This window comes from Aythya ferina (assembly GCF_964211825.1).
Source record: "Aythya ferina genome assembly, chromosome: 2".
Taxonomy (NCBI): Eukaryota; Metazoa; Chordata; class Aves; order Anseriformes; family Anatidae; genus Aythya; species Aythya ferina.
In genome coordinates this window covers 40,039,277-40,183,455 of record NC_140297.1, presented here as the reverse complement: position 1 = coordinate 40,183,455, position 144,179 = coordinate 40,039,277, and the positions used below count along the sequence as shown (strand labels likewise).

At 38.8% G+C, this 144,179-nt stretch overlaps 1 long non-coding RNA gene across 1 annotated transcript; it reads left to right on the top strand.

The window, feature by feature from the left end:
• The first annotated feature begins 30,296 nt into the window (after positions 1-30,296).
• On the top strand, positions 30,297-138,166 carry LOC311431701. Its single transcript, XR_014689583.1, has 5 exons — positions 30,297-30,359; positions 30,737-30,830; positions 93,146-93,203; positions 120,677-120,758; positions 137,547-138,166. It is a non-coding gene; the product is annotated as an uncharacterized lncRNA (long non-coding RNA).
• Positions 138,167-144,179: the final 6,013 nt, after the last annotated feature.

Here is a 144,179-nt window from a genome sequence, read left to right as displayed (position 1 = left end):
TCTGCCAAATATCTACCACAACTCATTCCTTTCCCCTTCCTGACCCCAGTCATTTCCCACCAAGGTAAGAAGCTGGAGTATAGGGCACATATAATTTCTCCACAAACTTCAAAGGGTAAACACAAGCAGATTTATGTCAGTTTTTCCTTGAAAATAAAAAGAAAATAAACAAAAATCAAGGGATTTCACAGCCAATTCTCATTCCCCCTTTAGTTTTGTTTATATATATATATATATATTTATTTATTTTGGTAACTAAAGAATTTGGTTTTATCCTCCCCTTGTTCGCCTGAAGGTGGGATGAAGGCTGGCAGGCTGAGCTCCAGTTTCACCACACCACTCAAGTGACACTCTTTGTGGCAAGAGTGTCACAGCCTGATCCCAATGAAATCAAAGTAATTCATGTCTGAGAACAGTAAGGCAAAGTAAGAAAATGACAATTATTTGTAGGTAAGCCTTTTGTAGATATGTTAAAGGAGCGCCCTGTCTTACGAGTGCTTTGCTTCTTTGAGAACTTGGCCTTCTGTGTAAACTGAAATTGTTTTGCTATTTTTTCACTGAAGTTAATTGAAGGTCAAAATAAATGATTATTCTGGCCTTTCCTGGCTTTATTAATATGTGACTCTGTATGTGTGCATGCATATGCACTTTTTAAGCCAAAAGAAGACCTCAAGCTATCAGTGAGATTTATTTGCAATTCATACTGAGCCTTGCTCCAGCTGTACACTGCTAGCAAATAAGGAAGTATTTTCAGCTGTCGTTCATGAAATAGTCAGGACCTGCAGCCACCCACGGATGCTGCAGTTAGAGCTCTGTATACTGGCTTGCTTTGGGCATAACAACGCGTGGGCACAACAGGGGTGAATGGCCGTGGCGTATTTAAAAGAAGTAACAACACTCTCAAATTTTGCTTGGTATCAAGGGATGAAGGTATGACTAGCGTGTAAATAAAACTAGCATGTTTTTTTTTTGTGTTCTGTATATCAGATCTTTACATTTCAGGTAGTTTACTGCCAGTAGGTGCCATTTTGTGAAAGAGGGTTTGATGCTGTATGTTACAAAGTTGACACAAAAAGGTTTACTATTTCCCTCCTTCTAGTCTTGTTTCCCCTTAATCTAAAATAAATCATTTGGGATGCAAGTATAAATCTGCTGTTTGCATACAGAAGTGTGTGCATGCACTATCACGTTATTATTTAAGCACAGGGCAGCCCACGCCAGGAAATGTGATAATTGCCGGGTGTGACACGTTAACCTCCTCAGGTGAGAAATGGCTGAGAACCAGTTCAGCTGCTGGCTAAAGTCACCTCACAGCCCTGGTAGCTATAGATGCTATGTTACTGGCTGCAGAAGAAAAAAAAATCTGTTATAATTTTCTAGGTGTACAATAGAAAAGTTGGGTGAGCTGATTTGTTCTGTGCAATTATTTAAGAAACTTAGATATTATTGTTGATATTTCTTACTGGAATGACTGGGTGGAGGTAATGGCATGTGGTTAGTCCTCCTACATTTCCCCTTTTACACAGAATATATGCTTTATTGTTTCTGTGGGTTTCCAAATACAGTATTTTGTAAGGTGAAGATATGTTTATTGTCATGCTGATGATGTATAAATATTAAAACAATGCTTTCCCCCTGAACTTAATGTAATAAAATGATATTCTAATTAATAAGTATGAACAAAGTATTGTTAAGGTATCTAGATCCCTTTCCAGAACTTTGTTTCTTTGTGTATATTTTTAGGACTTTATGCACATACGGTAATGTTGGAAGGGATCTAGGTAAAGTGATAAATCTGGCGGTGTTCCATGTGGCTACGTGTCCTACAGTCCAGGACTGTTGTCTGAATTAATCTGTCATCCGAATGACTAAATATCTCTGTGTTGCAAGAAATTCAACTAAGCAACTTTTGCTCTAAAAAGCAGAGCCATCCAGAAAGTTCTAATTTAGATGTGGGGAAATTAGAATTAATGATGTTAGAGAAATTTATGAGTTACATGTTCTAGCACTTGAGTCTTCCAGACCAGCATGGAAAAAAAAGGTGTTGGGAAGATTTTGAAATGTTTGAATTCTGACAGAGCTGAGATTGAGGTAAAAAATACTTCATTTTTATAAGGTTTACCTTCTCCCCTCCCTCACCTCTAATTGCTGCATGATACCTTTTTTATTATTATTTATAATTTTATTTTATTAAATTATAAATTATGATAGCATACTATATGACTTTGGGGAAATGCTGTTAAAATTTAACCCTTGTGAGGGATGGCTCACAAACAGTGTAATTCCTTTTGCCCAAGTAGCAATTGAGCAATTAATAATAGCTATCATAGTGATTTTCATGCAGGTTTTCAACACCTATACAGGTATAGGAGCAGGTATAAAACCAAAAGGCTGCTTTGCATACTTACGTTGATCAAGCAGCCACAGCCTACAATAAATTTCAGTGTCTATAAAGTGGGTTGAAGTTGAACTAACAACTTAACGATGTCATCCCTTATTTTTGCCAAACTCTGAGCTACCCAGCCTCTGTTCCTGTGAATAAGATTTCTGTATGCCTGTGTTTTGAAGTGAATTATTTTTCTAAGTAGCCTTTTTCTTCACTAAGTTTCATTTTCTTCTTCTAACCAAACTAAAACATGGATCTGGTTTGTTTTGTTTAGGGTTCATTATATTCCAGAATATTAATGAAAAAACTTCATTAGGTATGGCAGAAAGATTTTTAAGTGCATAAAAATATTGCCTAAAATTAATTCTGAAGTACTTTTTCATTATTGTACTGCTACAGTTATTTTTCCAGATATTTATATCATATGGCTGACTACCTATTACAGTTATCAAATCCTAGGTACTTATAATAAACAATGGGCTGAAAAAATATTAACTGAAAATATACAACAAATCTGTGACTAAGAGACATTAAAGGCAGTCAAGACAGACTAGTGAGCTATTTGCTAAAATATAAGAAAATAATCCATGTAGATAGTATAATATGTAACTAAACCATCCTGCAATAATTAGTCCAATCAGCTCTTCATTTTCCTCAGTTCAGTTCCTGAATTCAGGCTACTTGAATTTCTGAAGACAAGTAAACAAGTTAGTTTATTTTTATTTTCTTTATTATGAGGTAAGAAAGGATCTGTTTTAGATAAATAAAATTACAGAAAATTGCAGACTTGAAACTTCATCTCTGTTGCAAAGACTATGAAACTTAATCATGTCTTTTTTTTTTTTTTTTTTAACGTCACTACACTCACTAGTGCAGATTGCCTGTTAGTAATTAGAGAAATTTCTTTTTTACATATGTGAAATTGGCAATAGTCAAAACTGGGTTATGCTTCCTCCTCTTTATTCTGCAAACCAAAGCACTATGCAGAATGAACGGTTTTTGAAGGCTGAGTTCCTGCTTTAGGACTGGCCATCCCCTTAAACGCCTACAGCCCATTTACCAAGTGAAATAACAGAGTAAAAATAAACTCATGACCCTGAAAGTATTGGTGGCTGCAGAAAGACTTTTAGCCCTTTAAATTACAGGTTGCAGAAACATTACACTGAATCATTTGATCCTTAAATTGCTTTCTAAATTCTGGATGCCTTGCATTCAACTCTCTCAGCCACCAAAAAGATCTTGATGTAAAGCATGGTGGCTGGCTACTTATAACTCAGTTTGGTAAGAAATAATATAAAAGCTTGTCTTCGATAGAGCAGGAAGAAAACTTGACTGCAAGAAAACATTGGAGAATATCCATTCTTCCATAATCAATAGTTTAGCTTTTTCTAGTTTGTATGTTGCCTTGCTGAATATCTGTCTTTGCACAGTGTCAGATCTGGTATAGACATCTGTCTCTGGTGCACTTCATAAATATAATCCTAGTTTCCTCAAAAGAGAATTTCCTGGAGCCTTACTCACACCATAATAGATACTGCACTTTGTAGTGCGTGAAATTTGGAGGTCACAGTAGTCAGCCGTGCCCTGAGTGGACCAGATCAGTGTTTTGGGTGGGGAAACCTCCTTTTGCGTATTCAGTCAGAAGCATTAGAATAGCTTAAGAGCCAGGGATATGTCATGTAAATGAACTCAAGCAGCTCTACTACCTATTATGCTCATAGTTTCCTTCTATTCTGAGGGGCCTCATTGGGTATAGGAATTAGTACAGCCCTGGGGCTTCTCTATTTGATTAACCAGAGCCTGGATTTGTTAAACTTCCAGACATGCTGCAAAGTCCTTTTTCCTTCCAGGAAGCTTTTGAGTAAGGATTCAAAGGTGAAAGGGTTGGAGGTTAAAGTTCTGACCCTCCTCTCCCCCAAACCCCTTCCCTTCAAGAAGGGAACAAAACAAATCACTTAAGCATGTGCCTATCTAACTCAGTATTGCCAATGCTCATATGTTTTGTGTTGATCTTAAGGCTTTAGCTGTGGCAACTGAAATTCAAATGCTCAACTTTAAATTAAAACCCAATTTTGTAGTTCTTGTGGTTCTAGACTACACCTTGAAAATATAAGTCCAAGGAAAAATAATATCTTAAAGAAAATGCTGGCCTATTATTTTGGAATGTAATGCTTAGCTCAAGATTTGTTTGAATACCTGCATTTGGCAATATTGTTAACTGAAAGCATGGTATTGCTTCCAGTAAAATAAATGGAACTTAACACATGCTTTATAAACCTTACTGAGTTGGGGTCTGGTGATCACTTATGGACAGTTTAAAAAAGAAAATGTGACTTACTACTTTCAGGAAAGCTGGCTAACTGGAAAAACTACCTACATTTTTGTATTGTAAGTATAATCCTTTAATCCGCATTCTACTATTGGGAGTCTGTGCTTTTTTGGAGACTTTACTACACAGAAGATCAGATTTCTGATTGTCTTTATCATATTGCTGTGTGAGCGTCCTGTGGTCCGTGGTGGTCACAGGGAATGTGTCACACGTTTGTTGGCCAGGATCAACGTTATATGCAAAAACATTACCCAACAACCTATTTAGCCAAAGAAACCCTTGGATAATGACTCAGACTTAAGCTGTGGTTTTTAATATTCCTCCCAGGATTTCTCACTCTGCTCTGCCTGTGAGGAGGAGGTAGGGAATTGAACAAGGTGGGGTAATGGATGAGCGGAGTACTTTGTACTTGGCAGGGTTTACAGTCTGGGGTTGTATTTTTCCTTTCTGCACTGTACCCCCTAGGGAAGATGCCTGTATGCAGAGTGTTCAATTATCTAAGCTGTCAGGGACATGCATGTTGTCAAAATGCAGGCTTGCAGCAGATTTCTGGTGATCTTTACAGATGGCCCAAGTCTCCTCCTCAAACCTTCAGCTTATGTACTAGATTAATCATTTTATTTAGGGTGAATTGAAGAGACAAACTATTGTAAAGGTATGTTTTGGGGTCTTTTCTTTTTTTTTTTCTTTTATTTTTTTTTTCTTGCTTTTTTGTCTGCCAGTAAATGAAATACACCACAGGAACAAAGCATATATGATTGTTTATCTCTTTCCAGAAAGTGCCAAAGACATTAAGGATCTAAATGTCATTATTCTGGGTTCAGAAAGAGAGAACTCAAGTTCTTCTAGATGAAGGAACAATAAGCGATTTAGATATGTGGGCTAGAGAAATTCCATAGGAAATTTACTATGAACAGGAAAGATGACCATGTGTTCAGCTTTAGTTATTACTGTCAGTTTGTGACAAAGATGAACCAATGTATTCTCTAGGTCTAGAGCAGTCTCTGAGAAGATGTGATTTGAATTAGATAGCTGTGACTTCGCTTGGCAGGAGTGTCTGGTTCACAGAAACTAGGTTATTTACTTGGTGGTCTACACATTATATTCCACATTATGATTAACAAAAAATGAGCAATACAAGTAATAGGACCACCTCTGGGGAGAAGACTGGAGATTTGCTGTAGTCCTTACTTGTTTCCTTCCAGAAAGGAAGCCCCCACAATTCCTTGGAGGAAAAAGCTAAAAGAGATGGGCAGTGCAGAGAGCAATTTGTTCTAAGCTTTCAGGAAAATTGGTAACACTCAAACCACATCTGCAGTCAAAACTGTGAGGCTGGGGATGACCTCTGTCTGAGAACAGTTTGTATGCCAGAGACAGATTCTAAATCTGTCCGCTTTCAGGTAGCTAAAATACTGAACAGCAAATTTCATGGAAGAATTGTATATCCCTGTGTGCCAGCCCTCAATGTCCCCAGCCAGATATTAAATGAAACAACAAATTCCTACTGTAAGCCCTGACTTGGCAAAACAGGTTATGTTGCATTGTTTTCAATTACTGGCATACTAGAAGTTAATCTCTTGCTTAAGTGCTTTGTAGACCTGAGACTGTGGTTCTTTTTGAGACTTAGTTGCAACTTTCTTGAAATATTCTTCAAGCCGTCCATCAGTTATGCAGGTGAAAACCTTAGCTGCACAACCCACACATAACATAGAGAATCTCACTCAGCTTTTACAGGGTTGAACTCAATCACCCTGAGAGGATGAGCTTTCCCTCCTGACCCTGCACTATAGCTCTGCCTGTGACATGCCTTTCTCCGTCTTTCTAGGAGTAACATAAAGCAAAGCCCAGGACAGAGGGTCTTGGCAGGATCTCACAGTCTTTTGACTTGTAAATGCTTCCTTTTTTTTTTTTTTTTTCTTTCAGTAGTGTGAAGTATATAGTAGCTACAGACGTACTCATCATTCTCCATCCTCTACAATGATTATGGAGGTTGAAAATGTTTGGTTATGTTTGGAAACCATTTGACGTTTTTTCCAGAAAGACCCCATAGAGAAGCAAAGTAGCCATATTATTACTTTATGAAGGATCTCTTTAAACTAATGATGCATTAATGAGTGGACTGGTATGTTGAATCTTTCTCATGTATAAAGGGTGCAAAGTAATTTCCCATAAATTGCAGCCCATTATTATAAATAGTTTGGCATGGACTTCCCAAGAGGTGGAACTTTAAGCCAAATATACTGCAGCAGCTGTGGTGACACATTATGCAGAAGCTGTTCCAGGCAATGTGCTGGATGAGTTGGTGTTGCAGGCTAACAGCACAACGGCACGTATTCAGAGCCATCCTACAGCAGCAATTCTGGTTTATACTGAAGGTCTAATAAATAGCTGTGTGTGTCTGAGCTGAGAAATGTGAGTTTTCCCCTCTCTCAGCATTTTCCAATGACTTTGTACCTGACTTAACCAATTACAGTCACTGTATATCAGATTTTAATGATCAAGAAGTCTCTCTGAGTTGCATTTTGTGTGGTAATTTTCATAAGAAATAGTTGTGTAAATTGTTGCTGAGGTGCTCCTGAGAGGATGAATTTTCACTTCTGCATATGGCTTTGGCTTTCAAGGTCTTTGCTAAACTGGAAACGATACGAGGTATTGCCAAACAAGAACTGGTGTCCAAATTGACCCCCAATACATAAAATTATATTTAGGTCACTAGGAGCTTTTGAAGAGAATTTAGTCACCACTTCAGACAAATTTTAGGAAGGCTACATAAATTCTTGAAACACTGGGGTAAAGGGACAGTCACTTTAATTGCAGAAACAGTTTGTGCTTACAAATCTTGAAGATGTTTGCTCCATTCTTCCAGTGGGCCAACAAACATCCAGCCATTGTCCAGCACCCTGACAAATCCCTAGAAGTCAGTCTGCAGTAGTTTGCCTGGTTTCTACAAAATAGTTTTCCATCCTTTTTTAGTTCTGACTGGCTTTATCCCTAAGAGTGACTCTGGCTGGGCCTTGGCACTCTGCTTGTTCTCAGTGGGAATCCACAATGAAATTCTGAGTACCTTCAACCACCAAGGACTGGGAATGGTGTCAGCCAGACCTGGTATTGAGCCTCACCTGCTACTGACAATCCTAAAGGGACTCCTACCTCAAAGCAACATCTTTTCTTCTCTTTTCCACAATGTGTGTGTATGGATAGCAGTTGTATTGGTGAGGTGTGGCAAAGGTGGTCAAGCAGTGGGCAAAGTGGAGAGAGACTGTGTGACTTGTGATGGTGAACAGAGACATTTTCTTTCATTATATTTTCTTCCTTACAATAAAGGGTCCTAGATATTCATGGGATGAATATCATCCTTTCTCTTCTTTTCTGTGCAGGGAAGCGGGTATGTTTCTCATTTTCTCCAGCAACCCCCTAAAACTTGTGTGTGTGTATGCATGTACTATTTTACAAATGGGATTTGGACAGACAGCAAAGATAACAATCAGGTTCATTTCTTATTCTCTAGTTTCTGAGAGTGTGTCAGTTGGTATCTGACTGAGAGCAGGTGTTTATTATTATTATTTTTCCTGAAGCCTAAAATTTAGTCTTACTCTTACTCAGTCCTAAACTGACTCTGTGATTCTTGTCTAGTAATTGCTTAGAGTGTTTCTGCTTTTTATGTCCAACACAGGCTTTCCCCCATGCTGCCCCAGCCTCCATGTCAGCACCAGGGCTGTCAGACCCTGCGCCTGGGAGGCTGCAGCAGGGCCTGGCTCCAGACCCGTGGCCTGGCAGGGCCTTGAGGGCCTCATCAATCCAGACCCACATCCTGGCCTGGCCTGGCCCTGTCTCCACGGAGGTGCTCTTAGTTCCTGGAGGGGATGGTGGGACAGGCCCTGGCTGCTAATACACCTGAAGTGTATTATTTGGTATAATCACTTATTCTCCACCTCTTCCTCAAATTTCCCTTCTTGTAGTGAGCTCTGGGGGATCCTATTTGCCTCTGATTGTTGGTGTAGGCTTTATGGGTTTATCTTAGAAATTGTTTCCTTTAACAGTATGTTTTTTCATATACCGATAATAGTGATAATTTAATCACCAGTTAAATGTATTGCACCATCAAAACTCCACTTGGATGTCCGTGAGTCTGGTGTGTAGTTGCACATTAACACTGCTTTCTCCAATGAGATAATTTTTCTTTTGGCTGGATGGCTCACAACTGAGCAAGTCCCAACAATTAAGTCTCTAGAGTGGTCCTATATTTATACAGATTTTTTTTTCCTTGCCACATGAACCTTGGTTTCTGATTTCCCTTCACCAGATTTTTGTTTTTCTTGTGATGCTGAGTGTTTTTAAAGTAGCAGGGTGATCTATTCATCTGGAAATGTGACTGCTTATATTATCTTCAGTCATTTCTGAAGATTGCTCATGATTTTGAGAAAAGGAGGGGAGAGCTTATGGCATTTGACTGCTTGGAATTGACCAAATGTGTGGTTGATAGAGATCCTATTCTCATAACTATTGAATAAATTGCTATTTTATTTCTTCTCACTTGTGTAAAAGATATTTTACAGATGGTATTTGGTTTATAGCTCGAGAATGATTTTACCTGCTGTTTCTGTCTGTCTGCTCTTCTTATTCTCACTATTTGTAGAGCTTTGAACATAAGTGACAAAGTGTGTATCACAAATTCAGGAAGGATTCCCAAGCTGCCTGAGTGTCAGGGCTGAAACACTTACCAGGAATTCCTACTTTTTTTTTTTTTTTTTCCCCTATTCTTTTGAATGCAAAATCCTACTGTTCATCTGTGCAATTATGAATGCACTTCCTAGAAAGGTTCTGATGGTATTTATATTAACTTCTGTGCCTGCTTTTGATTTTAGATGAGAAGTAGGGGCTATGCACCTTAAGCAGATGCAGAAGGTGAGCTGTTATACTGCACCTCTAGTCTGTGACCTTTCAGTGTGTACAAGCCAAGCAGTGGTGTGGGAGGCTGGATATATTTTATTTTATATATATATATATATATATGACTCTCTGTGCCTTTCCTGGGCTGTTTAATACACTTTTGGGTATACTTACAGAGAGGTTGGCCCTGCTGATCATCATTTCTGTTGGGGTCTCTGAGTGGGCTGTTCTGTTGGGGTGTCTTCAGATATACAATGGTGCTAGCTAGGACTTCATTTCAGGCTTGAGGAGAAAAAAAAAAAAATAATAAAAGGTGTCATTACATGGTACATGGGAGGAGGTCTGGGGGGTGAGTGCATACAACTGATGGGCACACTGGGGTGGTCCCTGGCTGCAGCAGCACGCCTCAGCCCCATGGCCTCCTATGGCAGTGTGTAAATGACAGAGCTCAGACCAGGCAGTGCAGACAGGAGAGCAGGGTTGAAAATGAGTTTTGTAGCAAGTGCCTAGCTATGAGAGGACTTCGCTGAGGCCAGCGTGGCTCAGGCTGTGCTACAGAGATGGGTGGCTTGGGGCTGCCACCAGCTGTGGCAGGCACAGTGCAAGACTTGGCCCTACATTTGCCCCTCGCTACAAGAAGGACATCGAGGTGCTTGAGCGGGTCCAGAGAAGGGCGATGAAGCTGGTGAGGGGCCTGGAGAAGAAGTCCTATGAGGAGCGGCTGAGGGAACTGGGCTTGTTCAGCCTGGAGAAGAGGAGGCTCAGGGGCGACCTTATTGCTCTCTACAGATACCTTAAAGGAGGCTGTAGCGAGGTGGGGGTTGGTCTGTTCTCCCATGTGCCTGGTGGCAGGACGAGGGGGAATGGGCTTAAGTTGCGCCAGGGGAGTTTTAGGTTAGATGTTAGGAAGAACTTCTTTACTGAAAGGGTTGTGAGGCATTGGAACAGGCTGCCCAGGGAAGTGGTGGAGTCACCATCCCTGGAAGTCTTCAAAAGACGTTTAGATGTAGAGCTTAGGGATATGGTTTAGTGGGGATTGTTAGCGTTAGGTCAGAGGTTGGACTCGATGATCTTGAGGTCTCTTCCAACCTAGAAAATTCTGTGATTCTGTGATACATCCAGCTCCCTCTGTGTTGAATGGTCCCTGCAACCCCATAGATCTGTCTGGTGAGCTCCACACTCTTGCCCATGCAGCATGCCTTTTTATCCTTGGCATTGCTGCTGTCATATGCCTTAAGCTTTTATCCGAAACAAAAGTTGCCTTTGCAAATCATTAGGTGATGAAGGCTCATCTCTCACCTGCCACCCTGGCAGTGCTTCTGCACTGTGAATGGGCTGTAATAGGGAGAAAAAAAATGCCCTGAAATAATAACGAAATGCTTGCTTTGTCATTCTTCTAGTGGGAAGGGAAGGGAAGAGGATGTTTTGGAAAGTCCTGCTTCTGCTGGCACTGTGTCCTGTGGGAAGAGGGGTTTTGGGCCCTGGTAACAACGGGGTGGGCAGGGAGCTGCCTTCCTGGGTTGTGCTGAGTGGGAGGTGGCCAGGAGGCATCCTCTGAGGCACCAGCTCAGCTGGAAGGCTGGGGAGTGGGGCTGGGAACAAAGGCGCATCAGCCTGTGCGGGCAGGGAGACAGTCAGTGAAGGGAATGATCCCCTCCCCACGCAAAGGTCTTCTTTGTTTTTTCTCTTTCCTAAAGCGGAACAAGAAAAGGAGAAAAAAGAGAGAGGGCGGGAGGGGGGGGGGGGGAACTCCTGTTATTTAAATACATTGTTTATTTGTTTTCCCACTGAAATTCTTTCTTTGTATTTTGAAGAAAAATATACACAATTTAAGCCAAGCTATTCTCTTTACATGCTTTCAATTTGCAAAGACCATTTTCTGTAAGAGGATGTTTCTGTGTGTGGTTTGTGTATGTTTTTGCATGTGTGTGTGCGAGAGATTCATCAGCTTCAGTGCCTACAAATACAAGGGGCCAAGAAGTTCTCCCCCACCTCCACGAAGCAGGTAGAAATCATCAGAAAGAGGCAGGCTGGCCAGTTCAGCCCTGGGATTATACATGCATGCAATATTTATCAGAGTTGCAAGTCTCTGACCCTAAGATGAATTTGCTCCTACCTATTAGTTTTCCAGGGTGTATTTTGTGTTCCTGACTGTTTGGTGTGTGTTGGGTAATTATTTTTGAGCAGGAGTTACCTTGAACGGCCCATATTTCAATTATGTTGTAATATGCAGATTTATAATTGAATGCTGACTGCCTCTACTTCCTTGAAGTCAAACACAAAGCTGTTCAGGATCTGCTGGAAATTGTTGCCTTCACAATGGGAATTTCTTTTGCCTCAAAGGTAGCTATGGCATTTTGCTTCACTGATAACAATGAAGGGTAATAAAGATACAACTGCAGCCTTCAAGAAAGAGACCAGTAAACATCGTTGCTTTAAGGAAACTGTTACTTGATGAATTGTACTGAAAGGCTGCAAAGCCATGTTACTATAGTTCCTTAAAAAACAACAACAACAAACAAACAAAACCCACCCACACCAAAAACCCACAACAAGAAAGCCAACAGAAAATAACCCTCAAGCTATATTAATTACTAAGGGAAAAGCTACTTGCATGTTTCTAATTTATATTTCAAGAATATTTGCCATTCAACCAACCAACCAAAAACAAATCAACTGAATAGGTATGTCACCTCTTCCACTTGACGTGCCTCAGAAGCCCCCAAAGACTTTGCTAATGTGTAAATACATTTTAGCCAAGGCATGTGTAAAAATAGAAGGGAGTCAAGAAATTAACTTCTGTTGCTGAGAGATGATCAGGCTAATTAGCTGTAAATAAGATGAGGAAGGTGCTACCTTGGTCCACATAATGAGGTACAGCCATGGGGTCCATAGGTGGGACTTGCAGCAGGGTGCATGGGGATGCTTCAGCCAGTCCCTGTGACACCCAGGCTGTGAGGAGGGAGTTTGGTGCCCCAATAGAACAAGGACTGAAAATACTGGGCAGGATGAGTAGCCGCCTAAAGCCATAGCAACCACTGGGCGAGAGACTTAGGTGGAATTAAAGCCATCTGGATCTGGCAGTTAGCCTTTCTCTGGTTCAGTCCCCCGTCTGTAAAAAGGTGATAATCAGGCATTTTTCTGTCTGTCTCACTGCGATTTTGAGCTCTTCATAACTAGGATTCCCCTTTTTGTTCTGCCTGTCCAGAAGGTGCCATGCACAGAAAGGCCCTCATCTTGTTTGGCACCTCTAATTATTACTATAATATTAAAAAAAAACAACAGTGAAAGTAAGATTACAACCTCAAGGTCAACTTCTGCTGTATTACACTCACCCTTTCCCACTGAAGCCTGCCAGGGTGTTACTGAACACAGAATTTGGCCTTTAAGGTTTCAGTGTACAATATGCACATCTTGTGCTGAGATTAAATATGAATATGTTTAAAGGTCTGCTTTCAATCCAAATTTTGAGGGCTTGCCAAAGTAGCAGAGATTGAGATAGGATCTTTTGTACTATTAATTGAAGGCTATGCCTTTATTTCCTTTAAATTTTTTTTTTTAAAGCCTCCCTTCTGTGGTGGAAGATATCTTGCTGCTGCTTGGATTGATTCCAAATACTGTTTTCCCCTTTAGCTAGAGCTGCAAAATGTAGTGGGTTTGATTCCTTGCTAAGTATCTTTTGTTAAATACTCACAATTCAGAGTTGCAGATACCTTAAGGTGAAAGGGAAACCAGATCAAGATGCTATTAACTGCCACTAGAAAGAAAACATGCCATAATGTCATATGAGTTAATAACTTTAAGTAGCCTGTAAGATGCTGCTGTGGAATTAAATGCTTAACAATAATTCAAAAACGGCTTACAGAAATTTAAGAATGTGGATCATTTAGTATAGCTGAAATTATGCTCCTGGCATATATGTATGACACATGAGAGCACTTACCTGGAAATTTATTACCCAGCTCTGAGCAAACAAAGCATGACCTACATTTGACTAAAGTCAGCTGTCTCTGGCTAATCCTATGGGCTTCTTTTTATTAATGTCACAATTGCTAATGTGGTATAACATTGTCATTACTGAATAGCACAGCGGGATAAGCTGCAGCTGTTATTTCTCTTTCTATACCTACTAACTCATTAAATTTGAGTTTTGGGGAATACAAATTGTAAAGATTATTCAAATTCTGATTGAGAAATGGGACTGTTGGGAAATTGGAGGTATATAAAGTAAAACTTTGAATTGAGGATTTTTTTTTATTGGAAGCTTGAAATGTTCAATTTAAAAAAAAAAAAAAAAAAAATTCCTTCTTCCCTACTTCCTTGGAATTAGGCTCAAAATTACACCCAAAGTAGAATTTTAAGAAAACTAGTAGAAAGATAGAAATTACTGCATGGTGGATACAAGCCTACTTATGGAAATGTAAAATGCAAAACTTGCATAGAGAGAACACAGAAGAAGCTAGTTTTGTACCAAAAGATCAGTAATACGCTAAATATCCAATTGTTACTTTAAACAGCATAATTTCTTCACTTGAAATACCCCAAAGACATTGAAGATTATTTATTAAATGAACTTTTACAAAATTTTGTAACATACATAGAGACATGTCTTAGGAACATGGTTGGGTGGTTATTGGTGGTGGGGGGATGGTTGGACAAGATGATCTTGGAGGTCTTTTCCAACCTTAGTGACTGTATGATTCTATGTCTTTGGACTTCAGTGTTTCCACAAAAACACTCTGGGCAGAGAGAATTGACTTCTTCAAGAGTGAAACGGAAAGTTTCCAATTTGTCTGCTTCAGGACTGAGACATTGGTCTTTTTTTCCTTTAATTATGCCGGGCTTTTTCTGAGAGCCTTAACTCATACTTACACTCTTCCTCATCCTACTGTTTGGTTGAAAACTTTAATAATAATAATAATAAAAATAAATTACAAATTCTAGTATGGAATAAGAATGACACTCATCCTTCCCAAAGTTTCCTTGCCCAGAATTGTAGCTTCAATCCAAAATTTTGGCTGTGTATACAACTGTGGGCAGGGATGATGCTTTTCAAAAACCTCCAAAACCTTCAAAGTCATCCAAGCAGGCTGCAAAGTGGTGACGTGGAGGAACCCTGTGGGCGGGCATGCAGCCGAGCAGCCTGAGCACCAGCTCAGAGGCGCAGCCTGGCCAGGGTAGGAGGAGGCATGGCTGAGGTTTTTTCGCACTCCAGCTCTTTTCTGCTTGCTGCAAAGCCAATGGAAACTGTGTCAGCCAGCACCGAGTTCGGTCAGTGCTCAGGGGTCAGGCCGCAGGGTGGGTTTTAATGGACCTAAGCTGATGGTTGCAGCTGAGGATCTGGCCATTAATTTCCATTCCATTGTTACAGTGAGTAGGTTTATAAGCTAAATTTGGTGCATGATCTATTGCTGTATTATGCTTTTCAAGGGGTGTAAATCCCTTGACTTTCATAGACAAACCTGGAGAAGGGTAATGGCAATTCTTATTATTTTTTTAAAGGGGAAGGAAGGAGAGTGTCGTTGGGGGCTGAGAATTGGAGTGTGATCTTGTAATAGGAGTGAGAAATATATGACAGTTGGACTAATCCAGATGATTGGTTAAATTTGAATTCCTCAAATCAAGATTAGAACCTCATACAGTCTTTAGATAAATTGGAATAAAAATGATCTCCTAGGCATTTGTGCAGTTAATTATATTTTCCCACCTTCCCTGCAAACAGTGGGGGGAAAAAAGTTAACTTCTACATTCAGGTTTTAAGGGTGATGTCAGACTTTAGGTTGTTGCTGACTACGAGGAGATAGGTGGTGAAGCAAACAGATGCTTTTTACTCAGTATGGTGAAGGAGAGTAATACTCTGTAATGTCAATGAGCTTAAAACACTGGGAAGCTATACGGAGAGGAAGGGAACGTGAACTCGGATATCATAGCTACAGAGCTGGGATAAGTCTTTACAGGTAATGGATGGAATTTGTTCATGGGATTTCTCAAGGCTATAATGTCTATGATCTCTAAGGTAATTCTCAATATCAATCTCTATTCTCCTAAAATTTCGATTTCCACTGTGTTCCTCTTTGTCTTGCTCCTAAGTCTTGATCCCCAGACACCTTCAGCTTTCCCAGAAGTAAAACATTTTTTCCACCATCTCTCCTTGGTCTTATGTGAGCTCATCTTTTCTTCAAAAACCCTGATCCCAGTTGCTGTCTTAATCTGCCTGTTAACTACTTCCACAAGCTGTTATTACTACTCTAATACATGAGCTTGTAAAAATTGGGCTTGATGGGAGAACCTGAGGACAGTAGAGGACAGAGCAGAGTGTGAGGGACTGTGTGCCTGGGTGCAACAGGAGAAGGGGCTGTGCAGAGTGATTCATATGGGAAATATGCCATGGCCACACTGAAAACAAAACAACATCAGCTCAAATTCTGGTGTCTGTAGTGAGAAGAAATGCTTTTTCCTTCCTTTTAGGCAGCTTGTGGTCTATATAAATAAGTTTGAGGCCTCAGCTTAATGCTTGGTGAGCTGGTGCCACAGGCACTGGCATTCTTGTAGGAGAAGGAGTTGGTGAGCTGAGAGCCCCTCCAGGGCTTTTGGGAGCATGAACATAGGGTTTTTAACGCAATTTAATAAACTTTAAAAAAATAAATAAAAAAGACAATTATTGGAACGCTTTATTTATTTATTTATTTATTTTTCCTCCCATACAGCAAATGCTTTAGAATTTGTTAGTTTGCTCATGGCTTTAACCTGGCAATTAGCTCAAAGGACACTGTTTTTAAAAGACACAAGCTCTCTAGGTTATGTGAATGCTTCCCCCCACCTTGTTTTTTCCTTTCTTCCTTTGTTTTTTAAATCTTCCTGCTTCTCCATTCCCTGCCTAATGTTGTTATTGGAAGTGAAGCAAGAGCATTCCCATGCATCAGACAAAAGGAGTGCACTGTTAGTGCCTGAAGATGGAAACACACCCTGTCTCTCCGGTCTCACGTGGGTCTTATGCTGAAGAAAATAGACTGATCAGTCATTAAATGAATAGGTCTCATGTCATCCTTTTCCTACCCACGATGTAGGTAGGACTACTCCTCTTAGAGCAGTTTTTTTCACCAAATGAGCCCTTTCCCTTCCCTCTGATTAGTAGTTTGCTCCCTCTGTCTGTAACAATTGATAAAGCAAGGGCAGCAGCAGTCAGGTTTGAAAGCGTTATGCAGGATCTTTAGAGGTGGCTATAGGGGAATGTGTGATTGCTCATGAGTTTGTGATGGCTAGAATAAACTTTCTAAGACCTGAAATCCCTGTGAGCATGACTTTATCATCTCCCTGGGTGCCACAGAACTGAATGACCAACTTATTTCTAGCTTGTGCAATTGCAGGCTGAGGAGTCTTGTGAATAAAGGACAATTGCCTTACAAAGAAATGAAGTTCAGAAAGTGAAAAAATTTTTGGTAGAGTCCCCTCCTTCTGAATCATAGTAACAATAAAAAGAGAGGTTTTTTTTTTTTTTTTTTTTTTTGTTTTTTTTTTTTTTTAGTATAAGTTTTTCCAAGTTCTTTGCAGGGGAGGAGGTGAGGGAAGTTCATTTTCTGTTCGCTGCTGCCTGCTAGCCACTGCATTTGACTTCCACAAAGTCTACGTGGGCCAAAGGAGGAACTCTGAAAATAGGCTATCCATACAATTCTGGGAAAGACGCTGGAGGTGGATACCTCTACCCTTCTGCCTCCTGACATAGTTATTTTGCTTGCAGGTTCCATACAGATGTATCAGTGAAGGTCACATTTTTCTTGCCACCTCTCCTTGCCTTCTTGCGGCATGGTCACCACTGAAAGAGCTCAGATGTGTCCTCTGTTTGCTAATTATTCTTGTTCAAATGTGGTAGAAAAAAAAAAATAATAAAACCAAGCAAAAGTCAAGGTTTGAAATAAGAAAAGGCAACTTCTTTAATGTAAGATCTGAGGTTTATCCACAATCAACCTGAAGTATACAAATTTGGTGTATACACATTAAAGAATTTCATTTATGAAATGTGTATCAAAAAGGAAGTGACCTTAAAACTGAGCAGTTTCACGATTGCTTCTTACAATGCCTGTGAAAAAGCAAGTGTGTGAACCCATTAAGTCATGCATAAGTAAGCTGGCATTGCCATGTGGGCAATATGGGAGCAGGTGATCCTGGCCTTCAATGCAGAATTACACCTGACTGAGGAGTATGCTACAGCATGCCAAACAACTTGAGAAGTTGAATGGCTGAGAAAAATAAGTGTCTGTAATAGCTTTCTTGTAGTGGTGTGCTTGGAATCGTAAGGCTTTTCTTTAAAACAAATGCCATTTTTAATTTCCAGATACTCCTTTAAAAAGGCATATAGATTCTCCCTTGGCTGAGGTTTAACATAAAAACCTCTTTATAAATTTTTCAAGAAATAAACCTGCATTATGTCTTGTTACTTCTAGCTTGACAGAGCAGAAATTTGTAAATATTCAGCATAATAGAATATATTTTACCAGATATTTCACCGAAGAAAGGGCACTGCTTCAATCAAGAGGCCATTTGAATTCATCTATGATTTTGTCTAAAGCTGACTGTTTAAAATAGCTGATCTGTAACTCAACATAGAACAGTGTTTTTTTTTTTTTTTTTTTTTTTTTTTTTTTTTTTTTTTTTTTATGAACATGAGAATTAACTACATCATGTTATGAAAGTACCCATTCGTGACTAATAGCAATTATCAGAGTAATGCTATCTTTGTTCTACTTTCATTAGGTTCAGAACTTATCGTTCTTGCCCCATAGTGTAATATAGTATCTTTGGTAATATTTAATTTTCTGTAAGGAGAATAATGAAAGGAAAAACGCTGTGAAAAATAAGGAAGCTCTTTGTTACATACAGAAAAGATTAAGGCTGCTGCTTGCCACATGGAGGAGCTCGAGTATCAGGTTAGGAAATGCCATTGCTGCCTGGAGGGCTCATTCCCGAGTCAAGCTGCACTGGAAAAGTGACTCCTGGCAATGCCCCAGCCTGGGGTCTGCTCCTGGGGCTATGGATGAGGTTGTTGTAGCTCTGTAGCAGTTATGGGTAAGAGCATAATTTGACCTGTGTTAGCACTAATGCTCTTTCCAACAGACCTGCCACATAGATCTCAAAGACCTAAAAGCTACATCAACTGGTGCAAACCATGGCTTCTCTGAACCGTTGATGTTTTTGCAGTTCTCCACATCTGCCTCCACGGCTCCTCCTCCTGCTACAACATATAAGGCTAATTAAGAGGAAAGGAAACGATTGAAGCCTCTGATAGGTAGGAACAGCTTTTTTACTGTGCAATTCTGTGCTTTAAATTTAAGTCATGGAGCTTCAGCTCCCACATCCAGCTGTGTCAGCATAAAAGATTATTGACCTGCAGCTATTTTTGGTCCCTTTCTGTCCTACCAAGATATACATATATGTATTCCAGGTCTCCGTTAGTGGAGCAATGAAAACTCCCCAGTTAGCTTCAGGAAAATGTAGCCACATTAGTAAAATAACCATCATCAGTCCTGCAGTAACTGGCAGGGAATTCCTTTGCCTTGGTGGAGCAACCTGGGAGGTGGGCTGGGGGCCACCCCTGTCCCAGACACACCAGCTGGTCTGTTGTGATGTGTACTGGCAGGGTAAGAGGTCCTTGCTTTCTGGTTCTCCTCTTAGTAAATTAGGAAATATCGGTTGTAAGAAACTAGAAGAAAAGAAATTAAACATGGTATGGTTGCTGCAGGAGGGAGGGGAGAAGGGGTAGAGGCTCCTTGTGTGGCTTGTTTTGTACAGCCTGCTGGCTCAGTGAACACACTCATAGTGTATAGCATTGGTTTTAGCTGGTCCATGTGTCTCTGCTGTTCATGAGGGAGAGCCTGTGGGGGCAGCTCTTGGGGGGTGCAACGAGGTGCTGGTTGCAGCTGGGGGGCAATGGGCTCGGGGCAGAGCAGCAGTTTGACCCCTTGGTTTCCTGTGATAGCCATCCTGCACTGAACTCTTCTGCCTGAAAACAGGCACATCCCTCCTCTGTCCCAGTAGTTAACAGTTGTGACTCATGGCCTCTCTTGGGATTAATTCCTTCTGTTATCAGTCTTGTCCTTACAGATGAGTTATTGTCTGACTATTGCTACTTCTTCCCATAAAGTATAACTGCTTAATTCTCACCCTTCTGCCTGTGCTGTTGATGGTGTTAGATGTACAGATGTGGCATGTGCATTGTGTTGTGAGCACACATAAACTCTGGGGGCTCCCAGAAAGAAGAAACCATCTCAGAGGCTAAAGTGCACCTCAACTTCTGTTTTCCCCTTAATTACTTGCATTAGGATATCAGTGGTCTCAGCAGGGGCACCGCAGGCTGACAGAGCAGAAGTCTGAAGAACTGTAGGGTTCCCTGGCCACTTCTTCCTGCTGCTCTTGAGGGAAGCAGCAGCCTGTATGTTTTGTGGGTGGCACGGGTAGAATAATGTAGCCTTGTTGTTTCATTGTAACTTAGTGTTCAGTTCTTTGTAGTACATTGCACTGAAACTACAAGCCTCTTCCTTCTGAAGATGATAATTATCATATCATTTTGAAGTGGTTTTGTTTTCTTTCCAGGTCAGAAAATATCAGTGAAAAATTCTCTGACTGTAAAATATATAAATAACTCTGAAAGACTTTATGTTCCTGAAGTCTTTGGCTGGAAAGGCTAAGACAAAGGACATAAATTGCAAAAAGGCATATTCGTATAAATAATCTCATTTCAACATACTTGTGGCTCTGAAGAACATGAATTTTCTCAACTTGTTTTACAGGAATGTCCTGCCTTATTTCCCAATATTTAAAACAAACAAACAAAAAAACAGTCATGACATCTCTGTCTGAAATGGTTCAGGAGTCTGGCACATGTTGGCTGCAAGGGTAGCTGCTGCGGTTGGAAGTTGAGAGTGGCAGTGGGAATCACTGTAGAACTCCAAGTTTTTGTTGGATCTAGTACATCTTCCTGGCCATGGGTGTGAGTGAAGAAACTTCAATTCTCTTGAATCCTACTTAGTTTATTAAATCAATTTGGAACTTGGGCTTAGAATGCAAATACTGCAAAGTCTGTGCTATCGTCGTGTAATTTTCTTATCTGCTATTTTTGATATGGTAGGGACAAACCATATAGTGTATGGTACCAGCAACTGCAAAATGATATACACTTTAAAACATAAATTGTATGCAAACTTTAATATTGTATTCCAGCAAGATAATAAACTGTGGGTAAAGTATGCATTTGTTGAATTAAAATACCCGGTCTTTGTATTAAGATATAGCAATAGTAACACATACTGTCTAAGAAAGTCCTATTTCCATAGAACTAGGATGTTAGAAGCCTTAGTTTAGGCTGGAATTTTCTTACTGAAATTTGAAGAGATTCAAGAGTGCAGCTGAGCAAATAGAGGGCACCACTTCACTTGGTAGGAATGTGCATTGGTGAAATTGCATGGGGAATAGAAGTGAGGAGATTTTGGCCAGGGAACTGCCTTTCACTTCTGTTCCTTGGCAATTTAATCCAATTAAAAGAAAGAAAGCTTTCCCAATATAGCTGTGCTGTATAAATGCAAGAACTTCATAAAACCCGTCTCTCTTTACTTCAATCATTTAAGCAGCCCATAAAGACTCTCAGGTTAAAGAATTAATCTTCAGTTCCAAGCTGAAAGTCTTCAAATATGGTAATTCATGAGGGATCTTTGAAAGAGCAGAGTTGTGCCGACCCTTCCCAGCAAGTCATTACTGAAAGGGCTTTGTGATAAATAGTAGTGTGCTAATGACCTGTGGATGGGCTTTATAGGGAAAGGCACTGATCTCTTGGGGTCAGTAAAGATGGTATTGCAGATTTAGGAAGAATAAAGGTGTTAATACTTCTGTTCCGGACACAATCCATCCCAAGCGATTAAAATCTCTGCTGAAATCCCTACTACAGGGTCATTTAATACCTTTCAATTCTTTACACTTGACTTACGCCCTGTTTCTGTGTGCTGTATAGAACTGCTTTGTATGTAACAGCCACTGAACTCATGGCTATTAAAAGCTATCCTTTGGTTTCTGGAAGGATTTGCAGGGCTATTTTTTTTTATATATTATTATTTTTAATTAACATTTATAAGGCTATTTGTAGTTCTCGGAGAGTAGCGTGAATGCAAGGAAGAAGGAAAGTTCTTACTGTGTCAAATCTGGAGTTTTCCTCCCAGGCCTTCATTCTTTGGGAGTCAAGTGGCACTGAACAGGGGCTGAGCCTGGCACACCAGCCACTCCACTTTGCTTGCTGCAAATCTTGGACTCCAGCAGTTTCATTGACTGAGATGATTGTGACAAGAATTCCTGCCCACAGGTGCTGTGTTGCCATAGAGCTGCCTTCTAGGTGTGTGCTCACAGTTGTTACCTTGTGCAGCCAAGGGCTTCGTTTGACCTTGGAAATACAGCAGGAAAAAAAAAAAAAAAAAAAAGAGGCTCATACCTCGTTGTTCTCTGGAATAGATAAATAGATCTTGGCTTTTTTTTTTTTTTTTTTTTTTTTTTTTTTTTTCTAATGCATTTTACTGCAATTATTAATATTGTAAAAATTATTATTTTTTTTTTTTACTTTCTTTGCAGTCTTGAAAACCTGGGTGACTGTAAACTTAAACAATCTCTCTTCAAGAGCAAAAATGTTTTTATTTTTTTCTTCACTCAGTTTTCTCTTCAGCTTTTCTGTTATTCTTCAGGCTGTTGGCTGTAGATAGTGGAGCTGTAGGTAGATGCACTCTTTTTCATATTGCCTAGCAGCATCCCTTTGCTCTGCCCCTACAGTCTTAGGACATCCTCCAGCAAGGCAAGAGATGCTATTTCAAATATAAAGGCAATTAGAAACGCCCTTACCCTGTCCAAGGGAAAGAAATACTGAAGCCTGAAGTGAAGGTAATACTTTCTGCTTCCATGGCAATACAATGCTCTGGGCAGAAGTGGTTGCAAAATTGGAATGACTATGAGTGGAGGTGGGGGAAAGACAATATTGGAGAACTTTGAAGAGAACCATATTTATCCATATAACTGAAGAAGAAGAAACAGAAAGATGAAACAGAAGAAGAAATTCTTCTATAACTTGGCAGAAGTAATGAAAAAAAAAAAACTTTAAAACTTTAAATATTTAAATATAGATCCTTCATATCTGGTCTGACTCTTTGCAGAGGTGGTTAGTGGTCCACAGATCCTGTGGGAGGTATCATTCAGTGCTTGAGAATGACACCTCCCCCACACACCCAAAAAAATAAAAATAAATAAAAAAAATCCAGCAATTCATTTTAACTGTGCATTCCTGTCCCTAACAGACCGGTTGGTGTCTGTTTAAATGTGCAGTTGCAGAATGAGAAGAACAAAAGCTCTCAAAATTTGTAAATCAGATAACATATTTGAGGAGCTACTCTAATATCTCCTGGGCTAGATGAGATAATGCATGATTAGAATATTTATAATCACTGATGAGAAGTAGGAATAATAATATTCACTGCTGCAGTATTCCTTAACTTCTCTGCAGGTTGAAATGCCTATTAAAGCAGTTGCAGCATGTGGAGTGCTAACACAATGTATAAGGCTCATTGTGGGGGAAAGGGTTTTAAAATAACTTCTAAGTCTGCAATTTTTCTCTTTGTCTGGGAATGAAATCTCACTTTACTCCCAGATTTAAATCCTGCTTTGATGAGATGCCTTAGGAAAGCTACCTTTCAAGGTAGCTTGTGCTCTGTCTCCTTCTAGTGTTAATACATACTTAGAAAACATTATGAAAACTAATGCAGAGGATGTTCAAACATTAATAACACACTCATTTTCTTTTCTAATGGTTGAATGACTTTGCATTAAATCTGTACATTTTCACTTCAAATACAGGCAGCCTTTCTTTGAGTTGAGTGAAGGTATTTGCACTTCTCTAGCATGTGGTTAATTTTCAACTGTCCCTTTGAAGTGCTGTTTCAGGCTACAATCCTCCAAGAAGTCTAGCACAAAGCCCAGCTGGATTTGCACTGGGGCAATGTGCAGGGTGGAAGCCACAGTAGGTTCAGTCTAGTGGGGAAATGAGAAAACCCTTGCAAAGCCAGCAGAGAGGTCAGGAAATGGGAAGCTTTTCAAAGTTTCCTTGCCTCCTTCCAGGCATCCTTAAGCACCTGCTTTGTGAGAAGTTGTCTTTGGCGAAGATTTTTTTTTTTTTTTTTTACAAAGCCTTGTCTGCATGGCTCTTTTTCAGAATAGGAGTTTTGAAGAAAAACATCGTGTAGACTGAGAGACATGCCAAAATTAGAAGTTAACAATGCTGTATTATGGATATTAGGACTGTGCTCTTCAAATGCTTCCAGTAAGCCCTTGTTCAGTTGGCTTTAGTCTTTGTGTGATTCCAGTTTGCAGAAATCCATCTTTGTATCCCTTTGAAAATCTGTCAAAATATTCTCCTCTCCTGTCTCTTATGTATGTTGTCTCTGAGGGTTTAGTCCTGCAAGATGTTGAATATGCTGGATATAATTAGAGGCATAAAAAATTCTTCTGTGCCTTGGTTGTTGCTCACGCTGACTACTTATTATACACCAAGAACTTTACAGGCACGTAAGGTAAAGGTGCCGTTCCAGGTGTCTTTCCATACACTTAAACAGTAATTATGTCTTTTCATTCTTGAAATTACACACCTGCTTTGCTGCACTGGGACCAAAATGCTCAGCATTTTGCAGAGTCACACACTTAAAGACTGTCCATGGTGTAAAGTTTGTTCTATCTACCCAGAAACATGAAGTGTTTCACATGAATTCCTTTCTTCACATAATATGATCACATAAAACAGAAAGTAAGTCAAGTGTGCTCTTGGTGCAATGAATGATGACAGTCAGGTCCACGGCTGCAGTTGTGCCACAGCTCCCAGTTCCAGTTGCTGTCCTCAGCAAATTGTCTCCAGCACCAAAAGCAGAGTTCTGGGGAGAAGAGGAGAGCCTGACTCATACCAGGGCAGGAGGCTTCTGCTTGTATCCTAAGCTTTTTTATTATTATTATTTTATTTTCCTGAGGAAGAAACAGATACGACACGAACAATACTTGCCAAATATGACAGATGAACAGACTTTTACAGAGCAACAATATCATGTGCAGTTTGATTGCTCACTGTTTGGCAGACAAGGATCCAAGGAGGTAAATGATTGCATCTGAGACTCACCTCACTGACTCAGTGACTGTAATGTTCTCCTTTAACATATGGAATATCTTTGTTATATATTGTTCCTTCAGATTTCCAATAGAAAATAATTTGGTTTTGTTTTGTAGTTTTTCTTCTCAGCTGAAGGTGTGAGTATGAACTTGCTCCCTGTTGGGAAGCATTGAAAATAATTTTTAGTATTTCTGTGTCTTTGGCTTTCATAACAAGTGGACCATAAATCCCCTCTCTAATATTGTGTGCTCTGTAATACTGCCGATATATCATAGGGATAATTTTATAACTGGAGTCACATGAGGGCTTGGGTTATAAACTGTATCTCTGTTCTAAATCTTTAGCAGTTTTTCCTGACCCACCTCATGGTCATCTAGTTTTTTTCCAGAACATGCTTTAGAGTAAGTTGTGTGATGTTTTATACCTCCCTTTACTGATATCATCCTGAACAAAGACAAACAAACAAACAAACACAAAGAGGAATACTATTTTATGCTTCTTTATTTTTTTTTTCTGAGAACTTTATTCTTAACATTTTTTTTCTGCTCATTAGCACAACTAATTTTGATTAAAAGACTGAGGCTTTCTTGAAAGAATGTGTATATTTATTCTGCAAGTCACAATACTCTATCCTTTGATTAAGTATGCTCTGTGAGCTGAATTAAGAAAACACAGCTTACACAGAAAGAAAACTTACTGTTATAACTGTTTTAAGGATGAGAAATGGTTAATTTTTCTGAAAGTTTGGCATAATGCAAGCTAGCTAGGGTACAGGGAATGCTTGTTTATGGCTAGTCTTTGTATGTGGAGTCCCATAGTGGTCTCTCTTCATGGCATCCAAGCGTAATGCATCTCTTGCTTACATAATCTTATGTAAGTATAACATGAAATCCATAAGTTTTTCTGATAACTAAAAGAGAAGGCAACACTCCTTTTAAAGGGTTATGTATGTCTATACCAGACGATTGTAAAGCTTCTCAAGGGACATCTCTTTCATAATCCTAATGCACAACTTGCACATCCCAGGCTCCTAACACGTAATCTTTTAAACTGCAGAAAGAACTCTGATCTGTAATACTAAGACTTCAAGAAAGATGAGTCACGTTTGTGACACTGGGCATAGTTAAACTACTTCTCCTATACTTCAGTTTAAACAGATGTAGGTAAAATAGGCAGTTACTGAAAGAGCTCGTAAACCTGGCATTCATTCAAGGCCTAGAGCACTCAGTTAAGTGTTGGTACAGAGATGTGGGAGTGTGGCCATGAGGGTCGACAAGTCCCGTGGTTGGTGATAACATCAGACAATTAACGATGAGGCCAGGAGGAATGTAAAGAGTTTAGAAGGAACAAAGAAAGGTGAATGCCTTGCTGTCTCAGACTGCTTGTTCTCCAGTGATTAAGACATGGAAGTTGCTGGGTGTTTGTGGTTGCTGGGCAAAGTTGTTGACCAATGAATAGTTAGTGGAAAAGTACTGCTGTAGAGCAAATGGTGTAAGAAGGGAGAGTTGAAGTTATGTCACCAATTATGTAGTAGCAGTTACTGATCCTCAAAGAACCCTTGTGTTCATGTGGTCATTACACCACACAGAGACATGGGACGACTTTTGAAGTAATCAGTTTATGCCAAGTCTTTTGTAATGTATTTTCAGGGCTTAGTGGTAATAGGAAAGAATATAATGATAGCTCATCTGGGAATGATTCTATTATGCAGAATAATCTGAAGCTATACAGAAAAACATATTGTGAGCAGGAGTGGCCCCTAGAGATTTTTTTTTATTTTTTTTTAATATTGAAAGGCATGGCTTTCTTGCCACTGACAAGGCTTTACATTAGACGTTTGATTCAAAAACACTTGGCATTTATCTTAATTTTGCTCTTTTCAACTTCAGTGACACCGTTTTGCAACTGAGTGGGAGTTAAGTTAGAATAGTGCTGAACATTTTTGACAGTTTCAATTTTTTTCAAGCTCATTATTTCCTGGATTTCCAAAGAATTCTACTTGCTTGGCCCAAAGAAATTATACATTTCAGACTCACTCTTGCATATGTTATAGAGCCATAGGGAATTTCAGAAAATTTGGAACAAAGTCTCAACATTTCTTTCTCCTCTCCAGACGGTTGTGAATAAAATATATATATATATATATATATTTTTTTTTTCCTTTTTTCTGCATGTAAGCAGGCTTACATGCTTTTGTAGACAAATGGAGACAGAGAGGTACAGCTTAACTGATCATGTAGTGTGTTGAAAATTTTAGTGTTTTCTTTTTTTTTTTTTTTTTTTTTTCCTCACAGCTGAAGTTGTGAGTAGGAATTTATTCTCTGTTGGGAACCATAGATCTAAAAGAGTTGCTTCCTTAAATACATTTAAAAACAAAACAACACTCAGTGTGTCATTAGGCAGTCTTATTTTGGCTTTTTTTTTTTTTTTTTTTTTTTTTCCAGCAAAGCTCCCTTACGTCCTTACTCATGACTTAAATAGAGGAAAATAGAGGAAAGGCTGCCTTTTGATACTGGAGCCTTGTCACAGAATCACAGTACGCTGGGTTTTGTTACTTCCTTCTCTGGTGCCTTTTTTTGCTTTTCTTGCTTTTTTTCCTTCACTAAGTCACTAATCACTGCTGGTGTCACTTCCCATCACTAGGTCCAGTAGGCACTTCTTGCCTTGCCCTGGGCCCAGGGCCTCTGGCTAAAACTACTGATAACATTGTCAAATTAAAAGAATGATCAATGAAACTAAAAGGGTTTTCAGCCTCTTGACTTGGTCAAGATAAGTTGCTATGACTGCCTTCCTGGAGTTTTAAGATGCAGGGGTTGAGAGATAAGGCATTCAACAAGTCTGGGACCCTGAGTGTTGCTCCTGTGTGGCTCCCCTTCCCAGCCCTTATGTTTTTGTACTGTTGCAAGGAGAGAAGAGGAATTAAGATTCTCTGAGGACAAATCTCTTCTCTACAACACCTAGCAAGCTGAAAATAGACCTGAGGATAACAGCAAGGATTTTCCTCCTAACCTTTGTGCAGAAATGTTTTTTGAAATGGGATTTCAAGGAAACAAACCTTGGAAGCTTGGAGCCTTGTTAGTGTCTACCTCTAAATAGAGACCTGTAAAAACAAGTGAAGGAACTGGGGCAGATACATTCCCAGTTAGGTATGCACTGATTCACATTAATGGTAAGATTTGACTCTGTGCCCAAGGAGCTGGATTTCCACCTTGCATTCTCCTCTGAACACCAGATCTGAAAAAAAGAATTATGTTTCTTTGCTAATGGATTTTGTTCTCTTGTGAAAGTCTGTGAAAGTGCTTATGTACCCATGGGCGTATCAAAGTCCTAAATTATTCTGGGGAGGGTGAGGAATCATCAGTGTCTAGATCATTTTTGAGATTTAGGTTCTTTAGGGAACACCTTCAAAAACACCTAAAGTTTTTTATTGTATCCTTGTCAGAGTCAGACTTCCTTTCTGTTCACTGCGAGGGTGGAGGGGTGTTTCAAACAGAAATTCACAGATTGGATTTGCTGGAAAAATAAATAAATAAATAAATAAAAAATAAAAGATTGGCATCAAAGACAAGAGTGAGTTCAAACTGTATGAAAGAATTGTTTAGAAAAATATGGGACTGGGACTAGAAACAATTTTCTATTAGAGTAACAGTTATTTTAGTTTTTAGTTCTTAAATGGAATGTGAAACCGTTGGACACATTCTCTTTTGAAGGAGAGAGGCATTAGAGTACACATCTTTGTTTCAGGAAATATGAGAATGTCAGGCATCGCGTATAAGAGGACTTTGAAGTATATTATTAAACTTTGTACTTGAAGGAATTAAAGGGTGTTAAATAGCTTTATGTGGAAGAGCTTCAAAACATAATAAGCAATAGTGAAAGATCTGCAGTTATTAAATTTACGGTAAGGAGAACTTAGTAAGTCTTCCTCTTTATGTATAATAGAAACATCAGTCACATGCTGCCAACAGTGTGTAACAGTTCTGGGTTCTTCAGTTTTATTTTTATTTAATTTTATTTTTACAGTTGTTTTCCTGCTTAGGACCTGTGTGGGGATGTGTGGAAGGATGTTGTCTGAAGGGAACCTGTCTTCAGCTGAGAAGACCATGAATCCCTGGAGACAAGAGACAGTGAGATGGTGATATTGGTTGACTTGCTTTGACTGAATTTAGGTTTTGAAGGCTGTGTTGGACAGGGAGACTGGCACAAAATAAACCAGGACATGAATTAACACTGCACTAACTACTCTGCTATAATTGCTCTTTTGTATCTTCACAGTGCATTTTAGGTGTGCCCAGTACCTGAGTTGTCTTTGGAAGCAGGATAATCCACCTTGCATAAAGACATCCTTAGTTTCTATTTTAGTAGTGACTGATGTAGGTTTATTTCATGCCCTGGATCCATGGCTTTTAAGATTATCCTGAGGAAGGCATTATTTAGAAGCATTTGGAAGAAGCAATAGTAGCCAAGAGGAGGATACTGATCCAAGGACAGGATTAGGGAAGGGAGCAGGAAGGACTGAGACACCTGCAGCTGGGAGAAAGAGGCTGACAGCAATTGGAACCAGTGATCTGGAGCAGAGGAAGTACATGGCTGGTGGGATCTGGCAACCGATCCAGGGACAAAAGTTAGCTGTGCATTAACCAAGCCCTGTAAAGAAGTTTTGAATGACTAAAGAAAAACCCTGTACCCAGAAAAACTGTTTATAATATAATTTACCCAGACTATAAATTAAGAGATCCAAATTAAGATCTAGACTTTTAAAAAGCAAAAAGAAACCAAAACATCCCAATTTCTGCTACATCTTCAGGTGATAACAGTATGTTGTCAACTAAAGCAATGTAAATGAGTGCTGAATTCAGTGTTTTCTCACTTAGCTGTGAAGTATTGAGTGTTTCTTCAGTGGCATTTTATTCAAAGGTACCAGCTGAAAAGAAGGAGGGGAAGCTGTGGCTCCAGAGACTCACTGTCAGCTGTTTCATACAACACCACTGACTGCTAGATCCTGCTTTGGGGCATTCATCCTACATATGGCTCCTGAGGGCTTCCTGCACTCCCATTATCCTATTTTTTCTCCTTTTGTGAGTTCACCAGATGACTGAATGCGCAAGGTTAATATTGAACTCAGTGAGTCCTTAGATGGAACTGCTACAACTTGATGGAAAGTTGTATTTCTTTTTTTGAAGATGAGATAATGTAGGAGTGCCAATGGCTTCTTGCACATAGGGGGAAAAAAAGATGAGTCTGTGAGATCTGATAATGTTCCCTGATCCCAGTATCTTGCAATAAATGCCATAAAAAAAAAAACAAAAAAAAAACACTGAGTGAGGCACAGCTGTAGTTCTTCTACACTATTACAGAGCAAGTACTTTCAAAAGTATCCATTGGAGGACACTAGAACACAACAAATCACAGGAAATACGCTGTTAAAAAAAAAAAAAAGTACATTTCTCTTTCAACGAAGAAAAATGAAAGTAAAATATTGTTTTATTTACATAGCCTGAAAATCATTTATTACCTGACTGTTTTTCTTTGTCACACCTTCTATAGATTCATTCCTGCTTTGTTTTTGGAACAGGTGGGAGGTAGCTACATTATAGCTGCATGTATTTTCATGTGTTCTCATTGTAAATAACACTTAGGTAGGTTCAAGCTTGCCTGTATTTCTTTTATATTTTCCTTTTTGTTTTTTAATCATTTGTCAGCGTTATATTAGCTTTTGTATCTCCTATGTATATTTCAAATGATTACTTTTCTTGTATCACCTTACTTAAATCTCACAGCAAAAGTTCAATAAGTCTCTACTCATTAGTAATACATCTGAGTTATAATTCAAATAATGAGACAGTGCTGGACTGCACAACATCTTTGACTCAACATGCTTCTTTGTGAATGAAAACAAGATTTCAGAGTCTGATTCAATCTAACACAAATTAACTGTCATCTGCTTTCTTAATGGCAGAATCCTACTCCTTTCTGTCCACTTCCAATGCACTGAAAATGGCAGTTGCTGAAATGATTTTCTTCCTCTGCTGTTCAGAGGGTGAAGGTAGCAGGTAAGTGTCACTTGTAAGTTGTTTTTATTTTTTGTCTTTGCCTCTGGTGTTCTTTATAGCTCAGTCCTGTTCTATCAGTTGTATTATTATCTGTGGTCTTAATTTCAGTTTTCTCTTCAGCTTCCATGCCAGTCCTTCTCCATTTGAACCAATCTTTCCTCTCGACTTGAAATGCACTGGTAGCAGGATGCACAGCCTTGCTGTGTCATTTTCTCTTAAAACTGACCATTAAACATGAAACTCTTATTCATGTCTTGCTTCTTATCTGACTTCCTTGTAAGGATATTTTGAAAGACTGATGTATGAATAAATGTTCAGTGGGGAGTGGTAGGAAAAAGAAAGATAGGAGTTGTGCATGGGATAGTGTTTGCTTTCTGGTTCTACTACTCTGTATGGACTTTGTGGTCCATTTGCTGTCAAGTTTTTATTTCATTGTTCCATTGTAAGTAAAGCTAGGTTGTATTTCCTTTTTTTTTTTTTTTTTTTTTTTTAATATGCTTTTCATTAAACAATGCATAAAGTATTTATGAGGTGGCTTACAATGTAAGAGTAGTTTCCAAAGAGGAAAATATCATATTAAATACTACTTATAAATAATTCAGTTGAATCAGGCTTGTCACTCCTTAGTTTTACATATGGTCCAGTTCTGGAGTGATAAGTGTCTTTCTGCTTTAGTGACCTTTATACAACTGCAAGTTTAGTTCCTAGTGCAGTTTAAAGGGCAAACTAATACTTTGCAAAGTTCATGAATCAATGTATGTATACACACAAAGAAACTGTAATCACTCGTGACATTTCCATTTTATTGCACAAAAATTTAACTGAGGACCACAAACTTCAGTTAATGTTTTGTGCTTCCATTTCCCTGTAACCTTGCCTGTGGTGTCTGTCTCTCTGCTTATGCTTGTGTGCAAAACTTTGCCATTGGTTTTGTTTTAGATTGTAACATAATGGTGAGATTCTGGTAGACAGATGTTCTGTTTAGAAGGTGGCTTCACAGTGATATGTCTGATTAACTTATTCCTGGACCCTCCTGTTTAACTCCCTATAACTATCTTCCTCAAATGATTTCCTGATGCTTACTCTAGACATCAAAGTGTTTATTATCCAACCCTATGTAATATTAAGCCTTGTACAGGATGTCTGCTTTTACTTATTGAAAGCCACCATTACTATTTAATTCAGGGCAGTGTGTTACCGCACCAGCTTCTACCATCTTACAGGGCAGCCTGCTAGGAAAGCCATTTGTCACAAACAACATTAAGATGTTTTTTTTCTTATGCTAGGGAGAAAGATGAAGGGATAGCCTTTGTGTTCTTCAGCTTGCATGTGTGTAGGCAAAATAGTGAAATCCCTAATACTTAACCTACAGTTCTGCCTATAATAAACCCTAAAGTTCCCCTGCTACTCACAATAAGTGGTGTCTGTCTTCTGTGATTGCCTTGCTGTTTTCCTTGACTGTAAGTGCTATTTAACATGGTTCACATATTTCACCCTGGCCTAATGCTTGCAGTTAAGATTATATTTCACATTTAGGAAGAAATCTGAATTGAATAATACCAAACTGAAGCTCAGAATATCTAAAGAAATTATTCCAGAAATGCTCAGAAATCCCTAAAACAATTTTCTGATTTGATATTTGAGATAAAAAAATGTAGCATGTTTTCACGTTTATACGACTGCTGCCTTTGAGGATTTATTTAAACCCTAACTTTGACAATTATAACTATTATCAAAATTGCTTAATAGCATAATTTTTTTTGTGGCTTCCAGAAGCCTTTAACTTCTATTATGGTAACTCCAGTTTCTGCTCATCTGCAATTCATCAGGTACACCAAGTCTTATGTGCTTTAGAGCTCACAGATGGAATTGAATTCTGCCTTTACGGTGATGATAAATTGCTAATGAATCCAATATAAGCAGCCTGAAGAGAAATGGTGACTGTCTCAGACTTGCCACTTCTAGGCATGAACATTAATATTCATTATGGCCAAGGATTTTAGTTAAATTAAAGGCTATTTGATTCTAATAAGAGTCAGGAACCTTCCTCTGTATTTGTGTTAGAAGTTGTCACTGGTTTGAATGTTTTCTAATCTAGACTGTCTACTGTGCCCAAATTTATTTTGCTTATGCATCATGGGTTCTTGACACAAATGTTTATTAACAACAGATGCCATTAAATTAATATGAAGAGGTATACTGTCATCTACAAAAAAATATAAATAAATAAATAAATCAGGTAGCTAAACTGAATTTAACTCCTTGACAATAAATTGGAGGACAATTGACAGGAGCCTGCTTACATAAGAAAGGAGTTTCATTTCATTGATTTTTACAAAATACAGCAGCCACAGCAATTTATAAAGTATCCTTGGGAAGCTGGAGCCCTTTTTTCTCCACAAGAGTCTGTAAAGTGTCTGTGGTAGAAGACCTTGGCAAATCCAGCCTAGGTCTTCCTTGAAAAAGATTAGAAACTCGCTCTGTCTCCGTGTCTGTTCTGCTGCACAATTTGGGACTCTTATATGTGAGAAAGTGACAGTACAGCAATCATGCATGCACGCAACATGCCATGGTGTTAATTGTGCTGCTGTCACTCCACTGCAGATAGGGTTTATTCTGAGGTAGATCAAAGCAGAAATCTGCCCCAGCAGACTCTGGCCATGTCAGCAGAAAGACGTGCTTCCAAAGGGAAGTCCTTTAAGAACTGTGGCAGAGCTAATGCTGTCCTAGTACAAGCCTGCCAACAGTCCTGCAGTGAGCAATCACTAGAAAATTTTTTTTTAAATGAATCAACTCTTACAGACAAGTTTCTTGGTGTGGGTTGTGGGGGGAGCATGTAAAATAACAATGACTTGAAAGAGCAGGCAGAGCTGCTCTAAGTCTCAGACTGTGAATGCAGTTCACCATCTGAGGTTTACCTGAGGGCTCTCCAATGATTTCTGTCAAACTTTGCTCTGGTTAAGGGTATTCCCTGCCACCTGTCTGCCCCAAGCCTTGGATGGTGTCTCTGTGGTGGAGCTAGCTACACATCTCTAAACTCAAACATGTCACAAAACAGAGTGCATTTGCTTCCCCACCAAGAGGGGTGCTGCAGTGGTTATTGCAGTTGGGTTGCATAAACCCTATTCTGTTGCTTGTAGGATTGGTAACATAAGTTTTATTTTCCTTTAAGTATACACTTTGACTCATCTTCCTTAGGGATTCTTTCTGCACTGCAAGGAAATAAAAGTTGGACTTACTCATGTATACAGAACAGAACACATGAAAGAAGCAGTTGCAAAAGACTTTTATACCTGCTGTTAGCAACAGTAACCAAACTTCTCCTTCATATTTTTTTCTCATCTGTAAGTTGTGGTATTTCTTAGAGATTGTACATGAAAGTTAATATATTACATTTATCCTAGTAAACATAACTTTGGGACCTGCCTACCCACAAATATTCTAAGGGTAACTAACATGGACTTGTGACTTTATAAATAAAGCAGGATAAATAAAGAGGATAGCCTTTTACACAAGGTATAAAAATGGAGGATGATGATCTTTCTTTAATGTTTGTTTAGTTCAAGTGTATGAAACTGGATAGAGAATTTCTCTTTCCTAACTAGTCAGTACAAACCAAGAAATGACATTCCTAACACTTAGAGTCTTGTCTTCTATAAGTAGGAAGCAATAAAAGATGCAAATTATTTCTTTTTCCCAGGTCTTTTCTAAAGGACATTTCTTCTAAGGTTACAGTCGCCAATTTCATTTTAATTTCCACTTCCATTAATGTTATTTGAAGAAGCTGCAGCTATGTTGACTGGAACAACATACAGTAATCCTTGTTTTTAGGCTCTTCATTATTTCCACTATCAGTACCTGTGTAGTAGTAGTACCTGTTTTATTCATTAATTTGACCATAAAAACTTGCTGATATTGGATCAAGGTCTGGGCCTGTTGAATTACACAACTGCACTCAGGATAACTTTGGGGATTGACTTAATGCCACTGTGGCATTAAGGTGACCGTGTCAATGCAAGAGTTGCAGCCAGGTGCCGAAGAACAGTACAGAATGCAGACAGAATTCAACAGGCAGAATGTAGCATGATGCACTTATTGCCCTCCCTGAGCACAACAGGGAGAGCTAAAGACAAATTCTAACCTTAACGTGGAACTTTTTGACTCCTATGAGTGTAAGCTATACTTTTTGTGGTTTGATGTATTCACTTCACTATTCAAGTTCACTTTGACAGGACAGTTGTATAAGATCACATCACCTTGGAGATGCTCGGAGATGTTGGAAGCTAAAAGCTTTGTGTTTCTGTGACTGTTGTTTCCATAGAGAGAAGCAGAAGAAGTTAACATCTTTACCTTTTCTCCTTTATCCATTTTAAATACAATGCTGGTACCTATTAGTTATCTTCTGAATCCAACTTAGAAAAACTGAACAGGACTTTTTGAGCTAAGTTTTCCTCAGAGAACAGAATTTGTGTAAAGTCATAAATATCCTATAATTTCATGCTAAAATATGTGAGGGAAGGAGAAAAACATGGTGAAATTGAGACAATAATCATTTCGTGTTCACCACATCTGTGGTCATGTTTCTATTTTATACTGTTGCTAACATACCCTTGGTTCATCAGAGAGTAACAGCTGCTAGTGGGGAAAAAAAAAGAAGACTAAACAACAACAAAAAACCCACTACCACCACCACCAAGAAACACACAAATCTTCAGTTAGATTTCTCTATTTTTTAGTAATTCTCCAAGAATGACAAGTTGAAAACATTCCACCTTTCACCCTATGCTTTTTCAGTTTTTGTTTTGCTAGCTTTAACATCAAAGAATAAGTAAATAGCAATTGCTGCTTTTATCTTTGTGTCCCATATGAGGAATGAGTGTATGCAGCAGAGTCCCTGTTGTGGTTCCTGTCATGAATCAAAATGACTTCACCTGTCACTTTTAGAGTTAAAATTTGTAGTCTTGGTACTCAGACGGAGCATTTTACTGAGGATAAAATGACATGGTTCCAGAGCAAATTTCAGTTGTGGAAATCTGAACTGAAGAGTCCTGATGATTTCATACAGCAGATTTTATGCTAAGCTTTAGTTGATCCATCATATAGGTGCTTTGAAGGTGACTTAATAAACCATGTGGAATTTGAACCAGGCTCTAGAGATGCTAGGTCTAAAGGAGTGTACAAAGTTGCTTGTTGGATATAAGAAAATAGCAGCCCAGCCTTCTGGAAAGGTGACCAGAAAAAGTTCTGAGAGGCTGTATTAGTTGATTAAATGCTTATTATGAGAGTTAGGTATAGTTCTAAATGGCTTAAATACAAGAAAACATCTGTGGTAATTTGTCAAGGAAAAATGTTTCCACTTGTTTCTGCCTTTTTTCTTGTGTTGCTTTTTAGCCATATAGTCTTGTATGCACTTTAGAGCTGATTCAGAGGTCTAGAGTGATTGAATACAGAATTCAGATTGAATTTCTATTAACTCCATGCATGGACTTCCTCTCCTTATTGCAGAATGCAGGTCTGTGGTCTGAGTTGTTTGGAAGTAATTATTCTGGATATACCTATCACGCCTTTCTGTGTAAGCAAGTCCTTACTGTTGTCAAATATGTTTTGCAGATGGAATATTTGTATCTGGATAATTAATTATTCATACTTTAATAATGTATTATAATTATGAATTAATTGAATGAACAAAATATTATTCTTTCTTGCAGTGAGAGTGAAGCTGGATTAAAGACAATAAAGTTGTACTATTCCTGATAGTATAGACGTGTACGATAACTAGACAATGGAAAAATTGGAGATTAAAAAGGAGCAAGTGAAAGCATATTTATTGTTTTATTGCTTACTATTCACCACAACATCTTAATGTTACCAGCTATGTTTTGGGTGTTTCAGAGCTGGAGTTCATCATTGTTCCTGCTTCCTGGTGGCAGACAGCTGCCACCCTGCAGTCATCCCTTCTCTCCCTCCTCCTGCCCTCCTGCCTGGCTACTCCTGCTCCCTGCTCTTTCTGCAGGATCTGAGCACACATAGGAAGTAATGCTTTTCTGTCCTGCTGCTACTACAGTGAGGGAGGGAAACTGACTTGCCTCTGGTGATGGGCTGACAAAATCAAAGTAATATTAGTTGTCATAGATAATAGCAATCAGAATTTTTGGCTTAGTTGATGCAGGAGGGAGATTCCTGCTTTTCTTTTTTCCCCTGTCTTATTTGTGTAACTTGCCCCTCAGCATTCCTGGTCCTTCTTTGGGTGGGTAGAGAGGATCCAGCTTCAGAAGGAAATTATTGATAAAAAGGGACTGCACCTTGGTTCACTCCATTATGACCACCACTGTCCTTGGACTGAGCTGCTGTTGAACCACGTTGCTCATCATCTTTTCTCAATGATCAATAACTAATGAAAAACATGGCAAAGAAGTTTCAAAATATACTAGTAAATCTAAACTCTTTAATTGTAGTTTGACAGGAGCTGGTGCTATATATTCATAGCCGAAACTTTTTTTTTTTTTTTCTCATCTTGACTCAAGACATTTCAATTTAACCTTTAATGTTGATTTCTCCTTCATTAGGCTGGGGGTCCCATTAACTTACAGACTTTTTGTCCATTCAATTTCCTCACTTTTAATTGAACTAGTTTCTATTATATGAACAAGGATAGATTTTGATTTATGGGAATTTTTATTCAATGTTCCCATTGTCCTTTCCTGCGATCAGCAATCCCAGTGAGTGTTAGTGTTTGGTAACTGAAGATGATAACTTGGGTGCATTATGCTAGTAGCATGTAGAATTAGTCAGGTGCTGCTTAAAGTTGTTTTAAAATTATGCAAGATAGAGCATAAAATGTACAGAATTATTCTAGTGCATTTAATTAGTATTAAAAACAAGATCCACATTTGCATTCTTTCTTTTTGTATGTAAGTATGCACACCATCTGATAAGCTAGAATTGTGGAAGGTCATCTAGAGGAAGAATGGGATAAAATTTTCCCTGTCTCTGAAAACATCTGCAGATCTAAAATAAAAAAAGTAGGAGGAGGGGGAGAGGGTGAAATGAACTAGAAATTCTGACAGGGACATGGGTTGCTTACAAATAAGAATAAACACTCTCCATAAGACAGCCCAATATTGCAGAATGGGTGAACTGCATAACTGGAACTGATGATCATTGATGCAGGATAGATTGATTTAGGGATGCTGATATCAACTCTTTATTGGGAGCGAGAATACAAAGACACTAACAAGCACTCCTTTCAGACCTTGGGAATGTGCTGAGCCTATTTTTCAGTTGAATATGGTTGTTTTCAGGTGGTCAATATGTTTCAAAACTATCCACATTGTGGCCAAGCACTGTAGCAGCAGTTTGCATCTTCCAGCTCCTGGCAGTTCATCTTTGGTAATTTCAGCTGTGAATACTCGGATCCTAGTGTTCATACTGAAAGTACCAGTTGAGCCTGGGAATGGTGGTGCTGTAAAAAAATGTGCTGGATCATTTGAGGCAACTAATCTGTGCTTGGTATAGCCTAGTTGGGGAAAACACATCTTCACTGCAGCTCATCCAAGATCTATTAACCAAAATTTCACCATGATGCCCTTCTTGGCCGTAACCCCACTCAAACCTGGGCAGGAGAGGCCTACATGTTATTTCCAAATGCAGGATAGTTGAGAGTCTGAGACAGGCAATTTGTATGGGTATTCTTGTGTAAACCAAGTAGATAACTCTTAAATGTGATGTATTTTCTGAAGCTTAGAAAAATACTTGGTAAACAAATCCCAAACATGCTTGAAGAGCTGAGAGCTATGCTGAGCATCTGCCATTTCCCCTGGGTGAAATTGTCAGCATCTTTTATAAATGCAGACCGAGTTGTCACTCTTGTTGGGATTTTGCTAAGGTTTATCATTCATTGTTGTAATTAGGACCTCCTAATTCCTTTGAGAGTGCATAACTGATACCATGTTAGCAGAGTAATGGACGTGTATTTTGGCCAAGTTGGCTGAGTTTTGACCTAGACATTGTTTTTTCTTCTCACACCAAGCAGAGGCAATATACAGCTATATACCATTACTGCACATTGCCATTATTTTTCTGCATTTTCTGTTTTCTGTGAAGGCCAGAGATCAATATAAATCCAATTTAAATCTCTAAATATATTTAATGCCAGTAAACCGATAAAACCAATTGAGGTGCTTATATAACCATCATTATTGTACTCTTTGGTTGACTAATTTGAGTAAAGTGAATGTAAGTACATCTATTAAAATCTCTCATATAGATTTATATTCAGTATTTTACATTCAATGTTTGTTTTCAGTTCAATGTAACTGGATTATAATCACATGGATTAGTTTCCTTTAAATTTGACCAAGCTAAATGCTAGATAGACTATGTTGCGGGCTTGTACTTCGCTGTCTGTAAATAGCTGGCAAATCCTTTTGAAATAGTAGCATTAATGGTGACCTTAAGAACAAAAATATAGATCAGAAAATTTCCTCTAGGCACTTACATTTATCTAATTTAAAATAATAATAATAATCAGTCAAAAATCACCTAAACCCTATCTTTCAAAGGTAATTTAACTCAACATAATAATGGTCAGGTATTTGTCTCCAAAGCACTTTCTGCAGCATATTTACTACTAATTTAAGAAAATGTTAAGAGAAGCAAAGCTGAAATGCAGCTGAAATCCAGGACAATGTGTTTATATAGAAGTCCCAATTCTGATATTGACCTTGGGTACCAACACCGGAAGTTTTTTAAGTCCTGATAGTAGATGTACTGACAGCCACATAGAGGGCATGGCTTTCTGAGGTTTTCTGAGGAGAGGCCTTGTATGGAGTGTATCTCTGCATGGGTTGGCTCCTCTTCTTCAGCACAGAAGACTACAACATTAGGGGAGGCATCTTTGTGACACTCCTATATATCAGATATAAATCTGATAGATTGATTTTAAATTAAAAACATGCATTTTCTTGTGTTTCCTGATGTGTCTCAAGGGGACTGCAATGTATACAGGCACTATTTTAATGTAAAATTATCTTTCTTAGCTTTAGTGTGTCAGTACCTCCTACACAGCATTCCCTTTTATTGTATATATAAAACTGTCAGCCTTTAAGTGCTCATCTTGAGAATGTACAAAGATAGCTGTAATTTGTCAACAAGTTTAAAATCTCCAAGCAACTGTCTCCTTTACCATCACACTTACTGTAGATGCTGCTCTGCAGATCATCCGGTGATTTTGCATACAGGTGTGCATGTATAGTTCTTACAGTTAATTATCCCAACTTGCTTTTTGCAAGGAATAGGAATCAATTGCTATTTTTACTGTGACATGTCTCCAAGATTAAAAAATAAAAATAAAAATTAAAAAAATTATTGTTCCAGGCTATCCTCAGTCAGCTATCATTTATATGAATTTAAGTTTACATTGGTACGGTTGGTGGTCAGTAAATATGACACTATTTGTCTTCTCCTGTTTGATTCTTAAGCAATCAGTCCAATAACCACAAGTAGGATGGATTTTTTTGTTTGTGTTACAAACCTGTCAAGTAAAGGGATATTTTTCTAAGCAATTGCTCCCTAGGAGAAGGGGAAAGGCACAAAAAGACATTCAGTCTGACCTTGTGCCATTGAGCCAGGGCAATATGCTGCAGAAAAAAAAGCTGTCAGCAACCTATTGTGGGAAATTCTTTGCTGGTCCTTAGGGCCTCATACCAATGAAAATCTGTGCCAAACAGATAACTTGCTTTCTAATCTCCCTGTCTGGTTTATTTGTATCTGTGGCCTAATATAAAATGCACTATGCTTGACAAGACTCAAAGCAGATGCTCTGTGTATAAAATGACATGTCCACCAGCCCTTCCTCTATAACAAGAGCCAGAAGTGGAGTACAAATGAAAGTATCCATGCATCTGTTATCAGGGTAACAGGGCCGTGTCTTTCTCCCTGATGTACTGCACTGACCGTGGGTTACACCTGGCTGACGATCATCTGGACTTATTTTGGGAGCACCTCAACAAATGCACCTCAAGATTTGGAGAATCTGTTTCCTTTGCTTATAACTTTTGTTGCTGCTGCAAAGTAACACACAGGTGAGGGTGCTCTGAATAACTGCAGGCTTCTGAGTGATAGGCAACCATTGTTGATACAATTTTAACCTTTGATTACTTCAACAGGTGCTTCTATTATTTGTCCCATATGATGCTTTTTCATTATTTCCTTCTCTCTTTTCTTCTAATTTCCTCCTCCCCAAGCTTTCATGAGTGAATACCAGCCGTGCTCAACTCCAGTGCCTTGTCCTTTGATAGCAATGAACCTGCTGTCCAATTAGGTGATGGGGGATTTAACTTGCTTTGCTCTGGAATGTAGACTCTAGGGCATGATACTGCTCAATACTGCATGTTTAAGTTTTTTGTGTTTGAATGCTGTTTGGAAGCATGGTTATATTTACACGGATTTAGATCTCAAGAAAAACCCATTGTATGTCTAACTGATTATGCAGGCAGCCATTTGATAGACAAAAAAAAAAATCTGGGAAGATAACGTACTATTTTAGGTCTGTTTGTTCATAAGACATCCTGATGCTGTCCTATGTAAAAACTGAGAGGTGTTTTTTCCCATAGAATCAAAGTTTATCAAAGTTATTAACCCAGTGCTGTTCAAAGCAACTAAGAACTCTACAAACGTCTTTACTACTTCTCCATCATTCTCCATTTCCAAAATACCCTGAAGATATGGCTAATTTTCACTGCCCATGCATAAAGTTAAAAATGCTGTTGTGCTATGCTGAATCAAGGATTTTTAGTCTCACAATCTGATATACATAAAGCATGATCTCCAGTACCTAAATATTTGCTATAGTATTTAGTGTGTACTAGGAAAGATTGATCACTACATTGGAAATGAGGTGATGAAATTGACAAATAGAGAACAAGAAGGTGGTTGTTGTTGTTGTTGCAACAATAAATTGGCAATTTGCTTGTTATTCCACTTGCTTAAAGATGCTCATGCTTTTTCATTTTTCTCCAGATATTTTCCTCACAATTGTAAGACCATGAAAGTTCCTTAACATTTTGAGGTTGATTTAATTGTTTGGGAACCTCAGATTTGAAGATAAATAGCACCAAGTATCCTATAGCATACAAAAGAAGTTGCATGACCATGTAGATTGTCATGACTGTCTTCTCTTCAGTCACAGATTACTGGCAGAAGGATTTTTGCTGCAAGGCATAAGGAAAGGTAATTCAGACTGTTGACGTGTTATTGAAATGATAAACCACACATTTATTTCTTTCACAGAAAGAAATGTCAGCATATCAGCCAGGGATATTTTATGTACAGGGAAAAGGAGGTTTCTGGTTACAGGATATTAACATCTCTGTCTTTTCTATGGATCATGTTTGAGGAGATATTAAGTCTGTGGGTCTATCTTCATCTTTCTCAAAGGCCCCATCCTGTGTGTGATATCCTGTGCTCTTGGGCTGAGCAGCTTGTGGGAGTATGCAGTAGTCATTTACTTCTAATTTCTGAAGGCTCTGTCTGTTTGTTGAAGGTGGCTGTCAGTCAGACCACTGTTAATATGCCCCCTGATCAGTCTGAGGCACTGACCAGAGCTGTGACTGTTGTTGGACCACACTGACTTTACCTGGATATCTGGTGTGGTGGACTGCCTCCAGGGCACGTCTGGCATATAGTGTGGATGAGTAGTTGTCTTTGTGCACAATAGGCAAAAAAAATAATGGCATGTGATAACTCATGAGTTACATGCTAGAGGTGATTGCAAAGCTGTCATCTGAAGAAGAGGCCAGGGAGTTTCTTGTGCACACAGAACCAAGTTATATGAATGATATATGTAGTTTTTGTCAGCAGGAGATCTCATTTCTAGACTCAAAACAACCTGCTGTAGTTTCTGTTCAGGGTTATGATGTAAGTTGTGCATGGCTTGGTAACAAAAACTCAATATGTACATGTGATCAGCCAAGGATGAATAAAATGACCATCTTCTATATGAAAGTTGAGGGATGAAGTCTATGACTCCTCTGATGTAATGTACTCTCAGTTCTCTTGGAAAATGGGTACTGGTTACACCATCATGAATTATTTCCCATTGCTATAATTTCTTGTCCTGCTTCTCTTTCATCTTACCCTCCCCTCCTTTCTAAAAAAAAAGGTACTTTTTCATAAAGTAAGCATTTCTGTGATTTATCTCCCAATGGAAAGCGCATCTGTCTAAGAAGTTTTATCAGAAACATTGTTCAGTTCTCTTTACCACTCAACCAAAGATGATTAGTTGACAAGTGTATGAGATAAAAATTAATCTGTTTGGGGCCTGGGCTATTTGAGAAATGGAGAGATGTAGAATGAGTTTTTTTTTTTTTTCTTTTTTCTTCTCAATTTTAACATTAACGAGCATTTAATGTGACTATTATCTCTAAAGAGAGTAGGAACATTAATGAGATAGTAAACTGGTGTGTCAAGAATTTTCTGAAGCAGAGCAATCTTTGTAAACAACTTGACTTCGGGCAAAATAGCCAAATTGCTGTCATTTGGCAGTACATTATATATGAGCCAATGATACAAAGCATATTGTGCTCTGGGAAATTTCTGCACAGGGTAGATGCAAATGCAACCTTGACCTAGGGGACAGGGAAAGAGGTGAGGGGTGTTTGGTGGTGGGCAGATCATGCAACTGCAGCAAATTTAATGTTTCTAAGACAACGTACATTCCATTTCTGCCCTATCATTTATATTGTGGAGCTGAAAAGAAGAATGTTGATTGTACCTGCCCATGGGAGATTGTACCAGCCCATAGGAGAGGAACAGATAATAGAGGAAAGCCTGTGCGTAATTTTGTTGAAAGTTCTCCTCATAGCAAGATTTTTAATCTTTCCTTGCCTCCTCCAGGCAGGAGCATATGTTTCTATTTCTGAAGTCCAAAGCAGCCCTGCTTGTGAAGGTCTAAGCAGAATTATTAAAGTAAAAGGTCTCAAAAAGTCACTCTGTGTAGTTCACCAAAGAGAAAGAATTGATTTGATCAGTTTCTAAGTACTCACAGAGAGCTGTGACATTGATACTGATACTTTTCTTTATCTGATTAAAGAGATATTGAGTTTTAATGGCTAGAACACAATTCTTTAGTTATTTACTTTATTTTTTATCTATATGCCAGATAGGGCTGACTGTTGTAATAGGGGGCCATCAGCAGCCCTGGATGGTCCAGAAGACAGACATACCTATAGGTCAGGCCTGGATGCTAAGTCTGAGCTTACATGGATCCCAGGGAGGTGGGCAGGCCTGTGCAGCTGAAGGTCCCAGCTGAGGCCAGTCAGGGCAATGGCAGGCTACAGGTGCCCTTAGGGCTGTCACACATGGAGGTGCTTTGCTTTAAATTGGACATAACGTGTGGGAGTAGGGTTACTTAGGTTCTGGTTGGGTGGTTCTTCCTTTTTGAGTGCCTGCTCTGATAGCGCTGAATGTATGGGGAGAAATATTCAGATTGGCTACAGCTTCCCCAAGTGTCTGTTTGTCTTTCCTTTGAAACTACAACGTGGTGGATTCAGCAACATGAGTTTTTCAGGTATAGTAATATTTTTCATTCTGTACTGAGTGTGGTAGTTCCCAAAATAAACCTGTCCTGTGAACTTCCTACATGTTCTCAGGAAATGCTACCATTTTCTGTGCTCTGCAACCACTGGGCTGTAGCCATACTTCTTCACGTTTGAGGTGGTTTTGGAAAAGGGGCTCTTGAGAAACTTAGATACAGAAGAGATCAGAAATTGAGGAAGGCTGTAGACAGTCCTTTTATTATTATTGTTTTTCTCCAGTGCATTAGCCAAGAGGGGTTAAAGCTTTTAGCACCTGGGCACGTGTACCCCATAAAGGTTTTCATGGGGCCAGAAAGCTGCTAACAATCAAGTAGGATTATTCTGTTACTTGCCCTGGGCAGTGGGGAGCCAAGCCTAGGAGAGATGTCATAGAACAGCTCTGCTCTGGTAATTCCTTACCTGGCACAGAAAAGCAGCTGAATTGCAGAGGGGAGAAGCTGTGTTTGGTTGTATAAGTGGATGCTTCCAAAATTCATCCTGAACTTTCTTCTTGCTGAATAGCTCCAATAAGGGCACTGAAGCAAAGCATATAAATTTCAGTGAACAGAATGTAGTCAAGCTGAAAAAAGTCATTCTTCTGTGAGTCGATAGTGTAATATCCAGGATTTAGCACGTGCAGATACAGTATTAAAGTTCAACAGAAATAGTTCCTGTGACCTTGAAAATGGGTTCTTCTGTAGTAAAGATACAAGCAATGCTATCTGAAATGACCTGCGGAGTCAGCAGATGTATAGCAGCTGGTGAATACAGCTTTTAGCTTTATAATGTACTTGGAAGTCTAATCAATAAACCTGACTTTAGGAAATACAACCTTTTCTCCTCCCTTTGCAACAAATATGACTTATATTCCATTTCAAACCAGTTTTAAAAGTATCTTTCCTCTTTTCTAAACCATTGGATTGTTAGGTACAAGACAATTAGTTTTCTTCTGTAATTCTAGTATTGAAAGCACTCAAATACCTATAATTTCCATCATAGCTACATCTGTGCTAATAAAAACACTTCCAAGGATTCTCCTAAGGCTTGGTTTTGAAGGCTGGGCTTTTTTTTTTTTTTTTTTTTTTTTTTTTTAATTATGATTTTCCTCCATAACAGTATTTTATGAGGTTTTCCTCAAAACTTCAAGTTTGTAATTATTTACTGAGGATAAAGATGCATGTCAGTGGCTAACTTTGTTAATGTTGATATAGATGAACAGAGAAGTAGGAAACTTAGGTTTGAATGAGGTCTCTTAAAGAGAGGTCTGCTGATAATTGCTTGTGTCTAGTATGTTGAAGGCTAATGAACTTCATCTTTGTTCCTCACCATGCTTTAACAGGCTATCTCAGGTGTTGTGTAACTTCATAGGCATTCCTAGCCAGGAGCTACATACAATTGCAGCCTTATGAAGGTCTTGGAAAGCTTTCAAGCCTTTCCAAAGATTTCTATTAATGATTCCGATTGCAATTGCACTATATCACTGTAGGCATATAGTCTGTTGTGGGCTGATTACCACCTTTGCCACTGTATTAATTTCTGAAAAGACCCCAGAGGCTCTAATGGGAATCCTTACAGAGCAAAGTGCTAGGTAGGTGAAGAAAGAAGGCAGTCCTCTCGTCAGATCCATCACCTTCCTAGATGGGACAGAGAAATGTAGGGTTAACTCATACTTCCCTTCAGTTATTGCAAAAGGGTGACTCACAAAAGGATGAAGACAAGAAACAATATATGCAGGTCTTGGGGTGGTGGGAGTCCCTGTGTGCTGCTGCTGTTAATGATTGCTCTTCTCTTTTTTCTCATATACTCTTGGCAGAGTATGGCAAGCTGGGCAGCATTAGAGGCAGTGTGTCAGCTACTAATATTTTGCCTGAAGAAAACTTCCAAACAAGCCAATATAACATTTCTTTCTCTTTTGAGGTTACTTAATCATTTTAACCTTAAAAAGAAAATAGTTTTCCTTGATACAAAAGTTTCAAAGCGTGAAGTTGAAATGTTTCATGTGGCAGCCCTTAAAGAAAAGAATTTAAAATTTTTCAAGCATTTCTTCTTCTCCTTTGAAAGTGTTAAATACCAAAAGTATTCAGTGGACTGGGCCTGTATCTGTAAGTTCTGTTGGTTTTCCTGGACTATACTTTCCTGAATTTTACCTTTGGTGACCATTTCTTATTTACTAATAAGTGAATTCATGTGCAGCGAGGTCATCAGTCTCTGGCTTCTGAAAGTGTTTGTATCTAGTGTTTGTATCTATTTTTAAACTTAAATGAAGGTGCTTTTTGGATGCTTTCTCTCTTTGTTTTCAAATGAAGGAGATTAACGTTATCATACCACTTTTTTCCCCTTTATAAACCATATGGGATTTTCTGTTTATTACTAAAAACATCTGGAAAACACTTCAGAAATATTTTAATTCCCTTAACAAGGTTCATGGATTAAGCATTCCTTTCCATCCTTCTCCAAAGGTTGCATATTGTGAAACAATCTCCGAGTGAGTTCACAGTATCACTCAGTTTATCTTTTGAGTGCTCATTGCTAGTCTCTTGGTGGTAACTGGGAAACAGTCATGCTGGAAGTGTCACAGTCTTGATACTGATTCTTATATTTTCTGGAACAAAATCCGTACTGTTTTAAGTATGTCTGGAGTCAACAGATTTGTGCTGACTTAGCAGCCAGATATAACCGTCTCTGAGGGGACCAATTAGAATTTGTTTTCAGTCTTCTATACTTGAGTCAGATCAGTAGTAGACTTCATTATGGATCAAATAGTAAGACACTTCTTAACTACTTTGTGTGTGATTATTGTTAGCGTGTGGTTTGAAAGCTCCTAGTCAGGATGGCTATAGATATGTAGATCGAACTGTGGTCCTAGCTTTATCACGTAAGGTATTTGCTTTGGCTCAGCATTTTCACAGCATTTTCACTTCAGTTTTGTTATATGAAACAACCTCTAGAATGGCCATTTGCAGCGTATAAAAGCCCTTAGTCCACAAACTATTTGAAAACTCCAGACTTCTTGGGGTTTATTTTTCTGTGGCTGTTGTCAACTGTTTTTAAATGGTAATTTTTCCTGGAGAGGACTGGATTTTCTCAGGCTTGTACTGGGGCCCTGGGAGCACTAACAGGCCTGGGGGGGGGGGGGGGGGTGCCTGACCAGCCTCCCTAGGTCACGGGATGCTGTCAGAGCTGCCAACAGCTCTGGACTCCTGCTCTTTCAGGAGCAGCCATCCCTTGGGATACCCCGGCAGCCTGTGCAGGACCCTGGCAGCACAACCCCATCTGTACTGTGCCTCTGGAGAGTAATGCCATTTTGGTGAGGCATGGTAATGATTATCCCCCTTCAGGATTTAGGGAGGGTTATGTGATGTGGCAATGTGTGTTTCTATTGGTCTTCTGGATTTATTTCTGCATTGGTAAGGACTTTTTTTTTTGTTGTTGTTAAAGGCTATCGGTTCTATGCATTTAATATAAATGCAGTTGTGCACATGGGTGTGTTGTTACCTCTCAGATGCTGAAAGCAAGATCTTGGAAGAGCATTTCAGATGTCTTGTTGGAGTCTGCAGGTGTTTTGTCCTGTGGACAGGAGAAATAAGATGCACAACTCTGTAACTACTGTTCCTATTGTCAGAAAAACTGAACATTTACGGTACCTTCTTAAAGCTGTATAGTACAGGATTTTAAGACTTATTATATAATTCATGGACATGGATGGATCCCAGGTCTGGTAATGGAAAACAGAGACCTTCAGAATGAGGTCATTGCTTTAGAGACTCAGTTGTACAGCTAGTTATTACCAAGTGTAAGCTTTACTGCTGTGAAGGGACCTTCTTCAACACATCCAGAAATACATTTCTTCTTTGGTACTATGTAGCTTTGTGCTAAAGCTCCAGTTAGGTTTAAAAATGTCTGTGTACTCTGTGGTACATATGAAGTAAATCTGTCTTGGGAGATAGGTGTCCCTATCACCTAATATTGGAAGGGCCATAGTTTCTGGGATCTGGAAAGCAGAAGGGGAAATGGACTTGAATGTAGGTGGTGTTATGAGTTACAGGGAAACTCTGGCAAGTTGTCCTTTAAAAGGATAACAACTCTGCATTTGGATTAGGTTTCTTGTACATGCTGAAATGTCACAGCCAAGTGGAGACCAAGTCTCATTTCATCAGGGTCTGACAAGACTGAAATACAAGCAATGGAGTTGGGTAGCTATTTCAAAATCAATAAAAATTTAAAGTGTATCTAGTCCATATGGCTAGTGCTTTTAAAAAAAATTAAGGAATTATTTATACATGAAAATGTTGCTGAATTATTACATACTTCTCTGTCACTAGTTCTCAGAGTTATAAAGACAGAAAATATAAAATACTGTTTTCCAAGTAGAGATCCCAGAGTTCAGGGAGATAGTGATTTCTTTGCAGTTTAGGAGAGCAGCATCTAGTCTGAGACGATCTCAAACTCAAGTCTATTTGAAGCGCTCTGCTAGGCTTCTGTGCTGTAAGTGTAAACAAAATTTTAAATGAGCGCATTCTCTCTATTAAGGGGAAGAAAAAGAATGTTAGAACATAAAGATGCCTATTACTTTCTGAAACCTACATTTGCTTTCAGCAGACATTGTTTTAACTGCTATTTATACAGCATTAAGTGCTCTAACTGTGATTACCTGTCTTACAGGACACAAGCATTCACTTAGCTTGATTGAAGTCAAACATTGTGATTTGTGCAAAACAAGTATATCATGAACCCTAGACTAACTATCTGTGGGTGAAATCTCCTTGTTTCAAAGCGCTTGAGGGAGTCATTACATTAGACAGACAAAAAGTCTTTTATGTAAACTTTTGTGTTTGCTCTAAGGGTATGCTTTCTCATCAGATCTACAGGATAATTTAAGAAATCCAGCCTAATTTTTTCTTTATCTTTAAAGGATCTTTGGCTTAACGTTGCTCAGCATAATTTTCCTGACATGCACAAATTACAAGAGTTTGGTTTTTATTATTATTTTAGTGGAGGCCTGCAGGTTACACGGCTGTGTTTCAAGCAGAGAATTAAGTAACTAAATAGTTCCTTAGTTCTGAGCAGATAAGAATTTAACCAGTGAGTGCATCAACAAAAATGTTGTAAATAGCCGTTGAATTCTATAAATACTTGTATGTAGATATACTCTTATGTAAGTAGATAATATTGTTGACTGCTATAGGGATGCTTAAAAGTTTATGGGTTCCTTTTGCAGAACTAAAGCTTAAGCTGCAAGGAAATATTCTAGGTGTTAATCTCTGTCTAAAACCTCTCGAAGCTGCACGTGTGAAACGAAGGTGTTGCTTTTAAATGAGCCAGGAAACCATCTTTGTTCCAAAGCTAGAACCAGGATGAAAGCCTGAATCTCACTTAGAGTCCAGGGATAGCTCATGGTAGTCCTGCCAAATCTGTTAGGCTAACTTTGCAGTATTAAGAGAACTACAAAGAGAGTCTGATGTTAAGTCTGTTGTAAGTTAGGAGGAGTGGGAACATCTAAGCTTTTTGGCTCCTGCTGTGGTAGCTCATAGTCTTACAGACATGGGGACCCTGAATGCTGTTGAGGCTTGATGTTTATCAGCTTTAGGAATCAAACCAACATTGGCTCTGCTGGGCATTGGATAGGTCCTTTAACAAGTAAAATATGCAGTGTGGAGCATGAGAATGAGATGTGAAGGAGTAGATATGTGACCTCAAAAATATGTTTGCTTTTGAACAGAGGAATAGGAAACATCAGCAGAAAAAGGGTACATAAATAGATCTTTATTTCCTTGACCATGTGGGCTGTGATATGGTGATAAATCTCCATTTGGTCCACAAGCTTTGAGACACTGAGGCACTTGCAGTCCTCCATTGCATGAGTATCCATCTACAGTGAATAAGTGCTGATGTCCTTTGTGCTTTATTACAAATGTGACTGTTAGGTCATGAAAAATATTGTCCTGCTTGTAATTAATTTACTACCACCCATCAGACTTGAAACTTTTATGGCACAGAGCAGTAGTTGGCCACAACACTACTGAAACTTATGGGAGTAGAGGATCTGGCCCAGTGCCCTACTGCCTGTGAATAAAAAATAATAGATTAATATTGTCAAAATCTCTGTGTACCACTGACTGGATATATTTTGGCCTCTGTTAGCTATTTGTCAAATGCTTGATTTTAGCATAGTGCCATTGGTGTATATTAGGATAACAAGAAATCCATATTTTTCCAAATAGTGCCTATTCCACGTAGGGAAAATAAGATTTATTCATCAGTACTCTAGTCTTCTCTCTATGACAGACCAGAAACTCCTGATGTAAGCAACACCTGAAATAAAAGTAATCTGCACTGTTAAAAGTGCTTATTTGTTCGACTAAGCAACATAAAACCTGTTTTTCATTTCAATACATTTTTTTTTTTTTTGTCTTGCATAACTAATATTACAGTTTTGCTTTCAGTAACCTAGTGATGCTCAAATTCTTACTTGCAAAGTGACTTTGCTTTATGAGCTTGTCCTCTCCAGGTCAGTGTCCCTTCTTTTTGGCAGTGGGTGTAGCTCAGTTACGAGGTCTGAACTCTGTGTTTTTTATGTCAAGTCAACCTCATTGCTAAACTTACTTACTGCTGGGCCAGTAAAATCACCCTTCCCGCCTTCCTTGTTACTCAACAGCTACTCCATTAATTATTATACTCTGGTAAAGCCTGCATGTACATCTATCTTACCTATGAAACTGCAGCTTCACTCAAATAGTTTTTGGAAGAGAGCTAGCAAGTCTCTGCTGAAAGCACAAAGCAGCAAGGGCAAGAACAGTTTCCTCCTGCATCTGTCACAAGTGGCTGTGGTCCTCAAATAGTTACTTGTTTTTTGCTTTGCCGTCAGGTTTCTCTGCATAATATGATATTTTAGGAAAGAAACTTAAATTGTGAAGATGAAGTAGCGGGTGGCAAAAATAATGGGTGAATGTTGGGGGGGGGGGGCTAATACATGCAGAAGAGTAGGAGAAATGATTAGATGAGCTCAGAAAAAGGTGGGAGACTATGTATGACATTTTGGGATGAGAAGGGAGATAGTGAAAATAGTGAAGTGTTAGTCAAAGGGATGGCTATAATTAGGTACCATTTCTTCTTGGATAGCTGGGTGAGTTTGGTAAATGAAGTACTTCTCTCCTTGAAGTACATAAACCATTCTTGCTGAAGCACTGGTTAGACAATGATTTAACCCTGAATGAGGAAGTGGTATCAGCTTTTATATTCCAAATTAGAAATGAACAAAAAGCACGACCAATTAAAACTTCTTCCCTACAGCAGATGCATGTTGTCTTTCATCCTTCATTGTGTGACCATGTAAACAAGCCAAGTTATATAATGGGTAAACCCAGAAGGCAGAGTTTGGTCTGCACTGGGGAATACTGGGGTGTTTGTCAGCATTTGATTTTTCACTGGCTACTTTTTTAAATTATTAAATGATATTTTACTTGATTTCAAACTGAGTTTCATAGTTAATGCATGCAGCTGAGGAAAGGAAATGTACTAGTGGCCTGTAACTATACGTGTAATACTTGCATTTTTAACTTACTGTTTTTAATACTATCTGTCTTCATGAGCTAATATCTGATTCAAGACTGGAGGCTTAGTCAGACTTCTCTTGAGTACTTTGAGGTTTTTCAGTAATATAAGTTTAAAATGAATTACTTAAAGTGGAAATAATTGAGAGAAATTTCAAAATCCATGTTGCCTGGAGGTTATTCTTACTGTTTGCTGAAACTGCAGAGTCTTGGAAAATGTAGCCTACCGTCTGATCAATAACAGTTTATTAATTTGATCTAAAGACTGTAGGTTAACATAGAGGCTGGTATTTTCTATTGGATTCTGGAAAAGTGTTAAATATGTTGGGGATAAAACTAGTAGACTTATACAAGTCTTTGTGTTTTTACAGACATTCCTCTAGGCAGTGTTTTGTTGGAAGAAGGGAGGATTGATACCATCAGGACCTGGCTGAAAAATCTGATTTTTTTTTTTCTATCAGAAGGAACTAAAAGAGCATTCTTGACAAGTGTCCAGGGGAGGTGGGGAAAAAAACCAAAACACACCACCTTAAATAACTATTGCATTCTTCATTTCATTTGGAGAACACTGGAAGGCTTTCTTTTAAATTGTTTTCTTAATAACGTTAAACCAAATGTTTTTGTATTACAAGATAATCATAAATGTAGGTAACTATGGGAATCTGGCATGTTCTTTTTTCACTAAAACTTTTGAAAAATACTGTTTAATCCTCTGAATATTTTGCCTTTTTTTTTTTTTTTTTTTTTAGTAGTGAGCTTTTTGCCTGCTATATTGTTTAAAAATATATATTTGCATTGAATTCCAGAGAGCTGATTGGCAAAAGTGGGAAGGGGAGGTGGCTTTCTCAGCTTGAAGTTATTGGCTGTGTATTTTTTTTTTAAATAATTAATTTTAAAACAATCTGAGCTGCTTCTGCTTCAGAAGCAACTTAAAATCTCTTTGCTGCTTTCCTTTAGGTGAGCTCAGCAATCCCTTTTGCTACTGACTGTTGACTCGCTAATGAACAAATTTAACAGATAGCAAAGTTCATATCATGTATGAACATGATATGAACTGTATGCTCATGTATGAACATGAATCATGTATGAGTCATAATATGAACTAAAAGGTGACTTTTTGATATGACAGTTTCTGAACAGCTGACTTTATAGATTCTGATTATTTGAGGTTATGAGGAAAATCACTGATAACTTATTTACCTGATTATTGAAGAAAGGTAGCAAAGCAGGCTTTAGCACAACTTGTAGCCTGCTGTTTGGGAAGGTGCTTTTCTGAGGCTCTCGTATGTTGAGCTCTGCTGTAGCTGTCTGCTTGGCATCCTGGAGTGAGGATGGAGATATATTTTCTCCTAAATGGCCAGTGATATTTCTGGGAGCATCTGACAAATTTTCCTTCTTTTTCTCTTCCGAACTCTTAGAAATTTGAAGGGCATACTGAAGGGGTCAGCAACAAAGCTGTAATAGGTAGAATATTAAAGGACAGAAGGTCTTGCCCACGTGCTCTGTAGATGTGGGCAGAATTGTCTTTGTGGCTCAGTGTTGCTCAAGCTCAGCAGCCATCCCTTCAATAATCTCCCTTGCTCTTCTTTTGCTAGAGATACGGCAGTTGCTCCTCTGATAAGGGATAGGGGAAGCGACTGAAACTTAGGGATGGAAGGTGTCGCTAAGACCATCCCTCCTTCTCTTGATATAGGTGCAAAAGAAAATCCGACATCTTCGCTCACAAGGAGAGATGCCTGGACAGGGTTTACAGTCCATCAACCCCATAAGAGCAGGGGTGATGTAAGACAAGGCGGCAGCACTCAAGCCCAAAACCTGATGGATGGACTCTCTTGGAAGGAAGGGATTATTCTTTCCAATTCCTTCAGTTTGGGGACCTGACATGGTCCCTTCCAAACTGAGGTAGTTTCTTCTGTAATTTTTTCCAACAGACAATTTTCATTTGTAAATATATAACTGACAGATCTGCAGAGGTTCTGGCAAGAGATGGTTTTGTGTTGCTTATCCTGAGTAATCTGAGCTAATGTTGCTTTATTGTTGCATTTAATCTTGTTGCTTTTTAATTTTTTATTATTATTATTATTTTACTTTGGATAACTTGCTAAAATCCAAACAACTTATGTTGAAGGGAGGACAATGCAGCCAGTTCAAGACCTGTCTATGCAGTAATAAATATATTCAAGGAAGAAGCTGCATATGCTATCTCTAGATATATGTTTGCTCAAGAAGTCCTTGTTTGTTTGAGGTGTTACAGGGTATAAAAATACATTGGTAGACAGTTTTTACTGAGACTAAACTGTATTGGGTAACAGAATCCATTTACCTTTTGGTCTGGAAATTTGGTTTTGATACTAGATCTGCTCAGGATGTGTAGCCAATTTTATGTCATGAGCCACTAGACATGCTAATACGGAGGAAATTACCTATGAACTATTTTTAACTTGCTTTCTGACACATATTTACATACATCCTTGATGGGTATGATTTTTTTTTCCTAAATTATCTTCTCGTAGAGTGAGCAAAAACTTTTCCTAGCTTGTTATGAAAACAGTCTGTGCTTTACATAAACCCTAAACTTAGCCTTCTCCTGGGAGTTAGTTTATTAGCAAACAAAGTGATACATCTCAAATCTCTGGGGCTTGGCTGCAGCTGGGATTCCTCTGCTGGGACTCCTACACTTAAGTTAGGAATGCATGACTAGCTCTTGAAATGTATGTGTAACTTAAGCTGCCCAAGAGAAGGCTTTAACATTTTCCAGTTCAATCTTTTTGCAAAAAAAACCACTCATCTCTGAAGGTTCCTAGTCCAAATGTATAAATATATTCAGAGGGGGAGGGAAAAGGGAGGCTTTTTTCTTCAAAACACCAGGTCCTTTGAAGGCCTCTTTTCTTTGGCTCTTGAGAATCCATTTCTGAAACAGCCATCATTTAAAGTGACTTGCTTACCTTGCCTGGAGGTATAGGCTAGTTTTGTGTAAATGATCAAATCCTTGAGGACAATAATTACTCCATGGTGATGACCCTTAGAGAGTTAAACAAGCTCTTCTGCTTGTTAAACCACTTTAAAAAAAAAAAAAAAAAAACAGTGGTTATTATAATAGCCAATTTTCATATATATAATTTTCTATCTAGGAAATTTAAATAAAATGAAGTAAACTTACCCTGTGGTATGCAATATTAAGGTTGCAGGTGAGACGAGCAAGAAAAGAATGAGATTCAAAATATTTTATCGTGAAAATGTGTGGTGGGAAATGTGATGTTAAAGCAATAAAACATTAACCTTCCTTATATGCTACTTTGAGAGATCATATTTTGGCATGCTTGATGACATAGAGGATTTAAATAAAGAAATGGAAGATGAGGTCAGAGGTGTACGTGTCCCATGTTAGTGGGCCTGACTTCTAATGGACTGGAGAACAGTCAGTACTTGACATTCAGTGAAAGAATATGAACACAAGCAGACATTGAGGCTTTTTCCTCTCTCCCAATTGCTTTCAGCAATCTGTGGCTTGGGGCCTCTGACTGTGGCTGCATCCACATCTTTGCAATTCTTAGTTCTTGTAGGACTTCCCAACGCATTGTCTAGAGAGAAAGCTATCCTAAAGCTAACCCAAAGGCAAATGGCAGATAGCAACAGGCTTGGCTTTCCTTTTTTTTTTTTTTTTTTTTTTTTTTTTTAAGCTTGATACAATATTACTGGATGCTTTTATGCTTTGCTTTCTGAAGCAAGAGTAGGATTGATGTTTCCTTCAAAAAGGTGTTGCCAGACTGCAGCATCCTGACCATGAAAAATGACTGATCTGAGGTATGATATGATTTTACTCAGCTAGGCTACTATTGCAGGGTGGTTCTTGCAGCGCAATTCAAAGAAATTGGTGCTCTCAGGCCAGAGAATTGGTGTGGAAGTGCTGCTTATTGCATTTCCTGGGATACATCACCTCTACCTCTCTTTGACTTGTCCATGGCAAACTCTATTTAAACCTGTTTGTAGTTCTGTCCCTCTTGATCTTCTGTTATGTACATTTTATTAAAGCTGTGCTTGTTAAGGTAAATACTGTCTGTTTAACAGGCTTAGCATTTGCAAACAATTTTCCTGACAAAAACATAGTACTTAAGGTATCTTATATACTATAAGGCAAATAGGGATGCTTGCACACTTCTCAAATTTAGGATGTTACCTTTGTTAAAGGGTTTTATGAGAAGCATATTCAAACTGTTGTTGTCTGATTCCAGGTCTTTTCCCCTAGCAGGTACTAATTTTAAATGCATTAAAAAAAAATCAGTTAAAAATATATATTAAGTGATCACCAAGGGGAATTAAGCACTTCAAATCCTTGTAAGTTTTAGTGTGCTTATATGTTGAGAGTTCTGAAGCTCAGGTGTTTATCTAGGAATTGACAAGGATGCCCAATAATGACTTTCCTGAAACAAATTTATTTTTGTGACCTTCAAGCAATAGAAGGACAATCTAGTTTTTGAAGTCTTGAAACTGTATTGCTGCCTCTTTGTTTCAAACAGTCCATCTAGTAAAACAAACCCAGATGATGAATGGTTGTGTAAGTAACTTTTTGATAATCTGTGGGCGATTAATGTGGTAGAAAATCAATCAGCAAGTCAGACCCCTGGGAAAGCAGCATGAAATAGCACTACCAAGCTGCAGGATGCGTGTGCAGTACACAGAAGTAATATAAGTGGGGCCTCAGACTCTGTTTTTCTCTTTCAAGATTTCATTGGCCAGTATGGTCCTGCCAAACAATATTTCTCCTTTTATTGTTGTCTGTCCTGTGACCTGCAGAGTCCTGAAGACCAGGTGGTGAAACATACACAGTTAGTCTTGGTAGCTGTTCTGCCTACTCCCTCTGTACCTCCTCAGAGGGACAATTCCTCCTGCTCTCCCACCCTGTCCCCTCACTGCTGTTAGCAGAAACCCAAGCATTTCTGAGATTTACTGCCTTCGGTCATGTTCACCCTAGCCACGTCAGTGAGCTTTAGCGTGGCACCCACTCATGATGGGGACAAGCACTGATGTTCCTCTGTCCTCTTGTAACCAGAAATCATGTCCAAGTAAGGAGGAGGTAGAAAAACACTGTCACTTTCCTGCTTTTGCAAGTGCTGCTGACTTGAGCAAGGAGGATTTGATGCTTACTGCAGAAAGTAACTATGAGTCACAAGCACAGACCTGGTGCTGCCTAATGTGCTATGGATAAAACTCATTTTCCCCTTCTAAGCTAAATGTTTTTTATTGAGCTTTCAGGAAACTTAGATATTGTCATCCTATACTACATAAACATTTCAGTGAAATGCAGTTAACGTTTTTATAAGCTTGTAATGTTTCATCTAAGTACCAGATTAATAAGACATTCACGTAATGATCTTTCTTGCAAGATAAGGTCAACAAATTAAAATGTCTAGACATAAGGGGCTGCTTTTTTCCATCTTTTTTTAATCAAAATTTCCCTTACCCCTGTGTGAATGTTTCAATATGTTTGATACTAAAAGGGGAAGATGAACTTCACTGTGGTCTTCTTCCTTTTATTTTCTAATGCTCCTTACATAGGGACTCTTTCTGAGTTTCTGTTAAACTATCAGCAGTTCAGTCATGACCATTTTTCTAAGCTTTCTGCAGTGGAGACAGTGGCCAATGCAGTCTTTCAGGTCAAGTGGCTTATCTAATCTATTTCACCAGCATCCTTATCAGTCAGAGGTTTATTTTCATTCAGTGTTGGTTTCAGAGGCAGATATCTATACAGACAATGTCTAGGAGTTCTCCAGTTCTTAGTCTTTTTTTTTAATTTACTGGTATTTATTTTTAAACTTGGTAATGGCCTCAACTATTGTGGCCTGTGTTTATGAAATTTAATTGCCACCTGACTTGAGAAGGGGGTTCTAAATAAAATATGTTTCTGTTTAAAAAGTTAATAATAAGGTGAAAGCATCAGTTCACTGAAATCCTACTTATAATTATGGACAGAATATGCTGAGGAAGCATGTTTGCTGAAGTACTTTAAGTGGTCTTGGTGTAAGTGAGGCTTTCGCAAAATAGATCAAATTTTCTCTTAATGATTGCCTCTGAAGTGTTATTTTGAAAGAATAGCTACCTGCAGCTATATGCAAATCCTGTGTCCGTACTGGTGAGAAAAAAGTCAATTTTGATGTATTTTGTTCTATTAATGATTCAACTGTAGGTTCTTCAAAAAGGATAACTTGATCTAAGCAAACAGGAACTGCCCTTTCTCATCTTGGTCTACAGCAGTGTTTTTTTTTTTTTTTTTTTTTTTTTCAGTTTACTGTGTCTTGGCTATCAGGAGAAGGATTTATCTGCTTCTGTATCCTCCTAAATCTCCTAAAAAGTAGTTATCCTTCAAAATATGATATTCCTGAATGGTGCAAAATATGGTACTCCAAGTGTATGGTTCTGTAACTTGATCCCTTGAAATATCATATTACCTGTCACATGTGTAGCATAGCAAGCACTGTATTTGCCTTTGAAGATTCTTCAGTCTCTCCTGAACTAGTGTTAACAGGCTATGGCTTGCTTGTTTCTAATGGTTTTGCAAATGCCTGTGATGCTGTGTAGTTCTTGGAGGCTCTCCTGGAGGTGTTAAATGCTAGGTTAGAACATGCCTCAGGGAATACTGAGCTTGGCTACAGCTATAGCTGTGCAACAAATATTATCCATATAAAATAATTGCACTGGGATTAACTGTCTGATCTTAAAACTCTCCTGCTCTTAAGATGCAGTGTGACTTTGTTTCCATAAGACCTTTCCCAAGTTTCTAAAAATTCAGTCTGTTCAAACTTTCCAACTTTTTTTCTCAGTGATATTAAGAAATGTGTTTTGTATAGGTGGAATATTGTTCTGAAGCTATTTATGGATACAACACCTAAAAATCAATACTTGAAATAGGCTTTAAGGCATTAGTTAAGCCCATTATGTTTTAAACCAAAAAGACCGCATTCATAAAAACCTTTCAGATTTAGAATGCCATAAACCTCTATTTTCTCTTTCATCAAAGTTGCTTTGCTATCCCCAGAATGCCAGAAAATTTCACCAGATTCACAGCATCAGTAGTTGCATTTTCATGTCAAATATGCTCTGTACCCATTTTTGAAATACGTTTCCATCTTCTGGATTCTACATGCTTCTGGGCTACACCCACTTGCATGTGACCTTCTGGCTGCTACTGTATACCTCTGTATGGCTTCCACAGTGAATCAGCTCAGTTTCATTTTAGTTTTCAAATTAAAGTCTTAATAGTCCAGTCATGATGTGTGACTACATTCTGTGATACTATTTCTTATTACTACTTCTGTAGTTATGGAATGTCTGGATGAAAGATTTTAATTTCAAGGGTGTTTGCCCTTGGGAAATTTCCCAGAGGAATACGGAACTGCTTGGTTTCTGGAAAATCAAAGAAAGAATTCTGAGAAATGGGAGTAGACAAGTTGTTCTATTTCATAATGAACGCAGTGGGACAGCTAAGGAGTTCATAGATGAAGAAGGAAGGGATGAGGTAATGGTTTTGCCATGTGTTGTGTAGTGGTGGGTTTTTGGTGGTCAATTTTAGCACACTTATACTTCCTGGCTTCTACTGTTACAAAAATTTGGAGACTTGGAGATGTTTTTAAAACCCTCTCCATTGGTTTTAAAACCCAATCCTCCAACATTAGCAGGTGGTCATGATGTTACTGACTTTTATTTTCTTTCTCGATTTTAAACACAGGATACCTGTTTAAGGTGGTTGCATTTTACATAGCAGGCCCATCTCAGAAGTGAGATTTGAGGAAAAATATTAAGTCCTTCAGAAGACTGTGGAGCTGGAGGATGTCATGGGGAATCCCTTCCATCTCTGTAGGATAATCTCTGTTTCTTCTGAAGCTGGAATCTTACCAAGTTTCTTTCATGGTGGCTCTATACAGAAAGTAGAGCACTTGGAAAATAGTCTTTCATTTTCTCCTATCCACTTCCCCTTTTCTTCCAAAAGTAGCAAACCTTTTGCAGAAGAATGGTATGACAGGTCTTCAAGAACTAAGTCTTTATATAGTGGGAGTCTATCAAAAAATACGAGAAATGACTTTGTACTGAAACCTTGTGATAGCTTGTCTTCCTTCAGGGAAAAGAAGGCAAAATAAAAGCATCCAGTCTCATGGGTGCGGAGTACCTTGGATGTTCTTGATTCTAGTTCCTGACTGCTCTGGATACACTGTTTCTTCCATGGTGAAATTCTGTTGAAGTTTTTTCTTTTTTTTCTTGGCTCTGAGTCAGAGGAGCATGGCTCATCAGAATGTTTTTTTCATTAGCTGATTTGATCATTAATTTTTTTTTTTTTTCCAATGTAAGCCACAAAAGCTTGATGTTTTTTTTTTTTCTTGTTTCATGTGTAGTATTATTTCTGAAGATGTTATATTGTTGTTTGTAGATTACACCATTTTGCTAAGACTGTTTGAGGAAGGTGTCTCCCTCCGTCCCTTTGAAACTTTGAACCAAAGCCTGACATATTTGAAATTCATTGATCCTGTCTTTGTTTCTTAATACTGGTGCTGTCAGTTGCCTTAATTATACCATGTGTCCTGCTCAGTCTGTGTTGCCTGATTAGCCCCAGATGTATGATTGATAACACTGGTAACAAGTTGGTGGTGGGAAACCCAGGATCTACAGATCCCAGCTTTACTCTAGCCCATGTACTTTAGTACATGGCTCATAGCTGTCATGAGTACATTTATAGCTTTCGTTTGTAAAAATTGCACTATATATCACATTGCTGTATTAAACATAAAATAAATAACTTTGTAGGCTCTCTGCTGTTGGAACACTTAACACCTTCCTCCTCTCTGTATTTCTAGAAAAATTTGTCTTTGACTTTTGACTGCAAATGCATGGATAGCTTTCTATGCCTGTTAATGGAACACTATCTCTGCTTTGTTGCTCCCATGACAATGACACTTTTATATAAATGGCATATGTACTGTACATGTGACTTCTTAAACCTGCCACTTGAAGTATAAACTCTTGATCAAAATGAAGTCTTTGACACATGCAAATTGTAGTTCATCTTGTCTATATAACCTTTGATCATTACTGCATTACCTGAGTTTCATTTTCATAAACCAATAAAAGTGCCATGTTACTTAGCCTTGAGTAATTTTTTCGGTATTGGGAAGATTTCATAACGGGTCACTTCTTTCACCTGGGCTCACTGAACATAGTCTTGCTCTTTGATTTTTAGATTGAAATTTGAAAATAGTTGGCTATTTAAAAAGTTGAAGTCTTCTCAGTAAATGATTGAGCTTCTTCTCAGAGATATATTCCATTAAAACAGTTAAAGAATTTGTAGCTTTTGTCACTTTTATCAAAATGTTTTCCAACTGGAAATTCTACATTGTTAGAAATGAAGTGTCCCTGTATTCTGCAACCTTGACCTTGCCAATGTCACTCTTCCTGACATGTGCAATGTGTATTACAATATGTGCTCTACTGATGTTCTGGCCTTTAGGGCGATGTCTACATTAATAAACTATGCTGCTACCCTACTGACAAAGCCACTCTACTGAAAAGGGAATATAGTTTAACTGTGTGAAAGCAAGCAGCACTTAGCCATTCGCCCTCAAGTACGCAAAACAGGATGTGTCACCTCTTCCTTACTAGTGTAGGCATAGCTTGTATTTGTTCTCTGAAAGTGGGTACACAAATTATTTTTTGTGTGTAGTTTTAATTTGGTGGTAGATAAAGTGCCTTATGTTGATGGCACTGAAGGTATTTCCTTTTTCTCTGTAACGTGTTGGTATTACACAGGACAGTGCCTTTCCTGCCACATATGGTCCCAGAATTCCAGTATTGCCTTTTGGACCTTCTCCATACCGACTTTCCTCAGAACAGTGAGTCAAAAAAGTGTCCCAGATGAAGCTTTGATTTGGAAAGGAAAAGCAAGACTTCAAGGACTCCCACAGCAAGTTTGCTGTTTCGAAATGATTTCATGTGAAAAGGAATTGGAAATAGTTGCATTGCAGTAGAAACTCCTGAGATAACTGGCATATGGGAGGAACATCTGACTGACCTACACCCATAAAGCGGTTCAGAAGGGTTCTCTTTGTTAACTTTGAGAGCAGAATTACTCCTTCTAGAGGTTTTCCAGAGGTGGAACTGTGGCTTGGGAATTATAGCAAGAATTTTATCTGGCTTGTTTTTGCAGCAGATCAGACCACATGATAAGTAGCTCATTTCTCAATATGACAATGTCTGGTTGTGTTTGGTTTGTTTTTGATGCTAAGATCTTTTTTCTTAGCACTGTGACTCCTTGGCTCAGTGGAATCATTGTAGATTCATTTTACACATTAAAAAATGACTAATTATCTAAGGGAGCCCCCTTGCTTAACTAAAGGAGAAAATATGCTCCATAATGGAAAAAAACCCTATCACTGCCTTTGGTGTTTTGATACAGGAGCTAGTATGGTTATTAATACATATAAAATGGATTGTATCCTCCTTGCTATCTTCCATTTGAAGTTTAATAGACTTTAATGAAATTTTCATAGTAAAATAACTTGCTGGAAGGTCAAGAAAGCCAAAAATAAAATAAAAATAAAATAAAGCTGGGAATAGAAGTCATTTGAATGTCTGTCTTTTGCATTTATGATGATAGTACTCCAGGCTAGAGATTCCCAGGAGCCAGTTAAGAGCAATAAGGAAGGGAGGATGAAGGGTTAAAGATACGTGAAAACAGCATAAAGCACAGAGGAATTACTGTCTTTTTTTGCTAGTCTGAGAAGTTTCCATTTGATAGGTTGACAGAGTTATAAATGCTGTATTACCTTAAATGCTTTCAGAATGACTTATACAGAACCTTTTTATTGACTCTTAGCATGTTTTGATAATCCTTTGAACCCATGGTCATTTTTCATTGCTGTAAGAGCATCTTCCCTGAGGCTGAATTGCTGACTGGTTAAAGCTAGTAGGGCAGCAGAGCAACCCAAAAAAACCTTCCTGCTTTGCAGGTCAGACACAAGTGCTTTAATTGCTTAACACATTTTTCTTGTTTGTTTGAACTATTAAGAGAAATTGTTTAGTTTTTCTAAAGTTCTTCATGTGGTAACTCTAGTGAGGTTTTTATATTACTAAAATAATGTTAATGAAAATGTGAGGACTTTTAGTTTTGAAAGCAGAATTTAAGGGACTAAGAAATGCACAGCAGCAGGCATTAAATGTAGCCACCCAGTGCAGCCACAAATTGCTCTGCAGAAGCACCCATGTTGGGTTTGTTTGCTGGGGCCAGTGTGGCATGCTTCATCTTTTGGTATCTCTGGCTTTCCAGAATATCTGAATCTGTTAGGGCCTAGTCCCTGTGCTCAGTTGGAACTGAGGTCATGTGTTGGGCTTAAGTACTGGGGCTGTGGTTGCAGAAGTCGCTGCAGTCCGTAAAGCATGCTCTGCCAAGATAAACAGACTGTGTTTTATTAGGCATAATAAAGATTGGAGAAAAACATGTACCTCTTACTTTACTTAGCAAGAAGAAAAATTGTTCTTTTTCTCTGAGAAATATTACAGAAGTGGAACTACAGTGTGGCAGGAGTGCATGGAGGCTGTATTTCAAACTGAGAATTGTTCTGCCTCTGTTTCCCCACAGAGACTCGTTAAAATGAAATGGCATGATGAAGACTGGTCCAATGCCTTCTGTTGGGTCTTGAGGAACCAGTAGTGGGTCATGTGTTTGCAAGTGCAGTCTCTTAGTTGGGTTTCTGTCTGGCTTGAAAAATTCATGCTTATCTTGATATGGTTACCACTGTGGTTCAACATCATATAGAAGTATCTCATTCTCTAGCTCTTGAAGCTTGGATTTGAAGAAGTAAATGGTTGGCATGTCTTGCCTATGTGGATGGGTGATAGCATCTTGGGGATACCTGGTGTGTAACCTGGGGAGCAGAGAGAGGACAGAAAGGAAGCCAAAGGAGATGGATGGAGGACTGTGACTAGCAGTGAAATAGCTGTTCTGTGGATGTGCAATCAGTTCCTCTGCACTAAACCTTTACCTTCAGGATCCTTTAAATGACTTAAATCATGCAGAGCAGTCTTATACAGATATCTATGTTTTTAGGGCATCTAAAAGATCAAAATGGAGAGACCAAATTACATAACATCTTCCTGCTCTGTTGTTGTACTGTGGTGTCTGTTTAGGGATTAGGTGTGAAGGTAAACAGGTCTATAGTAAACAGTGTATATTACTTTCAGATAACTTCTGAGTTGTGCGTGTAAAGAGCTTGATTAGCAAATCATGTATCAGTCTTCAACATAAATGACTTAAATCCTTTTTAACAAACTCAGTGCTGTCAAGCTTCTATGTAACAAGGTAAGAACTGGATAGATTTTTTTCTCCTGACACTAATACTATGCTATTAAAAAAAAATAATGGGGCTGAGGAGAGAAAAACCCTAAATGCTTCCTCCCCTTTTAACATATAAACTTCTCAATAGTGCCAACTGCTGTACAGACTATTCTTCTGCTTGACAAAAGTTTCACTGGCTTCTGTTTATAACTGAAAATAGTTTGCAAAGAGTTTCAGTCCTTGCACAGTAGAATTTTATTTTCTAAATCATGCTTAGTGCTACTTACTTCTTGTGAGAGAATTAGTAGGGGCAAAAGTAAAGTATTTCCTTTAAGACAGGGTGGTGGGACAGCAATTTAGCAATTTACTAATAGTAGTGTAGAAATAGAAGAAATAGTCTTGACAGTATCTTGTCAGATGAGTTCAGTCTACTCAATCTTGAGTAGACTTGCATCTAAATGATCTGGGATGGAAATTCTAGGAGTCTGACATGACATCTTGTTTCCATAGTATAAAAATATGGAGAATATGGATGTGGGCTTGATTATAGGTTTGTGAACAAAATCACAACTGATCCAAAAGACGGAGCTACATGTCAGTTGCACAAAAATGTCTTTCTGCTGTGAAAGGGAAATATCCTTACAGTTTTGTATAAAATTGGTACTTCTGCAGGCTAGACTAACTTGCTGTAATAGTCCTTTATTGCCTGAAGGGAAAAACTGCAATAAGAATATTACCTTTCAGAGTAAGCATCTCCAAGTGCAGATGAAGGCAGGAAAGGAAGGAGGTGTGACACAACCTGACTTTTTTTAGTAGCTAGAGGAGGTATATCAAGCCATGAGTCCTTCAGAGCGAGGTTCATTGGGAGAAGATAATTTAATATAGCAGTGGAGACAGAAGATTTGTGAGGTCAAATGCTCAGGCAAGATTTACTCCTGCACCAGTCAGGTGGTGAGGCAGGGCTACAGTGAAAGAGCCGGACTCCTAACTTTTTTTTAAACTTCTAAAGCTACTCATGTGCATAAGTAATTATGCATATTATTATACCATAAGGATTATTAATAAGGAATACTTTCAGGATGAAGCATTCTGGTTTGAACTAGGTTTGGACATTTTATTTTTGAATGTGCCAGAAAAACACTTGGCAGGTGAAGGAGAATGGGATAGAGCTGCTTTATTACAAGCCTTTCTTCCCAGTGCCTAACAAGGTTCCTTTTCTTAATGCCCTCTGCCAAGAGAGTTGCAGAGGAATGTTCCTGGACTCAGGCATAAGGACCATGGCCACTCAATTTTCTTGTGTATGTTCTGTCCTCTGAGAGTAGGATTATCCACTTTAATCTTCTTCCCTTCCAGAATTATTTTTATTCCTGGCATGAGTGACCTGTGCAGATGTAGAAGAGAAGACTGGAACTCCAAAAGTCAGAATAGTGGGTACAGAGAGATACAGACCATTAGGACAAACTCTGCAGGAACCAGAGGAGTTGTGCCTCTGTTATACGGTGAATCTTTGTACGTGAGATTTTGCCAAGGAGTTGAAAAAGTTGCTGCTGTCTGTAAAACTTATTAAATGATTGATTCCTAGTGGCAGAATGTACTGGGGTGTGGGTGGATGATATATCTGATGTAATGTGGTTTGAGACATCTGAAATAATAAAAACCAATTATATATTTTGGTCTCTTGACTGAAATAGCAAATATCTCATTCTGCATAAATGAAATAGGTAACAGTACAGACAAGTGGATGTCTTGGTCTTGCTTCCAAAGAAGTTAGAAGCTCAGGGCCTCTTTGGTTTTAAAATAAGTATTTAAAATGACCTTTGACAGGAAAACTCTGAACCAAATGGAACTGTCTTGGGGAGGCACAATGAATAAAATGCAAGGAGAAATGAGACTTCATGACTATCATTCAGTAATAAATAAGAATCATAGGTCCAGTGATCAGAATCACTTCTGTCATATTAATACATGCTCAACAGTTCTTGTTGTGGCAAACTGAGTGCTGTATTCCTCTGTCAAAGCCATGTACACCCTTAATTTCTATAGTTGTAAATTATTTTAGTGGCACTGTACCTCAACAAAGAATTAGACTTCTCATCTAGAGAACAAATATATTCGGTGATATGCACAATTATAACTGCCATGGGTGCCCTACTTTTCCATGATGCTATCAGGTTGGAAGTTAGGAGAAAGTTCTTCTCAGAGTAGTTGGGCATTGGAACAGGTTGCCCAGGGAGGTGGCAGAGTCACAGTCCCTTGGGATATTTAAGAAAATGCTAGGCTTAGTGATGAGGGACAAAATTTAGTGGGTAATATTGGTGGTTGGGGAACAGTTTGACCAGATGATCTTAGAGGTCTTTTCCAAACTTAATGGTTCTATAATTCTATGTAAAAGGTGATCTATAAGGTTGTCAGTGACCAGTTCTTGTCTTCTACAACTTGTAGGTTTACTTCATTACTGTGTGACTGCACTAATACAACTGCATGTGACTTGAAGTACTACCACAGACTTCTGCACACATTTTGTTTTAAACTTCCTTAAGTAATAGCTGTCCAGCAAAGCACTTCTTACACACGTGAACACTTGAAGCTGATTAGTGTCATATGAGTGCTCTGCTGTCAAATGGGGGGGGTGTGTGCTATCCATTTCATGCCTTTTCCAGTAGAAAGAACTCAAATTATACATACAGGTGCTGTGTTCTGGTGTTATGGTCCTTCAGAACACATATGAGAGAAACAGCAAAGCTGACATTTGATATGCACTTTTCCATGCTTGTTTAGTAAGCAAAAGCTGAAATTATGTCTTTGAAATTACTCTTTAGATGCCATTCAGTGAACATTAGGAATAAATTAAACAACACAAGACTGAAGATCTATGACTTTGGCTTCCAGCAAAGTCAGCCTTTAAAGCCAAGATCTGTTTTCTGAATCTTTCTGTAAGGTGCACAGCTGGGCAGTTCAATAAGTCCAAGAGGGAGTGAGGAGCAGGGCCTTATCAGACATTTACTTTCATCTCTTTGCCACTTCATTCTGTGAGACTGTATATACAGAAAGCAGATTGGTGTTTAAGCTCCCTACAGACCACAAAATATTGCTCTTTCTGCTATCTTCAAGGACTTCAATAAGGAAAAACTGCCAGTCTTTCTCTAGAATGATTACTTGGAAAATGGTGTTTGAAGAGTGAGGGAGGATGACATTTTAATTTGAGGAAATGTTTCACTTCCACTTATCTATCTAATCAATTGATTCTGCTGTCATTAACATTGCAGTGTGTGGCAGGGAGGTGGCAATCATAGGTTTCACCTTGAGATGGAAGTCTTTATATTCTTAAATATAATATTTTCCAATTGTGAAGAAGTGTTCCAGCATAAGTACTGTGGAAGTTATGAAACGATGCAGCCCATTGTGGGTTGTGTCCCAGTGGTGCATGTCACCCTTGGGTGGGTTGGCAGTGGGAGCTGTCAACCCACCCAAAAGAGCAAGCCATGTCCCCAGTCTTCCAGCAGACAAAGGATTCTTCCTTGCTTTATACGAGGTGTAGTATTTGAGTTGGTAATGTCACAACAGGACCAGATGATCTCAACTTCTGAGCCCTGGAACAATCTCAGCTGACAGAGTTATACTACAAAATCATCTGGGCTTTCTGGTCAGTTTTGAAAATTAAACCATGAATTTCCATGTATTGGAAGGAGCTTGGAGCATAGCATGCAGTTGGTATTTATGATTTGGCAAATGCATCAGAATTCCAGGCTGCCTAGTGCATAGTTTAAAGTACCAAGAAAAAAGGTTTAATCCTAGGGATTTAAATCTGATGTATAAATTACAATGGCAATTAAATTGAGATAACACTAATTGAGATGACCTGTTCTGGCCAATGCTCCAGGTAGTTGAAGGAGGAGACAGTTTAATGAGTCAGATATGCAGCTGGTGCTACAGAAGTGTTATATGCGGTCTGGTGTTACCTGTAACCTGGAGCTGTGGTGGATCTGTTTTCCTCCAAACTATTCTGCTCCAGGTTCTTCTGCTTTAAATCTGCATAGAGGAACAGTAGGGCAGATCTTTTGGAGACAGTATTTTCTCAAGAAAAGGGGCTCATTTTTAAAATTACACTTCTAACAATTGTTCTGTAAAGGTGCTTGAGGCTGATTTTTTTAACTGTTCTGTTGTGTTTCACATATGGTGTTGAAAAAGTGTTTTGAAAGTCAAAAAAGTGTTGAAAGTTGAAAAGCATTTTCAAACACTAACCTCTTTATCCAATAGTTTATTCAGGCAAGGGAAAAGAGGTATAGGCTATATGCTTTTGAGTTGTGAGCATGCAATTTCTACAAAGGAAAAAGTGGCCTGTTACCATATTTAGACTTGTGGGATCCTATGATGCCATCCTGAATTTGTGCCATACTTATTTTCTTCTGTTGCTATAAGCTTTTATATCTCATTGAATCATTATCAGGTATACAAGAATATGTCATTTAAAGTAATTTATTGAATCCCTTGTGAAGCAGACAACAAGCTTGAAATTGTGCCCATACCCAAAATGCAGATGGATATCTCTGAATCATTTTAAATTGGAGAAAAAATTGTAAATCAACATAAATTTGCACTATTAGAGATCATTGGAATACCAGAGAAAATGCTTTTAGGTCAGTTTTGACTTAAGGGTGTGTGAAAATGCAAGCAGTGAGCTATTTCAGATGTTTTTCTGAGCTCAAAAAGCAAGACTTTGTTGTTGCCAATAAAGAGGATTTCATCAAATATACTCAATCTCATTGCAGTTTCTCTTTTATCTGAAATAACCTTTTGAGCCCATATTTTTTTTTCCTGTTTCCTCAGATCAGAAATGATAACAAAATGCTCCTGGAAGCATACTGTGTAATTATTAAAGTAGCCATGGAAAAGCTTTTCTCTGTGTTAGTCTGTCTTCTGTGGACGAATGACATACGCAAACTTGAAGCAAACAAAACTATAAAAACAACAAGATAACTTAAAACTGGAGTCTGTTATTGCTTTTGCAAATAAGTTGCACATACGTATATGTCAATTTGCATGTTTTTTTTTTTTTTAAGACTATGGACGAGGTAGATATGGAAGAAAAAGGAGAAGCATAATTCTGCTTCTGAGATTTCATTTCTATCATTATAATAACAAATGTTTTAATGCAATAATTTTGATCAGAATTTTCATTTGACTAGCTCATGGATTTCACTTCTGTATCAATACATCTGATAGATTTGAGATGTCCTAAAAAATATAATAGTGGCAAGTAATTAAAAAGAGCACAATTTCCAAAAATATACTATTGATATTTTTTCCCAGAAGAGAACATATCTAAAGGAATACTTAAAATACAGTGAAATACATTAAAATAATGGGTAAATGAAGGAACTGTTTAGTATAGCTAGGAAAAAAATGATAGAGCATTATTTAAATGAAAGATATGCTTTGTTTAGTTCTTCAATACGTAACTTTTCAAAAAAAGTTCATAGTTGCAGTAGTAGTACCTTAAACAAAGCAAGTGTTTGCTTCATGTGCAAATATGCTTTATACGCCACTTAACTTATGTCAGAATTGTAAGTGGGGAAACTTGAAACTTGATCTCTGTAAAAGTGATCTATCTATGTCTGCTTTCAGCTTCTAATGAAGAACAGTGTTTTAATTTGTGATATGGCTTTTCTGCTTCTGACAAGCAGTAGAGGGAGACCTTTGTATTTAAAACAAAGGTTGAACTTGCACAAAGTCTGTGGTTTTGGCCAAATGACTAGGAAAGCAAATCTGAAAAGTTGAGCTATAACTATATACTTAAGGATTTTTATAGATATTCCTAGGGAAACTTATCACATTACTCAATGGCCTGCACAATAATCAAAATTTTATATTATTAGTTTAAGTACTTTTATGGTGGTTTTCCTGTGTTCTCAAGTCAGTAGATCTTTCGGCTGTCCTCAATGTTTATGGATCCTGAACTGTGTATCTGCGAGGACAGCTGGTTTTACCTGCTGCCTGGGAGGGGTTGTGCAGGAGGGTGTAGCAAGGGGCTGTTCCCCTCCTCAGACTTGCCTCACCCAGTAAGGCACTCACCTCAAAGGATGCACTCCACCTATCTTGCTGTGCCATGTTCACCAGCTTAATTTTTGATCCCATGTTAGTCAGCAAAATTCACTTTAAACCATGGCTGACATTTTTATGGTGGTGGCAGTGATAAATTGAGAGTAACTGCATTAGGATTATTGCTTCTCATTTTCCTTTCATCACCCTTTTCTTGATCGTCGATGCTACCTAGTTGTAGTGAGGTTCTGGTTGGCCTTCCAGCACCCATTGCAACCTGCCTTTCTCTCAAATGAGAGGATGGAAGCAATGCTGCTTCTGCATGCAAACCTTAATGGAAATGCCCACATCTGTCACATCAAGGTCAGGTTAATGTAACACACATGATGTGCTATGGACTAAACCTTTTAAATCAACCTTGAGTTGATGAAAAATGATTTTGATGCTTGTGGTGCCTGGGACTTCCTTGGATACAATTCAAGATGCTGGGTTTCACCGACAGATCTATAAATGGCCCTGGAACTTTTCCAGGTGACAAGATGATTTGTTTTTTCTTCCCCCTCAGTGTGAGGAAGTGGAAGTCTATAAACAGGATTAACTTCTGTTTAATAGTGAGAGATGCTGTTAGCCCCTCTTCTGTGGGTAATACATTTCTTTTGAGGGTTGGGAGGAGGTAGTGTAGAGAAGGGGAAGAAGGTATACCCTTTTGTGATGAATTATTGCAGTATATTTCCTGGCTTTGCTGTGTGATATTAACTTCTTTTTGTAGCTTAAATATACAGATCTGCTCTGGAGAGCAGATTTGTGCAAGTCTCTGCCCCTTCCATATCTCTTCTGCTGCAGCTCCATGTTGTGACTTAAAATTACACACCTAGAAACCGATAGCCTACAAACTAAAGAAAATACTTTCCCTCTTTCTCATTACATTGAACTGGGTTGTAGAGCTTGGGAGGGTCTCAAATTATTTAGTGGGATTTTATAGTTACAGCAGAGGAATAATATCTATGGTCTTTTTCATGTTATGAGGCTAATATGTCTATAACTTTGGGAGATTACAGAAGAGATGGGGGAAATCTTTATAGAAACTTCAGCAGCACTAGTGAATATAGTTGGTTATTTTTAACTAGCTGGAGGAAAAGGCCTAATGCCCAAAACACTTCCCCCCCCCCCCCCCCCCCCCCCCCCATGGAGGCCAGTGACTGTGCAGCTCTAAATGAATTACCAACTGCTGATAAATTGCTGTATGTGAAGATTAGTCTGCCTTCCAAGCATGTTGTGTTGCCACGTGGTGCATGAGAGGAATATTGCACTGCAGGTAGATGCTCCCTTCTCCTTCTGAGACATTTCACCAGTGGTCATTTTCCTGTGTTCAGTCACCCATGCAACCTTTCATGTTGGAGAAATACACAGTGAAATTATAAGTGATTCTAGAAAAATCACTTGTCAGAAGTTGATTAGTCATTAACACAGTTGTCTTCTTGAGCGTCATGTGATTGTTAAATGGCTTTGGTAGTAATATATCAGCTGGAGATGGGGCAGAAATGGGCCACCTACTTTTATGGAGGCTATGAAAGCTGTCATTGAATGATGAACACAGTGAATATGGACTGAAGAGAGATAACAAACTAGTGATATCCCCAAAATAACTTTCTCCCCATTTTCCCAGGGAGAAAAAAAAAAAAAAGTAAGGGAAGAGAACACACGCGGAAACCCAAGGAAAGCTCACAAGTAAGAAGATCTGAAAAAAAAAAAAAAAAAAAAGTTGATAGGCTCAGAATATCCAAATATGATACACTTATTTGCAGGCCCATGATGCATTTTTAGTATAGAACATAAAGAAATGAACTGCATTAATTCTGGAGATGATATTTCTTTCCTGAAACTTGTTTCTGTGTTCTCCCCAGCCCTCCACCCCACAACAGTTCTATGTGTGACTTAAATGCTTTTCTGAACACCTTTGTTGCAATTAATGCCCTAGAACTTCAGCTAAGGGGAGGGTGTAAACTTGTCCTGCTGCAGGTTTTTAAGCTTCTGCTGCCGGTCTGTTGAGTACTTCAGTCTCTGCTACTGAGCAGTTCTGGTCAAGAGGATATTTCTTCTTACAGAGCAGATAGGAGCGATGAAGTCTCTGCTCTACTGTGTTCAGCTCTACTTATCTTGTTAGTTTTAAGTATGTGTTCAAGAAGCTGACTCTTCCAATATGTTTTTTTCTGCTGCCTTTGCAGAGTATGTGATTGGCAGCCACTCACATAGCATTACACCCTGGAGACTCCAGCACAGCTGTGGCAACCCTGAGGTTATATTTGCAGAAAATTAAGGATTTATAGCAGTTAGAAAAAAGCATGAAATATATATATTCTATATATTTTTTCCTTTCTACAAAACACTTACCTCTCTTCACTTGTTGTCTGTATTTCAAGTCTTTTAGCTTCTTTGCTCTCAAAATCAGTTTCTTTGGACTCATTAGGTGTTATAAAATAATGGAAAAAGTCATGTATACATATGATTTTTTTTTTCCCTTAGAAATGATGATATGAAAACTGTGACCTTCACATAGACCTAGCTTTCTGCCTGCACATCTCTTCCTGAAGTGCTTGCCATTGCTCTGGCCTTGTAACAGAGTGCCAGATAGTTGCAGGGATATGCTCTTTGTAACTGTATGGTTTTGCAGCACTTGTCTAATCCATATTTAACAGGAATTTAATGTGTCCTGCGGAGGCTGACAGGACTTATCTCATATATTGTCATTACCTTGAGATGGCTTCTTCTCCTCCCTCAAGGTTACTTAATAGGACTTTATTTGCTTCTGAGTCTGCTATGAAAATGTTAGCTCTTCCTTGTAGGTGCCAGAACCACCATTTAGTGGAGCAGACCCTGCTAGTGGCTGTGGAGGTCTCGAAAAGTACTTCAGTCACATTGTCCCAGACCAAGATGCTCAGTATAGAGAACAATTTAAACCTAGGCAGGAATTTGGGACAAATCAGCAGGTCCACATTTACCAAAGCAGAGAGGATAGCAGAAAACAGGAAGGTAAGGAAGGGACTCCTGTTTGGGCAGCTGATTTTTCTCTTCCCTATCACAAGTTTCTACCTGTTTCTTCAGGCATTACTTTTGTAATGAGTAAACATTGCTCCTAATGAAGGTTTGTGTGAGAACTCAAAATGCACATTGATATGAGCTTTGCAAAACTAAGGGCTCCTATGCATTCTTGACTTTTAAGAAATATTTTGGGTAGGACATAAAAACCAATGAACAATCACTTTTAATGCAGTCTAGCAGCAGATGGTCTGTAACAGTGTATGGACTTGCTATCTTTTTTGAAGTCCAAAGTGATACTAGCCAGCAGAAATGAGGATAATGAGGTGAGCAATTCGTTTTATGAAAAGCAGGCAAGGAAATTTGTTTTTTAATTGGTCTGCCATGTGAGGCTAAGGTTAAAGCATTTAAGAATATAAAAATTTAGGTTTCAGTGGTGTTCAGAAAGTCAATGTTTTGTACTGCAAAAATAAACTGAGGGAGTTTAGGCTAAAGTTGGTAGGCAAGGATCACAGGAACAGTTGCAGTGAAAACACTGAGGTCAGAATTGGTTTGGGTTTATATGCTGGCATGTTAATGGTTGTTTTTCCATAGTCTTCTGTGACTGGTATAATGAAGCTTTCTACTGCTTCTCTCAACATATATTTGACATCTACTTCTAAGAAAAAGTGGAATCTATTCTAAGACTGATTCCATTTCCCATTACAAAAGCATACGTATATAACTTAAGCTGCAGGAGAAATGTATTTATATGAGTTATTGAGTTTTCATACCTTTTTTTATGGTGTAATACATTGTGAAATCTGGAGGAAATAAGCCAAAGGAATGTTATGCTGGCTTCTATATGTGGTGATCCTGGAACATAATGCCTGTCAGAAAATGACTGTGGAAGAATGTCAGCGTTGTATGACAAAGCTTCTGCCCTCACTCACGTCATTGCTTCTACTTTCTCCAATGCACTGTGAAGTCACTGTGCTAAGACCTGATAAGGAAACACGTACAGCAGATCCCTGTACCCTTTATAATGCTGTATGCAGCTGCAGTCTCTCATATTTTCCACCCTTCTTTTGTGAAACTTGCTTCAAGAAACTTGCATCAAAATTAAATCCTTGGGCCCATCGGACAGTGCTTGTTCAGAATTATTTTAAGAAATCTGTGCAGATTTCCCATCTGTCCCTGCTGACACTGTTTTGTTCTGGTTTCCCTTGTGAAAACAGGTAACATGGGAACGGGATGGGTCACCTCACACCTTGGGAAGCAATGGTCCTTGTGTCTGTTGTCCTAGGGAAGTTGTGTGCTCCACCATGCTCCAAGTGAAATTCCCATCCTGATGATGTACAGGGCACCTGCAGTACAGAGCAAATCATCAGAAACCAAAAGTTACATTTTTCTCCTGAATTAAAAACAAACCCGAAACAACAACTTCCATGTATTTTTGAGGAACAATAAGTAGATTCCAGTTTTGTATGTACATTTACATACCACAGCTCTTGACCCTTTGACACAACTTTCACATTGTTTGGCATGTGATACTTCGTGATACAAAATGCCCCTGAATTCAGCTGGATCTTCCAGCAATGGCCACTTGTTTAGTATCTTACCACATGAGGTAAAAAATCACGTGAACAAAACTTAATTTTACCTATATATTTAATTCAATATTTAATTCAAATACAGAGGATTCTTTATGACTGTACTACTGGTGTGACTGTATCTCTGTTAAAAATCTGGAAGTCTTGTTTGTTTTCAGGGTCTATGGGAAGGCACCAGCTGACAAGTACTGATTGAGCTGGGAGTGGAAATACCCCAAATTGCCAAATTGACTAAGAACCTATGGAGTCATAGGCAGCTCAGGAAGCATGACGTTTTCACCCACTGCTGTTTTTTTTTTTTTTTTTTTTTTTTTTTTTTTTTTTCTTAATACTGAGACTGGGCCAAGTGCTTTTAGTAAACCTCTGGAAGAACTGGAAAGTGATACAGCTTATCTTTCCAGTGCCTGATTCTTGCACCAGAGCCAATGTTATTACTGGTCACACTCCTGTGTGTCCTGGGGACTGCTGCTGCCACTCTTTATCCCTTCCACATCCATGACAAGCACTTCTCCTGCAGTCCTTTCATCTGAGAACCACAAACACATTAAAAGTTACACAGAGTTTTCCTGAAGTTCAAATGAGTTCATTTGGAAAAAACAACAAAACTCATGCTTGCTAAAGTTATCTTTACCACTCTTATATCAGAAGAGTTTTAATAAATTACCCTCTCTACCCTGCCTTATCTTCTGGTGTGTCCTAGAAAATAATTCTTGATCATACCATTAGAAGGAAGATGTGGAAGAAGGACAATAAAACACAGTTGTTGGCAGTACTGTGCAGTTGCCTTCTCCATTAGTTGAAGCAGCAGTGTGATGGGCTGTTAAATCAGGCCTCTTTCCCAACCTGATTTCTTGTGATCTCTGCTGCGCCGGCATCTTCTCACCTGAATGATTGCAGCTAGCTTCTAGATCTTCAGGGAGATGTTAATAATGCACATAATATCATTGTCATTTAAGTTGCTCTGTCCGTTGTCTTCTTTTATCTTTTTTTTTTCTTTTTGAGCCTTCTACTGCCACAAAATGAGAATGAGAAAATGAGAATGAGAAGCTCAAAGCCCTTGACAATGCACCTGAGAGAATGTTTTGCTCTCCTTAGAACAGGATGGTAAATAAGCCATTTTCTGTCACGTTTTTCTATGCGTCCTACCAATGTCCAAGGGTGCATCCACTTTATAATCAGTGTTTACATTGGTAACAGAAATTGAATCCTTATTGTATGTAAAGACATTTTGTACCAGCAAGTGGTCTTTTTTGCTTTTGTTCTAACTTCTGGTCTTATATTGTACAAGTGGCTGTCATGGGGGCAGGAGTTACAGAAATAGTAAATAGTACTCTGAAGTAAAGGTAGAAGAAAGTTTTATAGTATGCTAGATTCAAACAACTGAAAATATAGTCCTTTGGGGTTTGCTTTTGTGTTTTATAATTAGAGAAAATTTCTTTTTCTGAAGCAAAGAATGCTACCTTGCCCAGGGGTGATCTTACAAAACAAAAGGCTTACTAGATTTCAAAGGCTAGTACTAAGATCATAGATCATCTGGTACTGTGATCGCATGATGTCTGCTTAAGTAAATGTCACAATAGGCAGATAATAGGTTTAATAAACTATTTAAAAAAACAAAACAAAAAAAAACATTTTTTTTAATAAGTACCTTAGACTAGATCTTTTGGGTGAAGTTTAAAACGTTTTCTTTCTCCACAGCACTTTGTGTAGTGCCAAGTCTAGAAAAGATAAGACATGAAACAATGAGTTATCATGCATGGTCTTGTCATAACTTAGTCATGCAAGATCTCATTTTATGTGTGCTTTCCAAGTCGTTTGTACTTTTGCCAGTATGTATTCTCCCAGAGCCATTTTAAAGAATATTTTTTAACATTATATAAAGGTATTATTTAAATTATTAAAAATTTTGAAATCCAGTAAGTGACATCTCTGTTCACGTGCAAGGAATGCTGAGCAAAGTAGCCCAATTATTCTACCAGACAAACACTGTGAGGTTTCTTTCTGAGGAGCTGAGTGAATCTGTGCAGCTCTCAGTCCAGAGCAATAAGCTACTGCTGTCTCCAGAAGCTGAACTGGCATGCTACATTTGATCTTGCGTTGACTTGCTCTGCCTGATGCAACTCACAAGCATGTAAAGTAATCATGTTTTTGTGCTGAGAAGGGGTTAACTTGTAATCCCATGTGTGTTTTCAGTACCAGTTGAATAATGAGACTGGAGTGAGAGTAACGAGAGAGAAAGAGAGAATTTTATCCCAGATATTTTACATATCTGAGGCACAAGCTCTCCAAATTGGGAGATGCATACGTGATGGAGGTCTCTCAGTGATAATTAGGACTTTTTCCCCAAATTAAGAATGTTTCTAGGCTTAGTGGTCTGTGTATCAGCTAATACCTAATTTTACAATATTCTTGCATACAGTGTTTTCTGGGTAGATTCTGTAGAAAGTATATCCTTTATTTCCTAGGAGCACGATATTCTTTACAGTACCAGTTTTATGCACTTAAAATTCTGAGATCTTTCTTAAGACATCTGATTAGGAAAAAAAGGAAAGATGATAGTGTGAAGACAGTCCCTGGAGTCTCAAATGTGATAAATAAATAAATTTATTGAGATGTAAAGAATGTCATATTGTGTAATATGAGCTCAACTGCTTAAAAAAAAAAAAATAATACCACTACATCTTTCTTGAAATGAAATAATGATGTTTATGAATACGATAGACTGTATAGTGGCTTTTTATCAATCTTCTAGACCAGAGGAAAACAGCCTTTAGATTGTGGTTTGTCACATGTGCATGTAAATAATTGTGTAAGCTTAGTTATGGTGCAACCAGCTGCATTTACAGTGCTGGGGTTTGAGGCTGAACTTCTGTCAGATTGACCAGGTTATTTTATGATGGTTCAAACCTCTTTCAGCTTTATAGTGCTGCTTTTATATCTTTTTTTCTTTCCCACGTAAGCTTTGTGCTCCTGGGAATAGTTTATATGGAACTGTAGATATAAGCAAGTCCCTTGTGACTTGAGTTGTAACATTGTGATGGGATTAGATTAAGTTTGCACAATCCTGATTCTCATTAGGAGCCCTGTCAGAAAGCTGGATTCATGTTGTGCCGTTTTCCATCCTCATTACCGTTTTTGTCACAAGAATGAAATTTTTCATCTGTCACACAGGCTGGAAAAGACAGTAGCCTGCAACTGTATTGCGATAACCTTTCTAGTGTTTTGCAGTTTGACAGTCTGTGCCTTTCTGCTTTGTTCTCTTTAATGGTTTCTCAGGCCGTGTGAGGGAGGGAGAGGATGGATATCTGTCTCAAGGTGTTATACGTGATTAATAGTGTTGTCTGTATTCAGAGGAGTACAACTTTCCAAACTGAGCTTGTTGCAGAAAGAATAGCAGTTATTAGAAATGCTGCTAGTGTGAACTGGGTCCTTTCTCCTTGGGTCTGGTGCCCAAGAATCTGAGATGGGCCTAAAAATATCAAAATAACTAATTCATACCTGTTTCCACAAATTTGATTGTTTTGCCTCCTATTATTAAATGTCCCAAGTGATGGACTTCTCCTGTAAAACAGATATGACTGTCAAAGTTTTACAATACTTAGCCTAAAATTTTCTATTCTTAATTTCATCTCATTACCATAGTTTATGCCCTGAAAAAACTACCCTGTTTTATTAAATTCCTATCCTCTATATTTGTCACTTGACCAAAGAGAGAGTGCTATCATTTTAATTATTTCTCACAGTCTGTAATGAAAGTTTCAACAAAGGGTTTTTAAATAGATATCCTCCGTTTTTATATCCCATTTGTAATATCTCTTGACCTACTCTATTTAAAAGAGAAAATAATTCATGGTTCTGTATCTATATTCTCCCCGTGGTGATATCCTGATTAAACTACCTGTATGATGAGGGTAGGTAATAGTACTGCTTTTGCAAGGGCTCACTAGCTGAAAGATGCTCAGATGCTGTGTATTGAAGTTAATAAATTATTGGTTGTGTAAGATAGCTGCTAAAGCGCAAATGCCTGAAGGCCTCAGTTGTAACCATAAGTGATAACAAAAGTGGTAACATAAGAGCGGTGCCCTTGTAGGGGAAGGACAGGAACCACGATGTGCACCTCTTTTGGAGAAAGCATTTTGGTGAGAGCTTTCTCACAATACATCCTCATTTTAAAATAAATAAATAAATAAATAGGACTGTTTCTTGCCTTTTTTTTTTTTTTTTTTTTTTTAACTCTAGCAATGTAATTAACTGGCTGATTCCCTTCCTAAACTGCTTATTCCATCCACAATCCCCTGTATGAATGTGTCACATCATATAAGGCATTAAGTAAAGGTCACCAGGCTTCATAAGTCCTGTAGTTTGTCAGGTCTGTTTGTGTAATCTTTTGTGAACACAATGGATTCTTGCAAATAAATACAATTTTCTTGCATTTAAATGTAGCAGCTGTACTTGCTTATTTAAACAACTGTTTAACAGCAATTTTATAGCAAATGTGAAAATATGGAAAAATATCATACTAAATCCTTTCTTGAAAAGGCCTTTACAGAAACAAAGGGGTTATTAAACTTGTCTCTCTGTGCTTCTAAATGTCTTCATGTAAAGGTGCATTTCTTTGACATCTGGAACACAAAGTTCAACTGAATCCCTGGAGATTGCATCTCAGATGTAATCTATTTCACCATGACCTTACATCAGCGAGCCCTTGAACTTTGCTTGCTGGTAAGGAAGATCCCGTTCCATCTCTTACTCTTTCACAGAGCTGTTAGTTTCCCCCAGTAGTGATTTTATTTCTTTCTTTTTGTTAATGGAAGGTTAGTTTCTCTTCTTAGCTACCCCAAAGCCTTGCAGCATCATATAATGTTTTTGTCCTTCTTCCAGCAACAGAGGAAAAATTAGCCAATTCAAATTTTTTTGATAGTGAATTATATCCTCCCTTATATCCTATTTACTCTAACACAATACAAACAAAAAGAACATCAGTTAATAGTAAAATTTCACCCCAGCATTAAAACCATTTAACACCACCTACACTTAAAACAAGAAAGTCAGACTTTACTACTCTTTTAAAGTATATTATTTACTCTTTAACGTGTCCTATTTAAAACAACGTGTTGATACAAAGTAATCTGCTTAAAACAAGTAATTATTCTGATCCACTTCATCATAGAAATGGCTTCTAAAAGCCTTCTTATGGTCTTGTTTCCCATCTAATTTCCCTTTAGGAAGGGACATACCTATATGGAAGAGGAACAAAACCACCATAACAAAGAGGTAAAATCAAGGTAGCACAGGAGAAATTAAGTGGCAAAGTAAGAGGCAGCCTTACCTTTGTAGGAAGGTAAGGTGTCCCACTTTATTTCTTTAGATTGTATAGGGCAGATGCACATCACTAGGATGTTGATTAATTAGAGGAAAAATGTTGAAACAGCCTGTAATGTAGGCTGCTGGCCTGATGTTTTTGGCACTTGTTTCTATAGATTCTTAAGACTGTTTCTCTCCTTTACTCCATGGCAGATCTCATGATGGAGAAATCCTAAGGTAGGAGAGAACTCATCTTTACAGCTTCAGATTGTTTTGTGGGAGGTGGATGGTGTTGGGGTTGGGAGAGTGACTAGTGTGTGACTGAAGGCATACTGACAGACACCCTCTGCTACAAGTCAGGCACGTTCTTGCAGCCAGCTCCTATTCAAAGAATTGGATTAAGATGGGATTTTTCTGCTTTTAAATACGTACATGAAAGCCTTTGACTTGCTTTGGGAATACTTAGGAGCACAGTTGTGTATTCAAATATATTCCTGGTAAATAGACATGGGAATTAATTGAAAATCAGTCTGGGAAAAGGGTAATGTATGCGTCTACCCTGATCAAAGGGTGGTTTTTTTTTTTTTTGTTTGTTTTTTGTTTTTTGTTTTTTTACAGCTATTGTATTTAGACATCTCAGAAATAACATTACTGTAGTTAAAAATGTAAAATAAAGAGATGTATTGCTGAATTCTTGTGTTATGCAGTGTTAAAAAAAAGAGCTGATTTTGCTTACTTCCCTGATGAATCATTATTTAATTGTCATGATTCATAAATTTTGCATCTATATTAAACCATTGCTAAGTGCCCATGTTACTGATTTTGGCTTGATTGAAGCAGTAGCTACTGTATTAAAATCCTTGGGTTTTGCCTGCTGAACTTCTTAATCCCCAAATCCAAATGCCATCATCTAATTCAAACTTCATGGAAAATGCTAGAGTGGATATGGTTTCTCCAAGCATGTTCCTTCAGATTATGCAAAATTATCTTGCATGCTTTTTGACAGGTATAATGAAATCATGGTTATTTAGGGAATACGTAATTCTCTTTGACTTGCTAGATGATATAAACTAGTAATATATATTCTAGTTCATAAAATATACTTAAACTGTGCAAGGCTTACGACAGTAATGATAAAAGACTGTACTGGAACATGCACTGTCACAAATGGTGACAGTTGTTTTCGACAGTACTGTCTAAAGCTCTTCAGTGATTGATGGGTTGGTGGCTTCTGTCTTGGTTAATTATTTGTCATCAGATTTCTAAGTCAGAAAAACAGGGTGTATCTGTCTAAGCACTTTCATATTTCTGAAAAATAAGTAATTTTATAACATCCTTTTTTATTTTTTTTTCCTAATGAAGGACAGTTTGAAACTGCCTGTGACTTAAATTCACAAGGACTTGTGAAAGGAAGAAATACTTCTGTAATTCCCATCCATTTAACACAAAGGGTTCATGCTGGTTCCAGTTTAGGAGAAAGACCGCTTTTAGAAGCAGGCTGTAGTTTTTCTTTTTGGTTCTCATCCATGTTCCATGAGACATGGGCAATTTGTTTCCCCGCTTTGAAAATCTTCTAGAACAACTGAATTGGAAAATGTTTAGCTCTTTGATTTTTGTCTTTTTAAAATGAAAACATGATCCTGTGTTGCCAGTGTGTAGAGGACAAAAGCAGTGGTATGGAGGGAGTGAATTGATTTTAACCATATCAACTGTTTTACAAATGATAGGTCTAACTATTCAAAGGCAGGCTGACATGAGCTGCTGAAAGGGCTGATGAACAGAGAGGGAAGGATATGAGGAAGGATATCTGAAGAATCAGGCTGGAAGGAAAGGTGAGTTAAAAGTGAAATTAGGCATTTGGAGAAACAGTCTTGTCCCACTGCTATTGCCAAAGTCCCACAGTCTCTGTAGCACCACTTTTTTTCACTCTCAACATCTGAGGTATTCATGTGTGTGTCCTGTAGATGTTACTTGTCATAAATTATACTAATGCGTCAGATCAGTCCCACTGATTGAAATTGCAGAAATGAATCCTCAAATATTTTATAGACCCAGTATATATTCCATACATATGTATCTTCTTGTCTCACTGTTTTGTGATAGCTGTTACCTTGAAACAAATGTCTGATAGAGCTGAGCATTCACATTTATCCTCTTTATATTGTTATAGGTTCTCTTAAAAAATTTCTTTCATCTAAAAATGTCATTTGATGGACTCCCAAGATATTTATTTGTCATAACTTCTTTTGAAACAGCTACTGAGGATACAGTGGAGTAAGTTCCAAACACACCTGGTATATAAACAGTGACATGGAGGTTTGTAAGCTGTTATACTGGAAAAAAAAAATGTATATGTATATAATTAAATCTTAATATTGCAGCATCAATGCAAGAACATAATTCATTTATCCATCGTTTGCTTAATTTAAGAGCTCTAATACTCTACTGAAAGTGTTTTCTTCTGTCTGCATTCATGTAGACAGTAACTGCTGGGTGGAAGAAAAGTAAAATTTGCATAGAAGTGTCAATTTTTAGGGCCCTTAACTGACTAATTCAGCAGACAATCTGTGCCGTTTAAAACCAGGCCAAATCTTGTAATAATCCTAAATCTTTTGGTGGAATGATCTTTGTTTGTTGTGACATGATGGTAGTTTTGATACTGATAAAAAGCAATTGGTAAAATTCATCATGTGGAAAAAAAAATCCATAGTGTAATACTCCTGATCCTCAGGGTATATGAGGCAAAAGGTAATAATCATGGCTAGGAAATAGGCCTAGTCCTCTGATCCTCAGAGATGATGTTTCTTTTGAATAGTTTAAAAAAAAAAAAAAAAAAAAAAGTGGTAGTTTGAGATATTTATTTATTTATTTTTCTGCTGCCTTGTCAACTGAACATTCCAGTCTGGAAGTCTGGAATTAGATAAGTACTGATGGTTGATTACAAGTGCTTTTTAAGGTAGAACTCATCTTTTAGAAGCTGTTTTAGGAGCCATGGTGTTTCCAGGATTATGCTGTGTATTATATACGACCTGATACATATATACATATACAGCTCAGTTTTATTTAAGTAATTGCTGGCAAAAACAAGAAGTTGATGTATATATTTTTTTCATTTTTGTGAGAAAATGCCAAAATCCTTTAGCTTGAAGAGTATCAAAGAGGATCTGGTAATGGTGGCCAAAACAAGATAGTCGTCTTTCTGTATTATAGAGTTTTATTTTAAAGATGTCACAAATCTTGGATCAATAAACATAAGTCACCACCAATTCCAGTTCTTCCTCAGAGAGGAAAAAGTGGCATCAGGAATACAAAACATTGTTTAAATTCAGGTTTAAAGAAAGCTTTCAATTATGCAAGAGAATAAAGTGGCTTTTATAAATCTAGAACTATGAAATTAAGTGCTCTTGCAATTTTCGTGTAACATGCCACTCCTGCATTTGTACAACACATGTGCTAGAAATTAACTGGAATTAAGAAAATGCAGTGCTATCAGCATTTGAGGCAGGGAAGGATTCCTTGTTATAAATGGGTTGGTCACATGGCATTGGCTAAGTGCAGGATGCTCCCTGCTGCTCTATGTGCTTACTGTCAATATTCATCCACATTGCAATTTCCATTTCAATTCCAGACCTCAAAATTGCTGTGCTCTTTTATAATACACTCCTGGCACTAAATCATACTACCTACTGATGTTTAGTGACCTGAATGAAATTGTTTCGATGTAATTGACTGGCATGCTTTGTGTATAGAAATAAGTCTGCTCAGCAAAGGCTAAATTATGTTTTTAAGTCATGGGGAAAAAGAATAAGGCTTGTCTATTTTAGATCTTGAAAAACTGTGTGGGCCCATCATTTTCATCCACAACAAGAAGTAAAGTATATTGGGGAAAAATAATCTAACCTTAAAAGCTGTTGCTCCAGAATTGCTCTCTAGTGGTTTTCCCCACTTTAGTCTTATAAACATTATCCTCTTGTGATATACTTCTCTGATCAACACTGTGCTGCTCCCAAATAGGAATGCAGCCTCACTTCCCTTATGGAAGTAGGTTAGGCATGGTTACCAAAAGGAAGTGCAGAATACAGCAATAGAAACATGCAAGGTGGTTTTGAGTTGTGCGGTGAGTGTATTTAAAAACATGTATTGCATAACTGACGTACTGCTTAGAGGTGCAATCAAAGTACAGTATTTAAAGCTTGCCTGGAAAACTTTTTCTACTAAACTCTCTCTTCACAGTATGTCTTCCTATTCTGCACCTGTCTTCTTAGTGCCAACAAATTCTCAACAAATTCTATTACAGGAACAAAACGTTTTGTCTTTATATGAAGAAAAACAATTAACGTCCTCAGAGCATTGGGAAGATGTGCATATTGATCTGATCAGAGGAAGAGACAACAGAGTAAAGAGAGCAAGAGAGCTGGTTAAGTTTTGTCATGATTTTTATGAACTTACTTGGGAACTAACTTGAGAATTTTTTTATTTTTTAGTCTTTCTCTCTGATAGAGCACTTCTAGTGCTCTCTTTCTCTCACACTTCATCAGAGCTGGTCCTCTGCTGTCATCACATCACTGGCTTGGAAGGATAAGGATGGAGGAAAGTGATTACATGGGAACAGGAAGGAGTCCTAGCCCCAGTTTCTACTTTCATTGAGAGATCTCTTTTTTAAGATAGCTTCTAATTCTGGTTATTATAGAAAGAAATCTCCTATTGCATGAGTGTCTTTTCCCCTGTCTGGCTTACTGGATGGGCAGCAGTTGCCTCCTTTGTGTTATTCAGAGATAGAGAAGCTTCTGGGTGATAGCCACATGCCTCTGAATAAGAGGATAAATCACTGATCTTCCCTTCTCTCTATGATGCATTCAACTTCTGGCCTTGACAGCTATGAAAGGTCTGGTAGTTCCCTTGTAGAGCTTTTCAGGCTCTTTTACCTCCTGGAATGGATCCAACATCTGCCTAAAGTGTACACTTTGATAATTAAGTTAGCTCCCGCAGAAAGTCACGAAGCTTTTGCTGAGGAATACAGTAATCACATCACTTAGGTCTTTTTGGCTACCAATGGCTGCAAGAAGGCTGTGAGTCAGTCGCTACTTGCTGTGTCACCTCAGATTTTCATCACGACTGAGAAGCAGCTATAAACCTCTCTGGGACCTGGCTGCCCCTGTTCAGGCTCATTGCCATGTGACTAAATGTTAGTTCTCCTGACCCTGGTTCCTTTTTCTTTGTAGCAGGCCACTCCACTTCAGCAGGAGAACTGATATAGTAGCTACTTGATGTAGCTAATGGACAAAATTCTTTCTTCCGAAGCAATTCCTTTTCCTGATGGTAGAAGTGCCAATCAAGAAGTCTGAATAACTTTGGCACAAAGTCATAACTCTTGTGACTTTTTTTTTAATCTTCACTCCCTTCTGCTATCTTTGAGTTGTTTTAATTTTGCTTTAATGTTTTGGTTGGGATTTGTGGGGGGATTGGACAGAGGTTTCAAATCTGTATCCCATGATTGTAGGTTCAGACTTTTTCTGGACAACATAGAAAAGCATAGCCTCAAAAAAACTAACCTATTTGTTTGGTTTTAACCTCCACTAGGTCTGGGAGCTGTATTCAGGAGAATGCTTTTCTTTGTTTTTTTTTTTTTTTTTTTTTTTTTTTTTTTAAAAAGGAAAAAAGTGAAAAAGGATCCTCAGATGCATTCTGTGTATATATATTAAAGAAATTCAAATGTTTTAAAGAAATATAAAGCTCATAAGTATATGTGAAGCTGAGCGTTTCTCCTGGCAAAGGTATAGTTAGTAAACATCTGATTGAAGTGAATACTCATGGATATCCTGTGTGTGTAGCATCTGGCAAAAAAGGCAAGCCTTTCTCCTGAGTGTGTAAGGCAAAGGCCTGACTCTCTTGTGGACATGTGTTGTTTTTCCTTTGAGCCTTGGCTGAAAGTGATATAACTCCTGCATTTTACTCTCTGAAGGACTCCAAGGGGAGAAATCAGGCAGGCACTTAAAGGCCTTGAGGAGGCTTTTGGACTTGTGGTTTATAACTTTTCTTTCACTAAACAAGTGAAGCTGCTGGAGAAAGCCATGTATTTTGAGACAAATGTTAGCAGCGTGCTGTGTAGGGCAGGTCTGCAGCTTTGTAGGTGATGTGGGCCACATGGCCTGTGTTAATGCAGTGGAGAGAGATGGAGACAACCCCATGCTCTGCATGGTAAACCTTCCCTCACACCTTTGTCCCTACTCCTTTCTACCACCCTTGGTAGAGTATCCTGGGGGGCTATGAGCATAAAATTCTTTTCATGCATTTCACTGTGATTCTTAAACAGTGATTTTCTTGAAGGGGATGTTTACGTGTGTTGTACACTAGAGCAAGAAGTACTGCCTGCTGCAGAGAAAATGGTGTCTGTTTTGGTTTGTTGATGCATAGAAGTATTGATTAAAATGTTGACATGCAGTATTTAAAAGCAAACTGATTATCTCAACGCATTCTGAGAGATATCCTAGGTTAGTTAATGATCAAAACCACAATTTAAGTCAATCTGTTCACCACGTGTCTTTTTCAATCCCTAGTATTGTTTTTCTTCTAAGGAGTACTTGGAGAGTTTTAGCAGTACTTGACTGTTATTTGCACTGCTTAGGTGCTCAGGAAGTAACCTTAAACAGGTACAAACTGCATGCAGAAACAATTATATTGCTCCCTTACTTTTTGGTGATAGGGAATTAGTGAAATAGAACACCTTTGAGTGATTGGAATATGAATTATACGTATATTCCTTAACATGTAAGAAAAAGTTCTCTTATGTGCAAAAAAATCCAAAACTCAGGTAAAGATTACTCTAGCAAGATAAATCGGGCTATTATTAGTTGAAATGGGGCTGACTTGCTCAGAATCACTTTTTCCTTTTTTCCCCCACCTCCCTTCAGAACACAAGGTGTGTCTGGGGCTTCTACTGACTAAAACTTGGCAGACAATGAAATTGCAAGAATGCTGGGTCAGTAAGCTTCTCTTTAAATATCACATTATACTTTACTGCTAAAGTTAAAGGGGCTACTTTGGTCTGTAGGATTGTGGTTGTCTGTGCAGCCTATAATTGTCTATGTAGCCTCATCTGTCTTTTCTTAAATGTAACTAGAAAGTATGAATTTTTATTGCTTTACTGTAGGTTTATGTTTTGCCCCTGGACTGTCCGCTTCCTGACATTTTTCAGGTGATGCTTTCTTGGCTATTTGGTGCAGATAAAGATGGCTTACATTCTTCAGGTGCAACACTTTTATTCATATTTTCACAGTGTTTCTGCTGCTGTGCTAGTAATTGCCACTTTTTTACTTCCCCCTTCCTAGAGACTATATATAAAAGAAAAAAGGATACATTATCCTCGTCCCATCTTGCCTCGCCAGCTCTCACATGAATTGTTTTGTGTTGTGACTTTTCTAGTATTTCTAAATGCTTGTTTCTTAACCCTATACTTCCTGCATTCCCTGTTTCATCTGATTGCTTTACTACTGCTTTTATATGATCAAAGGTAAAAATGTCTCCCTTGCATCCTGTATCCTTGAGTGGATGATGCTTGTCTTCAAAATTGCCTAATTCTGCAAAGTGCAAGTATCACACTTCAGTGGAGAATTCACATGTCCTAGGGAAAGCAGGACATGATCCTTCTTTACCACAGAAAGGTTTCTAGAAAAGCTTAGATTGACAATGTGTTAGCTATTACTCAGTTGAAACCTTCAATCCCAGGGATGTGCAGTTTCAGTGGCCTCTTATATAAAGGTATTAGCAGTTAGTTTTCACCAGAATAATTATATATATATATATATATATTCTTTTGGGTTCCTTCCCCTCTTTCTGCCTTTCCCTCAAAGGCAAATGGATATTGTACTATGATAGGTCCTTTGCTCTTTCTTTGCATTGCTTTGTTTAAACAGTCACTGATGAACTAATGTTGCATACTCAAGTGTGGTCACTTAGATCACAAAAAAGTTGATCTTGCCGCAGTTGGACACCTACCAATAAGTAGTTCAAAGCTATTTTTTCCTAGCTTGTGGCTATCTTAAGATCTTTCCTGTGCAAGAAATCAAGTCATAAATATAGTGGATTTTGTGTGTTATTCATTGCATCCAACTTGTGGATTGGCTTTGTCCAGTTGCCTTCCTACAGACATTCATTGAAACTAGGGAGATGTGCCAGCTGTACAGCTTTCTTCTACCAGAAACCTGTTACTGTTTTCTCCTTTTGTACCATTTAGTTGTATGGCACAAATGAAGTAGAGACCCACTTTTGTACTCAGTTTCTCATCACAAACATGTACAAAAGGGAAATATTTATTTTCACTCACAAGTTGTTCTGTTAGTCTTGATTAACCAACTTCTTTGTGGAAGTGCATTGGTACTAGCAAGAACTGCATTGTAGCCTTTTTTGACCCATTTTAATTCACCTCTAACTTGGATGCTAATGAGCAAAATATAGACCAACTGTTGTCCCAAGGAAAAATCATATGTTTTGGAATGGCACTTTACACGTACAGGGTGTAACAGAACAGTGGAGAACCTAAAAATACATGCTTGGGACAAACATTAAAGAGAAATGAATAATTGTTTGGACAGATCTTGAGGAAAGAATTTTTATGACAAAGAACTATATTAAACAAAGTCCCTTTATCCTCCTTTGTAAGTAGTTATGTATGGTGTCAAGCTCCTTTTTATATTTAAGATGGTGTTATTCCCTTCAAATGGAAGTGACTGAGAACAGAAAAGACTGAATAAAGGAAAAATTATTTTCAAAATGTCAGACAATGAGGATCACTTAAAGGCAATAATGAATTAAAATACTTTTCCATCTCCTAACATTCTGCAGCTGAATCTGTACCTGCATTCAGTGGAAAAAAAAAAATCATAAATTGAAATGCTGTATGGAAAGAGCAATGTAAAAATATGATTTATAGGAAATAAGCTTCTAAGTTACTTCTTAGCTTCTTTTCTTCCCCAAAAGCTGGGATCAAAAACTAGGTCAACAAGACCATTTAAATAGCTTATTCTACAGTGTGGTTTAAATTAGTGCTAGTGACAAGTATATGAAGTGCTGTGCATTTTGTGTGTTTTTTTCTTTTATAGCATATTGGTTAAATTTAGAATTGTTCAAAGTGGCTGTTATACACAAGCCCCCAGGCAAATCCTCAGATCTTTCAGTCAGTGGACTTAGTTGTTGTTTTTCAAACACATAGTATGTTGGCATTGTATTTGCAAACCATGCATTTATCTGAACATGCAATTAGAATAATGAGCATTAATATTGGTGCAGTGGTAGAACCCCCTTGAATTAAGGAGCTACACTTTTAGCTCAAAGGGTAACACATTTATGTGCTCTGAGCACGTGACTCTGACTCCCAGCTTTGTCTAGGAATCCCTCTAGAATGGTGATTTTAATCTAGAGACAAGTATCACTGAACAGAACTGCCCTTGTAACATTATTTAATAATGATAGGTCAGGCAGTTTCGATCAGACAAATGGCCTGAGATGAAAGAATGATTGTAGGCAAGCAAATGGCTTTTGCAGAAGCTCTGTTCTTGCTTCAAAAGCCATATTTTGGCTTACGATCTGCCTCTTTGCCTCTTGAGAATTGCCAGAAACAATTCTGGCCCTCACATTCAGAGGCACCTAAAGCCAAGGTAAAGGGAGAGGTTTCCAGTCCAGCTAGAAACCTTTTGTTACTGTGCAGCATGGTTCTCGTCTGTGCTCTGACTGTGAAGATACCAGCAGAGCCAAGTGAATAATGAGGAAATCTACTCACTAATGTTTTGACAATTGCTAAATAGAGTTTTGCTTAGATCATGTTTGCACCTATTTTATCTACTGTAGAGCTTTTTGTGAAAATCTGTGGGAGTGAAGTGTTTGCTCAAAAGAATACTTGCAGGGAACTATTTCTGGACTGTATTCATGATTAATTTAATCAAAAACCAGTTTTTCTCACTGAAAAGAAGTAGCTGATTAATGATTACGTCATAAGTGAGGAAACAGAAACAGAGAATAAATCAGTGAGTTAAATTGGAGCTCATTCGTTTTCAGAGCTCTACATAATTCAGCTGCAGCAGAATGTCTTTGGTAGCTTTTTTTGTATCCTGTTCTCCCAGTAATGATATCCCTGTCACAGTCTCCCTCCTGCCCTGCTCTTGTATGCCATTCTGTTTTATGTAGGTTCTCATTCTGCTTTCATTGTGAGGCATATGAGTAACTTGCAAGTGCAAGGTATGTGAGGTGACTAGCATCCATCATACTTGGCTTGTTCCTTCCCCACATGAAGAATTTAGATACTTGGTCAGAGTAATTTGTTTTGATATGATTGTTTTGTTTATGGGAAACAAGATAAAGGAAGGGTGGGCTGCATTTGCAGTGAGAATTGATACCATTTGGGATAGTCATTGATTCCTTTGGGAATTTGTTTGAGGCTCTGTGGCAAAGCCATATCTTGAGCCTGTTAGCTTTGTGTTACATTTCTGTACTTGCATATTCCAGTAGAATTTCTGTCACACTTCCAGCCTTGCTTTGCTCCTGTTTCTTCCAGAATTGTCTACTAATTGGAATGGACGTTTGAAAATCCTGAGAAACTGAGGCATGAAAAGAGCTGCCAACAGTGAAGTGCTTTTTCTCCCTTGCTGCTCATTTTTTTTCCCCCTAATGTTGCTGTTGGAGAGGCTTCTCAGTTGTACTGTGAAAGGTGAGACACTGGGAAAATGTAGTGAACAATGAGGGAAGTGACTCCCTATTTTCTAAGCCATCTATTGACTCTAGTAAATTCCATACTAAGTGCTGCCAGTCAGGGCTTACAGTACCCTAAGAAGCTACAGTAAACTTTGCTTGGAAATGACTATGTTGCTCGAGTGATACCTAAGCTTTAGCAAATAGTCTGTATATGGAAAGGCACTTAAGCCTGTATTTATGTTCCTCTCTCTGCAGTGACTGAAGCATGTGTTTAAAGTAAGCAAACAATTGAGCATACTTCTAATCAGGAATAATTTTGTGTCTTGGACTTGTGTTGCAAGTCTATATTAATAGAATCCTTCACATAAAAGGGAACGTTGTTTGAATATCAAGATGAGTTAGGTACAATAGGACAGGGCTATATAATACCACAACCAGTTACAAATATAAGAAGTCATTTGAACATATATTTTGTGCAATGAATTGATCTGACAATGTTTCACAAATTTCTCTAAGAAACTTAAGGTACTACCTCTCTGCAGACTATTCATAAGGTATGATGCTATCTTGAAAGGTTATTTAAATTCAAGAAACCCTTTAAGAAGTAATTAAGTTTTAAGACTGTTTTAAGAGCTTGAGAGATTTAAGAGACGAAGGAATAAGTCTTTATTTGAAACAGTATTAATTCATATCAAATCTGAAGGATATTTCAGGGCTATCTCCTGTTTAGTATTGAAAGAAGAACTCTAAAGATGCTCTGAGAATTTACTGCCACAAGAATATTGATGAATTACTGTCTCAGCACTAACAGAGTACTTATTCATGGGCTGAAGATGAATTTCCTGTTTGCTTGTGCAAGAAAGCAGCAAGCAGGCAGGTAAGAAAGCTTAAAAAAAATAATAAAATAAATTCCCCAATATGGCGTGAAGACTGGCAACAACCCCCTACCATTCCAGCACTGTGGTGACCTTGCCATGACTGTATGACCAAGACTGAAATTATGATGTTCCACCAGAAAAGTGTATTAAAATGAAGATCGTGTTTTAATTTGAAATTGAAAAATGATTCTAAATTGAATCTGTGGCAAAACGCTCTGTATAAGGTAAATGTGCTTAAAACATTGCTCTATGTAGATCTAACTGATTTTGGACAATTACTGAGACTTGATAGGAATTGAATAGGCATATTAATGAATTTCTCTCCCCCAAAATCAGAAACTCTTGTGTATCAGATGCCATATGAATTAGTACAACCACAGATATTTGCTTTTTATAATATACTAGATTTTCCATAGTAAACAGCTTAGATGTCTGACTTCCATGAATTAGTGGGATTTTCTTGCCTATCTCTAAAGTTTTATTTACATATCATTTACCCTAAAATGTTTTGGTTTTATTTTGAATGTTTACTTATTTTGATGTTAAGGTTAACCTCACTGTCAGATGTCCCAACAATGACTAAATGTTTTCTCAGGAAGAAAAAAAAGGTGTAAATGATGATGTTCCCTATTTGTCTTTTTTTTTTTTTTTTCTTTCTTAACAATACCACAAAAATCATAGTTAATTAATACTGAACTCATCATTTTGCTTCATTTTGATTGTGAAATTGCCTGAGTTATACAACTGACTTCGTAACAGTCCCATCCATCATCTTTCTTTAAGAGAGAGAATCATTAGGATTTCCCCTGCTGTGCCTTGTTTCACTAGGCCCTCTCTGGTAATCTTCTGGATAAATTCCTTGATGCTGAAACATATGAAACATCACCTTCTGCTCCTCACATCTCAGACAGGAAACTGAATAAATATCCTAAGACTAATTATTAGGAAAACATTTCTCTGTGAATATGCTGAATGAGCAAGGCTTGCATAACTGAAGTTGGATCACTGGCTTATCTGAAGTGATGTTATTCTGGATGATCCATGTAATTTTGAAGTATTTAAATTTCTAAATTGATCTCTTATTGTTCACTCTACCTGTGTTACATCACAGCTTGCTTTTTGCCTCTGTCAGTGTTCTCATGGTAAAAGGAAATATGCTCATGCTTTAATAAACAATTAAGCTTTTTGTTATACCGTTAGTCTTTCCACAGCAGTGAGAACAACTGGAATATCCCAGCAACAATTTCTTTCTACTTCTAATATAATGAGATGACCCTAGATAATACAAAATTTTCTATTTTATTTTGCATGCCCTTGATGTGATGCCTATCTTAACCTTACAGGCCTGGAAAGAATCCAAGTCATATGGAGCTTGACTCTGGAGAAAGTGTTAACAACAGGGTAAGTTGCTAACTGCTTTGCTTTTTCCTGTTCTGTTTTGATAGTGAATCAAAATGGCACTCTGTGGTTCCTGGCCAGAAAAATCACAGACAGTCAAGGCTTTCACTCATGAAACCATTTCAGTTAGTGTTGCATAGATGTAGTTACTTTAAGATACATCGATGTAATATTTACATTTTTGTGTTTTGTGATGCTTGAAGCTTAGTACAAGTAAAACTTATAGATTTAAACTTATTTTTTTCTATTTAACACAGAATTAACACAGGCTGGGGGTGCCCAAGGAGCTGGGAGGGGACACAGCCAGGACAGCTGACCCAGACTGATTAAAAGGGATGTCTCACACCATGTGGTGTCATGCTCAGCAATAAACTGGGGGGGGGGGGGGGGGGTGTTTGGCTGGGGGGTGCTGTTGTTGCTTGGGGGCTGGCTGAGTGTTGGTTGGCTAGTGGTGAGAAATTGCATTGTGTGTCACTTCTTATTTTATTTTTTTTCTTTGCCTTTTTTCTTTTTTCCTTTCTTATTAAACTGTGAAAACTCACTGGTTAAGGACACTTTTATTGATGCTCTCCCCCATCCTACTGTGGGGGTGGAGGGCAGTGAGTGAACAGCTGTGTGGTGCTTAGCTGCCTTCTGGGTTAAGCCACAGGGATAGCAAGGCATACAAATGAATTCCCTGGTGATTTTTCCTGAGAATCTAGGCATGATTCAATGAATCTCGCATCAGTTTGGGTGTCGATTCCCAAACAGTGATTCCATACTCTGTTTTAAAATTCTAGTTGTTTCACCTTGCACTGGCTAACATCACTTCCCATGAGCAGTCAGGGTGATCTACCAGCCATGTTTGGAGACATTTGTCATGTTTACTCCTATCTGTCAGAACTAGGCACACAGCAGCTCTGACTCCACTCTAAAATCATGATTTTTTATTTTTTTTTCCTGGTGCAGCTAAGGCCGTGCTCCCAGTGGAGATGTGGGCCTGGGTTTAATTGGACTCCTCTCAAGTAGCCCTGCTGTCCTCAGCTGGGGGTCTATCCATGCAGATGGACAGGCTTATACTGAAATACCTGCAAGACTGGCTTAAAGGTTGACCTGAACCACTAACAGTATTTTGGAGTCAACAAAATCCTTAATTATAATTTCCCTGAAGCATTATGTTTTCCCTTTATTTATTTATTTAAAATTAAAATTGCTCTTTTTATTAGAAAAGTCATTGCCACGGGGAAAAATATTGCTACAAGCTAACTTGATCATAAATTCTGGGAGACAGCATCTGAAAAAAAACCCTATAAATTGAAAGGATTACAACATTTCAGACTTCTTGTCAGGCACTCTTTTCTCTTTTTTTCTTTCTACATTATTACTGTCCCTACAGGAATGATGGATGACAGAGAATGATGTTCCCATTAACTTAAATTGTTACCCATAAACCCTCCAGAGATTTTTAATTAATACGAAAGTTTACTAGGTATTGGGCTCATTGTGAGAGCCTGCTCATGGCTCTGTATTTTTGCCAGTGCAGTCTAGAAGTCCATAAATCTTTGTGGCTTTGGGATTCCCAATATGTCCCATTATGATGAAAAAGTGGCGTCTGATGCAGCAAGTGTAAATACTGTATAGAAGTTCAATAAAGTGTTTCATTCTTCACTGGTGAATTACAGCTCTATGGGACATAAATAAAGCAGAGCAAGGAGAACTAAAATATGAGGAATAGGTGTATATCACCCATGTTATCTGGAATGAAATTGTTTCTACTGCAGTGACAAATTATTCATCTTCCATTTGCATTTGTGTCTTGTGTTGCACCACTTCAAAGACAGCTGTTTGGTATTATGCATGAAATCAAACAGTTAAATGATAGATTTGGTTATTCCTACAACTTTTCATGGGATAAATAAGCCAGGTTGAGTCTGAGACCAAGGGCTGCAGTGCATGGTTTGTCAGTCTGGTAAAGTCTGTGAGAAGAAACTGTTTTCTTTTAAGAAATCAGCTTTATATAGTTGAAAGAAATGGTGCTTTTGGACACACTCTTCCTTGGTTGACCAGGGTAAGATTGTTACAATCCATCTGTGTTTTATCTGGGGTACGTGTGGGGATTTACTCATTAAATTGATTTTGACCACTTTGTATTCTGTAGGGTGCTCTTTCCCCTTGCTGGTTCAAAATAAAAATACCCTTTTGAATATAAAGAATAGAGAAATGAGTTGTCACCCCTGAAAGGAATCTGTCTGCCTGATAAAATAGAGATTATGGATAGTTCAGTATTCAATTCTCTACTACCAATAGTAATAATAATAAAAATGTTTGCACTAGAGGCAAGAAAGTTGAGGTACTTCTATCCAATCATATGATCATGTGGTGATCATGTGGGCTTAGGCTTAGACTTAGGTGCCATTTGTCTTTTTTTTTTTTTTTTTTTTTTTTTTTCAACCAGTGTGATTCTTGTAGTTATTTCTGAAGGTCCTGTGAAATCCCAAGCATGCTCAGTTCTCTGAAGGGGCAGCTGGATGCATGGGGCTGTCTGTGACCTGAGGAAAATGCATCTGTTGTAAGAAGCAAGTGACCTCAACATTTCTGTTTCTTAAAATCACTGTCTCCATAATAGTGGTCACAGTGATGAGGGTGTTTCCAATCCAAGCATCAGTGCTGCTCTACAGGGCTCTGTTGAGGCCACGGGGGATGACGCTAGTGGGAGAGGGAGCTATATACCAGATGCATGTGGCTGTCGTCAGGTCGCAATGATGAATGCTCTCTTCCTCATTCCATATTGGTTCTGGCACTGTGTGTAGTACAGCAGCTGCAAAAGACTTTGGCTTTCTTTATTCCTTTCTTGTGTGCAACCTTCCTTTCAACCATATGGAAGGAAACTATATTAGAAACTACAGAATCAGGCCTGTGGATTTGGATCTTTCAACAAATACATCCACCACCTGCCCCAACAAACCAAAGAAAACACTGTAAGTGCCCTGGCCAAGACCTGCCTTGTTCAGTGTCTGCCCATGATGGGCTTTGCTGTTGTATTGATATGAATTTTCCTAATTCAATCACTAGGGTAATCACTTAGCAAAAGATATGATGACAGAAGTGAAAAGGACTTCATAGATCATCAAATTCAAGCTGCTGTGCTAAGCATATTGTCACATTACCTTATTAATAAATGTGCCAGATCTGTCAAAATTGGTTAGGATGTTTGGTCCTCTTACCTGTATGAGCAGTGTCCTCTAGAAAAGTGTTTGTCTTATGGAGGGTCCAGTCTGCACTTATTTATAGCATGGTTATATCTGTTGGCTCTTCAGCCTGTTCTGTACTTCAAGTTCAACAACTCTTTTCCCCTCTGATATTTGTACCCTGGTGTGTTTATACACAGAAGTCCAAAGACTTCTCTGCAGCTTTTATTTTTATTTTTTTTTAGTGGATTTGGGGCCTCTCATGTAAGATAACCTTCATTCCTCTGATCATTTTAGTCCTCTTGTGTTCTACAGTAGTCTTATTTCATCATGAAAACAGGTAATTGGAATTCATAACCTTAATTCTAGATGAGGTTTTACTGAGGTAATGTACAGTGCCCTGACTTCTTATACCATTTGTTATGTGTCATAGCATTGTATATGTCTTTGTCTCTGTACTTATGGGTTGTGATCATTGTAGTCTGCATAATCAGACATTTCCAGCTAGTGAACTCTGAGTCTTTAATTGAAATTCTTGTTATGTGCCAAAACTTTGTCTATAGGATAAGATCTAAGATTATCTCTCATTTCCCAGTTTAAGGGGAAGCAAGCCTTAATGGATAGATGGGAGGAGATACAGTGTGCTTTGGACATGGTTCTGACCCTCAAGGCTCAAGAACATAGGTTGCAGTGTGTGGAATGCCCATGCTTTTTATATTGTGAATTATTTTTTGGTTTAATTGCACTTACTTCACTTAGTATTTTTGATATCTCTCTGTTGTGTCATCAGAGCAATTTATTACTTTCACAACAGCAAGTGTCTCAATACCATTTAGATGGATCCTCCAGTCTTCATGGATAAGTGAGAAGTATGGCTAAAATTTGGGCATTTCTGGGCTCAGACGGAGGTAGAGATTATAGTATGTTTTGGTGGCCTTTTTGGCATTCTCCTATGGGGTCTATTTACATCTGGAATGGAAATATAGAATTGAAGCGAGTTCTGTTGTAAAGCAAGGTGACTTTTTCCTAGGACACTATACATAGTATTTTATCCATAACTGTAGCAAGAGCTGCTCCACATACCCAGTGTATTACTGGTCTTGTTTAACAGCAGAAATATAACTGTACCAACTGCATCTTCACTAAATTTACAGGTTAAATGAAGAGACACTGTGTTTGGCTTACACACAAGATTGAGGTCAAGGCATGAGTGCTGTTTCTTATCCTTGCTACAGACCTGCTAGATAAGTGTGGGTCAGACTCTGCCCTTTCCTTTCTTTGTCTATAAAACTTTCACACACATCATCAGTTTTAGTCAGTGACACCTTACAATTTGAGTTCAGCCATGACCTTTACCTCCAGAGTTTCAAAGCAAGTGGCATGTTAAGGTGTTTTGGTGATGTTGCAAAAAATGTGGTAATTATGTGAAGCAGGGAAAGAAAAAAAAAATAATTAAAAGAAAGTGACGTATTCTGTATTTTCCTTCAAATTCAGCAGACGAGTCACTTAGAGTGGGTTTCCTAAGGCTCTTTGCAGTAAGTCATATCTTGTGGCAGATACATTGGCTGTACCTGTACTGAAAGACCATAACCAGTTATCTGGGTTTTAGGAGCAGAAGGGCTAGAAGCTTGTCCATATTTCATGTTTGTTGAGTTTCTCATTTTCTTTCTTATTTCTTCCAAGAGTTTTTTCAGCTTCCCTGTAGGACCAAGAGCTCTCATGGGCCGCCTTCTCCTCATTGCTCACTGCCAGGAGGGTAACGAGGCCTGACTTAGAAATGCTGTGTGAGTGGCAAGCAGCTGAGCAGTCTGATTCAGTGTATTGCTGTATACAGCACTGTAAATCTGGCAAACCTAATTATACACAGAGGGATAATGACAACTCCATATGGAATGGAAAATTGTTTGCACATAGATTTTGCTTCTTAACTCTTCTGGTCTTCCTGTAGTTAGTAGGCAGGCAGCAGCCTCCAAAACTAACAGCAATACTTTGTCTTGTCCAGCTGGCATGGAAGATTTAATTTCACATGAGCCAGCTGGCTATCTCCTTGCCTCCTTTCACCTAAGAGACTGAAATATGTCATCCTTGAGATATGACCAGACTCTTGGAACTTACAGCTATTTCTGTAAAAGAAACAGCATTATTAGTACTTCGTGTATGCATTACTGTAGAGGTATAAAAATATGAAATACACATGTATGTATGTGTATGTTTTATCTATCTTTATTATGCACAGATGTTAAAACTAAGATGTATACTAATGAAACTTTAAGTCTGCAAATAGAAATCTGGAAAAAGAACCCGGAAATGAAAAAGCCAAAGTACTCGATTTTCATTTTGACGTGAGTCTTAGTTCCCCTGCTCTGCATATGAGGTAGCCTTAATTATCAGCTGGATTATTTAAATATGCAGCTAAATTTATTCCACATATGTAATCAGAGGCATTGATATTTGGAGGATCAGTGTACTTTCATTTCCTATATTTGTGGATTTAATTTATTACACTTCAATTTAGCACTACTGGGTTTTGTATTTATGTTTTGTTTCCTAATAAATACAAACAATATGAAGAAAGATAAAAAGGCTTTTTGTAATAATATGCTTTGTAAGTAGTCCTTCCAGGCTGTGAAAGTCACATATCTGGAACAATGAATTGAATAGGACATTATAACATTTACTGATGCTGCTGTTTGGCTGAATCTTGATTTTGCACAGGCAGCAATGCTATCAGTCTGAGCTGTAAATTGTTCCTAGGAGAATGTAAAATTCATAGAGCACTGAAAGGGAGAAAGGCGTAGAGAATTCTCCCTTTTGGGTGTGGTGCTAGAGCAATATTAGTGATATCTCATTAAGTTGCTTATGTTTCCTTTAATGTTATTTGTTCCATCCAGCAACAACTCATCCTGCTGAGCTCTGTTTCACAGCATGGGAAGTGAATGGTGTTACTCTGTGTATCCCTTTTTGGTTGCTCAAAATGTAGAAAATGATGAAATAAAGCAGTTTTAAAATTATCCAAGCTTGCAGTATTAAAAAACAAACAAACAAAAAAAAAAAACAAACATTTTTTAATAGTGCTAACTGTGGATTCTTGTCTTGCATCTCACAAACAGCAGATGTGATACAAACTTCCGCAACAAAAACCTGCATTATCTCTAATGCTTACTAGAAGCAACCAGAACCCCACCTTGTCTCACATAGGTAACTGATGTTATTTGTCCACTGGGTGCCTGATTCTGGTGGTACCAAGTGCCTTTTATTTATATTCAGTGATACAGTAAGGGTTTTATTTAAAGTAAGGCTAAATATTCGCTTAAACAAAGTGAAGTGTTAGTATAACTTTCTTCCAGGGTAACGAATGAGGATTGTAGCAACGAAATCTCTAGAATCCACTTACTGTGATTATTCAATTCATGAAGATAGTATTTCAAGTAGTTAAAACAAAGGGGATACAGATTTTAGGTTATTACATTCTAAATTAAGGTACTACTTCATTAGTTTTCTCAGAGCAATGTGTACAGTCTTGCCTGATGACTACATACAATGAAGTATTTTTTTTGTGGTTGAGCAGAGCAGGGAACTGGCAATAAGGGTCTCAGAGGATATCAGGTGCTGCTTGTGCTGGGATTGCTGATCATGCATTGCTCAGTGCTCTCATCTGTTCTGAACATTTGTCATCTGCTACTGTGATCTCCGTCTTCTAGGTGAAGAAAATAGTCTCTTAATGCTTATTGCATCTGGAATTGTGAATAATATATGTTAAGGATACTGAGGATGGGGCCAAGTAAATCACATGTGATATCAGGAAAAGAATGCCATCATATAAGACTTTCATAAGCTGACTTAGGAAGCTCATCTACACTGTTTACTTTATAAAGATACTGAGATAAAAATAGGGTGTTTGCGCCTGATGAAATACCCTAAGTAAATTCTTCACACCTTTTGAAAGTTTTAACTGTGATTATTGGTTTCAGAAATAAAATAGAGGGAGGCAGTTCTTAAAGCTGTCTAGCACCCAAATTACTTGCAATAGCTTTTCAGCCACAGCCACCTCCAAGGGATGTTATACATACCCAGGAATATATATAACTGTACTGAGCACAGCAGACCTCTGATGCCAAGTAAAATCTCCAATAATTGGATTCTACACATATAAAGGGATGTAGTGCAATTACTAAGTCCTAAGACTTCCAGACAATGGATTACATTGTGAAGGTGCTTTTTAAATTTAAGTGAAATCTGTTGTGGAAGATGAATTCCCTGAAGATTACTAGCAAATGCATTGCTTTTGTGGGATATTCAACATTTTTGGATGGTGCAGACAAGATGGTTTTAATTCTAATTTGTCTTTGTACATGGTTTATAATATCCCACCAAGTTACTTCTGGTTGTGCAATTTTCCATGCTAGTTCTTCTCTCAGAAGTGTATTTTTTTCAAAGGATTTCAAAGAAAATCGTTTTTAGCTCTGAGTGAGCTGAGCGTGAAAAGAAATGTTCTGACACACTTTTATGCTCTGGTTGCTCCAGAAGCGTTTAAATTTGAAAACAGCAATTGCAATGGGTAAGTCTTGGCCTCTCACATAAAGTGTTATAAACACACAGAAATAATATTAAAACAGCATTAATAAGGTTGCAAAGTTAAGCACTGGCCAAAAGTTAGGCAATGACAGAATGAACATTGCTAGTGGATCCTTAAATCAGCTCTGCTCTGTGCACAAGTTATGACAAGTTTTAAATGCTATTTTCCCTGTCCTTTCTCATCTGGTATTGTTGTCCATTACTGAGTCTCTCTTCTCAAGTTTTTGTTTCCAGATTGAGTTTTCTCTCCCAGAATTTTTGCATTAACCATCCACGCTTATTTCCGTTTCCTTCCTGATTTCCTTGACTCACATTCTTACTTTTAACTTTTACTCCTGAATCTCTGTGGCTTTTTTTTTTTCACTCTGCAGTTTTATGTCACTTCCCTGCCATTGGCTAGTAAGAAATGAAATTGTAGTGAATAATAACACAATTCATATTATGTTTCTTATGTGCCTATCTTAAGGTGTGATTAACTATGAGAATCTATTTGGGAACAAACTTTTAGAGGGGATAATTTTCCATACTATGCCCTCAGTCCAGTGTATTCCATTCTTTTGCCTTACAGCTATGCTGTCCTTTGGGATTTCCATGGGGGTTCTGCTCTAATGCAAAGCCCTTGAAAGTGGGTAGAGCATGTGAGCTCCAACAGTGGAAAGGTAGAATGTGGTTGGTGAGAGCTCGTGCTCCACGCTCCAACAGTGGAAAGGTAGAATGTGGTTGGTGAGAGCTCATGCTCCACAGTGATGCTCAGAGCAAGACATGTTGCTGGGGACGTCTCTCTTGCTGCTGCCCCCTGCTTTGACTGTTTGTGGTTTCCCCATTCCTGCCTAGAGCAGCAGTCTGAATGAGTAGATCACATCTGCCTCACTTGGGGTCCCTGTGTCCAGATCTTGCTAGGACTCCAGGAATTTTTACATCGGAGGTATCACCAAGTATGTAATTGCCTCATACTCTCCTCTACAGCTCAGTCAGTACATGCTGCTAAGCTACTGCTTCTGCAGGTGAAAATGGCCTCTAGAGTATTATCTTGTTAGTATAGCTAAGGTTATCACAGAACAAGTAAGAAAGCATGTTTTTGTAGCAAAATGCCATTGAATCTTTTGTAGTTGTTGATACTCTTAACTGTCTTAAAATGATCACAGTACCATGCCACAGTTCTGTTTTCTAAAAACTCAGCATATCAGTATTTAAAAGTATGTTAATAGATAACTTCTAATAAAAATATTAGAAATGTCTGCTAGAGGAGGCTGTGTAGAAAAATTGATATTTACATGTCTATATTTCACCAAATATATGCGTGCAAATGGTGTGCAACTGTGAAGCCATGTGCTCTTTTCACTCTGACTTCCCTCATCTGTTTCCCACCCTCTCTTTCTGTCTTTTTAATAAACTGCCTTTTTCCACATTCTCTTAGGTTAAATTAGTTTAGGTCTATGGGGAAGGTTATCGCGTGTACATGGCATCAACTGGAACAACCCCCTGCAGGCCTGTGGGACATTGCTGGCCTGTGCTCTGTACTCCTGCTATTCTTGGTGATCAGCCTGCTGGGAGGTATGAACGCACTGAACAAAGCAAACCAATGAGCCCAGCTCACAGGGTGAATTTTAACCTTAATTTAGCTTGAACTTCCAGAGCTTTCTCACTGATATTGTAAAAAGCTGACTTCCATCCTTAATTTTATACAGGGTAAGTAGGTCTAGCTAATTTGACCCCCAGATGTTCAGTTCTCAAAGGGGGCCATCATTTTGTATTAAATAAAACTGGGAAAGAAAGAGTCCGAGGAAGATCTGTCGAATGAAGAAAGTTCGTTCCAGTTCAAAGCTGTTGATACTGGGTACAATCCAAAACCTCTTGATGCCAGAGCAAATGTTTCCACTGAGGTCACCAGGTGACCAGGTTTGAGATCAGGGCTAGCGTACTCAGCATGCTGCTCCTCCAGTGTGCTTTGGCACCTGATTACCTGGGAAGGTGGGCTGTGTCAGCAGTGTTTTTAGAGACCTATCTCCTAATGCTCCACTGCTTGCTACCGCACACAGTGGATGCCCACTCCTGTTTGTGTAATTCACTCTAGTCAGCTTTTTCTCCTCCCAAGTACCTCATGTGAGATTTTTTTTTTTAATTTAATTTTATTGTTTTTATGCCTAGTCTTTCTTTTCCTTTCCTTTCCTGAGGCCAGACTTGCTTGGTTTTGTGTAATGTACCAGTGTTGTGGACCAGGACTGCATGCTGCTTGCTGGGCATCTGCCCCCTAAATCTCAGTTGCCAGTTTACACAGCTGGGAACTGACTTCTGAACAGTCTTTTTGGATTTGTCTGTGCCTGGAAATGCTCTGTGGCCCCAATGTTGTGCTCTGTGTGCTTTAACAATAACAGTAATAATAAAACTATGTTTTGAGAATCCAGGTAACGCCATGAAGGATAATGGATGAATCAGGTTTCTAGTGATCTGCTCCAGTACTATTGTATGTCATAAGCTCAGGCACCAAACTTTGGTCTCAGCGAGCCCCACCAGAGCATAGCCAGCACTGGGGCTGAGTGGCTCCCTTGCAGAGAGCTAGAGCTTGGTGGTTTCCATCTGACTCTGCTCATCAGAAAAACGTGCCTTATGGGGCAGTCTTGTAGCTGAATTGATTTCTCAGTTGTGTCTTATGATCCATATTGCCCTTTGGTGTTGCTGATCATACTATTTTCTCTTTTGTTTCATCTGCCTGTTTTTTATTATTATTCTTTTTTTTTTTTTTCCAGGCTGTCTGTCTCTGTGCTGTTGAAGCTTCCTGTTTTCTCTTCCAATTTGCTTTTAGATGGAGTGGGATGGAAACCCTTGTCAGATAGCCTGTCTCGTGGTTAAGAGATGCCAGCGCCCTTAGGTAGATAATCTCTTACCTCAATTTGGTGTCCCAGACATGAAAATACTTTCTGTCAGAGCAGAGCAAAATATTTAACTCTTTCCAATATCAGTGTTTTGTCTGTGACGTTAACAACTGTTGATAACAGATTAGCTGCTATGGTAAACTTTGCTTTATGGACAGTGCTATTCTGGGCTCTGAGCTGGTACAGGTAATTTTCTACCTTTGAATCTGTTTTGACACAAATAAGAAGGGAAGAAAAATGTTGGTGGTCTTTCTGATAAGTTCTGAAATCCATTGCTGAAAATTGTTACTTTAAAGTTAGATGTTATCAACTATAATTATAATCAAAACCATACAACCACAATGCGTGAGAAGAAGGCAGCTTGATAGGCAGTAAGGGTAAAGAACTCAAGAAATTCCAGCCCTTGATGTAGATGAGTGACACTGCAGGCATTTTTTAGCACTGGCATTAGCTGTTCATTCTGTGAATAAAGTGGAGAATGGGGTGAGCTGCAATGCTACATATTAAAATTCCTCCCTGTATTTAATTTCTCTGCTGTGATTTTGCATTAGCATAATCCTTTGACCTAAATGTGAAAGTATTGGCAAAGAACTGAAAACTGAAGTCAGGTTTGGGGGAGCTTAGAGCTGAATAACCTGCTATATTTTGTGAAGGGATTTAGACTTGGGAATGTGGGTGAGAGCAAACATGTACACACATCTGGAACTGATGAACCTGAAGATAAAGGTTCTCTTCTGATATCTATGATTTTTAGTCCTATTGAACAGTTCTATATTGGACCATGATAACCTGAGTGGTGTTATTGTGTATCTGGTTACTTTAAGACCTTCTATCTAAAACACTACCTTTCCACTGGATTACAAAAAAAAAAAAAAGGCTTTGTTATCTCAAATTTACATCAACTACAGTTGATTGCAATCTAATTTAACATGTGAACACACCTGAAGCATGAAGTGTCAAATGAGAAAGCGGATCTTTGTTGTTTGCAGACTTCAGATATGTGAACTAGATAAATCAGCATGTAACTCTGTAGATGAAAAAGGTTTAAAATCTGCCTCCAAAATTTCAGCTGCTCCTGCTAATCTCACTTCCTCTGCCCATCTTGCCTGGACAGCTGAGGACAGTCCAAGGACATGCACAGGCTACTCTCTAATAAATCTACATTATAAAGGTTTGTTCATCAAAGTAATACCTTCTCCCTTATTTGATTTTAAATTTATGATTTATTGGTTCTAGTCCTTGGCATCAGTGCAGTAAATTACAAATAAAAAACAAAACAAAACAAAAAATTAACTTCATTTAATAGGTGTTACATATAATTTCCCTGATGTGATTTTCTTTATTTTTTAGAAAAGAAGGAATGTCTTTATTGCAGTTATACTGGCTCAAGCTCTGTGGTGAAGGAGCAATAAAGTTGGAAATTGCATAATTCATCAATTTGGAAATGCTTGTGCAACCTACTTCTGTTCTCCTATTTGTCTGCATCATGATACTAGCTTATTGCATTTCACTGCCATTTTATAAAAGCTCAGAACAAATGCTTGTTTACAAGTGAAGCAAATTAGAGTCTACACTGAGTTGGTATAAATCAAGATAGTGAAGTGAAGACTCCCTTTTACTTAACTGCAACCATTTCTTGCTACTGTCAGTAATAATAATGCAATGACTATAAAAGTAGCTTCCTGAGGTCTTAAAAGGATTACAACCATATTGGGCCACATTTCAATAGCACCTGATGAATTGCTGTAAATTTTCCCTGAAAGAAGACTGAGTTTGGGGGGACACAGATCACAGCCAGTATTAGTTGGAACACCACTTATGATGTTTTTATGGTTAAAAGTAACTGTTCCCATGCTGTGTTCACTTCTTTGCACAGTTCACACCTAAGTATGGCAGGAACAGCAGCAGGAGGCCAAACCCACTATATGCTTGCATGGAAGCGGGAGGTGGTCCTGACACAACTGGGGCATTCAGAAACTTGTTTGGGGTCCCTTGTGTCAGCAAGTGAATGTATAACCCTGTAGTTTTTGACTGCATATAGCAGTCTATTGCCTCTCTGAGCATGGTCCAAGTTATGCTACCACTGGTTGATGCAGCTCTTGTGCCACCAGCCTTGCGCAGATTCACCAGGCCCTCGGTGTCCTGAGTTTACCAGTTCTTGGGAGACTCTCACACACAACCTCATGGCACCGTGGAGTCCTTTCCTGCAGATTTGTGCAGAGGGGCTTTTCAATGGCCCTGAGATGCCACCTGTAACTGAGGCAGAATGTGTGTGGGAGAAAAGATGCGATGACCTTGTTGTGTAGCTAGGGAACTGGGCCACAGCATCTCACTGGGTTGTCTCATTCCTGGCAAGAAGCCTGTAGCAAGGCTGTGAACTGAGCCGAGCATATCTGTATATTCCTTGCTCAGTGCTTCTCTCTTAAGAACTGCAGTCGCTGCAGCTTTCAGCTCCTATTCTTTTTCCTTTGCTGTAAGATACACAGTTGCAGTGTACTTGCTTTCCTGGATTTAGTACCACTCTGGAGGTGGGCATCAAGATCTGAGGAAATCCTTAAAATATTTGAGATGGAGTCACAGAGGCTTGGCTGGTGCACTGTTAGCCTTAGCCTGAGCTGTTTGTTCCTCCTGGTGAACCACATGGAACTTCTTCCTGTCTTGAATGCATGAAGTGTAGGTAGAGAAGGAGCAACCCAAGAGATGTGCCAGGTGTCCAAAGGGAATGGTTGCTTAAGAGAGTCTGTTCCTTGTGGCTCCTCCACCCAACATGTCTAAATTATTTAGAAAAGAAAGAATAGGCTGAAAGTTTGCAATATGTTAAATCAAAAAAGGAAGGCTCAAAATGATTAAGAGAAATGATTAGTGAGGCTGTGTTGGGGTCAGTTTTGCAGGGGTCAGTTTTGAAACTCCCTGTCTTTCTACTGTCCCCCATCCCAAAAGCTGAAAGCAACGTTTGACAGCCCCCCAGTCTGGATGTTGCTAATATTTCTTTAGTTAACATTGAAAAACTTTGTATGTGAGGATAAAAATCTTGACTGCATTGATTTGATGGTAATGGTGTCAGCGTTGGGGTCTGCTGAGGATATGGAGTCATGACTAAGCCTAACTCAGTAACCTTACATTGACCTTTTCTCTTATTAGGTCATTAGGAAAACCTCACTAGGTTTTACAGATAGAAGAGTATGTGGAAATTGCTTTTATGTTTAGGTAAATTTCTTCATGTAATATGGACTCTATGTTTAGAGTTTATAGACTAACTGTGAAACGTTGCTGCTTCATCTGGACCTGGTCCTTTTTTTTTTTTTTTTTTTTTTTTTTTGCTCTGATGTTTGTTGCCAGTATAAGCCTGCAGCGACTGTAATGGTTGCAGGATTGGACCCTTGATCAAAACTATACATCTGGGAATTTGATGTGTTTTTATCAGCTCCTCAAAAGAGAAGAGCAAACTCCTGGTTCTTTCCTCATCTGAGTTAAAAACTAGGCATTGGGTGAGACTAGATCAGTCTGTAAGGTCTTTTACTTGTCCCTACAGTATGTGATCCTGCAGAAGAGTGCAGTGACCCTGCAGTGAGTCTGTCCAGGCCTTGAAGAAAAACTCTGGCAGCTGCAGATGACTTCCTAGAGCAAAGGTTGGGAGACTTGGAGGTATTTGTGATAAAGCTAAAAGAAAGAAGTGAAGACAAGTAATTCTTCACTCTGTGCCTTGTATTCCATTGAGAGAGAGAGGTGCTCTGAGACCAAATGGAAAGCATAGAAATTCTGTTAAACACCAGTAACTTCTATCATTTGTAGATATACTTCTCTGAGGTTTCAATGTTAACGTGAATTTTGCTTCAAAGACTATTTAAACGAGGTTTTGGCTGAGTAAAGTTTGTTTCTATTACAGTCAAAATACATGCCAGATTAGAACTGAATATTTAAAGTGGCTTGACAGTGCTGTTTTTTCAGCCCACTTTATGCTAGTGGAAGGGAACTTCATTTGAAGCTCCTAGTCTTAAAAGTATGCTTGAGGACTCTTAATTCTTTCTTCTGATATGCTTAGGAGTGATTATAATAATAAATTGAATAATCTTATTTTAAACCATACTTACAGAAGGACATTATGCGGAACAGGAAGGAGTTAGATGCTCAAAATGTATGTAATTAACTGAATTGGAATTCCTCCTTGAGATGAAGGCTTGATGACCTCTATATCTAATAAGTAAACAGCCTATTTTTGGCACTGTTGGGAAACAATAAAAGAGACAATCTAGAAATCTTTGGCTAGTACTAGACCTCAAATTTCCCAACTGGTTGAAGTAATCTTACTGTTTTTAAACATGTCTCTTGCAATAAAATGTTCTCCTTTTTATACTGGAAAGCCACCAGGCTTGCTGGGAATTTAAGGAAGGGGAAAATGTTGCCAGAACTTGGCTGAACAAAAAGTGTGGAGTAACATTTTTTCTGTTGGATGGAGACATGTTTGGGCTTAGAAAAATTGGTGGCCTTTGCTGAAAAGAGAAATAGTTGAGCTTTTGCTTTTGGAACCCAAGAAAAGGAACAAATTCTGTAATATATACTGAAATATGTCACATCAGGCAGGAAAAATAGGAAATGATAATTACAAGGAAGCATTGAGATTATATTTTTCTTGTGTAATTTATTTGAAAGTCATGGCTCAAGAGAGGTGTCTGATCCATAAAGTCTTGTTCTGTTTAACTATAATAGAATGACCTAACATCTGAGCCAATTTCCCCATAGTGCATCAAACTTGGAATAGTCAGAAAAGGAGTCAAGTCCCCAGGCTGATTTCATGCATAGCTAAAGATGAGTAGCCAGAAATGGAAGAAGGAATGTGGAACAGTTCCATCAAAACTCTTGATGCAGTGAAACAGGTAAATATAGACTACTTTGAAATGCTGAGAATATTTTAAGTGTGTTTGCTTAAAGGTGTATTGAATTCAGAAGGACATAAGTGCTTAACCTACTTCTGTGAGTTGCACTGGATTTCTGGCTAAAACTTATGTGCTTTGCTGTCTTTGTAAATCTGTGGAAAATTGGATTTGTGTCAGGGCCCTGAGGACACTAAGAAGGCTTAATGGCCCTGACCAGTCTCACCTGGAATTTGCACTCCACACCCTGTCCATGGCTCTGGAGCATTAAGACAATCCTGTGTTTAGCGCCTTGCCCTGAAGCTATACCAAAGGAGTGCTGGTCAGTAGCACAGTCACAGCTAGTGTCCTGACTGGCCATGAAACCACTTGATCCAAGCCTCAACCTGTGGACTGACTTTCTGGCTTTATCTTGGATCTGCTTCATAGTATTGCCTTATGATCTGGACTCTCTTAGCTCTGCAACCAACTCCTCTCCAACTTAGGGGGATAGGATAGGCCTTGGCTGGCAAGGGAAAGACCCTGCTGGCCCCTATGGGGACCCCTGCTGCTACTGGCTCACCTCTCATTAGGGAGCAGACCTTTCTGACAGCTTCTTGGTTTGTTTGTTTATTTATTTATTATATATTTTTATGACAAAATAAACTGTCTTCAGACTTTTCTTTCTGTCTATTGGCTTAACAGATGCATAAATTAGATCTGATATCTAACCTTTAAACAATTAGTGCTAGATGAGCAGAAGCGCATCTACAGTGAATCCAGAATTCCCCTTCATCTCTAGGATTTAACTTTTTTTTTTTTTTTTTTTTTTTTTTTTTTTAAACCTATTTCTCTTCCCTGAGCTTAGCTGTTTCAAAGATTCTCTTTCAGGTTTCCTCCATTATAGATCTCCATTAGCCATTCCCTAAAGACCAGATATAATCCTTTCATCTATCATGTGTGGTTATTACTGCCTGGTGCAACAAATCAGCAGAGCTTTAGCAGCTTTAGATGGATATCTATGTAATCTCTTCATGGGCTGGTCAGCAGAATCCCACTACTCACTGGTACAATGATCTTTCATATTCATCATGTAAGCATTCAAGTGCTTAGATTTTTACTAATGGGAATAGTCTGGAGAGAAAATAATAAGCTTCTAGAAAGGCAAATATTAATCTTGTTGTTTGAGGTTATAGTGAAAACCTTTAAAGTTGTGTGTCTTAAAATTTACAGGTTGATCCATGCTTGGTTATTTTCTTCATTTCATTCAATATTAGTTGAAAAGCACAGTCAATGAAGTAGGTCTTGTATAAGGGATGTTTCAGTAGCAGTTAAGTACAGGTAAGCAGGGAATAGACAATGTATGCAGTAATGAATCTTAACACTACAGACTTAATGAGAACTTTGTTATTGATTTTACAGTGGGCTCGATTTCATGAGAGTCCTTCCCGACTGATAGAGGGGGAATTTTCCTAACTGAATAACTAGTTTAACATTAATAAATATTTTCTGAAATAATAAGAATAACAACATAATTTAAGTAATTATAAAGGAACATGTGAAAAGTTGGATATGTATGCAGATGACTCACAAATACAAAATACATAAAACTTGTCAGAATTATTTGGTTTGAATTGTTCAGTTCTACTTTACCTGTAACTGTTGGCAGCTACACTTAGTGTCACTAGCTCGTTGCTACTGAAAAAGTTAACCTGATTGCAGTGATACAGTTCAGAACAAAATCTGCTGTCAAAAACTGATCACAACATTATACAGTGAGTCAGGGGACTGAAGAATAAAAATATGAAGCTTGCTATTTGTGAGTGGAAGAAGCACATCCAAAAGAGTGCCTGCTTCTTAGGAAGCAGCTGTAGATTTTGTAATGATGCTTTTCATAGTAAATGATGGTTTCAAATAAGTCTATTACAAATAACAAAAATTCTATAAAATCTTAAGGTTGATTGCAAAATCAACAGGGTTCTAAAAAGAATGCTCTGTTAATACTCCCTGTTTTTGTTGCACAAGAGAATTTTCAGAGTGTGTTTGGATTTTTTTTTTTTTTTTTTGGTGAATTTAAGACTTTCACATGTGTCAGAGTGGGAACCTGAGAGAACTCATGAAGAGGGCATATGTTACATGAGCCAGGAAGCAAATGGGCTTCCCCCATTTCTTCATGTGGAGAGATCCTAGCCTCACTTGTCTCTTTGGTGATGGGAAGAAACTAGTTCAGTTTTTGTGTCTAACTTTATTGGTGGACATCAAACTTTAACAAAGCATCTGGGTTTTTAACTGTGACTTTTAACCGAGGTTGAGGTTCTGAGCATGGGGTGGCTGTATATAGTATGGACATATGCAAAGGGTAAACCAAAATCAAAACATCACAGGTATTTACAAACACAGTTAGTCACACAGGGTTTTATTCTCACATTTCTAACAAACAAGAATAATCACTATTCCATCTGAGGAAGTTGCTCATATCCTGTGGTGGAAGAATCAGCTCCCAGCATCAGCTCTAGCAGAATTTAGTTTTGCTAGATAAATAAAACCCCCATTAGCTGCCAAATAAAAATCATTATCACATGTGTTTCCATTATGGTTGCTCAGTCTCTGGTGTATGGAATAGATATCACCAACTAATCTCACATAAACTGCCCAGCAGGTGGCTGATAATGGCTTTAGGCTGATAGCAGGCAGGATCACTGTGCGGGACAGAGTTGCATCTCCCAGCAGTGTATCTATCTTCTCTTGAAACCACAGCTCAAAACCACAGCTGTCATTCAGCATCCTCCCTGCAAGGCATTCTTGGTACTCTGAACTCATTTGTACTGGTTGTTTCACCCTTTGGGTCTTCCGTGAGCAATTTAATTCATAAAACAAACAACACTTACTGTACATAGTGCAGATCTTCAGAGTTTTTGTTTTTTTTTTTTTTTTTGTTGTATTTTTTTATGCTGTATGTAAAAGTCCATACATTACAGAACAGTACAATTGGGAAGACTGGAGGGCAGCCAAAAGATATTTTTCGTGTGCATTTTTTTTTTTCACTTTTGCAGTTCAGGTTCCCAAAAAGAAAAGGGATGTTATTTGTGTTAATTCAATTTTTTTTTTTTATTTAAATGTAGTTTACAATGCTGAGGTGAGTGCTAATGTCTGGGGTATCACTTCCAACTTATGTCATAAATATGAATAAATGTCATAAATATGAATAAATGATGTAAAAACAAGATGACATAATGACTACTGAGAAATTATTTTTAAAAACAACAACAACAAAAAAGTATCCATTCCAGAATATGAAAAGATGTCCCAGGTATTTCCCCTCATGAATTTGAAACAGATTCCTGTGGTGGTTGCACCTGGATGCTGCAGTGGTTTCATTCCAACACAATTGCTCTCATTCTGCCTCCTCAAGGAAGAGGGGAAGAAAATATGATGGAGAGGGCTCAAGGGTTGAGATAAGCAAAGGTACTGGCTCTGATCTGGGGCAACTTCTGGCCTTCTCAGAGGTCACCCCTGCAACCTCCCTGCTGCCAAAACCTTGCAATGTAAACCTAATACAATTCCTTCTTTATCTTTGTTACAACAAGCCAGGCAATAAAGTTCAGTACAAAGGAAAGCATGCTCTGGACTTCAGAATCATAGAATGGCTTGTATTGGAAGGGACCTCAAAGACCATCTATTTCCAACCCCCCTGCCATAGGTAGGGATGCCACCCACTAGATCAGGTTGCTCATGGCCTCATCTAGCCTGGTCTTGAACACCTCCAGGGATGGGGCATCCACAGCTTCTCCAGGCAACCTGTTCCAGTGCCTCACCACCCTCTGAATGAAGTTTGCATGAGTCCCATTTCAGTTGCTGAACAATGCCAGAGGGACCCATTTTTCTGCCAGCTGTAGCTCTTCTGATTATTCTTTTAACCAGATGCCAAACGGAAAACCAGCAAACATTAGATTCTCTTAAAAATAATGGTAATAAGGGAAGATGATAGCACATAACTGGATTGTACTTTTGCAGCTGAATTGCTATTGATTTTAGAGAATGTAAAATCTCATTGTGAGATAGCCATCTCTAGCCCTTGGCTATGCTCTGCCACCTTGCCTGCGTGGGACAGAATAGTACCTTGCAAATGGCTTTGCTCTTTCCAAGAAGATGACTACACGCTACGTGTCCTTTTGCAATCATTAGCAGACATTATGTTGACTTCAGTTGTATAGAGCTGCGATGCTGACGATCACTGAAGATGGTTTTGTATTGTGTGGCGCTGTATCAACTATTTTTATGGCTATAGAAAGATCTGTTGTAGAAAAAGAAGATGCAGGCAGAACCCAATGAAGCTGGAACTTATTTGAGCCTTATATGTATTTCACAACTAATAGGACTGCAATACAAATACTTCTGTTTTTAATATAACATTTTTCTTTCTTACCTTTCACCTTCAGAATTCTTTCCCAAGGGAGTTACATCCTGCTTATTTTCTCCTGTTTTGCACGTGAGGAAAGAACATAGGAGAAAATATTTTTGCTGATGCTTTGCTTGTGTTCCTTTGTATACAAATAATTTTACAGGAAAAAAAATGAATTCTTTACTGACAAGGCGCAACATGCTGTCATTAATTATTGTGCAGATATTACAGCTTATCTGTAGTGTTCAGTTGCATAAAATAATACTAACAAAGTTAGATTTTGTATAGCTGTATTCATACAAAGAATGTAGAACAAAGGCAAATGATATTGTTTCTGGTTTAAATTTATATATCACTGAGTAAAAGAAATGTATGCAGCTGTAAATTATATATTTCTTTATATGGCTCCCTCTTACTAGTAGGTCTTTCTGTTGAGAAGATACTGTTTTGTTGGATAGCCTATAGACATCTCACAAGCATATTCATGTTCTTTATTCTTGAGACAATGCATGTTTCCAGGCTGTATTCCCACAAATTGTTTCTCTGTGTAGTGTATACATCTGCATAATTATGGAAATGCCACAAATAATTCTACAGGGTGTAGCTTTCATTTTCTTTTGTAGTGATATAAAACAGCATTATAATTATAGGGAACAATATGTAGCAATATCTTGCACTTGCAAAGACAAGGTGTCACATCTAATACAGTACATATCCAATATGGTAATACAGCACAGTAGCAGTGACTTCAGACTCTGCATGCTCAGGTATACACTAGGATACATGCTGGAACAAAGCAGGAGACAGAGTTCAAAAACCAGTATGCTCATGACATCTGTAAAGCTAGAACTAAATAAAATACGTGTATATATTCCTTTTTCCTTTTGTATGTTAGTAAAGTTCTGGTGGCACAGAATCTGTATTTTTATTTTTTTTTTCCAGACATTTGTGCTACTTTAATAATAAAACCCATGATATTAAAACACATGCCACACAGAGGTGATATGACTAAACATAGTTTTTTGTTGCTATTTTTATTTATTTATTAGGATTTCCTTTCCTGTTTATGTAGCCAGATATTAGACAGGTAGTGCTACATCTTACCTCTAATTATGTTTTTTCTTATGATATTAAATGCATTAAACACTGAACGAATTCCAGGTTTCTTTTTTATTTATGATTGCAAGTCGCATCACCATAGAAATATAGGAAGCATGGGTGATCTGATTTCAAGGTATGGCTTGGACCACTTTCAGTAAGATAGAACACGTGATGAGCTTTAACTGCTGTCTCTGGCAGGTTCCAGAAACTCAGTCATAGTTTCAAAAGGTTTCTTCTCCTGGGATAATCTTAAGGGATGCCAAGGCTGAAAGAATTAGTTGTACTGTTATTAATGGATGTGAATGGGAGAACTCATGAATTAGATGTTTAGGAGGATAAGGAAAACCTAAGAGACTGAATGCTTGAAATGTCTTGCATTGATTCAATGCAGCGGTACTTGGGGTACCTGTGTGCAAGGGTCAATTTCATGCAATTAGGCTTGATCAGATATATTTGGAATAAGATATTTTTACAGAATATTTACATCCTGTTAAGATGGTCATATTTCAGAAATACCTTGTCATTCAGTAAATATTTTGCTTCTGTATTTTTTTTGCTTCTATATTTGGATAATGTGTTTTCAGTTGAAGCATTCAGCACTGGCAAAGTGGGTAAGGCATCCCAAGTGAGACTCTTAACAATATTTTGGGAATCCTAGCAAATTAAAGGCTGTGTGTGTGAAGGCATGTCAGTAAAGAGCATTGGCACGAAGGGAGCAAGGAAGTAATGTTTGCACATTAAAAAGCATATGTGCCAGCACTTGATCGTGAAGTCCAACTCCACTGCTAGTAAATTGTTCTTCCTTACTAGAAAAGAAACATGGTCTACACTGAGAGGTTTATAGGTCCTGCATACCGTCTAAGGCAAGAATTCCAAAGGTCTATCAGGCAGGACCAAATAATAAATGTATATTTAGGGGAAAAATAAAATTCTTAATTCAGTTCCTTGTCTACATAGCAGGTCAGGATTGCTTTTCTTTTTCTGTCCTTACAGAAGTAGAAATTCACTCTTTGCCTGGTGACAAAAGTACTCCTGGAATAGGTCTCCAACAGATTCTCACTGCCAAACAAAGCAATGGGTGTAGCTGGGGGAGTGTACAGGATCTGAATGTATGTCTGGGGCACTGTCCGGACTCTCCTGGGATGATTGTTCCATGGGTCACTGTGGAATTTGATGGCAGGCATTACTTCCTGGAGCACCTAATGTAAATTTTGGTTCTAGCATAGCAGTTCCAGACCTTTCAGTTGCTATAGATCTGGGTCTGTCCGAAGAAGCTATATGCAAAGTCTCCAGTGCAAACCATGCAATGATGCTCCATGGCCTGCAAACAGGCTGCACTTCTGGAACCCCTGCTTTGAAAAAATTGTTTTTGCCAGATGACTTCGCGTTCCAGAAAACTCATATGTAAGTAATCGCAGTATCTGAGGCCACTTATAAACAAGACTGTTTCTGGAAGTCCTTTTTGGTATACACTCTTTCTCATTGTGTTATCTTGGCCTCTTTCCCTCCTCCTTGATTTGTCACTTGAGAATCCGCATAAAATGAAGAATGCAGCACATTCAAAGGAAAGTTCCCGGAGCTGAAATGTTGCAGCTGTTCTGCATCTCTGGTCTTTCAAATCAGTTGCAGTTTGTATTGCTTCTGCTGATGAGAGTTAAAAGGCTTAAAAAAAAGAAAAAAAGTTTGTTTGCATTTGTGGCAGAGATTGCCACCACTTAGTAACACAAGAGGGTATATGATACTCGTGAGACCTGAAAGCCCCATGGCTTATATTGGTGTGAGCAAGCATAGTATGTGCAGCCCTGTGAGAAAGCAGTTTGAGGTCTTCAACCTAATGACTGCTGTTAGGGCAATTAAATGTGAACTTTAACTTAATGAGGGCTTCTGGGCTCTACAGGACATCAGTATGCTATATGATTTCACTATTGAAAGATATCCTAACTGGTAAACTCATGTTACTGTTGTGTGATTCAAAATGCTTCTTTCCTGAAACAACATTTCACAGACTGCACAATATAAATCATTAAATGGGTCTCTTGGAAACAGATGCCTTTGCCTAACTTTTACATACTGGTTATCAGAATTTATAGAAAATTTTTCCCATGTACGCTAATTGGGCACTGCAGCCGCATACAGCTGGAGAAATGGGAATTTCTATTGTTTTAGTAGAGTTGCTGTTTGTAATGAGCTCCAATGAAGATAGTTGTGATTCTAACAGCTTTTAAAAGATGAAGTTTTTATTCATTTGCATGTTACTGGACAAAATGCCTCCCCTTGCTGCCACACCCCTGTCTTCTTTCCCCTGTAATAAAATTGGTTTACAGACAGGCAGCAGTCCTGGGTGTATTATCCACATCTGAGGATGTGGATGTGAAAGTTGTCATATCACGGTATCTGGGCAGCTAAAGATGTTCATGTTTAGATACTTTTGGAAGAAGGAATCTGTCTGTGGGACTGTGCCTTGAAGATGGTGCCTGTATTTACTCCAAATATGAAGTATACAAGAGAGGCTTTTATTCTGATCTGTACTGTTCCTCATGTGTGTTGTCCAGCAATGGCTACATACACAGGTTCAGAAAAAGAAAATGGGCCTAGCTGCTTTCTTGCACTTGTTTTTTAACTAACTACAGTTATTTTGTTTCATTACTTGGACATAAACAGCTTATTTAGAACTTATTTATATGTAGAATTTGACACCTCTTCTGCATCAGATTTGACATCCACTTCAGAGACATCATTTTATCAGGGAATGACTTCTTAGGGTCAAACTCAGGATAACATTACAGTAGCTGTCTGACTTAGAACTGCTGCATGTTAGGTCAGTGTAAATAGTGAATATCTGTAGCCTGGAATAATCCAACCTGACACAGACAAACTAAACCTACATTATAATCAGCATGCTGGGAATTAATTCCTTGCTGAAGCATACTGCTTCTCTCACTTGGGAATGTAAAAGTGCTTATAAACGTAATAAAATTCTTGTTTGAAAGACAATGATCCAGACTTGGACTCACTCAAGCACTTAACCTAATTTTTTTTTAACCTAATCTCAAATATAGGAGGATCTGTTTTTGTAGGTAGAAGAGATTGACAATAACATATAGTATAATATCAGAAAATCAGTTTGTGAAATGATTTTACAAGACTTATTTTGTTTAGCTTGACTGGCTTTAGTTTTCTGATTTGAGAAACCAGCACTTTCTGTGCTGTTTAGTGAAAATCAGTTTTCTTCTTGATGTGTGTTTTTTTTCTTCTTTTTTTTCTTTTTAAGTTTTTCTTTTTCTTTTCTCAGTTCATTGGAAACTGACTTAAAAGGACACCCCAGAAAGATCAGTTGATCATAGACTGAAGACAGCCTTAGTTGAAGAGGAGGACTTACAATTAGGGACATATATGAAGATGTATAAAATGCTGTGAAACTTTTTCTGAAGTGGTCGTAATTTGTATTTGAAAGGGTCAAAATGACATTGCTTCTTTGCACTAACATAGGCTGTTTCATCTTAAGATCTCAAAGGGTTTTATGGAGTAAATTAATTAGTATAATCTTCCCCTTCACTTTTAACAATCTGCAGTGATGAAGCAGGAGAAAAGTTAGGGGTGACCATTAACAGGGTTCACAATGTCCTCTCCAATTTAGGCTGGTGTTCTATCACCAGCAAATGATGTGCTATCACCGAGGCCCCACCAGACTAGCTGTACCACATATGAGATCATAGGTACTTCCAAAAATCTAGGAGAAAATTATGCAGGAGGAAGTGTAAGAGCTATTGCCAGACAACCAGAGTCAGAGATGCACAGTGAAGCCTTTAGGTCATCATGCTTGAATTCATAAATGGCTTCTAGGAATCATAATGTTGATTAGTTGTCTAGATTCCCCCCCGTACATTTAAGGGACAGAAGAGGCACTTATAGCATACCGTTCATCTGACCTGTAAGATGTGCAAATATATTTCCTTCTGTCCCCATCAGCAAGCACTTTGTGTAGTTTAAAGCTGGGCTGAGAGTGAACTTCTGATGTTAGGTCTATTAATTCCTGGGTGTGGACTCCAGTAAAAAGAGAGTTCTAAAGTAATTATGATTGTAATGAAAGTTTCCCTAACTGCTGTGCTTAGTGTTGGACTGTAGGTGGTCTTTATGCAGAGGGCATGCTGTGAGTTATCTTAGACAATTAGATCCTACAGAGACCAAAGTAGGGTAGTAATGTATTTATGTCTAGTGTTTGGACCACAGCAGATAAATATTCATGTCCCTGAAGAGTCATGGTGTTGTGTGTAAGCACTTTTTATCAAATTGTCTCAGGGACTGTGCAGTCTAAAATGAAGGTGTCTCTGCAGTTAGGTGGCCATTGGAATGTGGCTTGGTTGATTGCTTTGGGGAAACAGGATCACCAAAAGCCTTGTTTTGCATGTCACGTGGAGTTTGGAATTTTAGGTAATTTATACTATATGAAACCAAAACAAACAAAAAAACTTTGCTGGAAATAGCACTGGGAGACACAGTACAGAAGATAGAAAAGTTCATGTTGAGTATACTTCATATGCACTTTTTCCTGTCAGAGCAATCATCAAAACAATCTGATTGTCTTGATACTTGCTGTAGACCAAATGTTAAGGGAAAAGGGATGGGCAATAGCGCAGTCTGGCTTCCTTTGGGTGTTGACACCCAGTGAAAGGCTAGTGTTGCTCCTAATGGGATCCTAAAGCAGCTTTGAGGCAGCCGAAGAATTACCTAACATAGAGCATCTTCTCCTCAGGAATCCCTTCTGCTTTCTTTTATAGACCAGAGCTTTATGATCTTTATTTGTCAGGTTCTTTAGAACAAGAATCTGGCTCAAGTTTTTACTGCACTATTCAGATAGGCTGAAGGTGTGTTGCTTGCAACCTAGAATATTAAAAGCTGCTGTTCTTTCAATACCTCTTTCTGCATTCCATTCTGATTTTTGTTGTTGTCATAGGGACTTCAGCCTACATAGCTTTCTAAACAAGCTCCTAAAACTTGAGATCTTACACGTATTTTCAGAAGCAGCGGGTGCTGAGGAAATGGCAGTTATAGTGCTGCCACCTATTTAGGCAGCACAGTGGGAAGGATCTTTAAGAGTAAAGTCAGACCTATGAGTGCTCCATATTCTTGAGGAATATTCCTTACTGAAAAACAAAACTTATTTCTTAGAAGACTTAGGCAAAGAAATAACTCCTTAACAAGATAGTATCTGCTGCTCTTGGTAACTGGCCTCATTAGATTTTTGAGGAAAAAAATGGTTTAGGGACAGGTGGAGTTGTGCTGTTTTAGGTATTTTTATAGGGAATAACTAAGCTGTGTCATGGTCAATCTTGATCTTGTCAACTTTACAGTTTTTGCTAAAGTGAGAGATTCAACAGCCCTCTGGGTTTCCACCGCCGTTTGTCTACTTGCCCAAGGCCCTTTCACATATTTTGTCATCTTAACATCTGCAGAGAAAAGCCACTCATATTCATCTGCTGGGTAAATAAAGTCTGTTTCACAGCATGGGAAGACACTCTTTCCACCAACAAACAACCAAAAAAAAAAAAAAAGCCGACTGTTTAGAAGATTGTAACACTTTTGCTTAGTTTGTGTTCTCCTTTCTTAGTTTTCACATACTTCATAGCTTAGGGTTGTTTTGTTGTTGTTTTTGTTGTTTATTTTAACTGAAAGAAGTGTTTAAAGTGTTCCAATAGAGGCTTTCTTTACAAACTTGCTCAGATTAGGAAACAGCCAGATGAGGTTTCTTGTGGGATTCAGGCAGCCTGGTAAATGCACAAGTGGCTTACCTTTTCTCACTCTTTCTATAGTTGTATTACAGTAGCATCTAGAGATCACTAGGTCAGGTTGGTATTGCACAAATATGGCCCCTTTCCTGCTGAGATGCTGTCTAGTTTCTCAAATCAGAGAGAGATGAAGTTTTCTCTTTTCCTTTAGTTCAGAGTTCTTGTATCCCCCAGTGTCTTACTATTTTGGGAGCTTGTTGTCTCTGATCTCATATCTTTTCATCTTTTCTGTGGAGTTAACCAGTGAAAGATTTTTCTTATTAAAACATAATCGTACTAGTACTTTTTTCTTTTTTTCATAGTTTTAATAATTTTATGCATTAAAAAGAAAGTCATGGGGAAGCTAAATGCCAATACTGAGCTGCTGGCAGCAGGGAGGTTTGTGAAACCTCCTGATCAGGGTAGGACTTTGGGGCAGCTCACATGGCTATGACATGGGGTGTCCTAGCTTTTGGAGTAGTGATCAATCCACTGGATAGCAAGCTCAGACACAAAAGGAACCAATGGAATATATATCAGAAAGTGCATTAAGTATGTAATATTTTTTTGAGTTATTCTGAATGACATACTTTGATGTGAAACCTTTCTTCTTTGATTTTACATAAATATTTCTGCTATGACTCTCTGGTTTCTTCCAGTAACTTACTGTTAGTTGTTTCAGCTAATGCTGTATGACTGTTTAGTAATATACTATGAATCTTTTCTTTCTTTTTGTTTTTCAGATCAGACTGAACAACTCAGAGTGTGGGCTTCCCTGGAGTCTCAGCCATCTTATTCTCTTGTTTTTGCTGTTCCATCTCAGCTGTAAGTTGCATTTTCTAGCAGTAGGCTGAGCTGTTCTTGTTGCTCTTCTTCTCTCCAGAAGTCTGGTTTCTTTTGGTTAACTTAGTAACTTTTCCACTGGAAATACTTTATCAGTTTCTTAGGCATTGTTATGCTTTATCGGCTTTATTTTTCTGCCTCGCTATTTAACAAGTCTAGCACAGTGCCTTCCCAATGGATTTCCTATGCCTCCTTTGTGTACAAGATTTTCAGCAGTAAGAGTGTTTTCTTGTTGTTTTCAGTTTGTTTGGGCTGATGTTTTTTTCCCTGCTGTTTGACTGGCAGATTGCGATATAGTCTCCACCACTTTTCTCAAGCCTGGTTATTTATTTGGTTGTCATCTCCTCCCCGAGCTTCGAATATTTTCTAAATATTAGTTGTGAAGTTTTTAAGTCTCCTTGTTAGTTTTCTCACATGGATGCAAGGTGATTTTTCCCAAAGGCATACTGAATTTTAAGTTCTGTAGCCACACGTACATATTTATTACAGAAGCCCCATGGTGTCAAAGACGATTCAATTGGTTGTGACAGGGTGACTTCAGGAGTCTCACTGCTCTTCTATTGTGGCTGACCAAGAAATGGATGCTGAGACAGACTGCAAAGTATCTGTGTGTGCATGAAGTAGACTTAAACGCTGTTTTGTTGGAGTGACTCAGTGTGAGCCTCTCTAGCTGACCCTGAATGGTAGGCACCATATGAAGCGTACATGGTGTTACAGACCCACCTCGAGACTGACTGGTGGTGTTCCCCACCACAAGAATCAGGAACTATATTCCATGTAGTGAAAACAGAAATGGTAAGTAAACAAACAAAAACTTACCTGGCACTGAAATGTAAAATCATGTTCCTAAAATCTGCATTTCCCACCAGGTGCTGTAGGAAGCAAGGCTTGAAAAGCTGAGTTGCATAGGTGCTTTTATGTTCTCTAAAACCCATAGCAAAATTGTATATTTTGAAATGCATAGTGTATGAGGTATGTTTTGTATGGACCTATGGCTCAGATTTCCTGGAATGAGTCATCATTCCAATCCAAGTTCTGCCAGCTACCATTACATTCAAATCCTTTCTCTGTGAATGTCTCCATGGAAAGCAACAGGATAAGTCACAGGGAAGAGTGATGCTGCCTGTCTGAACTGGAGCCTGCATCAGCCTGGGCAAGTCATGAAGCTTCTTACAAGCTGATACAAGTCAACTCTTGTGAGCTGTATGTGCTGTTTGTGCAATGAGATTGTTATTACAAGCTCAGCTTTGTATGTTAGGGTTGGAACATTAGCAGAGCCAAGTGCTGTACATGGAAGAATGGAGGAGCAATGGAGGACAGGGAACATCTGTAAATTGCTGGCTTTTCTGGGCTGGGCTTTCAACTAATGAACAAATGCAACTTCTCTGAGTGATTTATCTCCTGTGCTGACACATCTACATGTTTTTATAAGTCTTTGTTCTCATTTCAGTGTCTCATATAAGCCTTGGTTCTCATTTCAGTGTCTAAACATCTCACTTGAATTTGTCCATATAACAGTCCTAGGAAGTAAAATTGTAGCCGGGACTTGGAGAGTTAAAAGACTAATAAGCTTCCATTAGCAGTTTGTGAGAAGGCAGGGACAGAATTTGGATTTTAGACGGTTGGCACCAATACCACTACTATTACTGCTCTGATTGTTTGGGAGGGCTTTCCTTCTGGTGATTTGTTTTACCTGCCTTTCAGGAACTTGTGAGTGAGCTCGATTTCATGCAGTGCCCTACATTTAAAGATGTCTTTCAGATCAGTGCTTTTGTGTGTTTGCTTGTTTGTTTATATGAAATACTGAGTTTCCTTTCCTTCTGTAGCATTGAAACACTGTGATCACAGAATAAAAGAATACTTAAGGTTAGAAGGGACCTCTGGAGGTCATCTGGTCCAAAACTCCTAGTCAAGCAGAGCCACCTAGAGCAGGTTGCTCAGGACCATGTCCAGATGGCATTTGAATATCTCTCCAATGTGGGAGAGGTTGGTCAAGAGGTTACCTGACCCTGCTGGTGCCCCCGGATAAGCACTGAGGGGCACAGTTTGTTGCTCGGTAATGTCACAACCCTTCACTCAGTGATATTACCAAGTCACTATCTGCCCCGCAGGTGCCTGTGGCACTGGATCCCAGTTGTGATGGGGAGCTGAGCAGGACCCAGTGTCCCCTGTCTAGTACCTACAGGGTGCTGGGGTGGCCCAGTACTGGTCATGCTGGGGCTTTGTGCTGCAAGGGTGATGGGAGCAGGGTCTAGGAAAGGATCATGGCTGAAAAGATTGCTGGCAAAACATGAGCTCTGTTTCTGATGCTTCCTGTATGTTCCTGAGCTGTGGACACCTGAGGGGACAGGTCCTGAGTAGCTCTGCACAGGGAGCTGAGCAAAGCTGGGGCCACAGGAATCATTGCCTGGAGATCTCCTGAGGAAGTTGGAGAAGGATTGGAAAAGATTTCTACCTGTCAGAAAATCTTCCCAGATATCTCTCATCTCCAGTCTTTGCCCATTTCGTGTTCACCTCTCTGGGACCACTGGTAGGAGCCTGCTCTGTTTTCTTTTCATCTTTTCTTTGGGAACTTTTATATGTTTTTGAGATCCGCTCTGAATCTTTTCTTTACTAGGCTAAAGAGTCACAGCTCTCTCAACCTTTCCTCACAGGAGTGATGCTCCAGTCCCTTGATCATCTTTGTAGCCCTTTGTCGGACTCTTTCTGTTGTGTCTGTGTCTCTCTTGTGCTAGGAAGCCCAGAACTGGCCCAGCTCTCCATGTGTGTCCTCACCAGAAGACACAAAAGATTACCTCTCTACTCTTGTTGGCAACACTCCTCCTAGAGCAGCCTAACCTTCTTTGCAGCAAGGGCGCATGTATTCTTCTATATTTAAGGAAGGTTTCTATGCTCTCTCTTTACTCCTCAAGTGAAAATGTTTGTAGGTCTGTTAGCTAGGGAAGAAGCCTTAGAAAGAAGTATTTTCTCAAAAATGTAGTTGGTACATTTACGTCTAGTATTTTTCTTAATTTTCTACTCATCTGGATTTAGTGATGTCTTAATTTTGGTAATTCTGGAGACACTGTAGTGTCTGAATTTTTCAGTAGGAAAAGGGATTGGAAAAGTGCTTCTCAGGCATCTGTTTAAAAACAAAATAAAATGAGTACATTTTTTTTTCCTGTGCTGGCAACCAGAAATGTTACATAGCTGGAGACTGCCAATGGTACTCCCTCTAGAGAGACTGTGTAATGCATTTTGACTTCTCCCTTGCCGTAACCTATTTGGATTTCACTTTTCCCATTACATAGTGTTGTTTTTACAAGAATATTATGTAGCTTATTAGTGGAATTGCCCTTATCTTCTGTGTGCCTGCAAAGTAAACAAGAGAACAAGTAGTTTCATTGCCAGGAACTCCCTGAACAACGACTGATAGCAATAATGTTCTCCAGCATGTGCGGAGTGATATCCAGAGATCTCAAGAAGACATTAAGATTGTGTTAGTATAGGGTATGAAGATATGTTAAAATATTTCAGAAATGGGAGAGATGGATTTCCTGCAAGACCATTTATCTCTAAGAATGGACCCTGCCGGTCTGAAAAATGGCAGGGCTGCTTTATTTCAGTTCAGTCTTTGTATTGGCAGAGGGAAATATGCCTATATATCTGTATCAATCCAGTTAAATCTCAGTGATGTATTTCTGAGGTTTAGCTCATGCTGAATATTCCTTATTAACCAAACTTAAGTTGAATGGGAGGCATGAATCTGCCGTGCCTGGCCATAAGATAAGCACATGAATGAAAATGGCCAAGTTAAAGATGAAAAGAATCTTTGCAACATGCTGCTGTTCCACTTTCTTGCAGGGATACAAATGAGGCTCAGAGTTGAAAGTGAGGGCAGAAAAAAAAAAAAAGAACATTTGGAGGTGAAATTTGGAATGAAGCACGGTTACTTAGATACAGTCGAATATATCTGTGGAAGGCATTGAAAATCACAAAGGGAGGACAGACAGGTAGGGTATGACAAGAGGTCAAAAAAGTTTTCTGGGTGCTGTGGGGAGGTGACACAGGCAGCAATGTGCAAAGTGTTCCTTGGCAAAATCCCAGTTCATCTTGGAATCACTCCTGAAAGACCAATGTTACATCAGACCTCCTTCATCTGAGCATGAAGTAGGAAAACTTGCTGTCTGTATAGGCACCTGAACACTTCATATCCTGGGCCACCCTGATTCTGGAAACTCTGATAATAGAGCAAAATGAACAGGGATTTTCTGAACTCCTTACAGCTTGAAAGATTTTAACATGTGTTTTTGAGTGAAAGTTTTGAGATGACTTTTAAGCAGAGTCTACTCATCTGTGCACCCCTGGAGCAATGTAAGCTGCCACGAGCTTACCTCTGTTGAGCACTGCAAACCAAAGCATGAGGAAAAAAAAAACATTAACCATTAACCATTCACCCCAAGCAGAGCTACAGGCTGGGAGAGGAATGGTTGGAGAGCTGCCAGGCAGAGAAGAACCTGGGAGTGATGGTGGATAGTCAGCTGAATATGAGCCAGCAGTGTGCTCAGGTGGCCAAGAAGGCCAATGGCATCCTGGCTTGTATCAGGAACAGTGTGACCAGCAGGGCTAGGGAGGTGATCGTCCCCCTGTACTCAGCTCTGGTGAGGCCGCACCTCGAGTACTGTGTTCAGTTTTGGGCCCCTCGCTACAAGAAGGACATCGAGGTGCTTGAGCGGGTGCAGAGAAGGGTGACGAAGCTGGTGAGGGGCCTGGAGAACAAGTCCTACGAGGAGCGGCTGAGGGAGCTGGGCTTGTTCAGCCTGGAGAAGAGGAGGCTCAGGGGCGACCTTATCGCTCTTTATAGGTACCTCAAGGGAGGCTGTAGCGAGGTAGGGGTTGGTCTGTTCTCCCACGTGCCTGGTGACAGGACGAGGGGGAATGGGCTTAAGTTGAGCCAGGGGAGTTTTAGGTTAGATGTTAGGAAGAACTTCTTTACTGAAAGGGTTGTGAGGCATTGGAACAGGCTGCCCAGGGAAGTGGTGGAGTCACCATCCCTGGAAGTCTTCAAAAGACGTTTAGATGTAGAGCTTAGGGATATGGTTTAGTGGGGACTGTTAGCGTTAGGTCAGAGGTTGGACTCGATGATCTTGAGGTCTCTTCCAACCTAGAAATTCTGTGATTCTGTGATATGTCCTATTCTCACCTCAGCTTCTAGTTGTTGTTGTTGTTTTGTTTTTTCTTTCTTGATTTTGAGTAATTTATGCAGTTGCATCTCCAAAACTTGGCTACCTTGTCTATAGGACATAAGATAGCCCCTTTAGGAAGCTTTCTTGACAAAAGATTGTACTTGCAAAGTGATATTATTACAGAGTGTGGTAGATAGAAAGGAGATGGCTTTAAGTGATTGTCGTGGTTCCGCTCGAGTGGGCAGCCGAGCTCCACCACAGCCGCTCTCTCACTCCCCCTCCTCAAAGAGGAATGGGGAGAAAATATGTGAAAAGGGCTCAAGGATTGAGATAAGGACGAGAAAATCACGCAATAATTATTGTAACGGGCAAAACAGACTCGGCATAAGGAGATAGTAAGATTTATTGCCTACAACTAACAAGCGAGAGAAGTGAGAAAACAAAGGAAAAAAAACCAAAAGCACCTTCCCCCCCATCCACCCTCTTCCACCTCCTCCCCCCGAGCGGCGCAGGGGAACGGGGAATGGGGGTTATGGTCAGTCTACAGCACTTCTTCTCTGCCGCTCCTTCTCGGTCACTCTCGTCCCCTGTGCTGTGGGGTCCCACCCACGGGATGCAGTCCTTGATGAACTGATCCGGCGTGGGCTTCCCACAGGCAGCAGCTCTTCCAGAACTGCTCCAGATATGGGTCCGTACCACGGGGTCCATCCCTCAGGAGAAAACTGCTCCAACCTGGCTCCCCTACGGGCAGCAGCTCCTGCCAGATCACCTGCTCCTGCGTGGGCTCCTCTCCACGGGCTACAGGTCCGGCCCGGAATCTGCTCCGGCAGGGGTCTTCCACAGGCGGCAGCCTCCATCAGTGCAGGGCCACCTGCTCCACCGTGGTCTCCTCCACGGGCTGCAGCGTGGAACCCTGCTCCACCGTGGTACTCCATGGGCTGCAGGGGGACATCCTGCTTCACCATGGTCCTCACCACAGGCCGCAGGGGACTTCTGCTCCGGCGCCTGGAGCACCTCTCCCCCTCCTTCTACACTGACCTTGGTGCAAGGCTGTTCTCCCACTCCCTTGACTCTCCCGGCTGCTGTGTGGCGCAGCGTTTTTTCCCTGTCTTAAATATGCTCTCACAGAGGCGCAAAACAACATCGCTTATTGGCTCGGATCTGGAAAACAATGGGGCCCTTCCCAAACATGGGGCAGCTTCTAGATCTTTCTCACAGAAACCACCCCTATGGCTCCCTGCTACCAAAACCTTGCCACGTAAACCCACTACATTCCACCCCTCGCCTCTGTTAAAAGCATATTTAAGACTACTCACAACACACTATCACTTTACAATTATCACAACAACCTTCACAAACTTCACTTACATCAAAAAGAAAAAGAATTCACCACACCAAAATAAACATAACATCATCACAGCACCGACAGGGTGGACATTTTACACACACACCACCCCTCGTCCCTTCACCACACTAACATCTCACAGTTACTGCTTTCTTAAATTCTTCACAACTTGTACATTCCTAACAATCATCCTGCACATATTTTTGCCCGTTACTTCTACTAACTATCATACTTATCTCAAATTCCTTGAGCCCCACGTTGGGCGCCAAAAAAGACTGTCGTGGTTCCGCTCGAGTGGGCAGCCGAGCTCCACCACAGCCGCTCTCTCACTCCCCCTCCTCAAAGAGGAATGGGGAGAAAATATGTGAAAAGGGCTCAAGGATTGAGATAAGGACGAGAAAATCACGCAATAATTATTGTAACGGGCAAAACAGACTCGGCATAAGGAGATAGTAAGATTTATTGCCTACAACTAACAAGCGAGAGAAGTGAGAAAACAAAGGAAAAAAAACCAAAAGCACCTTCCCCCCCATCCACCCTCTTCCACCTCCTCCCCCCGAGCGGCGCAGGGGAACGGGGAATGGGGGTTATGGTCAGTCTACAGCACTTCTTCTCTGCCGCTCCTTCTCGGTCACTCTCGTCCCCTGTGCTGTGGGGTCCCACCCACGGGATGCAGTCCTTGATGAACTGATCCGGCGTGGGCTTCCCACAGGCAGCAGCTCTTCCAGAACTGCTCCAGATATGGGTCCGTACCACGGGGTCCATCCCTCAGGAGAAAACTGCTCCAACCTGGCTCCCCTACGGGCAGCAGCTCCTGCCAGATCACCTGCTCCTGCGTGGGCTCCTCTCCACGGGCTACAGGTCCGGCCCGGAATCTGCTCCGGCAGGGGTCTTCCACAGGCGGCAGCCTCCATCAGTGCAGGGCCACCTGCTCCACCGTGGTCTCCTCCACGGGCTGCAGCGTGGAACCCTGCTCCACCGTGGTACTCCATGGGCTGCAGGGGGACATCCTGCTTCACCATGGTCCTCACCACAGGCCGCAGGGGACTTCTGCTCCGGCGCCTGGAGCACCTCTCCCCCTCCTTCTACACTGACCTTGGTGCAAGGCTGTTCTCCCACTCCCTTGACTCTCCCGGCTGCTGTGTGGCGCAGCGTTTTTTCCCTGTCTTAAATATGCTCTCACAGAGGCGCAAAACAACATCGCTTATTGGCTCGGATCTGGAAAACAATGGGGGCCCTTCCCAAACATGGGGCAGCTTCTAGATCTTTCTCACAGAAACCACCCCTATGGCTCCCTGCTACCAAAACCTTGCCACGTAAACCCACTACAGTGATCGACTGATTTGTATCCAAAGGACTCATGCAGGAGCTATTTATACCACTAATGGTGAGTTGGAGCTTCACATTACGTGGAGGTCTAGACTTTTCTACAATTCTTATGTTCAATTTTCTGTTGTCAAAATCTTGACACAGTACCAGTATTCTGTCCAGATTTCTATAACAAATAACTGTCAGATGCAAGCATGAAAAGCCTACTTAAAAAAGGCAACAAATGTTAAACCTTTTATGATGTATTATTCACTACATACATTTTAAACATGAGCACTGTATATACAGCCTGTTCCTATTGCTTTGGGATTTCCACTCTTGTTTTAATATTTTCCTTTGTGCTAACAATTGCAACTAGCCCTAATACATTTTTAATGATATCTTAAAAATGTTTTAAGGGCACAAGGAATAAAACAGAATATGGTTGTAAGAAGACGACGTTAATGCAGTATGCTTTTCTTGTGTTTTGTAAGATTTGCCACTTAAAATCATAAAAATACATCTCCAAAGACCTAATAGGTTTAAAACAATTTATTGTTGAGATTACAGACTTGAAAATTCTTTGATCTGAAATTGTGCTAGTTTAGAGAATGGAAAAACAGTCCTAGAAAACATAAACGTATTGACATGTTTTAGAATGCAATAAATAAATTCTATTAAACTCACTAGTGCAGATTCAAGAATACATAAACTCTATTTGTTGCAGCTTTGACTGGATTCTTTGTACAGTTCTGAAAAATAGCTTTCTGAGAGTGAATTTTAGTGATTTATTAAGTTGGTTCTCATTCAGTGAGAGTGGTGAAAATTGTTATGTATCCAAATCTGGGCATTTTAAGGATATCTTTCATGCTCTGACACTTGCAGTAGTCACAGTGCATGCCTGCAATACTAAAAAGAGAGCTAACCTTGTACAACAAGGATTTCACAATCTCATTTACATAGATTTTAAAGATTCATTTTTGATCAAACATTTATTTTGTTTTAATAAAAATCATAGCCAGCAGTCATAGATATCTTCACTGCAAGCTTTTTCTTTTTAAAATAGGTATCCCTCCATGATACGTAACATGGAGTGAATTTTGAGCTGCCTAAAAGCTGACTCCGTACAAGGCTCACAACCTGATTGTTGTTGAGCATGAGGGTTAGTATTTCTTCATAGGTGGAAGGCTCTCTGATTTTTCTGTTAAGTTTCAAATGCAGAGCAGGTTCAGAAATGGGAGGTGTAGTCTGGACACTTCCCAGAGGAAAAAGAACTGCTGTCAGGAGATGAAGAACATTAGTTAGAATTTCCTGTTAAAGAAGTGCTGTAGAAAATAGATTTATTTCTTTAAGGCACATGGGTCAATGTTGAAGCAGGAGAGAAGTTTGAAGTTTGGTAGTTATTGGCCATTACTAGTTCTGATTGATCACCCCTAAGAACAGATTTTGTTCTTCACATACGTGCTCTTGGATCTGATCATCTCCACTGGCAGCCCAGCCTGTGGAAAATTTTAGGTATGTCTCTGTCCATTGGCATCAGTGGAAAAATTCCCTTATTGCCAAATGAACTCAGGACAAATTCAAAATTAAATTATTCTAACACAATGAATTAAGTTTCTAATCAAGACTTAGGCTTGTGTTTTAAGTGTTGTTTGCAAGTTGCTTGCTTTCAAACTTGTGTGTATGTTGCTAGAAATGGCCTGACTTGTAGCATGGCTTACAGCCCCCAGTTTCTCTGAGGTCTCTGGAGTCTTCCTCCCTTCACAGTTTTTGGGAAACTCATTAATTTGCCTTCCTTCTGGTTCTTAACTATATAAGAAGGTTTATAAAGGTTTCAGAATCCAACATGGGAGCTCTGGAGCACTTCAGTTTTAGAGCTTGTGCCATCTCTAATTTTGACTGATCTTTTTAATTCTCTTGCCTTCATTTCAGCTTCTGCTGTCAAGGCTTGGAGTGAGACAGTGCTTGGCTCTGTATTTGAAATATACAGAGTAAAACAACTTATAAATGATCTGTTATACACTTGTTTAATATTGGTGTGGGAGTATAAAAATGTCTATTCTGTTGCATTTTCCCGGAACAAAGTTTGCCAGTGTACACAGGAAAATGACAGTTCAAAACTTGCATACTTTAGTTACCTTTCTCCAGCCTCCAAATTTATCATTCCACTATATTTTTTAAATATTTCATTGCATCTTGCTAATATGCTCAAAATTTAGCTTGGCATGAAATGCATAAACTGTATTATTAATATCCCATTATTTTATGGTTATACAAGAGCAGATTTGAATTGTCACTTTAAATCAGACCATAAGTCAAAATGAAGATCTTAATAGGCTGCCTAGATCTGTATCTGCACTGAATTAAACAGTAATTTGGCAGTCTCTTCTGCTAAATGTAGTGAGATAGCTAGTTAGTGTGATATGCCCAGGCAAATATATTGTGTTGCAATGATGGAGACAATTCCCTCTGGCAATTGCGCTGGCACTTGAGTTGATTCGTCTTGATACTCTGATCCAGCATATTCTCATTGCTGAGGAAGAAAAAAGAATTAGGCTTCTAATGTGAATTCTAGGAACTGGGTTGAATATTACTTGCATCACCCAAGATACTCTCCCATATTCTTATAATGATTCTTCATGTTATGTAAAAACGCCTTTACTACTGAATGGATCTTATTATGAATTATATCTAAACTGTCTGCTATTGGTGAGAACATTTAGTATTCATACAGAGCACCATGTACTTGGTAGGGAATTGACCCTGAGCCCGTAGTTTATGAGGACATCCAAGCTCTATTACCTGCATTGGTGTCTTTGACAATCAAGCATGTTCCCATGCACATTTCTGTACATCTAGAAAGCAGCTACATTGCATATGTCAAGGAAGTGAGAGTGCTTTCTACAATGCACGTGGTACCTTGTGTAGTGCTCAGGTGAACCATGTACAAGTGGGACTCACCTGATCCCTAATACAGAATCACTCCAGACTCTGCATGTCCAGGACTTCAGAGGCTAAGAGACTGCAATATTTTGTAGTTGTTCTTACTTTAAATAAAGTATTTGATGTACATACATATTTTGACCCTGTCTTCCAAGAAAAAATGGTAATGTTTATTAATAAAAAAACTATAAATGAAGTGATAGTGTTATTTATGCCTTAATGTAATTAGAAATATTTAGCCTAACTTTTCATTTCAGTTTACTGAGGAGAAATGTAATTTTAAATGGTCAAATATGTGTGGATTAGAAAAGACTAAGCATTTCTTTGCCATAAGTGAGCATCCGATAAAAAATGTAAACATTTTCTGCAAATGAGGTAGATTTAATTACAAAAATATTTATTCAAACACTACTAAGTAAAACCAGCAGTGATATTTTTGATTTATTTTCCATGAACTGATAAAAAAAAAAAAAGACTGCACTTAGTGTTTTTCCGCTTCTTTTATTCGCTATTTGTTTATGCCAAAAATCCTCTAATTACTGATCGTTGAAATGGAAGGTAAGAAAGAAAGTGCTTTGTGTAAATGTAAGCCACTGGGATAGTTGAATTAAAATAACTGTCTGAATACTTTCTTGCTCACAATGTTTTTACATTTCATGATTTTTCATTGACTTGGATTCACACTGTGTATGTTTCTGTGTATGTTGCTGTTTAAAAATGTGTTCAATACACATTTTAAGTTCTATTTTAGAAAAGAAGTATAGTTCTTCCAATAATAGTGAAAAAGGGCATGTTGACAGTAAAAAAGCAAATCCCTTACGAGTAGATGTTATAGAAGACTTGTGTCTCTCCTGGGAATAAAGAAACAATTCTTACTTCAATATTACTTGAATTTTACTGGAACCAATGGCAGCATTTCAACAATTATTAATATTGGAGAGAGGACGATGAATCAATACTTCAAGCAATCATATGTGACACGAAGCAAGAACTTACAGATAAGTACACAAAAAGAATAAATTAATGTTGTGTTTTTTAAGTTCCTTTTACTACTTGTGCTTTCAGCAAAAGCTACTTCAGGTCTCCCAAACGTGATTACCATTTCAGACTTGCTGTCCAATTAGGAGAACAGTGAGGCAGGAAACAAGTGTCATTAAAGTGCTGCTTGTTAAAAGGAGAAACAGAAGGAGCCAGATGCTTGTACTTCTGTAGGCTCATTTTAAGGTGTTGGTTTTGGACATAAAAAAAAAAAAAAAACTTTATTTTTTGTACTATAAGTTCATTTTACTGATAAATGAACATTGGCTACATTTATAGTGAAAATATTCAGCTGTACTGTTATACCACAGAACATACTCAGAAATTGAATTTCTTTATTTTTCTTTTAAGGATGGTAATGCCATCATTTTAACTGACTTTGAAGGTGTGCGTAAGAATCTATTTTCCTGACTAAAAAAACCTTTTGCTAGTACTTCTGTGGGACTGTGCTATTCCATAATACTCGTTTTCTATAAAAGGGACATCTCTGTGTCTTCCTTCGCGGTAGCAATCATCCATAAAGCCACCACTTGGCTCTTTAAACAAAAAATATACTCTTTCACCCATGGTGAAGGTGAGATACATTCCCTTATTTTATTCTTGAGGACTTTTCCCTCTCCTCTGCTGATAAATTTCTCCAGAAGCTTGGTTAAAAAAGAACAAGCAGAAGAAAAAAAAAGGAACAAAACACCATTGCACATTCACTGCATTCATTTACATCCAGTTTAAGCATAGGATCTTGTCCATCTCTGTAGAGGTTGTCTCTCTCTCCTCCCACAGATGAGGCAGGATTATAGAGGAATATATATACAGCTACTTCTCTGTACATAAAATGTTATTTATTTATTCTGGTGAGGATTTTTGTTTATTTGTTTGCATTTCATCTAGCAAAGCAAATGTTTTTAAATTCAGGGATTTTCTAAGTTTGTGCTGAGACCCTCTGCCCACCTAAAAAGTGCCACAAGCTTTGCTGTTTTGTGGCCCCCAGGGACAGAAGGGAGGTACAGTTGCAGAGATTAGTGGGAGCATCAGCACAGGAACCTTTCACGGAGGCCCATTCAGGCAATGTGTAGAGACCCCTGCCAAGAAAACCAGAGTGTTTGCTCTTTAGCTTAACAGGATTATTCTGTAGCCTACATTTCTGATCTTAATCTTTCAAATTGGTTCAAATGAGTCAATGGTCTCAAAATTTTTTGAATATAACAATTATGCAAGCAGGCACAATGAAGAAATGCTATCACAGTGGAAAAAAGACACTGGCTTTCTTAGATTTTTTTATTTTTTTATTATTATTTTTTTTTTTTTGCTAAAGATTTGGATTGGGAGAGAGGAGAGCTACTAGCCCAATTGCAAGGTGAAAATGCACTTTGAAGATGGCACATAGTCATCACACCGGAGTCAGCATACTTAAGAGAATTCAGTGTCTTGTAGAGAATGTCTGTGTGTTCCTTTCTTATGAGATAGTGATTTTTTTTTTTTTTTTTTTTTACAGTGCTATTTTGCTTCTGGTGGTACTCTGGCTATTAAGCAAGCTCATTTTATTTATAGCTCTGATAGTGTGTTAGAAGATAAGTAAATGACCTATTGACTGCTCTGCATTTTAGCTGAACACATAAATCATGCCTTATGTTGGGATATTTTAAATATTTGAACTTTTTTTTTGTAAGATGTGTAGATTCTAACTATGTGTTTTTCTAGTTGAATTTAAACATAAGGCTATGCATTTTAGGTGTTGGATCTTTTTCCTAACACAATGGAAATCAACTGCTCATACATGTTCGGAGTACTCATTGTGGAGTGTTGTTTTCGTTATTTTACAAATTCTTTTAGTAATAATCAAACAATTCTGATGATCCTCAGCCTTTTTTGAACTGCAATATGAAATATGAACATATGTACGTGAACATCACCAAAGGAGGTTTTCTTAAGCCTGTCTGTATATAATTTGTCAACATAATAGAAAATCAAATTTAATCCATTTAAAATAAATTGAGCTGACATTCCCCAAACAAAGCTTATTACTCAAGAGTGGCGAAGTGCTGGCTGTGGTACCAAATTCAGTGCTGACTCATTACAAGAATGGCTTGGTGCCTGTTGACAATTTTCATCTGCAAAGAGCCCTCAGAACCTGCTCCCTTACTTGGAATCACCACTTGTTTGGCATAACTGTATCAAGTATGTTTTTGTCTTGGTTTCCTTCTCTCTTGGCACAGTTAAAGTTTCTTATGCTTTCATGCACAAGGGGAACAGCTTGTATGCAAAGTTAATATGTTATTTTATTCTTTTTTTTTTTTTTTTCTTCCTGCTTTTCCATTTTTTCTCCTTGAAGAACCAGAGCTGAATGGCTAATGGCCCCAGGGCCATGCCATGCTGCAGCATTACCTTCAGATCTACAGTGCCAGAGATTCAGTTCTCTTTCAGCAAGTGTCATATAAGGACAAATGTGAATTAAAGTTCAAAGCCATTTCTATGATTACATTATGCATATAAACTGTAAAAAGCCACTATACAAATCTGTTTTTGCCATATGTATATTAGCTAAAGTATTGTCTTGGGGCTTAGCTACAGGACTGGAAACAGCTTTTCCTCACTGTATTTTTATGATGTGTTGTTTTTCTGCAGAAAAGTTATATAAGGCCAATGTTTTCAGAAACTGATGTATTTGCCTGTTTTCCACTGTGGCCCAGAAGTGCTTTCTAGCTCTGAAAAATCAGGCCCAATTCAATGCAAATTACAATACCGAAAACATTGGCCACAGTTGAAATACTGTTTTTCAAGTTGCAGAGGCTCAGAGTTCAGATTTCCAACTGCTTAACATGAACGGGTAAGAGACTTTATTCATTAATTTTGTGGTATGTTTTGGAATGTCTGTGACATTGCCATCTTGTGGGGATGCACTGAAGTCTTTTGAGAAGTCCCCACAAATTTCTCATTGTTTTTGTACTTCAGCCACTGTGTTCTGAGTCCTATGAGTTCTTGCTAACCTTAAGTGAGTTTTTCAGTAAAAACAATGTTAGAGGACAGAAGTTTGATGAAAGCTTCTATATCAGGAAGAAAACATAAAAGTAGACCAAATGTGTAATTTTTTCTAGCCAGTTGGGATTTGTGGGAGACCGATCTGCGTGATATTTCTGGTGGGCAATACTAACTTGGCCTGACATGGCATTGCTTAATGTAACATAACTAACTATGATGAATAATGTGGTCAATCTTAACTCCTTTTTATAGTGCAAGAATTTCTCAAGGTATGTTATAGTTTTCTTAAATATTCCACTTGTTCATAGGTACTGTTTGTAGGTCCTGAAGAGTTATTCTACAGACTGAATAATAAACAAATAAAAACAAGTATTTAGAATTCCAGCCATGTTTCTCAGCCATCAGTGGAGTATGTTATTCTCACTTCATGAATGAATGAGCATTCCTGGTATTACTTTTTCTCTTCTGCTTCTTCCTGAGCCCTTGCATATGAAATCCATACTCACTTCCTACCTCTGATGTGCTACTTCACTGGCCTTGAGGGTTCTGGAAAGGAATTTGTGGATCATTCTTTGAGAAACTGTATCCTACACCATGTAGAATACTACAAGGCAGATAAGATTTATTGGATATAAAGCTTTCATTAGCAAAGTAAACTTCTGTTCTACAAGGTGCTTTAAAACTTAAAACTTATGTGGGTGGCTCATTTTTTCTCCTGTGCTGGACTCTGGAAATATTACCCACTGGCAGTGTGAAGCACTCTCCTGTACCAAGCCTGCTGTGCTATACAATCTACTTTTATATATGATTTACTGAAGTTCCTTGCAAAAATATTTGCCTTTATCCGTTGTACTCATGTCCATAAAATAAACATATACCCTTGCCTATCTTGTTTTCTACAGGATTAAGAGGCATTAACCAGTAAGTACTCCCTGTTTCTGATAACATTTCTGAAATCTGTTGAACAAAGTTTTTAATTTTTACAATGTTTACATTTTAAGTGAAATCAAGGCAAAATTCAATAGAAATACGACAAAAAAAATATCTCTCTCTTTTGTTTCGTTTCCTTTCTTACTCCTCACAATACAATAATTTTGTCTTCAGATAGCTGCATCTTCAGGAGCACTCCTGAAATGATTCTTGAAATATTCTCTGTAAATACTGCACTTGTCATCACAAGCCCCTGTCTCTGAGAAAGCTCATGCAAAAAGCAGAGACTCATTGAAATCCTAAGAGGGAAGAATTCAAAAGGAATTGGTTACAATCATTGTCTCCATTGTGCAATCACTGCTAATATGAATTCAAGTTAAAATTCAAATGAACACTTGCAGAAACGTTCACCCATCTCACTCATCTTATATAAATATGAGATACATGTTATTTATATACATGATGTAAATAGCATCAGTTTCTTGGCTCTTTTAAAATGGCTTGAAGAAATGGAGTAATCGCTTCAGCTGATGAGGCTTCGCAACATGTAATTTACTATGAGCCCCATCACTTTTGAATATGTTGAGATTGTTTGATGTATTATTGAAAATGTAGCTCCTTTCATTTGGAATTCTTCTCAACTCTCAAACAATGAGAATAGTCACAACAAAGAACAGAGTGGGGAAAAAGAGAGAGAATAAATGTCAAAATAGCCAGAATAGCCATCTAATAAACATGCCAGTAGAGGAATATTTAGATAATCTGGAACTGTCTTTTTTATTACATTTTGATTTCCTGTGTTTTGAGTATTTTGCCTTTGTCTTCTGCTGTACGTTTGTAGAGGTGTATGAATATTTTTATATTTCACATTATGGTAAAACTATTGAAGGAGTTCATCTACATGGAAAGTTACAATAGCTATTCTTTTCTTCCCACCCTACAATCAAACACCCACAGTGCAGCTATCCTATAAATATTCTCTATGAAGTCAATGAATTCCAAGGGACAAAGAGATGTCCCTTGCACGGGTGAAGGTATTGCCTTTTTTTTTTTTTAAATCCCCAGGTCATACAAGAGGGAAGATCATCTTGGGTCCCTTGAACGGATCTCCAAGGGAGCCAGTCTCATTGCTTTGACCAGAGAGAGAGAATACATTAACAGTGATGAATACTTCCCTTTATCTCCTCTTATCACCTTGTTGAACAACTGTTAAGTATGTCCTTTGATAGCAATGTTAGGACAGTTGCAAGAGTTGGATTGGGGTTAATATCACCAAGAAAGATGTTGTTTGCCATGTAATCTCTGTTTTAGGATTGACTGTGGATATTGGCTGAGGAATTCTTTGAAATATGTAAAGATGGACAATTGTTAGTCCACTGCAGTTGGTGGCAGGGCTGGCAAAAGCTTCCTGATCTCAGGAGCAATAGGATTTCAGCCAGCAGAGCGGAAATTACTTCCACTTATTTTACACTTGTTTCCACTTGCCTGGTTTGTTCCTATTACCTCTAGCAGGTATGAAACTCCATTTGTTCTGCTGTGCTCTAATGTAGTAAACAATTTTGAAAAGCTAACAGATTTTACACTACCGTGCTAATTTATTGCGTTCTGCTATCATGAGCAACAATGGCAAAACCCTTAAAGGAACTTTTGAAGAGAAATGAATGCAAATGAAGGTTCAGGGAAAATATTTTTAAAGAAAACTTGAGAAAGAGTGATTTCCCCTCCAACATCCCATTGACAGACCATTAATTGACCTAGCAATATGTTGCAGGAGTACAGCTCTGTAAAGGACTACAGCTCTTCTGTTTCTCTTTTTGTTTTGAATTTGCTTGTGGAACCAAACCAAGAACGTTAACGGACAACCCCAAAGGAAAGTTGTCTTTTTTTTTTTCCTGTGAAAATAAGCAAAGCCCCAAAGCATATGTTAATTTCAGACTGTAAATACACAGTAAAACGATCTCATTTTCAGTCTTATTTAATGGTTTTGAAATAAGTAAAATGTCAAAGCAAAACATGTTAAGAAAATAATCTAGCTTTTAAAAGCTTTTTTTTTTTTTTTTTTTTTTTTTTTTTTTTTTTTTTTGCCAGACACAAAGAAGGTGACAAATTCCACCCAAAATCACATTTGCATCTTCTTCAACCTGCCTTTTCCAGCAAATGTGATGTAGTGTAATTGGACAGAGGCAAAATTCATGTCTCTTGCATTGTGCACATGCTTAGGCTCTGCAAAGTGTATTCCTATTACTTAACTATATTCTCTTTCCCTTCCTTGTCTCTGGTTTGTCCTATTCTTCTGCAGTATCTTGTCTGGAAAGCCACTGTGTGTATTTGTGTTGCATAACATCTAGTTATACTAAGCCATAGTTTAAAAAAAAAAAAGTATGTAATTATAAATTCCAAGTCTCCACCATGATGCTCTTTCCCTTGTGTAAAATATTTGTTATTTCATACTGTACAACATTTAGGGCATCCATCCCAAATTATAATTATGTTTAAACAAAGACTTTTACTTTGGAAGAAAAAATATGACACCTAGAATCAGTGCCCTGACTCACAACCACATACTCTTACCTATTCCTTTCCTTTTCTTCTCTGGTATAACTTTAGCATGCGAGCATGCAGTACTTCCTGTGTTTAAGGGGGACTTTGAGATCTCATTTGCAGACTGTCTTGTCTTTCATTTTGTCCACTTACTACATGACCCTGGTCATATGCGTATGACCAAGGAATAACTGTAATCCCAAAAGCAAGCTTCATTTCTGTGTGTCTTTTCAGAAAGTATCATATTAGAAGTTTCATTTTGTCTCATCATTCAATTGATCTGAAAATGCTGATGGCTAGAGATGCAAGGAGGTCACAGCTATATTTAATTTACGTACTGATGGTCCTTGGCATTTGTGAACAGTCTTTTAGCATTAAACTCTTAGCTTATTCTACCTGTAATTCAGTGTTTGTATTATTTCATTTTCATGAAATAATTTTCTTTTCATTTTCTTTCTCCCTGTGAAATATGGTAATAAATTAAAAGTGCATGCGTTACTGAAAAATCCTCAGATCTCCCTTTCTCATGGGGCCACAAGAGATGCTCATAAAATTCTAATTTTTCTTTGTTCCTGGAAGCAGACCCTTTAGCTTTGTGTTCATGTCATTCACAATCAGTAACAAACTAAACCTCTCCCTATGAAATACTTAATGTGATCTAAATATGATAATATAAATGTACTTGTGGTTCTCACAGGGATAGAGGATGAACTACCTGTATAAGCCACTGGATAAAATCAAGTAGGACAAAAGGCAAACCAAAGCTAAATGGGCATCTCTATGTTCATCACTGAGAATTCAATGTCCAGTAAATGTTTGGATACCCATTTTTAAAAAATCTTATTTTTAGGCCCAAGTAAACACATGCTTTCACATTGATGTTGGCAATCAATAAAAATCCATCAAAATGTGAATTTATACCAGCACTGAGAAGCTCTTTCTTTAGGCTGAGTCCACCTTGAGAAATTCACAAGAACACTAAGTTTGCTCAGAAAGTCTTTTTTTTTTTTTTTCCTTGTCTTTAATTGTTACAATAAATATTCCCATGGTATGGAGTAGTGAGCAGTAGGAGTGATCATTAAAAAGCTAAGAGGCTGGACTACATATGACTTTTCCTCCATACGCTGTATTATTTTGCTAACCATGCAGATGTAATAGAGAGGTTTTTTGAGTATGAAAATTGGCAGGGGGAATAGGCTGTCCAAAGAGGATTTGGCACCGCTTTTGTTCTTAGATGAAGTTCAGATGTTCAGGAGAGGCCAGCATCAAACAACTAAAACTGTGACCGTTGTGTACAGATTTTTCAAAGAAGTCAGCATCTCATATACAGAGCCTGTGCTGATAATCTTATTTGTTCTGGTGGCAAAGCTGAAGTTAAGCTCTTCTGAAAATTGGACTACAGTAGCCAATTATTTTGACAGTAACCCAGTTGATGCATACTGAGTTGTGATTTGGAATGGTCAGAAAAAATGAAATTGTATGCGTGTTTCATAGACTTTGAAACATTTACCTTCACAGAGAACTGAACAGAACTAACAGATGATTGCATGCCTCTCCTGTGTAGCCTTCTGGAAATCAGCCCCACAACATTCAATCAGTGCATTCTTTTCTTCAAATGAGAGAGACATACTGAACAGCATTTCACTGTCAGATATAATTTTATTCTTTTGAAAATCATATGTATAATTTAACATATAAATAGTGAATATTTTAAGTGATGAGTGAAATCCAACCCTACTAATGTCTTGGGAATCTTGTCATTAATCTCAGTAGAACCTGTTTTGACACTGTAATTTTATAGACACTGGCAAAATAATGTAAAATAATGGAATAAAATTTGGCTACGGCATCCAAACATATACTGAAGGTCACTCCACTCCCCTGCTTTTCCAAGTAAATGACAATTTCTGAAAATAGTTAAGGATGTTGCTATTTTAAAAGATACTCCTGTGGTTTCTCCAAACATACTTTCATCTTTCATACAAATATATCTTTGTGAAGGAGACAAATATGTATTGTGACCATGGTTACTTTTTCAATTGCGTTGTTTAAACCAAAATGTTACAGTATTCTGTCATGTACATGTGTATGTATAAACTTAGCTGCAGTAATTTCAAAATCTTGAGATAAAGTGAATTATCTCTCTGAAATCATTAAAGAGCATGTAGTTTCAATAATATCTCTCAATCCTAGACATCCAACTAGACTTTAAACATGAGTGCCAGACGTTACTCAAACTTGTTTCACATTTGTAAGGTCATTAGTATGTTTTCTAATGTCTGCATGTTCAAAACCTAAGTTTCACCATTCTTTCACCACCTTTAAAGAACAGCTTTGAAATGAAAAAATATATATATGTGCAGATATAAACACAGATGCACGTGCATAAATTCCAGGATGTTCTTCAAAAGAGCTGCTGCTCACGTTACTCTTTCGTCCAGGTCCTGGGCTGCAGAGTGTGCCCCAGCCTTCTGTCGGTCTCCGACAGCAGTGGTGGGTATGCCTGTGGGAGGTGTGCCCAGGTTGAAGAACTGCTCAGCCAGGTAGCGGAGCTCCGGGAGGAGGTGAACAGGCTCAGGAGCATCAGGGAATCAGAGAGGGAAATTGACTGGTGGAGGTGCGCTCTACCCTCTCTGAGGCAGGCTCATGAGACTGCCACGGCACAGGCGTCTCCTGTTACGCAGAAGACGGAGGTTCGCTCCTCCAGCCAGGCAGCGGGAGGAGACCTAGATCAAGGGGGGGAATGGAGGCAGGTGCCTATTCGGGGTGGTAGGCGAGCCCTCTCTCTGCCCACCTCACCTTCTCATCTACCCTTAAATAATCGATATGAAGGACTAGAGCAAGACAATCTAAATGACAAAGTAGACAAACACCCGTCCCAGTTGGAGGGGGCGCCTAAGACAATGCGACCTACACGTCGCATTGCCACATCATCCTTCAAAAAAGAAAGAAGGGCTATTGTTATGGGGGGCTCCCTTCTGAAAGGGACAGAGGGACCGATATGCCGACCGGACCCAACCCGCAGAGAAGTCTGTTGCCTCCCTGGGGCTCGGGTGAGAGACTTTGCCAATAAAGTCAAGCGCCTGGTACGGCCCACTGACTACTACCCGCTACTGGTCTTTCAGGCTGGTAGCGATGAAGTAGCAACGAGAAGTCCGAAGGCGATCAAAAGAGACTTTAGGGATTTGGGGCGACTACTTAGAGGATCAGGGGCGCAGGTGGTGTTTGCCTCTGTCCTTCCGATAGGGGGGATCGAAGCTGAAAGACGTACTGTTCACATAAACTCGTGGCTTCGAGACTGGTGTGACCGGCAGAATTTCGGTTTCTTTGATCATGGGAAGGTCTACGCTACACCAGGCCTGATGGCACCGGATGGGATGTGCCTCTCTCGGAGAGGGGTAAGGATCTTAGGTCAGGAGTTGGCAGGGCTGATAGATAGGGCTTTAAACTAGAGTCGAAGGGGGAAGGGGCTAAAACCAGGCGCGCCGGTGAAGACCTAAGGGATGGTACGCTAGAATCAGAGGGGCTGTGTGCCAGTGGGGTCCTTTGGTCAGATCCACAAGGTGCTGAGTGTAAGGAGACGCACCTGAAGTGCTTTTACACAAACGCACGCAGTATGAGGAATAAAATAGATGAGCTAGAAGTCCTGGCCCAGTCCCACAACTACGACATCATCGGCATAAGCGAAACCTGGTGGGATGAGTCCTGTGACTGGGGTGTTGCAATAGATGGTTACAGGCTCTTCAGGAGGGACAGGCAGGGTAGGCGAGGTGGTGGGGTGGCGATGTATGTGAAGCAGGGGCTGGACTGTGTGGAACTTCAGGTCGGCGATGGCAAAGTTGAGAGCCTCTGGGTAAGGATCAAGGGACGAACGAATAAAGGGGATGTCGTTGTGGGAGTCTATTACAGACCGCCTGGCCAGGATGATAGCGCCGATAAATTATTCTTTACAGAACTAAGAGAGGCCTCGAGATTAACTCCCCTTGTCCTTATGGGGGACTTCAACTTGCCGGACATTAACTGGGAGTGCCACACGGCTGACACGAGCAAGTCCAGGAGGTTCATGAAGCACCTAGATGATAACTTCTTGGTACAGGTGCTAACGGAGCCAACTAGGAAAGGTGCCCTCCTAGACCTGTTGCTAGAAAACAGAGAGGGTCTGGTGGGAGATGTGGTGATTGGTGGCCGCCTCGGTCATAGCGACCATGAAGTGGTTGAGTTCAAAATTTATGGTGACAGAAGGAAAAGTGCCACCAAAACCTCATCCCTAGATATGGGGAAAGCGGACTTCAGGCTGCTCAGGGAACTAGTCAGTAAGGTCCCCTGGGAAACTGCTCTTGAAGGCCTCGATGTCCACCAGTGCTGGTCACTCTTTAAGCGATGCCTCCTAGAAGCACAAGATAAGGCAATTCCAAAATATCGCAAGTCAGGCAGGCGGGGCAGGAGGCCGGCGTGGCTAACCAGGAATGTTCTAATGGAGATTAGGCGGAAACAGAGAGTGTTTCGCTACTGGAAGGAGGGCCAGGCGTCATGGAAAGAATACAGGGATGCTGTTCGTGTTTGTAGGGAGAAAGTTCGAGTGGCCAAAGCACAGCTAGAGTTTGCTCAGTTTGCTCACAGCTACAGTTTCCCCCTGTACTCAGCTCTGGTGAGGCCGCACCTCGAGTACTGTGTTCAGTTTTGGGCCCCTCGCTACAAGAAGGACATCGAGGTGCTTGAGCGGGTGCAGAGAAGGGCGACGAAGCTGGTGTGGGGCCTGGAGAACAAATCCTACGAGGAGCGGCTGAGGGAGCTGGGCTTGTTCAGCCTGGAGAAGAGGAGGCTCAGGGGCGACCTTATCGCTCTTTTTAGGTACCTCAAGGGAGGCTGTAGCGAGGTGGGGGTTGGTCTGTTCTCCCACGTGCCTGGTGACAGGACGAGGGGGAATGGGTTTAAGTTGAGCCAGGGGAGTTTTAGGTTAGATGTTAGGAAGAACTTCTTCACTGAAAGGGTTGTGAGGCACTGGAACAGGCTGCCCAGGGAAGTGGTGGAGTCACCATCCCTGGAAGTCTTCAAAAGACGTTTAGATGTAGAGCTTAGGGATATGGTTTAGTGGAGGGCTGTTAGCGTTAGGTTGGAGGTTGGACTCGATGACCTTGAGGTCTCTTCCAACCTAGA